Raw genomic sequence first — 144,179 nt, 5'->3', positions numbered from 1 at the left:
TCCTAGTCAAAATTGTGAATAATTATAACTTATTTGTGTGAGATTTTAAGCTTTTAATTCCAGTACTGATAATGTCCAACATTTTTTTGCTCTTCTGATTTGAGATAGACACTATTTTTATCCCCATTTAAGACATGAGAATCCAGGGTCTTAGGGATGTTGAGCTACTTTCTCAATGAAATCCAAGTTGTAAGTGACAGAGTCAAAAATGAAATAGACATTTCTAATGTTAACCCTTCATGTTCTTTAAAAACACCTTTATTAAGTTATAATTCACATGCCACGAAGTTCATTCATTTCAAGTTTACAGTTGTGTGATTTTCAGTAAATTTACTGAGTTGTGCAACCGCACCATATCTAGTTTTAGAACATACTCTTCTCCACTGCTGGATCTCATATGACTGTTTATAATTAATCTCTGTTCCTACCCTCAGTCCTAGGCAACCACTAACCTATTTCTGTCTCTATAGGTTTGCCTTTTGTAGACGTTGCATATGAATGGAATCATAAATATGAGGTCTTGGTGTCTGGTTTCTTTCCCTTACAATAATGTTTTTGAGGTTCATCTATGTCGTTACGTTTTTTACAATGCATTTGTCTACTCTTCACTTTGTTCTCTGCTTCTGTTCTATTTTGAACTGTTTCTATTTTGATCTCAACTTAGGATGGAAAGCAAAGAGATGCTCAGCAGCATAAGGGAAAGAACACTTGGACTGAGAGGAAGAAGATCTAGGTTTGAGTCCTAAGACCAAGGCAATTCTGTTTTTCAAATGCTTAACCTTTTAAAATTTGCCTGTTGAGAAGATCAAATGAGATAAGACCTATATTAGTGCTTGTAAAACCAAAAAAAATCATAATTGCTGTTTTATAATAAATATAATCATTTGTGTTTCTAATAACATCGTGAGGTAAATGATTCATGTTTTCAAGATGGAATATTCTCTCTATACTCAAGGAATTCTGGATCTGAAAGAAAGTTTGATTAACAAGATATCAAGAGTGATAAGGAAATCTAAGATCCTTCAGTTCAGGTCACCAATACCTGATTATAAATTTGCTTTAAACCCAAGGTCAAGTTTAGATGCTATAAGTGATAGGCTTTAATGATGCAAAACTTCCAAACCATTCCAAAATTCTTTTTGAGGCAGCCCATGATACTGGCCACCAGTCCCAAATTGTGGAAACTGCATAAGGATCACATGCGATGTCCTTTAAAAACTCAGATTCCTGGCTCTACTAGAATTAGAGCCTAAAATATTCATTTTTAACAATTCTGAGGATTATCCAGTTATATCCTAAAATTTGAGAACCAAACTTGAGTGAAAGAGTTCTTAGATATGTTACCCTGAGTGTGGCCAAGATAATAATATTAAAGCACTCTAGAGGCAAATCACAAATTCTCATGACACAGAGTTTACTGTTGGCTTCCAAGACCAATTCTCCGCTTCTCGCTTTTAGTACCATTACTCTAGAATGTTAGCTGGCACATGGTTGCCCAGGATGTGGTCATGGATTAATTTCTGAGGGGTGAATGGAAATGATATGTGTTCTTTCTGAGTCATGCCCTTGAAAAGAAAATTTTGCTTTCCATTTCTCTCTTCTTTCTTCTCACCTGCTGAGATATGGACAGGGCAATGGTGAGCCATCCCTGACCATGTGGATAAAGCCAATACTGAATGGCAAAGCAACTGTATAGAAGTTCAGGTACCAAATAATCTCATGGATGGCTTGCCAGCTCATGTTCTTAAATTAGAGAAATAAACTTTTTTTTAATTTTATTTTGTTTTCTGCTGGGTAACCAAACAAGTATCGTAACCAATATACCTGTGGAAAAAAAGGCATTCATTATTCAAAACACTCAGGCAAATAGCTTTTGGATGTCTCAATTTCTAAAGTTATTTCTTTTCTGGACACATTCACTTCATAGAGTTTACGACCAGTCTCTCTGCTATTCTGTGCAATAATGGCATTCGATTTGAAGAGCCTGGAGATATGGTCAGAGGAGCACTCTCAAATAAAAGCTTGTGGGGAAAAAAAAAAAAAGGACTTCTCGTTTTGGCGCAGTGCAAATGACTCCAACTAGTATTCATGAGGATGTGAGTTTGATCCCTGGGCTTGCTCAGTGGGTTAGGGATCTGGTATTGCTATGCGCTGTAGTGTAGGTTGCAGATGAAGCTCAGGTCTAGTGTTGCTGTGGTGCAGCCTGGCAGCTGTAGCTCCAATTTGACCCCTAGCCTGGGAACTTCCATATGCCATGGGTGCCACCCTAAAAAGCAAAAATAGATAAGTAAAAATAAATAAGAATAAATTTTAAAAAATAAATAAAAAGTTTGCGGAGGAGGTAGCATAGAGAATCTAGTTTATATGGCAGGGGTTTGCATTTTTAGGCTTGGTAAGTTTGAGGTCACAGGTATGAATGAATTGAGACCAGGTAACTGGTTTTCATCATCTTTTGATTTCTCTCTAGAACTTGGCACACAGTAAGCATTCAAAACTGTCTGTTGATTTATCCTCTGAATAAGCCTTCTGAGAAGATGGGTGCTCATACAATGAAATTTGTAGGCTTATCCATCAGTAATGCACATCCATGCTGGGGCTATTTCTTTAAAAGAGAGATATAAGAGTTTGTGATATTAAGCAGGTAGAATTAATAATTGCTGCGTTCCTTTGAGCTTTAATACTTCATGGTTCTTGTTCCCTTTCCCCTAAATCCTTTGTTGGTTTTCTATTAACTTAAGAATATAGTACATAAAGATTCAACACCTTCTGTAAATGCATCCCAGTTTACGCTCTTTCCAGCTTTATTTCTCTCTACACTTGCCCTGAATTCTCCCTGCGTTTTCCTGACCTTACATTCTGCTCCACCTGTTCACGCTGCTTGGGGACATATCTACCTATCAAATTCCCATCCACTCTGCATGAGCGAATGCCCTTCAGTGTTGTGTGAATATGCAGATCCCCTGATGGCAGGAGAGGTAAACAGCCTTGACAGCTCCTGGACGTCACTCTAATAGATTTTGAATGATGATCTCTCACTGAAGAGACTCCATACGGCACAACTCCAAGTTCAAAACCAGAAGACTGAAGATGCCTATTGATCAAGAACAGGTTATCCCTGTATTCTGGGCCCCTGATACCTGCTCTGGTAGACTAAGGTCAGAGCTGATTCCCAGACATAGCGCTTTCCTGATGGTTGCTTCCATTTAAGTCCTGGGGGTGGGTACTATCACCAAAATGCCTTTTAAACACTTCATCATCTCCACTGTATCTGGGTACTACTTATGCTCACCAACCACTACCATCTTAGTCCGAGCCACCATCAACTTCTACTCAAATTTCTGTGAACCATTTCTGCAGCCTGCTTACTAGTCCCTCTTCTATCCTAATCTCCCTACTCCAGTTAATTCCACACAAAAGAATCAGAATAACTAAAAAACCGTCAATGGCTTCCCATTGCACTGATTATGAACTAATAACAACTTCAGTGACCTAGCTTTTGCCACTCCCTCTGATTTCACCTTGTACTTTCTTCCCTCTACCCATTATTCTCCACCACACTGGCCTGTTCCTCAACATGCCAGGCTTTCTGCATTTTGGGGCCTTTTCACTCGCAGTATCTTCTGCTGGGAACACATTTGTCTTTTAGCTTTTCCTGGCTGGTCACTTCTCATCAAACAAATCTCAACTCAAAAGTCATCTCTCAGGGAACTGCCCTGGCCCTGCTAGCTAATGCTCCTCTCTCTCACTGTATCAGAACATTTTCTTCAGAGCACTTAACATTATTTGAAATTAGTTTTAATTGAGTACATAATTACAATAAATTGTTATTAAAGGAATGAATTTAGCCTCATGGTTAAGAGTCAAGCTCTGGGGCCAGTCTTCTTGAATGAATCTTGGCTCTGACATTTGATGTCTGTGTGTTTGCAGCAAGATACTTATCCTAATTGAGACTCAGTTTCCTCATCTGTAAAATGTGGACACTAAAAGCTCCTATCTTCTAGAGTTTTTGTCAAGATTATTTATTTATTTATTTAGACCACACCCTTGGTATGTGGAAGTTCTTCTTGGGCCAGAGATCAAATTACACCACAGCTGTTGCAACACTGGATCCTTAACCCACAATGCAAGGCCAGGGATCAAACCTGTGCCTCAGCAGTGACCCAAGCCACTGCAGAGACAATGCCAGGTCCTTAATCTTCTGTGTCACAGTGGGAACTCTGAGTTGTTGTCAGGATGAAATAAGTTAATGCATGCAGCAGAGAGGAACAATACATAAGTCAGAAAAGTCAGTTCACAATTTAAAGAATTAAATTTAAATTTCTAGCCATGGAGTTCCCATTGTGGCACAGTGGAAATGAATCTGACTACTATCCATGAGGATGCAGATTTGATCCCTTTCCTAACTCAGTGTGTCGGGGATCAGGTGTTGCCGTGAGCTCTGGTGTAGATCGCTGACATGGCTTAGATCCCAAGTTGCTGTGGCTGTGGTGTAGGCCAGCAGCTGTAGCTCTGATTTGACCCTTAGCCTGGGAACTTCCATGTGCCATGGGTGTAGCCCTAAAAAGCAAAAAAAAAAAAAAAAAAAAAAAAAAAACCAACAAAAAAACAAAAACAAAATTCTAACCATGATTCAAGCTGAAAAGCATTTTAGTAACTACACAAGTTTATTAAATGCTTCAGGTTTTAGGTTGAAACAGAACGCTTACTGATCATTATATCTCAAATTTTAGGCCCTGGGATTATTAAGACAAGCTATTGTTCAGGATTCTGACATTTTCTTCATTAATTCACTCATTTACCAAAGAAAAATTTACAGAATTATTATATATCATGTTTTGCACTAGGTTCTAAAATGGGTGGATTGCCCATTGACTTGAGAACAGAAGTAAAAATGATTTACAGTACAATGAACATTGAAGGCTATGAATCCAGAACTAAGGGGGCACTGAGAAGAGAGCATGGAGAAAGAGGCACCTACCCCAACTCTTCTTAGGGATGGGGATGGGTGGCCAGAAAAGGTTTTTGGTCCTTGCAAGATGGGCTTAGCCTCGGGCTGCTTGGTATTTTGTGAGCACCTGTGGATTCCCCATTGTGGACGAGAACATGACTCAGGGAACATGTATTCGCTTCACAAGTGCATAACCAGGAAAGAATGCAGGGATGTTTGCTCTACCCAGCAGCATGTGAATAAATATGCCACACATATGTATTTACACAAATGCAGAATTATGGGCTTCCTCCAGAGGGATAAGGAAAAGAGTGTTGAAACCTGATGGCATATCAAGCATTTCCTGAGGGATGTTGTCTGTCAGTCTGTTTGTGCTGACGGATTGGAAATCACATGTGGCTTTCAGATGTAGAAAAGGAAAAATATTTGCATATAAAAATGGGAGTTTTTTTTTTTTCTAGTATAATACTTGACATAAGCCACTTGAACAATCATATATTTTTTTCTGGACAAATCTTTGGGCACAATTTTCTGGAAAATCTTCTGAAGACCATCTTCTTGGTTTTCCCTTTCTTCCCTGGCCCTGGTCCATGTCAGGGATGCGGTTTGTTCTAGCTAAGCACCGACTCCCCATTTCTCTATTTCAGAGAGATGATAAAAGTATGGAATGTATTTTCACCCTGTTTTCTTTTTAATCAGTGCCAAACCTTCTTATAAGAAACTAAATTCTGTAAAATTCATTCCACGAATAAAAAGCTCTGAAGTTGATTTTTTTCTTTTTTAATTGGGGATGGGGGAAAGGGGCACTAAAAAATTATAAGGAGAAAAGCATAGTCCTTGTTTATCCAAATCTGTCCTAATCAAAAAGTAAATAAAACTTCAGAAGAGGAAATGGTCCAGAGTTTTAGCTGAGTGTATTCCTTTTGGACAAAAGTAGACGTAGATCTGAAGGCTGTCCCTGCTCCTTACTAATCATCTTACCTTGGTGGCACAGCCTGTCAGGACTCCTCCATGCTCATCTTCATCTCTTGCTGGACCCATAGCCAGTTAGAATTTCCCAGCGTTCCTTACACTTAGTTGTGGTCACGTGACCAAGTTCTTTCCAATGACTCTACTCTGATTCATGGCCAAAATATGTTGGAAGGGTACATGAGAAAAAAATGAAGTTTTGGGGGGTTAGACAGCAGAAATTTTGAGGTGGATATAGCAGCTCATCTACTCTTCCACATTTGAATCAGATGACAAAACTCTGTGTTAGTTTCACCAGTAAAATGCGCTAATGCATTTACCTTCTAAGGTTGTTATGAGGACCCTCGGGTGGTTCCTTGTACCTGGCTTCCAGTTATTTTCCTCTTCTTTCATGTCCTTATCTTTTTATTTGTTACAATAAAAAGAAAATTGTCTAGTTCTCATTTTCTGATGCTAGCTAGAGAAAAATTGTAGGAAAAGCAAAGTAGCCCAAGAACCAAGACTCTAAATGGGCTGTTCTTAGGAGGAATGACAAACTGCTATATGTCTTTAATTCAGTGTAAGATACACGCAGGGGCAAGTCTCTGAGCAGAGTCACATTAACTGAAAATACACTACAGAGGACCCTAGAAGCTCTGAAAATTGACATTGATCATTACTAATTTTCTCACAGAGGAGGCCATGGCGATTTTACACAAATTTGTTGTACAGAGTTTCTCAGAAATACTTGCTAGACATCAGACTCTCTCCTTCAGTTTTACACTCATGAAAGCTACTAAAAACCTCTCCCGTCCCTTTCCTCATCTATGTGGTTTCCTTTCCATCAGAATCATCACTGCCTTCACTCTCTCCTCCTTCTCCTTACTGCCACCCCGCTGGAGAAAAGTGATGGAACTCCTGGCCCTACCCACTGGCCAGAGCAGTGTACATGCTGACATGAACCCCAGGCCCTGTCTCCTACTTCACGGAGGAAGGTGCATACCCCCTGCAAGTGTGGTTCTAATTTCCTCCAACAACTTCTCTTGTAAATCATTCTCATAGAACATCTCCAGTGAGTAAAGTTCTCCACCTTGTATATGATTTGACCTCATAATGACTTATGTGACCTGAGAAATCAATATTCAAATCTTGAAATCAATATTCAAGAAATATTCAAATCTTCATTCTGCTAATGAGCAGAATAAACATGTCTCCACCTTCAATGCAAAGCTGAGAATTCATTATAAGGGAAAGAATGATAAAGGAAGCCAGCCTGAGAGGTTTGACTGAGTAATGTTAATAATCCTGGACCTCTCTGAGGGTGTGGGCAGAGCCAGCTGAATGGGGAATGCAGTCCAGATATGCTCTGATTTAATTCACATAGGCAGAAGTTTCTCTTGCTAGTGACACTCCTTACTTCTGGCTCTCTGTGGTACTGGAAATAGTCACATTTCCTTTTTTTTTTTAAATTATAGTTGATTTACAATGTTCTGCCAATTTCTGCTGCATAGCAAAGTGACCCAGTCATGCATATATATATACATATATATATATATATATATATATATATATACATATATATATATATACATATACATATATATATATATACATTCTTTTTCTCATATTATTTTCCATCACGTTCTATCTGAAGAGACTGACAATAGTATCCTGTGCTGTACAGTAGAGCCTCAGTGCTTATCCATTCTAAATGTAATAGTTTGCATCTACCAACCCAAACCTCCCTCCCCATTCCACTCTATTCCATCCACTCCCCCACCACAAATAAATATATAGAGTTGGTTTGCAGTAGACTTGGAACCCATGTAACTTGTCTTCTTGTCCAGGACTCTTTACAGGGCTCAGTATATAAACAAGCTAAATAGCAGTTAAAAGATAACTAGATTTATAAGCCAAAACAAAAATATAATCTATGTTAATCAAAGCACAAAATAAAGTAATAATACCACTACATTGTAAAATTTAGAATATAATATTATACATTACCTGTGTAATACAATAATGATAGTTACCATTTACTTTGCAGACCATCTTATTTAATTCTTATGGTATCTCTGTGATAGACAATATCCTCTCCATTTAACAGATGAGGAAACTGAAATTCCGAGAGTTTGAATGTTTTTTCTTGAAAGCTGCTAAGTAATAATGGTGGAGCTAGATTTGGGCCTATGGAGAGTCACCTAATCTCAATATGCTTTGTTTCTAGGATACACTGCCACTATTGGTAGATAATTCTCCATGGATCTCTTGAATTTCTACACCACTGGCAAGCAGCGGCATTGACAATCTTTCGTCCTAGGCTCTCTTTTCAAGGATGCCAGTGAACAGCCTTGAAGGGTAGAGCTGGTGTCTCCCTCAAAGAAGAGAACAAATTTGTTTGCTGTCTAGGGTAATAAAGATAATATCTCCTCTGAAGCAAAGTTTTGACAGGTTTGCTTCCAACCTATTACAGAAGATTGGAATTTCCTAACTTCAGTATCACTCAGGTATGACCCAAACTCACTGCATGCACATTGTCCCCATGGGACCTGGATGACAAGAAGAAACAATGCAAACCCAAAGCTCATGCTCCTGCTGTTTGTGAGTCATAAAGTCTTTTGTCTCTCAGGAACCACTTTTGTCTCTCAGGAACCACATGATCTTGAGAACTTAAAAGGAGGGAAAAAAAAATCTCAGACCCCTCACAATCATTTTTTTTTTTTTAAGATTAAGCATATTTAAGTTTTGCACTTTATTCTAGAAAAAACTATTTCCTATGCATATAACAGAAAGCGTCTTCAAAAGAGTGCATGTGTGTGTGAGCGTGCACACACACACAGACACACTTTTTTTTTTGAGTATAGGTGATTTACAGTGTTGTGTCAATTTCTGCTGTACAGCACATTGACCAATTATTAACAGCCATATGTTTGTTTGGTGGTGTGAAAGATGGCAGAAGAGTGGGTTGCTCCTGACTGCCTACTCCACTGGGACCCCAAGTTGCTGGTTCATCCTATTTTCAACTGAGGTTAGTCAGCCAGTGTCCCAACGCCTCAATGACTGAATAAATGTGGCTGAAGTTTAGTGTGAAGTAATATCAATCATTAATATATTTACTTCATATTAAAAAATGGCATTTTCACAGTGATTATCCTACTAACAAAGAGAGCAGACTTATGGTTGCCCATTGTTTCTTCTTGTCATCCAGGTCCCATGGGGACAATGTGCATGCAGTGAGTTTGGGTCATACCTGAGTGATACTGAAGTTAGGAAATTCCAATCTTCTGTAATAGGTTGGAAGCAAACCTGTCAAAACTTTGCTTCAGAGGAGATATTATCTTTATTACCCTAGACAGCAAACAAATTTGTTCTCTTCTTTGAGGGAGACACCAGCTCTACCCTTCAAGGCTGTTCACTGGCATCCTTGAAAAGAGAGCCTAGGACGAAAGATTGTCAATGCCGCTGCTTGCCAGTGGTGTAGAAATTCAAGAGATCCATGGAGAATTATCTACCAATAGTGGCAGTGTATCCTAGAAACAAAGCATATTGAGATTAGGTGACTCTCCATAGGCCCAAATCTAGCTCCACCATTATTACTTAGCAGCTTTCAAGAAAAAACATTCAAACTCTCGGAATTTCAGTTTCCTCATCTGTTAAATGGAGAGGATATTGTCTATCACAGAGATACCATAAGAATTAAATAAGATGGTCTGCAAAGTAAATGGTAACTATCATTATTGTATTACACAGGTAATGTATAATATTATATTCTAAATTTTACAATGTAGTGGTATTATTACTTTATTTTGTGCTTTTTTTCCCCCTTTTCTAGGGCCACTCCTGTGGCATATGGAGGTTCCCAGGCTAGGGGTCTAATCAGAGCTGTAGCCGCTGGCCTATACCACAGCCAAAGCAGTGCAGGATCCAAGCCGTGTCTGCGACCTGCGCCACAGCTCACGGCAGTGCTGGATCCTTAACCCACTGAGCAAGGCCAGGGATTGAACTCGCAATCTCATGGTTCCTAGTCAGATTCGTTAACTTCTGAGCCATGACGGGAACTCCTTATTTTGCACTTTTGATTAACACAGATTATATTTTTGTTTTGGCTCATATATGTAGTTATCTTTGAACTGCTATTTGACTTGCTTATACTGAGCCCTATAAAGAGCCCTGGACAAGAAGACAAGTTACCTGGGTTCCAAGTCTACTGCAAACCAGCTGTATACTTTTAGTGAGTCAGTCAAATTATTGCTTAAAAGAGGACCTTGGACAAGAATTCAGGGGTAGAAAAAAGATTTTGTTTCAGTGCCAGGCCAGAGCAATGAATAGTGCCTGCCTGGAGAATGGTGCTGAGAAAATTTTGAGCAAGTATCTAGGCTCAGGAGGAAAGTATGCCCATGATGAGCTAGTCACATCTTTGAGGTGCAAGCCTTGGCTGGAGTGGATGGAAATGTGGTAGCACTCTTGCAATTGCTTTGCATAAAACAGTTGCTAAGTTAATATATGTTAATTCATTAACTGATGAGTTGAATAACAAGGCTTCTTGAATCAAGGATGAAAAATGTGGAGCTCTGAAGTGATGGTCAGGGGAGGAGAGTAGCAAAGAACCATTTTATGATCTCATTTTGAGGGGAGGGGAGGTCTAGTTTGAGTTAGGTTGTGACCTCTAAGCCAGGTTAAATACTTGTGGAAATTCCCAACTGTTATCAGACTGTATGTGGAGGCCAGCAGGGTTTTTTTTGTTGTTGTTGTCAAATGACGTGGTATGTTGATGCTGCCTTTGGTTTCTCCTGGGCTCTGAATTATTGCTGTGAAGCAGCTGCTCAAACCCTTTTAATGGCCACAATTAAACAGTCCCAGAGGCTGACCTTTAGACATGGCAGTGGTTAATTGAGCCAACTGCCCTAGGGTCTGCCATCTTTGGCAAAGCTTTGCAAGTCCAATGTGGCTCGATCTTTTGTTTGGTTTCCCGGTACATGGTCTGAGGGGAAATCTTTCTTCTAATCACACTAGTAGAAATGGCAAAAACCTGGGGATGAGATAAGACTGCTGAAGACATTCCAATTTGTAAGAAAAAAAAGTCTTGTAAATAGCAAGTTTGAAGTTCTCTCAAAATTGCCCAGGCTTCTTAAGTCCTCTAACAAGTAGAACCAAGACTTTGCTGGAAAGAGAGAGGGAATTCGTGACTAGAAATTAGTGTTTTCATTGATAATTCAATTAACACTCAATTAATAGCCAATGAATGATGAAGAAATAGCAGAGCACGCTTCAGATATGAGGAGACAGCCTTGGAAACTGGGCTAGAATGTCAGTCTGTGAGGGAAGAAACAATTTTTTGTTAGTTTTACTCCATTTCCCAAATGCTTAGAAGACTGCCTCATGTGTAATTGGTGCTCAATGAATAATTTTTGAATAAATGAGTGAACAAAACTCTGCCTTCATTGAGCTAATATTCTAGTAAGTACTTGAACAAGATGTTTATCTTTTGTCACAAGTTCTGTGAAGGAAAGAGGTGTTGTGATACAATGTGACAGGGACTGAACTGGGGGGGGGGAGAGATATTTTAGTTAGTGAGATCCAGGAAGTCCTCTCAGAAAGTTGTATTTGAGCCAAGAGACACATGACAAGGGGGAGCCATCTGTGGGAAGATTGTGAGGATGGAGAGGAAATTTACAAGCAAACAACAGCAATAGACAGAGTTCCTGAGAAAGGAAATATGTGTGTGTTACAGAAACAGAAGGATAAATATGAGAAGAGAGTATGAGTGAGTTTGGGAGAAGTGAAAGATTTAATTGGAGTAGTGGGCAGGAGCCCACTAAATATGGTCTCTTAATCCTGTTAGGTCATACTCTGTGTATTAGTCTCCCAGGTCTGGCAACAACTTACATCAAAGCAGATGGTTTAGGATTTCTCCAGTGGCCTCGTGAATTAAGGATTCCAGCATTGTGACTGGGTTTGATTCCTGGCCTGGGAACATTCGCATACTGTGGGCATGGCCAAAAAAACCAAACCAAACCAACCAACCAAACAAACAAAATCATAGAAGGTTTAAAACAACAGAAATTCTTCCCTTACGATTCTGGAGACCAGCAGTCTGACCTCAACGTGTTAGTTCCTTCTGGAGGCTCCAAAGGAAAAATATTTTCCATAGCTCTGTCCTTAGGTTCTAGTGGCTGCTAGTACTCCTTTGTATCCATTGTTTTGTACACACATCATTCTGCCTCTGTTTCCGTCTTCATACAATCTTCTCTGTCTTTCTTCTCTCTTTCTTCTCTTCTCATAGGACACTTCTCATTGGTTCTGTGGCCTACCCAGATAACCAGATAATCCAAGATGATCTCTCATCTTAATATTCTTAACATAGTTACATCTGCAAAGACCTTTCTTCCAAATAAGTTCACATTCACAAGTCCCCGGGGACATATTTTGTGTGTGTGTGTGTGTGTGTGTGTGTTTGTGTTTGTGGGGAGGAGCACCATTCAACCCGCTGCAGTCTATTTGCAATGAAAAGCCTTTAGAGAATTATGCAGAAGACTAACAAGAGTTTTACATTCAGGGACAAGAAGAGCAATGCTAGAATATCCTGAGAGTGGAAGATGAGGTCCTTGGAGTGTTTCCATCTATGGGGATGCAGGAATGGATAGGAAGTCCGAGTTAGAAGTTGGGCCAGAGTGTTGGGTGTTAAGGTAGTGTGAGAGGTATGTCTGGGTTGAAATGGGGGGAGTAGCACTCAGGCAGCAGCTCAGGTCCAGGAATAGCTAGACAAACCTTATACAGATGTCAAGTCTTTATGGCTGGAAATCAGTCAGACCTTTTCCTTTTTATGTTCCTCATTGCCCCTTGGCCCCTTGCAGGCTTCCTTTTCCTCTGGGTGAGGTTGCACTGAGAATTCAAATCTGCTGTGTTTATGTTCCACAGATTTTAGGGCCCTACCCTTCCTATGTAGAATGTCCATCAGTCTCAGTGCCCAGCTACAAGAGGCCAGGACTTTGGCTTCTCACTGTACCACATTGCCTTTCTGGTAAGTTCTAGAGTCTCCAGTGCTCATTGTCTGTCTGTCATGAGCTGAGATTGCCGTAGGAAGGATTAAAAGCCCCACTTTTTAATTTATTTATTTATTTATTTTATTTTTATTTTATTTTATTTTATTTTATTTTATTTTATTTTTTTTTATTTTCCCACTGTACAGCAAGGGGGTCAGGTTATCCTTACATGTATACATTACAATTACATTTTTTCCCCCACCCTTTCTTCTATTGCAACATAAGTATCTAGACATAGTTCTCAATGCTATTCAGCAGGATCTCCTTGTAAATCTATTCTAAATTGTGTCTGATAGGCCCAAGCTCTCGATCCCTCCCACTCCCTCCCCCTCCCATCAGACAGCCACAAGTCTCTTCTCCAAGTCCATGATTTTCTTTTCTGAGATGTTCATTTGTGCTGGATATTAGATTCCAGTTATAAATGATATCATATGGTATTCATCTTTGTCTTTCTGGCTCATTTCACTCAGTATGAGAGTCTCTAGTTCCATCCATGTTGCTGCAAATGGCATTATGTCATCCTTTTTTATGGCTGAGTAGTATTCCATTGTGTATATATACCACTTCTTCCGAATCCAATCATCTGTTGATGGACATTTGGGTTGTTTCCATGTCCTGGCTATTGTGAATAGGGCTGCAATGAACATGCGGGTGCATGTGTTTCTATTAAGTAGAGTTTTGTCCGGATAGATGCCCAAGAGTGGGATTGCAGGGTCATATGGAAGTTCTATGGATAGATTTCTAAGGTATCTCCAAACTGTTCTCCATAGTGGCTGTACCAGTTTACATTCCCACCAACTGTGGATTTATTAATGATGGCCATTCTGACTGGTGTGAGGTGGTATCTCATGGTAGTTTTGATTTGCATTTCTCTTATAATCAGTGATGTTGAGCATTTTTTCATGTGTCTGTTGGCCATCTGTATATCTTCTTTGGAGAAATGTCTATTCAGGTCTTTTGCCCATTTTTCCATTGATTGATTGGTTTTTTTGCTGTTGGGCTGTATAAGTTGTTTATATATTCTAGAGATTAAGCCCTTGTCAGTTGCATCATTTGAAACTCTTTTCTCCCATTCTGTAAGTTGTCTTTTTGTTTTCTTTTTGGTTTCCTTTGCTGTGCAAAAGCTTTTCAGTTTGATGAGGTCCCATGGGTTTATTTTTGCTCTGGTTTCTACTGCTTTGGGAGACTGACCTGAGAAAATATTCATGATGTTGATGTCAGAGAGTGTTTTGCCTATGTTTTCTTCTAGGAGTTTGATGGTGTCCTGTCGTATATTTAAGTCTTTCAGCCATTTGGAGTTTATTTTTGTGCATGGTGTGAGGGTGTGTTCTAGTTTCATTGCTTTGCATGCAGCTGTCCAGGTTTCCCAGCAATGCTTGTTGAATAGACTTTCTTTTTCCCATTTTATGTTCTTGCCTCCCTTGTCAAAGACTAATTGACCATAGGTGTCAGGGTTTATTTCTGGATTCTCTATTCTGTTCCATTGGTCTGTCTGTCTGTTTTGATACCAGTACCACACTGTTTTGATGACTGTGGCTTTGTAGTATTTCTTGAAGTCTGGGAGAGTTATGCCTCCTCCTTGGTTTTTGTTTCTCAGGATTGCTTTGGCGATTCTGGGTCTTTTGTGGTTCCATATAAATGTTTGGATTGTTTGTTCTAGTTCTGTGAACAATGTCATGGGTAATTTGATAGGGATTGCATTGAATCTGTAGATTGCTTTGGGTAGTATGGCCATTTTTACAATATTGATTTTCCCAATCCAGGAACATGGAATATCTTTCCATTTCTTTACGTCTTCTTTGATTTCTTTGATTAAAGTTTTATAGTTCTCGGCATATAGGTCCTTTACCTCCTTGGTCAGGTGTATTCCGAGGTATTTGATTTTGTGAGGTGCAATTTTAAAAGGTATCGTATTTTTGTATTCCTTTTCTAATATTTCATTGCTGGTATACAGAAGTGCAACTGACTTCTGAATGTTAATCTTTTATCCTGCTACTTTGCTGAATTTATTAATCAGTTCAAGGAGTTTTGGGGTTGAGTCCTTAGGGTTTTCTATGTATAGTATCATGTCATCTGCATACAGTGACAGTTTGATCTCTTCTCTTCCTATATGGATGCCTTTTATTTCTTTTGTTTGCCTAATTGCTGTGGCTAGGACTTCCAAAACTATGTTGAAGAGCAGTGGTGAGAGTGGGCATCCCTGTCTTGTTCCAGATTTGAGTGAGAAGGAAAAGCCCCACTTTTTTTATAACTGAAAATTAGATCTTGGCAAGAAGTTTTTACTTTCCCCTTATGGAAGCATTTCCAATAGTATCCATGGGTAGCTTCCTTTAGAAGAGGAAAAACAACAACAACAACAAACCCAATAAGTAAATGGCATGTACCAAAACTTCTCTTTCACCGCTTACAAGCCTTTTCCAGAGGCATAGAAGCAAAGGTGGGATTTGTAATTGGGAATTAAATATGGAATTGAAGTATTTCTTTTTTTTAAAACAGAAGTTCTATTTTTAATATAGCCTAATTTATCAATTTTTCTTTTATGCTCAGCACTATTTTGAGGTTCTGTTTAAGAATTTTGCCTACTCTAAAGACAAAGATATTCTTGTATTTTTTGTATTCAGTTTTGAAAGTTAGGTGCTTTTTTCCAGTTTAATTGAGATATAATTGACACACAGCACTGTATAAGTTCAAGGTGTACAGTATAATGGCTGACTTACATACATCATGAAATGACTACCACAATAAGTTTACCCCCCCCAAAAAAAATCAAAGACAGAAAGAAAAAGTATATATATATATATATATATATATATATATATATATATATATATATATATATTTACATTTTCCCCCCTTGTTATGGGAACTCTTAGCATTTACTCCCTTAACAATGTTAAAATAGACCATTCGGCAGTATTTGAAATATTTCACTTTGGAAGCCTAAAGTGCAAAGCCTTAGAGTAGGACTTGTCAGCCTTTCTAACTAGTGAGAAAGAAAGAGCAACTTTTTTGTGGTGTAGCAAGAGTCTGAGTGCTCTGGGGAAATATGGACTTTTTCTGAAATTACAAATTTTGCCTATTCACAGATTCCTTACTTTGTGCAGTGGAGTCCTCAAATGATGAGCATTTTTGTTCTAAATCTTTTCAGCTGTGAGTGATAGAAAAAACTAATTCAACTTGGCCTAGTCAAATAAGGAATTTAGTGGGTAATGTAATTATATTGCTGAAGCAGTACAAGGTCCCAGGTGCTCCAATATGGGGTCTGGAATCCACTTTCTATTAGCTTCACTCTCTCTATGCTAACATCATCTACGGGCATTTCTCACCTGGTGACAACCAGGACACCAGACCTCCAATTCCACACTCAGTAGTGTCCTTGCTTTTGACTCATCCTGGAACCATTACCTCTGTCCAGAAAACAGCAGTGCTGATTAGCTGGGCTAGGGTCCCATGGTCTCCCCTGGCGCTGTGAGTGAAGTTGGCACCATAGGAAGTACAGAGATTAAGAAGGGGGAAGGAGTGATTTCTTAGAAGGAAATTGTGGTGCTGTTAACAAGATGAGGGGATAAACATGATAAAGCAATGTAACAACAGGCAAATGTCCATTCACTAGCTGAGTGACCTTAGGCAAATTGTCCAAACCTTGTTCCTGTTTCTTCATCTCTAAAGTGGGAATAATGATATGCCTACCTTCTTCATAGTGTAATTGAGAAGATTAAGTAAGTCAATGCAGGTGAAGCACATAGAAGAGTGTTTGGCCACATCTGTGTTAACTTTATTACTCATTTATTTATTTATAGTGGAAGAACTGCCCCTGCTGAATTTTACATAGACAGAAGTCAAGTTATTTTATTGAGCAGGTCTGAGCCAGAAAGATGTTGGAATTCATTTCCATGAACACATAACTAGATAGCAAGCAGAAACTACAAAAAAGAGATGAAATATACCCTGATTCCTGCCAATTATCACCGTGTGCATTGCATATTTCAAAGACACAAAGATATTCTCTTACATTTTTGGTACTCTGTTTCAAAAGTTAGGTTTTTCTACCAGTTCTATTGAGATATAATTGACATACAGCACTGTATAAGTTTAATGGTTTGACTTACATACAACATTAAATGATTGCCACAAGTTTAGTGAACATTCATCACCTCAGATAGATACCATGTTCATTGCTGCCCCCTTTTCCAAACCAGATAATCACTCAGTAGATTTCTGAAGCATTGTCTTTTCTAATCTCTCGGCCCGCTCTTGACTCCTCACAGTCCAATCCCCATAACACAGACCAAGTAATCTTTGTCAGGAATATATCTCTAGCTAAGTATCTTATAGAGGTTCCCTAGTAGAAACCAGGATACATGAACTTCAACTCCTAATTTTCTGGTCTGTCTCTTTCCTACCTCTACGACACTGCTTTCCTTCCCTGTGCCCATGGTATTCCACTTTACATCCTTCCCTTTGTGTCTCACACATGCCAAGCTCATTCCCATTTCTTTTTAAAACAGTATTCCCTTAGATCTTCAAGTGACTGTTTCTGTATTACCATTCTTATCTCAATTTGAATTCTAGCTCCATATGAAGATATTATCCTGATCGACCCAAACAAATTATTTTCCTCCTCTGCTTTAGTAGTTCTCTATATTATTTTACTTCTTATGTTATCTCTTAATACTTGAATTTGTCTTACTTATTATTTTATTCCTTCTTCTAGAATAAAACTTTTGAAGAGGTAACAAGGTAGTGAAGAAATACCTGAGACAGAGGTGTAGAAAATAAGCTTCATGTTTGGGGCTGTGTTCCTGGGGACATTTACTCATACCTGAGAAACCAGTTGAGAGTTTGAGAGGTTGAACAGACACTCTGCCAGTCTGTGAATCACAGAAACAAAGAGAGTCCCCTTGTTTTGTGTTGGAATAAGTGAAATAGAAGAGATAGCAGTTTAGCTTTAAGTCATCTCCATCACTGAAATTGAATTGAGGTCATTTTTAATGCCCTAAGTGCTCTGTAGACATGCATGTAAATATAATCTGGAGAAAGATGATATCCTAAGCCTATCTCAAATTTAGAGAAAATTATTTCTATGAACAATTTTGTGAATACAATTTCAATCATCAATAAAAAGTAACCAATGACATAAAGATACATGATAACAAGAATGAAAATCTGTAAGGAAAAACAGACAATAGGAAAAGATTAACAAGAGCTCCAGATACTTGAGTATAAGATACAAACTTTAAAATAACTTTTACTAAGTTCAAAGACATAAAAAAAGATTAAGAACTTCACTAATGAATGGGAAGATATTTTTTTAAAAAAGAAACAAGACTAAAAAAATAAAGTGATTAAAATTAAGATTTCAACAGATAGGTGCAATGACAGATTCAACTAGAGGAAAAATTACTGGACTGGAATATATGGCAGAATAAAATGGAGCAAAAAAAATGGATGGAAAATACAATCACAAAAGTAAGAAACATAGAGGTTTAATTGAGCAGGCATAACATATTGCAGTTGAAGTCCCTGGAAGAGAGGAAATACAATGGGCCAAGACTTCTCACATTAATTAATGGGTCTCTCTGCTGTCAAGTTGATTCCTATTTCCATCCATAATACTGCTAGAGACAGTTTTTAAAGCAATACCTTGGTGCTTAAAAATGTTGGTTTTAATATTTTTTAAAAAAGAATATTGGTTTTAAATTTTGTCTTTGTCACTAATTAATTGTATGACTTTGGTCAGACTATTTAATTTCTTTGAGCTTCAATTTACTCTTCTGTAAATGTTTATAATTATATCTAACTACCAGGCCTATTTTAAGAATGAAGCTAAGTTTATATATCTATATTTATCTATTTGTATAGCTATCTACATATCCATTTAGAAAAGTAAATATAGATATGTAGTATTTGTCTTAATAATAAATAAATAAATAGATAAATAGCAGCACTTTATAGTTTGCTATTATTCATATCTAAATCCCTATTTTCACTCGATTTTTAGTCTATTACGGTTTTAACACCTAGGGTCATGTATAAAATTATCTGGAAAATTTTTTACTGCTTCACCTCAACCCTCAAATTTTTTCAACCAGGGTTCCTTTCTTTATACTTTTCTCTATATTGATGGTTCTCAACCTTGGCTGTAATTATGTTCATCTGTGGAGTTTTATATAAATACAGGTGTCAGGGTTCTACATAGAAATTGATTAAGAACACCTGAATATTTACTTTTCATAAAAATTTTCCCACACGTGTCTGAATGATAATCTGAATTATCTACTCTGTTCTACAGTTTCTCTGGGACACCATTTCTTTTAGTGTTCTCAATTGTGATTATTTTTCTTCAGCACCAGTAAAGAACCAAGTCATACTTACAGCCTTGGTTTTTCTCTGTGATCTTTTTTCCTGAGTTCTATACTTGCACACACAGCTACCTTTACTTAGATGCTCAAAAATGCTCACACCTTACATGCCATCTTCCCTTCATCTAATTTTCTCTCTCTCTCTCTCTCTCTTTTTTTAAATTCTCAGTGTCAGTAAAAGGCACCATAATCCATCCAGTAAGTTAACAATTTAGACTTAAGTGTTATTCACAATGAAATATGATTAATTAGTAACAAAAACCTCAAAGGCAATTTGTAAATTTTATGGGGAAAAAAAATCACCCATAGTCTCACCTATTATATGCTTTGTTCATATTGCTGTATACATTTTTAAAATTGATAGTTAGTGTGTTTCTATGCTTTCTTTCTAAATGAGTGACCATTGCTTTTGAAAATACCAGATACAGAGTTCCTGTTGTGGTGCAGCGGAAACGAATCTGACTAGGAACCATGAGGATGCCGGTTCGATCCCTGGCCTTACTCAGTGGGTTATGGATCCAGTGTTGCTGTGACCTCTGGTGTAGGTCACAGATGTGGCTCAGATCTGGCATTGCTGAGCCTATGGCATAGGCCAGCAGCTACATCTCTGATTCAACCCTTAGCCTGGGAACCTCCATATGTTGCGGGTGTGGCCCTAAAAAGACAAAAAAAGAAAAAGAAAATGCCAGATTGCTAGGCCAAGTATATACAAAAATATATATATGATAAATGAGTCACTAAAATCAATTTGAAAGTGATAGATCATTCCATAACTGATGCTGGAGTAAATGGTTAAGCATTTGGGGAAAAAATTTAAATCATGCTCCTCTCAGTCTTTATACTGTAAAAACTTTCAGATGAATTAAATATATAAAATAGATAGAAGTTCTAAAAATTAAATATGGTTGTTTTGGGCTGAGAAAAGTCTTTAAAGAATGGTACTAAATTCAAGAGTCTAAAGGTAAAGAATTGATAAATTTGACCATATAAATATAAAATCAAAAAGCTTTTATTTGATGAAAATCTTTCAACAATAAAATGACAGTAAACAGGTAAATTCTCAACATATATGATTGTTCTCTTTAAGAGAAAAAGAATTCATAATAAAAAACACATGTGCCACAATAAAAAAATGTGAGAAGTAGAATATGCAAAATATATAAAATTATTCAGATAAGTAAAATGTCAAAAAATGATGTAATATTTATTTAACAAATTGCCAAAGATTAAAAATGGGACAATAACGCTGTGTATGAGCTAATGTCAATTGTAATTATTTGGTGGACATGCAAATTGATACAACCTCTCTTAAGGGCAATTAGTCATCGAAATTAAAGACATATGGATTTTGATCATGCAATTTCAAAAAAATAACTATTTTCATCTAAAAATAACTGGTCACGTGAACAAAAATACATGTAGAAGAATACTTACCAAATTTAGTTATTTTTTCATTGAAGTATAGTTGATTTTCAATGCTATATTAGTTTCAGGTGTATGATATAGTGATTCAGTATTTTTATAGATTGTACTCCATTTAAAGTTATAACCTAATAATGACTATATTTCTCTGTGCTGTACAATATATCCTGTTGCTTATTTTATACACAGTAGTGTCTCAAACTTAGCTTTAAATATTAAAAATGGGAATAAATATATTTCAATAGAGGATTAGAAAAATGTTTAAGTTAAACAACATGCAAGCAGTAATAATAATTTTATAGACATGGAAAAATATCTATAATGAAAGAAGCAAATAGTGATGGTTTGGTTCCTGTTTAGAAAATAATAACTATGATATTCTCCATAATGTTCCCACTGGTTTCCTTTGTATAGCAGTGTTATGTAAAGGTTTTATTGCATTCTATTGCAGTCTAGATTTTATTTTGTCCAATGAACATGAAGTACTTTATTACTAGAAAGTATAATAAATCTCTTTAGCAGAAAAAAAGAAATAATGTTGAAGTTCATCTTGGAATTTGGATCTCATTTTTGTTATATTGTTGGTTAGTGCAGCTAAAAATTTAGAATACTGATCTATCAAATAGCTCTAATCATATGTGGACAGGACGGAGATGTGAAAATATAATTAAGCTTCAAAAATCCATTTAATTTATGCCCTCTTTTGTTTGTTTGTTTGTTTCTTTCTTTCTCTTTTTCTTTCTTCCTTCCTTCCTTTTTCCTTTCCTTTCCTTTCCTTTCCTTTCCTTTCCTTTCCTTTCCTTTCCTTTCCTTCCTTTCTTCCTGTCCTTTTAGGGCTGCACCTGCAGCATATGGAAGGTCCTAGGCTAGGGGTCAAATCCGAGTTGCAGCTGCTGGTCTACACCACAGCCACAGCAATGCAGGATCCGGGCTGTTTCTGAGACCTACAACACAGCTCATGGCAACACCAGGTCCTTAACCCACTGAGTGATGCCAGGGATCAAACCTGCATACTCATGGATACTAGACAGATTTGTTAACCACAGAGCCATCAGGGGAACTCCCTCTTTCTTTTTTTAGATCTCTCTTTTTTTTCAAATTTAAATAATAGGTTTATTTGTTTGTTTATTTTTTTAATTGTTATTTCCCCAATACAATTTTTTTTCTACTATACAGCATGGTGACCCAGTTACACATACATGTACACATTCTATTTTCTCACATTGTCATGCTCCATCATAAGTGACTAGACATAGTTTCCTACATAGCAGTATCTCATTGCTAATCCATTCCAAAGATAATAATTTGCATCTATCATCTCTTCTTTTTGTTTTAAAGTATAGTTGATTTACAATGTTGCATCAGTTTCTGCTGTACAGCATAGCGACCCGAAAATAAATATGTCTGTTTGTGTATATATATATGTATTCTTTTTCTCATACTATTTTCCATCATGTTCTACACCAAGAGATTGGATATAGTCCCCTGTGCTGTAGAGTAGGAACTGGCACAACATTTATCCATTCTAAATGTAATAATTTGCATCTACCAATCCAAGTTCCCCATCCATCCCACTCACTCCTCCTTCCACTTGGCAACCACAAGTCTGTTCTCTATGTCTGTGAGTCTGTTTCTGTTTTGTAGATAGGTTCATCTGTGCCCTATTTTAGATTCCACATAGCGTGATACCATGTTGTACTTGTCTCTTTCCGACTTACTTCACTTAGTATGAGAATCTCTAATTGCATCCATATTGCTACAAATGGCATATTCATTCTTTTTTATGGCTGAGTAGTATTCCATTGTATATATGTACCACATCTTCTTGATCCATTAATCTGTTGATGGACATTTAGGTTGCTTCCATGTCTTGGCTATTGTGAATAGTGCTGCAATGAATAGGGGTACATGCTTCTTTTTGAATTACAGTTTTGTCTGTATATATAGAGATATAAATATATCTATATCTATCTATCTATCTATCTATCTATCTATCTATCTATCTATCTATCTATATATATATGGATGATATAGATATATAGATCTCCAGGAGTGGGATTGCTGGATCACATGTGCTCACTTTCTTTTTCTTTTCTTTTTATAGCTGCACCTGTAGCATATGGAAGTGCCCAGGCTAGGGGTTGAATCAGAATTGTAGCTGAGGCCTATTCCACAACCATAGCAACACCAGATCTGAGCCACATCTGTGATCTATGCTCCAGCTTGAAACAACACCAAATCCTTCACCTACTGAGTGAGGCCAGGGATTGAACCTGCATCCTCATGGAGGCAATGATGGATCCTTAACCCTGTGAGCCACAATGGAACCTCCCTGTGCTCACTTTCTAGAAAGAGAAATGGCAAAGCCAATGGAAGAGGAACTGATATATGTTCATTTGTTTTAATATGTGATAGGTATAGTATTAGGTGTCTGACATCCCTAAATAGTCATTTAGTGGTTAGAATGTGGTAACATTTAGGAAATGGGCATTACCTATTACCGAAGGAAATGGAATTAACTCATTGGGCATATTCTGAAATCCAGAGATAATTTTCAGTAACTACCAACCTGAGTAGAAATAGAATCTCTGCAATCAATTTTTTAAAAAATGCTTATTTTCACACTCACCTAGAGGTGGCATGTGTTTTAATTTGCAATTAAGGCATAACTATGGGGCCTGGGGATGACATTGGGGGACATGGCAGGTTGAATGTCTGAGAAAACCACTTGTTCTTTTAACCTGGACCCCAGGAATTACACAAGGTGTGTGTCAATTTCCTTAGGAGAACCTGAGTCCTTTAGTTGTGTTTTAATCTATCCTGTTCATCTGACACATTTATTCTAATTGGTATTATTTTGCAAATTCTAAAAAATATGAAAATACTAGTGATTGCCTCATTAATATTCAGGAGCCTCCTGTGAGGGAGGTAAAACTCAACAGCTGGCTTTTTCTCACCTATGCTCACAAGAGAATTGTCTAAGTTTGCCTCACAAGTTATTAATAGTTGTGAAGAAAACTCAAATATAAGCTTTAGAACAATGCTTTTTTACTTCAATGGCATCACCCACAGCAGACTGTTAAGAGATAGGTGAAAAGTTGACAAAATTATTTCTCAATTGAACTTGCCTCCTCTTCTGATCTGCTCCCTCAATTGTAGATATCTTTTGGGCAGTAGCTTCCCCAGACTTAGAACAATAGTAGCCATCAAACCAAATGACCTAAACCAGAGTAAAATCTTCTTTGGATCCAAATTTGTAAGTTGAGAGGAATGATAATACATACCTTACATAATTATAGTGAGGATTAAAGGGATAATTAGGGAAATAGAAAGCAAAATTTAATTTTATTTTCTCCAATAATATTGGCAAAAATTTAAAAGACTAGGCAAATACAAGACTCTCAAGACTACATAGAAACAGGCACTCTCAAACACTACTTTTGGGGCTATAAATTGGTACTGAAATTTGAAAGGCATTTTGGCAGTATATTTCCAATCTGTACCTCCTTCAAGCCAACATTTTGCTTCTTGGAATCTATACCACAGAAATCCTCACATGATTAGGGAAGGAAAATGTACAGCATGTTTAATGCAGCATTTTCTTTAAAATATAAAAAAAGAGACCATTTTTTTCCATCAAACGATCATCACAAGCAAATGGTTAAACATATTAAAGTGAAACCATGGTATGACATTCTATACAGCCCTTAAGGAAAAACTTATATGTGTATATCTTACGCTTTTTAGTGATTGGGAGGTTATTCAGGATGTATTATGGAAAGAAAAAGCCTAGTTACAAAATAATATATAAATTATCATATCATTTCTGTTGGGAGAAAGAGAATAGAAGGAAGAGGGGAAGGTAGGTAGAAAGGAAGGAAGAAAGGAAAGAAGGAACTTGTGTATATAGTCTGGAACACACACCATAATATTACCAATAACTAAGCCCGTGGAGTAGTGGAGAGGGGGGATTTCAACATTAATCTGCCTTCCCTTCTTGTCCTTTCTCTTCTTCATAGTTTATTTTGCTATTTGTCATAAGTAACTCAGAGCCATATTATATTTTGAAACTTTTAAAATTCTTTTGGGTACCTTTTTACCTACTGAGAAAAGCAACATCCATATTCTAGATGATCTGATTAAGGGACTCACAGTGAGCCTAGAGAAGATTTCAGAGAAGTAATGGATAAATATAGGCAAATGATACAATTTTTGCAGGCATTTTATTGACTACACAATGCATCCTGCTTCTGTATTTTGGTATCTCACCATTGCTGTAATTTTGTAAAACTCCATGCAGCCTATGAGGGAGCCCAGCTGAATTTCACAACCTCCTTACACAAGGCATTTCCTCTTATATCACATGCTTTATGTAGAATTGTCATCCATATCACTCCCCTTTATTTATTCTACTATGAGAGCCCATATAATAATACTTAATAATTATTAAATAATTTAATAATTATAATTAAATGATAATACTGAGAGTTCCCATTGTGGTTCAGCAGATTACAAACCCGACTACTATCGAGAAGGATGTCGGTTCAATCTCTGGCCTCTCTCAGTAGTTTAAGGATATAGCATTGCCATGACCTGTGGTATAGGTCTCAGACTGATTGGATCTAGCTTTGCTGTGGCTATGGTGTAGGCCAGTAGCTGAAGCTCTGATTCAACCCCTAGCCTGGAAAGTTCTATATGCTCCAAGTGCCACCCTAAAAAAAAGCAAAAAAAAACTTCATTGAGGAGTTCCCGTCGTGGCGCAGTGGTTAATGAATCCGACTAGGAACCATGAGGTTGCGGGTTCGGTCCCTGCCCTTGCTCAGTGGGTTAACGATCCGGCGTTGCCGTGAGCTGTGGTGTAGGTTGCAGACGCGGCTCGGATCCCGCGTTGCTGTGGCTCTGGTGTAGGCCGGTGGCTACAGCTCCGATTGGACCCCTAGCCTGGGAATCTCCATATGCCACGGGAGCGGCCCAAGACCAAGAAATAGCAGAAAGACCAAAAAAAAAAAAAAAAAAAAAAAAAAAACTTCATTGAAATGTAGGCATTTGATAACTGAAATTTGAGTAAAAACATCAATGTTAAAGCACCATCTGATTCCTGTACTTATTTTGATATATGACTATCTGGAATGGCAACCTGTAAGGACTGTTAACCTACTATGTGCCAGACTCTTCTCTAGAATCTTGGTGACAGTAATGAATAAGATTCCTGCTCTTTTGTAGTATTGCCTGCGTTATTATTTTTTTCTTTCTTTTGGCAATCATATTTTCCTTTGGGGGATGGAAACCTACTTTTAGACTACATGTTTAGGCAAATCTTCGAATACCTCAATCTAGAACGCAAGAAGCATTGAAGTAATGTTGGCGTTTGGTACATCATATGCCCATAGCTTCAGTGATGGTCAAAGATGGGCATGGGGCCCAAACCAAGAAAATCAAGGCTAAACCCAGGATTTATAATGGAGACTCTTTTTGCTTTTCCATTGGATTTGAACATGGGGAGATTTAAGTCTGGAGCTGCCAATGGGCCAGTAGATGAAATTTGAGAATAAAGTCAACATGAAGGAGAGAGGAATGGCAAGAAAGAAAGAACCTGCACACTCGTTACTACATGAGGCCCTGGAGAAAGTCACACCTGAAGCCAATAATGCCTCAGGAGGTTTCCATTAAGGATCCAATAAATTTCCTTATTTGCTTAAGGAGATTTGTTATTTTTGTCAATGTGTGACTTGAATCCCAGAGTTCCAACACTAAACATTAGATTGTTAAAAGTAGTAGATCGTGCCATTATTTTAAGCATCTGGCAAAGAATTAAAATCAGCTATAATTTTTTCAAATGCTTATTATATTCATAAAAATCTGGAGAAATTGCCACAAATCATGAAGAAATCCTTGAAAGAGTTTTAACTCTTAATTGAAATGCATTTTTAAATAAATGCAAATATTTATGATTTCCTGTATGCAGAAGGTGTGTCAAATGTCTTTCAATGGAGATAGTCTTGGACATGAATTTATTATCCAAAGAAACATCCCTTGGTTCTCATTGTGACTGTAATAATCATTGGTGTAAACAGCTAATTATTGCCCATTGTCCTGATAATTTTTATTTTGATATAATTAGTAAGATGGTCCAAAAAACAAGACTACCAATTAGGGATAGGTCCAGGCTGCAGAGCTGGGAGGGCTTTTTTCTTTTGACCACAGGCAGAATCCATCATTCAGTCATCTTGGATGTTTGCTTTTACTACTTTGTACCTGGCACATGTTCAGTGCCATCATCAAGGTAATCACCATAATTATAATCAAAATTCACTCAAGGTGTTGAGATCATATTCATTCAAGGTGTTGAATGCTATCATTGCCTTTTTAGAACTTATGCCTTGTACTTAAAAAGCAATAACATATATTAAGGATATTTCAGTAAGCTGCACTAATGGGCTAATATTTGTAGAAAAATGTAGTCAAAAGGTATATCACATTAATAAAGATATATTTAACGGGGTTAATTTGTGATTATGATTATGAGGTGATCTTCAAAATTTAAGAGAGAAGATAATTTAAGGTGGAGGACAATTGTGACATCACTGCCTTTCAAGGATGATTTTGAAAGGTATTTGGAGACGCTAATAAGAGTATAATTTCAGGAGTTCCTGTCACGACACAGTAGTTAATGAATCTGACTAGGAAACGTGAGGTTGTGGGTTCGATCCCTGGCCTTGCTCAGTGGGTTGAGGATCTGGCATTGCCATGAGCTGTGGTGTAGGTCTCAGATGCGTCTCGGATCCCACGTTGCTGTGGCTCTGGTGTAGGCTGGCAGCAACAGCTCCAATTAGACCCCTAGCCTGAGAACTTCCATATGCTGCAGGAGCGGCCTTAGAAAAGACAAAAAAAGACCAAAAAATAAAATAAAAAAAGGAATATGATTTCAATAATTGAGGCATAAGATGACTGGGGCCCAATTCACTGTAACTGCAAAATATTTAGGTGGCATCTAAAGCCACAATTTGTTTAAATGATTTTGCAAAATCAAAAAAATGATCCAAACTATGTACCCATTTAGAGAAATCTATAGTAGGTAGTTTAATGCCATGGTCATTTCTGTATATTTTATAAAATATTGTCGTCTTGAAATCTTTTTTGTTGCTGTCTTACTAATTCCAAATTTGGAAGGACTAACTAGCAATGTCATATTAACATCTTTACATGATGAAATACGTAGATGCATTGTGATTTTTGTAGAAGCTATTTTTGAAATAAATTTCCTGATTTTTTTATCTAAAGATACTGAAGCTCCTTTATTAAAAGGGTTTTTGTGTACATGTTTCAACAGGTAGTATATGTATGCAGAACTGTGAAAATACATTTAGAAAAGGAGTTGAAGTCACAGCCATCAAGGTATAGACCTTAAGGTATAGGAATTACATTTATGGTCATATTTTGTCAGGCAATTTACCAGCCATTTTGCCATCTAGTTCTCACAATGAGGTAAATATCAACACTCCCATATTACAAATGAAAAACTGAAGCTAAAAAGAAGACAATTTACTTACCCAAAGGACCATAGATAATAAGAAATAGAATCAGGAATCAAATAGGGGTCTGTCTAAAACAAAACTCACCTTCTAATCGTCTTTCTAAATTTCTAATCTTTCTGCTTTCTAACCTTCTATTGTATTATACTGCACTTCCAGATTCTTGTGGCCAGTATGTCCATTTTCTATTCTGATAGCTCTTTCACCTTCTTAACAATTCTAATTCATATTCTTCAAGGAACTCTCAATAGAGTTGAGCTCTATTTCTTCATAATTTTCCACTGCTAGAGATCTTTGAAACAATGCCAACTGCAAATACTTTCTCTTACCTTTTGACAGCTCTGACATAGAAAACTCAGAATATTTAAGAAATAATAATAGTAATAACACTAGCAAAACTAGCTAAATCTTTAAGGCACTGTGTCTTTCATTAGACTAAGTGCTTTACCTTAATTATCTCATTTCATCTTCATAAAAAATCATACAAGTGAGTTACTGTTTTGACCCATGTTTAAAGGTGAGCCATCAAGTTTAAGTAAATTCCTCAGAACCTAGTGAAGAGCAAAACAATGTGAAGAGCAAACAAGTTTCCATGTGGAATTGATGTACGAAGGCAAGCTTGCATGTTTTGCCTCATGTAATCAGGAGGACCTACCTCTTTGTAGGGACATTTAGGAGGCCACACACAATTCCATTTTATTTCCTGACTCACAGGAAACAAAACATTTCAAGTATTCTGCAACTGTTTAATTCTTAGCAATTTTCAGAGTTTGAAAAACACAAACCCAAATAATTTTATTTCTAATTTCTCATCTATGGGATATTTGAAAGATGTTTGTTCCAGTTATTGTAAAACAATTGTGTCACCTCGGAAATTATTTTTAAAAGATATGCAGTAAGATGAGGTTTCAGTTTGATTCGTGAATGATTGGCGTTTGAAAATGTAATAGACATTCCAAAAACGACTTGATTTTAAAATACCTCATTGAAAAAAGAAAAACATTTGAACTAGAAAGGGAAATTTGGCACGTGTGAGTTGTTAGCTGGTAAAAATAGGTGTCTAATTCTGGAGGAATCCATTATTAAGTGTTTCATAGTGGGAAGATAGAAATACAACATACCACCACTGTTTGTGTCTGATATTTTGCAGGGTCTCATAATGCTAATTTTGATGCAGAAAGTTAGTATTCAACAATAAGCAACAGAGGCTACTTTTTCCTCTCTACTGACTCTCAGAATTTAATTCTCCACACTGCCATGCACAAAAACATGCACACACACACACACACACACACACATACACGGAGAGACACACAAAGTAGTAAAGAGAGGTTGGAAGAAATTGCAATTCATGTTTGCAGGTCTAGATGGACCTTTCTGCCTGAAACAACTAAAGAAAATACTGCTGAAGCAAATGGTCTTGCATTCATATATATTCTTTTTAAGATACAAGCAATTAAAAGTTTTAGAACTTTACATATGCTGCGTAAAATTTTTAAACCCCATCCTTCCACAGGAGAACACTGGAAGAATCCCAAGATTTTCTTTCAAGAAACATCATATTAATATTCTTGTGTATTTGAGATTTAACATTTCATATTCTTTCCTCTGCACCTTTTATTGTTCCTATTTACAGTGCACCTGAAACACATTGTGTAATTGGCAGAGAGCCCAGATTTTCCATTTAGGAACAGTTTGATGATTTCACTTTTTCTTCTTCCCTTTTTTTTTTTTTTCAAACAGCAGGTGCTCTACATTGTAAACAATGCCAGTCGCCATAATATTATTAGCTTTTGAATTTTTATTACATTCTTGCCTCCCTACATATTTTAAACTTCAGTGCAAGGATTTTTTGGCACCAGCTCAGCAAGCCTCTTATTTCATAAGGATGATAGATTCCAGCGAATAGAGTGCTTCATTGTCATTTATAATTAGAAAGTATAAGATTTACCTAATCATAAAATCACCCAATATTTTCAGGTTTGTTTCTAATTTTCTAGGCAATACATTCACATCTGTCCCATGCAGAATGCTAATTCCTTTTCAGTTGCATTAGTTTAATAAATGTTTAACCCTTTTCTTACCCATTATCTAAATAGAACACTCTTTTGGCTAATTATTACAATGAAGGCTGCGGTTAAAGGCAATTTTTTTTTAGCACTTCTAAAATGGCCAAAGCTCATCAGAATTGATGCATTCAATTGAGTTGTTTTAGCAATTAATGTGTATCAATTCATGATCGATTTAGCTTCAGCAGTCAGCATGGAATAAGGAGATGGCTAAGGTGATACAACTGATGCTGCTTTTTGCCAAATGTAATTTATTATATTCCCAGCAATGGTGATCAAACAAGGGGGTACATAAACTATGTTTTCCACAGAGGAAGTGCTCAATAAGCATTTGCTTAAAAAATAAATAAATGACTCAAAAAATTCCACGTTGTCCTCAGAAGTTAAAATATTATTAAAAAGTGAGTTCAAATATCAGTTCAGGGCATACTTTGAAATACTGAATTAAGCAATTCAAAAATTAAAATGAGTCAGCCAGGTAGTTGATACAATGCAAGAACTGCTTTACATAGAGTGATGAAAAACAAAAATTTTTTCCAGCTCCAAATCTAGATTTCCCTTTCATTTTCTGAGACAAATTTTAAGATAACACTTATCATAAATAATATTTAGAATTTTTCTTCACAGGTTGTGAGAAACTTTCCATTAGCTAACCAAAAGGGAGAAAAAAAAAATCAAGCTTTTTTATTTCTACAGCTATGATCTTTCCCTCTAAACTGCATTTAGAGCTACATTTTTTCCAGATCACTTCAATAAGTGAAAGCCCAACAGAGGATAGATGCAATATAAGAGCAATAAAGGAAGAAAAAAATTAAAAATCCTTTGTTCTCCCTGCAGTACATCCGTAAATCTATTAGCATTATTTTCCTTTCTTTCTCTCTCTCTCTCTTTTTTTCTGCATCCCAAGCCAGATCTCAAGTTCTCTGAAGCAACCCTTAATCAAGCTCCCCAAAGGCCTACGACTGCATGCAGCAATTTCTCCCCTGCTCTCAGCACAGATGTTTCGAGCACATTCCATTACACCTACATGCCATTACAGCTAATGGCTTATTCTGATGAAGAAAGCTGCTTTCTGCTCAGTGCAGCAAAGGGGAAAATTTCCTCCTGTACAATTCGATCCCTGCAACAATGAAATGTGGGGGCAGGTGGTAAAACAGAACTCTCTAATGTTAATTACATACTGTATTACCCCCAAATTTGGCTGGTCATTAATTATGCTAATTTACCTTACTGAAAATTAGCACCATCAACGTGAACATTTGAGCAGATTATGGCAAAATGTAGTCTATCATAGTTTGCTTGTAAACCTGGACCTTCTAAGCCATCCAAAGAAAAATTACTCTTCTTGGATACAACAAACTTAAAAAATGGGTTTTGGCTACACTTGGTCCCCCTCTGGTAAATATACCGATTTTTTAAAAAAATAATAATATAAAAAAGGAAGCAATTTCTTAAGGTCCTGACTAGTAATGCATTGTATTAATTTTTAAAAATTGCTAAATTGCTAAATATAGAAAAATAAGTATACAGTTTAAAACATCAAAGAAGATAAGGCTTGTGTACTTTGCACTGAATAAAATCATAGGTGTAATTTTGGAGCAGAATGAGTGGAGAAAACATGGGAAATAAAACTTTGCCAGAAGTGTGTGAAGTTTTCATGCTATGGAGTGTGGACATTTCTTTTTGCATATTTTTTCATGGAGTCTTGATAAACAGAGATGGACATTGTCTTAAGTGCCCCTACAGTTATATTATAATAAATACATTTGTTATTTATTACTCCATAAAAAAATGAACACATCCCTCTTCCAATTAAAACTCAAATTTTACCATATTGATCATAGGTTTAATAAAGTTTGTGAAACAGGTTAGGCTCATTTTCCATATGAATTAAATAAGTACAACTTCATTCTGGCCTGTTGAAATTGATTAGATTTCAGAAGTAAACAGAAAATCTTCTCTATGGAGTGAACAGTCTCTCTTCCCTCTTCAAGGCTGCTGTTTCCTTCTATCCATCTCCAAGAAGCCATCATCATATTAACATAGATGACAATCTGGCAAGGAGGTGCTGATCAAAGATAAATTTCACACTCGCACTTCGCATTTTCTAATTACACCATCTGTGTCAGACTCTTTCGTGGCAGTTCTGCCCAATCTGTCAAATGCTGCGTGCCTATGGGAATGCAGAGGAGCTGAGAAAATCTCCTTGTCTCCCCCCACCCTCCCAGCCGATCCATCACCCCCAATCGGAGCTGGGCAGATATATTAGTCTAATTGGGGACTGGAATGAAGGTTCCAGGTTGCATCAGAGATGAGGTGTTTGGGGGATGCAAGACATGAGATTGCAATTTGAATCATATTACAGGGCCTGCCCTAGCTTGTCTGGGAGCAGGCTGAGAACAAGCCATGCATGCCATATCAGGATGGGAGGGGGGAAGACAAGGGAACAGTTTTTAAAAGAATCATGAATGAGAAAGCGTCTTCTTTCATTTCTCTCTGTTTCTTTCAGGCGCATTAAAGGATAAATGATTGTGAACAGCCACTGATGGGCAGTGCTCATCCTTTTATTATAATGTTATAAAACACATAGGTATAAGGAGTTAAACACAATGACCCAGCCGATGCTGCCAGGTCTAATCTAAACAAGGCCAAGCAAATAAATCTAACAGGTCTTTCTAAATAACACAAATTATTTCTTATGCAATATACATGGTACTTCACAATTGGACACAAGGGCATGGAAAGAGGAGAGAGGGAAGGCTGCTAGCTACCCTAATAAGGTGTTCTCAAATATGTATTAAGCTTTAAGATCCACTTTGATTTCTTCTTTCTTTAATTGAGGTTGACAAAGTCCATGAAATACCAAAGAAAAATGAAATGATTGACCTTTCAAACTGGAGCCATGGCATAGCTAACTATTTCTAGTTATTGATTTCTCTCTGCCACGTGTCACTGCCTTTAAGCCAGCCATGTTGCGATTGATGCCAAGGTAAGCGAATATATGTAGTGTCTCATCTTTAACTCTTCAAGGGTGCATTTGTGTGTGTTCACCTTAAAATGAGACCACTATGAAACCAAAAGGAATCAATTATTTCTGTTTTTTAATTTATATGCCATGCTTATGCTAATACCAGTTCTGTTACCCTTGAGAAATTTGCAATCATGCTTTTATCTTAGTCATTCTCAAATGAGGTCTATGGTGAAATAGAAATGGGAAAATAATGAGAGTTAGAAAATTTGACTCTAGACCCAGCTCTGTTAATTACAACTCTGATTCAATTTTCTATAAACTTCACTCTTCCGCTTTCATACATTTGAGGTAGATACATGTGAAAGCATGTTAAAGATTACAAAACATCCTGTAAGTTATAAAGCTAATGAGTTCCCATTGTGGCTCAGCAATAACAAACCCGACTAGTGTTCACGAGGATGTGGGTTTGATCTCTGGCTTTGCTCAGTGGGATGAGGATCCGGTGTTGCCATGAGCTGTAGTATAGGTCACCAAAGTGGTTCAGATATGGCATTGCTGTGGCTGTGCCGTAGGTCAGCAGCTGAAGCTCCAATTCAACCCCTAGCCTGGGTACTTCCATATGCTGCAGGTGTGCCCCCCCAAAAAAAGAAACTATGAAGCCATATTATTTATGCATTTCTGTATGTATGCCCTGTCTCAAATTACAGTCTTCCAAATTACAGTTGATTGTAAAGATTTCTTCCCAAGTATGCCATCCTAATGTCCAGATGCAGAAGCAGGACCTCTCATGCACTCATTTTGTCCTGTAAGAAATTAATTCTTGTTCATTAGTCTCCGTCTTATGCTTTGTCTATGATTACAAACCTGTTTATGAAATATCTTTGGTACATTTAATAATCATAAAGTGGAGGAATACTATTTGAGCCATTGAGTAAACCAGGCTGATGGTGCTGACATGACTGCATTTGCCAGGAAGGGAACCTCTTCAACAACCTGTCCCTTTAGCATTTCCTTGCTTTTGAAAATCAGGACTTTACCATCAAATATTTATGCAAATTTTGTGTTTTTGCTTGGATTCTAAATTTCCTCTCTTCAAGTAATGGATGAAGATTACCTCAGTCTGGACTGTTCCTAAATGACTTCATTGTAAAGGTATTAAGTAGATAAAATTTAAGCCTTTTCTTACAGAAACTATCTTCTTCAACCATGGTAACAAATCCATAGGAATACTGATCTTGTGGGTTTTATAGTTTCCTGATTTATTTAGATGCAATATCATTAGTTCCATCTCTCTCTCACTCAATCTATCTATCTATCATAATATAACTTGAGAGTTCAGAGAAAATGTAAAAGAAAGTATTATTGATGACCAAATTAAAGCCCAGAGATTGGAATACTATGGAAAGACTAAAGAAATCTATCCTTTTGATTGAGTAGAAAAAAGAGGACAAAATTAAAACCAGCATTCAATGTCACATTGCCCACGGTAAAGAGTATCCTTCATTTCAGCTCTAAGCATGGGCATCTGTGAGGATTCCTCTTAGTAATGTCGTCATTGAATTATTCAATCACCCCACTTGCTAGTTCAGTTGTGTTTAGCATTGGCTAGTAACAGAGGCAGAAGAATTTTTGTTCTTAACTATTGTCATGCAACAGTGTCCAACATCTAAAACTATTTTGAGCCTTCTCTATTCCCATGAATTTCTAGACAACCGAAAATAAAATCCATAAATCCTGTACATTTTTAGAGAAAGTAAAATGACTACTGCCAGCATTATTTGCAAAATTGTACATTTCTGGAGCATTGATCTCTCTCCATTTTGCTTAAAGAATATTAGTTATAAAACAGCTAAGTAAGGTGGTCTATCATAAAGGACAATCTTCAAATTTAAAACTGAACTATGTATGTGATGCTTTTCTTTACTAAACTTGGAAAAATATTTCACCCTCCTCATGCACACACACATACACGCATATATATTACAAGCTAGATCTTTAACAGCTTTAGGATATTTACAACATAGTTACAGGTTTGGAAATACTCATGTATTAAATAAAGATCTTTGGAGAACTCACTATAGTATTTTATCACAGACACCTTCCAAACATGCCGTGATTTACATCTTTCTAAATTCACAGGTAAAATTAAGGAACTAGTTGATAATTTGATGAAGCAAAAGGATGTAGAACCTTGAGGAAGTCCATAATAGTTTCTTAACCATTCACAGTCTCTTCTACAACTTGGTTTCTGCCCCAACAGCCCCTTCAATGTCATGTTTCCATTGAACACTAAGAGCTAAAAATAAAGTAATTATGTCACAACTTTGTAATCCAATCCAAGGAATCATGCATTCTTATTGCAGTAATGCTTCTATGTATAAATATTTCAAGAATAAAGATTATTTTTGTGCTCTCTGGCTCACTAAAACTCAACAACTTAAAGTATAATATTTACAAAAAAGAAAAGTAACATTTGGGGCCAGTATTCACAGAGCTGTCTCCTAGATAAGGCATTAAGGATGGGAAACCTCCAGCTTCACCTCCATCATCCTGGAAACTAAGGGAGAAAAGCCCTACTGCCAATTCTGTCTCATCTTGATTGCTGGCCAATTCCCGCCCAGCAAGCTATGTTTCACACCCCATTTAGAGCATGTTTGGAGGGGCACCCAAAGATTTGGAAGTAAGCTCAAAAGCTTATCTTGACTCTCCAGACATCAGCAGTGTGAAAAACGGGACTTTTTAAAATAGTGTTTCCTGTTCTTCCTGCTTCTGGTGTAGCCAAAAATTCTGTAGGGATTGTTGTTCTCATGGAATTTTGGCATTTCCTCTGCAAGACACAGCCAGAATCAGGATGTGCAGAGGGACGTGGAAATTGAAACTGATTGAAAAGTCCCCAATAAGGACCACAAAAAAAAAAGGCTGGGGGAGCACATCCTATTGGGGCTAGAATTTACAAGAACACCAACTATAAGAGTACAGTTTTTCTAATAACATCGTTGATGTCCAGCCAACCCCTTATGATTCATTTTCAACACAGGTCTTTTAAGTCAGAATATATGGGATGTCCACATAGACTTACAGCTAGTTACTACTCACTCATTCACTCCAATCTTTGCTTATTTACCACAAACAAGATTGACTGGCAAACAGAAAGAATAGTAAACATTAAAAAAAACTGTGATTTTTTTTTAAAGAGATGTTATTGGGATTAAAATTTTTTTTTCTATAAAGGTATCATTTTTCAAGAGCTGCTCACTAGTATATGAGTTTAAGCATGTAAGTATAGTTTTTGATCTTGATAAAATATAGTAAGTGAAATGTATAGTTAATACTAATATTTAATTGAAGGAAGCAAGTGTAGACAAATCAAACTTTTCCTTTTCATTTTCCAAGATATTCAACAAATTTTCCCCAATCACTGACATTTTTGTTTGAAAATTCTATTGCATTAAAATGGTCATTGCTGGAGTTCTCTTGTGGTGTAGCAGGTGAAGGATCCAGCACTATCACTGCAGTGGCTTGGATTGCTGCTGTGGTGTTGACTTGATCTCTTGCTCAGGAAACATTGGTTAAGATTGCATAGATAAACATATTTTTAATAATTCTTTTATGAAGACTATGTTTGGGTCTGAGTCAGGTTAAGTTTCCATCCTTGAGGTGAATATGCCATTAGGGTAAATGAATAAAGGACATGGCATTTTAAAAAAACCAAGGTATGAGCAAATCCTCTCATTGCCAACAAGAACACAGCATGGCTCTGCTGGCCCACAGGCTGCAGAAGGCTGAGGCCACCTTCAAGGCATTCGAATCAAAAATGTATCTTGATTTTTAAAATTTTTGAATTCTTAGATTTGAGGGGAGAAGACATTTTTCAAGAATTAAGGACAACAAATTATTTTGAAAAGAATTTCAAATATTTAATCCACATTAAATATATGTGCTTTCTATCAGATGAATAATGTGCATGTATAACAAACTTTTTTTTTTTTTTTTTGTCTTTTTGCCACTTCTAGGGCCGCTCCTGTGGCATATGGAGGTTCCCAGGCTAGGGGTCGAATCGGAGCTAGAATATATACCTATGTCTATGCCAGAGCCACAGCAACGCAGGATCCGAGCTGCGTCTGCGACCTACACCACAGCTCACAGCAACGCCGGATCGTTAACCTACTGAGCAAGGGCAGGGACCGAACCGCAACCTCATGGTTCCTAGTCGGATTCGTTAACCACTGCACCATGACGGGAACTCCTACAACAAACTTTTTTAATTTAAAAAATTGAAGTGTGGAGCCGCGGGGAGGAGTCCTGGCTGGGCTGAGTGTGGGGAGCTGCTTGGCAGTGCCAGAGACCAGGCCCCAGAGCCTTGCAGGAGAGAAGGTGGACCGAGAAGGCAGGCCCCGCGAGGCGTGAGGCAGGGAGATGGCAGACAGCTACACGGAGCTGGAGAAGGCGGTCGTCGTCCTGGCGGAAAACTTCTACAAATATGTGTCCAAGCACAGCCTGGTCAAGAACAAGATCAGCAAGAGTAGCTTCCGGAAGATGCTTCAGAAAGAGCTCAACCATATGCTGACGGACACGGGGAACCGAAAGGCTGCTGACAAGCTTATCCAGAACCTGGATGCCAATCATGATGGGCGCATCAGCTTTGATGAGTACTGGACCTTGATAGGGGGCATCACGAGCCCCATCGCCAACCTCATCCGCCAGCAGGAACAGCAAAGCAGCAGCTAGAGGACCCCATCCCCCTGCCCCCACACCGTCCCCAACCCCAATGCTCTTCCTAGGCTCCCTCCTCAGCCTCCTCTGCCCACCCAGGCCCCTGTCCTCTCTTCTCTCTCTAGACCTACTGACCTTGGCTGAACAGGGGTAGAGCAGGGATGTCAGGGTCCCTTTGTGAGTTTCTCAGTCTGGGGGTGCCGCCTTGAGGGTCTCAGTCCCTGGAGCCAGCAGGCCCTGGTGCACCTCTGCAACAATGCTGTCTGGGGCCCCAAGCATTTTCCCACCTGTTCAGTCCAGCTGCCTTTCTAACCTCAGATGTTCCTGCCTGATCCTGGGTACACAGGCTCTCTCTTGACCTTTTGAGGTCAGCCTGCTTCTTCAGCTCTTCCTGCTCTCTGGGGAGCACCAGCAGAGACCTCTCCCCTTTCCCTCGGCTCCTCTGCTGAGTATGGAGACTTCCTGAGACTGCCCTGCAGCTGCCTCTGGGTCTGGGGACAGCTAAGTGGGGCTGAGTCTCCTCCCTCTTCCTCAGCCACTGAAATGGGCAATAAAGGCTGGATTTGGTGTTTGTGTCCCCCTCAAAAAAAAAAAAAAAAAATTGAAGTGTGTTTCGAATGAAACTCTTCTCTTAGTAATATATGAATACTAGGTCTTCTGTAATTGCATATAGAATATTAATAAAACTTTTTTATAAATAGGAGTTACCACTCTGGCACAATGGGTTAATGATCCGACTGGGCTCTCGCATTGCCAGTTAGATCCCTGACACTGCAATGTTGCTGTAGCTGTGGCAAGTTGCAGATGCAGCTTGGAATCCACCCCTGGCTGGAGAACTTCCACATGCTGTGGGTGTGGCTGAAAAAAAATTTTTTTCATAAATATTCAAAGTCCGGAATATTCAAACCAGACTCCATTCATGCCAAGATGGGAGTCCTGCATGACAACAGAGGGAGAAATTCATGGAACAGAACAACTGAGTCACACCCTTTCAGGATGAGTCCACAAGTTCGTATTGAAGGCAAAGCAAGCAGAACCCTCTTTTTCTTTCTTTCTTTTTTTTTTTTTCTTTTCTTTTTTTGTCTTTTCAGGGCCACACCTGTGGCATATGGAAGTTCCCAGGCTAGAGTCAAATCTGAGTAGTAGCTGCCGTCCTACACCACAGCCACAGCAAAAACTGGATCCGAGTCTCATCTGTGACATTCACCATGGCTCACAGGAACGCCAGATCCTTTAACCCACTGAGCGAGGCCAGGGATCAAACCCACGTCCGCATGGATACTAGTTGGATTTGTTACTGCTGAGCTACAACGGGAACTCCAGAGCCGTGTTTTGAAGTTATATAGCAGAACTCAGGAAGTCTTCAAATGATGTAAGCTCTAGCACCATTTTGAATCAGGCCTTCACCACTTATATAGGCAGCAGGAAGAAAGGTGAAAGACATGGCTTTGTAGTTAGCCCCCCTGGGTATAAATTTTGAATCTATCTCTTGCTACCTGTATAACCTCAGGGAAGTCACTTAGCCCCTCTCTGAGTTCCAGCTTCCCATCAGTAATGTGAATATAATAATGTCTATCTCATAGATTTGAAATAAACTTATGTCAGAGAATATATACCTATATCTATATTCATACACATAGGTGAAAGAATATAGACATATTTAATTATCTCCTGGACATGCTAAGTGATCAATTAATGCTGGGTTACATCCTTTTCCCTCCCTTCTGTTGGAATAGGAGTTAAAGTAGCCTATCAGGGCCAGAATTAAAGTAAAAGAGCAAAAGTCATGCTTTCTGGAGATCTCTTACTAAATAGCCTTTACTGTAAAAAATGAAGTGTATACACTATGACTCAGAGCTGTGGGAAAGGTACCTTTCTCACTTTTGAAGCTGCCTTTTGCTATTCTTCAGTCTCTGTCCCTATTAGTTTTGGTGGAAATCGGTGGTGACTGTGGGCAATGGTCGGTATGGTTTGATGTGGGATGGTGACAAATTGGGCAGTTAAAAGCATAGACAATTTTAGAAAAGTTTTAGTCAGATAATTTAAAGTTTATGTCCTATGAAGGTGTTTTTCTTGCAGTGGCCTCCCTTTCTCATTTAAAAAAATGACAATCCAAGTTTTTGTAACTTATCGTGACTGGGGAAGTGGCCCCACTCCACCCTGTCTTCTGTAACCTTGTTACTACCTGTCCTTTCCTGATGCAACCGGAATGCCCTTGACTCAGTGGAAATACCATGAACAATGTGATTCACAAAAAAATGGGTGACTTCAGTTTACTGTTAAATATAAAACTATGTTCTTATTTTAACATTCATGTTTTGCTATTCACCTCTGGGTACAGACAGATCTGTGAGAATGGAGCTGATGTTCTTCTTTATCCGGAGTATTACAACCATTGACGTCAGAGTATCTGAAGAGTTTTGCCCCAAGTCCTCTGTGCACAGATGTGTCTCCTCCTGAGAAATACTGAGGGATGTGGGCTTTCTCAGAAAACTGCTGTCATGGGCAGTGGTTTTGGAAGTCTGTAGCATGTAAGAAACTAGAAGACTTGATAGAAGGCACAATAGACTACTTTGCTGACTACCATGGTGTCTATCCCAGCTCCTGGAATTGTCAAGAGGTGTGAAGGCGGTCAGGTTCCTTCAATGAAGGACCTCTTTGACCAGTGTGGGATACAGGAAATTCCTCCTTCGGGGAACCTCGAAGTTGCCTGCTATGTAAGCAGAGCCACCTGTAGTTTGGCTCAGAGTTCAATATTCAGGATTCTTTGCTGCAATTCTTTCCTGCTACTGTATACACCAATACATTTGCATTCATTCCTATACCTTAGATGTGGCTTTGGGTTCCTCTTGCTTTTAATTTTTGGTTTTTGTGGTAAAATGTAATTAAGACTTACCTTGATGTCTCATGCCCTTCAGGTTAGAGCATCTTAGACATTACACCCTGCTCTGGCTGTGCCCTAGGCTCTCAACCCCTAGCTCTGTCCAAGGCCTGGTACCTCAGGGAGTGGGGGGGTCCCAACCAAAGACATTCAAGCCAGCAAAATAATATCAATTAAATTGTAATATTTTCTAAAATATATGTAGCATAGTTTAAACAGTAACGTTCTCCCAAATTGGATGATATTTGCCTATTGCCTATTTCATTGGTTCTATTGTTCTGAATTACATTTAGATTATATCTTCATTGGTATAACCAAGGCATGAAAGTAAAAGTGGGGTTAAAATAAAGAATGGAGTTTCTGTTGGGGCACAGCAGAAATGAATCTGACTAGTAAACATGAGGCTGCGGGTTCAATCCCTGGCCTTGCTCACTGGGTTAAGGATCCGGCATTGCTGTGAGCTGTGGTGTGGGTCACAGATGCAGCTCGGAACCTGCATTGCTGTGGCTGTGGTGTAGGACAGCATCTGTAGCTCCGATTCAAGCCCTAGCGTGGGAACCTCCATATGTCACGGGTGTGGCCCTAAAAAGCAAAATAATAATAATAATAATAATAATAATAATGATAATAATTAATAGAATAAAGACCCAAAGCAAACAGGGGATAGAGAAGATCACAAAGGGAGGAGGACCCCAGGCGTTCAGGATTAGAAGAACAAGAAATTGGACTTTATTCTTGCCTAAGCGTGATTTTGGTGGAACTACCATTTAGGGAACCTGTTCTATGTGGCAGATCCTGAGCCAGGAGCTTATCTGTGATGTCTGTTTCGTCCTCCCTGCAACACTGGGCAATGTGAATGCTTTACCTTAAAGGGGAGTTTGGTTCAGAGAGATGAAATAATTTGCCATCAGAAATAAGTGCCAGAGCAGGGATTCGAATCTACCTCTCTTGAACAAAACTGCTCCTGCCCCTTCCACAGTTTGCACCCTGGGAAGAAGATAACCACAGAGGGGACTTGTCATCCTGCTTAACATCTGCTCTTGTTCCAATACTTCCCCAACCTTTTCAGGTGGACAAATAAGCCCACATGCATTTCACTTGGGCTAAGTCTCCCTTTGTTTAGGGCAGGAAATCTCTGCGCTGAAGTATTTATTAAGTGCCCACATCTGCATAACACCTTGCTACCAAAAGAGACAATAAAAAGCAGGTGAAAATGACAAAGGCCCTGCCCTCTGGAACTTTACAATCAATAACAGATGGACAAGAATTTCAGAAAGGGGGACCCAGCTCTCAAATACATGCTGAGAAATTATTGGAGACTCAGAGTCAAGCTAGTTCTGGCACAGGACGGGCCCAAGTGAAAACACAGGATCTCCCTCAGGGTCTGACTAGCTAAGCTTCTGTCGTGATGAGGGAGCAAGGGTGGAGGGTGGGCTGTGGCCATTTTCACCTGGACAGTGATAATCTCCCCAGACCTCAGGTTTACCCAGGCTCTTTACTCATCCACTGTCACGCATTATCTTCAATCAGTTTGAAGCAAAGCTTTTCATCAGTGTCATATTAGTGAATCTTTCAGTTCCTCTGAGTATTCTGTTTAGCTATTATGTCATTCTTTTCTGCGCCACTCATTGTATATGAGTGTGTGTGTGTACATGTGTGTATACGTGTGTGTGCGTGCACGTTGAGTAACCTGTGGTGGGAGCCAGGCTTTTAGTCATGCGAACTCTTCACTGCATACAGCGGTGGAAAAGTGACTCAGATATCCACTTCAAAACAACTTTCATCTTTATAACATTTCAAAGTAAAGTGAAATTAAGAGTGAAGGTAAGATGCTTTCCACAGTAATTAAGAGAAAAGGCATTTCTTCATATTTCAAAGGCTGGACTGGCAGTAAACTAGTTAAATTGCTGACTTGGCTTCTTTCTCTTCAGCGTATTGAATAATAACATTCTCCATAAGGGAAGTTGGGTAATACATAAGGCTATGCATGAAATGTATAAAATATATTTAGACTGTGTCTGAAGGCCAAGAGAGTAAAGAGGGAGAGGTGGAATCTGCTGGGGAGTCTTCTATTATAAATGTATTAAAATCTGAACTAGTAGTTGAGATTATCCTAGCAATGACATCACAAAATCACTGTAAAATCTACAGATGAGAATGGCTATTTTCAGAAAATATTAGTATTTTTCTTGCATGAGGACTGCAGATTAGTATTGCCTACACATATAATGGATTCTTACACAGTTGCTTACTCTAATGGAAATTTCAGTTCCATGTAGACCTAGGAATTTAAAGTATTATTTTCTGTTTTCTAAGTAGAATTTTCCTTTTCAGAGATGCATTATTCATTTGTAGTGTATTACTCAGGGAGAAAATTGTTAATAAAGAAACTGTACCTGTCCAGTTTCAATGTCAAACTCTGCTGAGAAAATCAACTCCAAGCCCAGCTGGTCTAAAAAATCGATCACACTTTCCCTTTTTTTTGGTGGATGTCATCCTGGGCATTGCAGATCGTGTGTGTGTGTACTATATAATTATATTGTCCATGGATTTATGCAACTCTCCTGCATATTTCATTACTTTTTTTTGGTCTACTTATTAAAGCTACATTTTACATGTCTAATAATGCAATTCAGATTGTACCAAATATGAAACACTGACATGCAGGCACAAATGATGCCTGGGCAATTTCACCTGATTCACTGAAGGACGGGAGAATTGCCTTTATTGTAATGAGCTATGGAGGGTGGTTCAGGCTGTATTTTCACATTTGTGGTTCTGCTATCCACCTTTCTCCTGAAATCTAAGCCTCTGTCAGCGTGTATGGAAAACTTGGACGCAATTCACACTATCATGCTCCCATCCAAGGGAAGGCGGTAGTGAAGGGAAGGAGGGGGGCTGCTTATTGGTTTACAGGAAATCCGAACACCCATGGGATGTTTTTGAGAATCCAAACAGAGTTCAAAACATAAACATTCCACGTAATTTGTTGTTTCCATACATCATTTGCCTCTTAAAAAAAAAGACTGAAAAAAATTTTTTAATGTGTGACTACAGTGACAGAGAGTGGGTGCCAACAGCTCTCTGGATGGCTTTTTATCTCATTCCCTTAGTGAAAACAGTTAACTAGGCACTGGTGAGAGATTCTATAACTGCACAACACAAAGCTGGCGCCGATGCCAAGTGCAGCATGCCAGATGTGTGAATGCATTCTGGAGGCAGCATCAGCAGCTCCAGCAGCTCGCCATAGCCATTAATCTAGAGACCTCTGGGAGTTCCGGGTAGTGCTGTAAAACCCGGCCCTGCCAAGGCTGCATCAGATAAAGCCATCAATGCATTGTAAAAAAGACACAAAACCTATTTCATGGGCTGCACTGATCAAGCAATTACAATCATTGACTACATTAAGCAAAGAAACAGCGGGGTGCCCTATAAAATTGACTGCCAACTTGAATAATCAATAGACTCCATGTAGAGTAAATTAAATAACTGAAAAACTATTTGGAAAAGCTGAAGTTAAAAAGCCAATCAGTAATCCCTCATCCATGGCAAAACAATCCTGCTTCCAAAAGATCCTTTGGTTAGCTTTAATTCTTATCCTCCGGAAATCCTGGGACAGTGAGCTTGGGGGGGGGGGGAATTCTTCCACTTCTTTGATCCTTCTCTTTCATAACTGTACATTTAATTTGAATGTTATTTATAATCAATCGATGGCTCTTCCTGTCATCCAAGGCAGGAAGGTTTTTGACTGAAGGTCACCATCATGATGAAAGGCATTGGGGTTTGACATGGTTCAGGGTTTAACCTGGGGCTTGTAATAACAAGGAGTTGTTGTTGTTGTTGTTGTTGTGGTTGTTGTTAATGCACATTTAGAATAATTTGGAATTTGTGGATTTTTGATTATTAAATTTTGTGCAAAATAAAACCATACATACGAGAGACAGAACTGGGTAAAAGCCCTCTTGAGATTTTTGCCAATTTACCTGGTCACCACACATTTAAGTTTTTAGAGGACAAGAGCAGTCATGACCAAATTTCGTCTTTCCCTCTTAATAAACTATTTTTACCTTTTTTGCCCCACTAGAAATTGACAAAATCTGTTCAGGTAAAATAAGCATTAATTTGTATTTTATGTTATTGGTGCCACAGAAATTTTGCATTATTTTGTAATAAAATTATTTATTCATTTACACATACACACACAAACACACACACCCCCTCTATAAAAATTTCCCCATTGTCTTATTAGAAAATGCAGGAGAGGAGAAGAATGGAAATATGAAATGATTTTTCCTCAAAGGTAAATAAAAAAAAAAAAAGCCAATTATTGGGTGGGTTTCCTTCATGGTTAAAATGCAATGATAATAATTCTAGACCTCAGAAGCCAGGTTAGTTGGTAGCGCTGTATCTGGATGTGAAAATGATAGCACTGGAAAGATTACCAGTACTTATGTGTGCTTATTTTTCCACCAAAAGAGAGGAAAAATACATTTGAAACCATTATTGCAGATACAATACAATTTTCTTTGTAGTCAAGTCTGTTTCTGAAAACAATATATAATAGTAATAGTGTGAAGACACCTACGGCACTGATGAATACATCATTAAGCAGGCATTATTGCTGTTCCCACTGAATGTAAGATCACCCTGATATTATGAATGATTTGCATATTAACTAAAATAATATTGAGGTGTATTTAATGTGGCATTTGAATTAACTCTTAATGGCATGCAAGTTCTTTGGAGGCACGCTAGTGACTAAATTGCAGGACGAATTCAGAAATAATTGTCACTGGTGAGCTTTTATGAACCTAGATATCTAGAAAATATCTTAGTGGTATTATTTTTAACACATTGATGTGTTTTATAGAGCCTCCTACAGTGGAACACAATAAATTAGTTTTCAATAAACAGCTTGTTTTAACAACACGCTGCTTCCTTTCCTATTAAGTCTAATAGGGACAAAATCCTCTGATATGGTGTATTTAATGAGCAAACTTTATTTTTTTGAAAAGCTGCACAAGGAAAAGGAGAAATATGATGAACTAAAAATGACTATGTGTCACAATAAAATTCTCCAACTTGTCTGCTGATGAGACGATAATGTTGCCCATAAAAGCAGGAGTGAGGCTGCTATAGAGCTCTTGATAAAATGTCTTATTGAAACCTATTGTATTTACTTCTTATTAGATTCTGAACTCAAATAGATCTTGATTATTGAGAGCTTGGGTATTTAAAAGCTTTAAGATCATCAATTACATTACTCATAATTTCCACATCTGCCTTTCCTGCTGCAATTCAGAGAGAGAGAAAGACCATTATAACGGCCTTCCTGCAACTTGATTACTGGGAGTCTCTGTTACAATGTGCGCTTGAAATGCTGTTAAGATGTGAACTTAACGGCGATTTTCACTTTTATGGAACTACTCCTGCATGGATAGCTTTTCGTAATAATTGAAATAAAATGGCAAGAGACTTGCCAAATGAGCAGGGAGAAACAGAGGGCCAGCTTAAACCCCAGACCCCTGTGGTGCTGCAAGGAAAAGCTTGCCTTTTGGAGCTACCCTGTTTTACCTTCCTGATAAAAATTAGCTTTGTGGGAGCTCAGATGCATTTTGACTTAAACAAAATAATAATTAAAATGGCTATTATGTAATTGAACAGCAGTCTGGTTATGTTTATGCTGGGTAGAAGCAGGCTGTGGGGAGTAAGAGCCTGGAGAATCCTCGCTGTCAAACATTGCCAAAGCAGCACATTTTTTTTTTTTTTAAAGAAATGCATTGTTGTTTCTTAACTCCTGATGGGCAGGATATCTTGGGGGTAGTTTGCATGATCTTCTGAACATTTGCTGTGTATTTGAGGTTTAGGTGTCCTGATAGGAAGGGTTTAAAACACTGGTTGTCTTTCAATAAAGCAGTTCAAAACATAGCACTGTACACATATAAGTCTTTACTTTGTCTTATTGAATCTTGCCACGTACCCAAGGAACCAAAAGAGAGATGGTCATCTTGTCCATGAAGTGGGAATTCTGGGTCCAATTTATGATCAAAATTCTACACTTGGTTTGATGGTGGAGATAGATTTTTAAGACACATGTTTATACACACACACACATGCATACACATGCACATACAGAAACATGGAGGGACTTTCTCAGAAGAAAAAGAATATTTGAAAGTACATTGCAAATCTTGGGAAGGGGGGGAAGAAGGCTGAGGAGATATTTCTTTAGAAATGACTCCTCCTGGGGAAAAATGTAATCCTGCAATTTTAGCTTTTCAGCAATGCTTTTCAATATATACATTTTTTTTCTCTCTCCCTGAATAATTGGCCTTGAGATCAGAATCTGAGCAAATAAAAGGTCTCATCTTTTAATTCTTTTTTTTTTTTTTGGTCTTTTGTCTTATTTTAGGGCCACACCCGTGGCATATAGAGGTTCCCAGGCTAGGGGTCCAATTGGAGCTGTAGCTGCCGGCCTACGTCAGAGCCACAGCAACACCAGATCTGAGCTGCGTCTGCGACCTACACCAAAGCCCATGGCATCGCGAGATCCCTAACCCACTGAGTAAAGCCAGGGATCAAACCCGCAACCTCATGGTTCCTAGTTGGATTCGTTTCTGCTGCTCCACGATGGGAACTCCTCATTTTCTAATTCTTAAACACAAAAGAAGGATATGTTGGATCTTAACAATTCCTATAGAACCTAGAGCATTTTTTGTTCTTTGGTTAAAGGTTTTGTTCAGCATTTAATCCATAAGCATCTTAAAGGGATTAAACAAATACAGAAATTGGGCTGAAATATTTTGGGACTTCTCATTAAAATCATTTACTATCAAGAAAAAATACTGCATTCTGAATGAGCTCTATTTCTTTCTCTCTCTAAGAAAAACATAATAAGAGAAAATAATTGATGTCTCGTCACCTAGAAGAACAAGAGTTTACAGATCCCGTGACAGTATTTACATGATCAGAAATATATGGAGCAAGCGTGAGAACTGATCAGGATAAAAGTATAAACCGTTCTCCATAACATCTCCTTAATAGATGTTGAAATGTATTTATGCACATATAGCTACTGGAGTATTAAGAATTATCACAAACAAATGTACGAGTTACCCTGGCAGAGACAGCGTTAGAAAAGTTTTTAGTTACAGAAGAGAAATATCATTTCTAAGAAAAATTTAAGTACAGGTGTTGATGTCTAGCAATTGATTTATTTAAAAATTATATTGCAGCGGTGTCATTGTAATGTTAAACCAGAAGTATGCAGTTTAGGTAGATCCAAGACCTCTATCAGTTCTCAGCATTGGGGAAAAAATGTACCTGCAGAACTTGCTCATTCTTTTATAAAACGGGCTATCTAGCTCATGACTGTAATTAACCTGACCTATTAAAAAGGAGACCAGTTTCATTTTGCCTTGTTCTTATGCTTTCCGTTCTCTTTTATTCTTAACCCTTCTTCCCTCAAGGATGCAAGAAGGATCCTAAGGCTCTTATGTAGTTTGAACTCTACAGTGTGCTCTGATTTTGCCTCTTTTTTTTTTTTTTTTTTTTTTTACAAGGACTGGCAGTCACACATGAAGGAAATTAGATGATGCCCAAAGCAGACAAGCATTTTAGCACACATTGTGCTATCTGGCTCAAGGCTGTGTGTAGCAAAACAGAAATGCACAGAAAGCATGTAAAAAAGAAGAACTGAACAGAAGGCGGAAGGGTGTGTCTTGACCAGCGACTGGACCAGGTGTAGGGCTCACATCCTGCCTTGTTTTTGACACCTTGTCTAGATTTTTCTTTTTAGTCTGTCACATTCTTCATCACTGACACAAATAGAGAATTAACTAATCAACACAGGGGCTGTGTTGATTGAGCATTAATTAAGCATTTTGGCTAAAAACCTGTGGCAGGACATATGAATCTGAAAATGCATAAAAAAGAAAAATGGAAAATACAGACCACTTTGAGGAGGTCATCCAATTTTATCATCAAGAAACTGTCATGTCCACTGATATGGGCCAGTTTATTTATCCTAAAGTGTTTATGGCACATATTTGGCAAGAGGCATCAGGATTGCCAATTTCCGGTAAGGACTGAAAGTAAACTTTAAAGAATATCTATTTCAACCGCCATTCTGATTCTTAAATTCCTTATATTTAATTCCCTTTAGATGATGTGCTGGGCTGGCTTTTCCCTTACCCACCTCTAGAAGTTGAGAATTTACTACTTCTCTAGGCTGCCTGTTTCATTTGAAACTCTGACGCTTAGAAAGAGCTTAGAAAGAGCTGACCTACACTTTCCTAAGGTCTCCATTCTTACCGCTTTGTATGCATATGTGCAGGTCAACTTTCTTTTCCTTATGTCTGCCTTTCAAGTATTGATAGAAATAACAAATCACCATCTGAATTGACTCTTTTCCAAACTAAACATTCCTGATATATTCACTAATTTCTCTTCTTACATGGTTTTAAGGCCACTCAACCTTTTGATTATTTTTCTCTGTTTGCTTCAGTTTGTCTATATTTTTGCATGTATCTCTTACTAAATTTTACTCCCTTTTTTCTTTTTTTTTTAACTCAAAGTTAATTTTCTTTAGGGGGTCAGCTAGATTTCTACAAATATCTTTACTTACACTGTTGAAGGAGGTATCTGGGTAAGCTTTGCCCCATGGATATTTGGATTAAAATTATGGCATTTTACCTAAGTCATTACAGAAAGTAAGAAAATGTGAATTTCCAGGTTGTATTTAAAATGAGAATATGTGTTAATTTAGTAGAAATTGTGAAGGATTCTGAGTGTGATGAAACTGGTTTGAAATGTGTCTTATTATTATAGTATTTTTAGTTATATCGATTAGTCCTTTTGAACCTTAGTCTCCTCTTGGGTAAAATAATATCCATTTTTGCAGGATTGACTTAGGATTAGAAATAACAGGAGTCGAGTGTCAAAAACAGAGCTTGGCACATTATAGGCAATTGACAAATAACAGCTTATTTTATCGCACAGAAAGTGAAAGAATTTTTCTTAGAAAATATTGAATAATTATGCAAAAATGGGGAAGACCAATAGAGGTACTGTCATGAGGAACTACTGACACCAATCACACATGAAAAGTGGCTTTGCCCACTAACAACGGGGCTGTGACCACCATAAATCATTTCACAGAGATGCTCAACTGGCATCACACAGCATCAGCAGATTCTAACTTACAAACCTGCTCTGCATTTAGCATCAACAAAACAAAGGTGAAAAGACTATAATGACGTTCTGTCCCAAGAGCATCCCAGGCTCTTAACACTGCGAATTTTGCATCAGCTTTTCTCATCAGTGTAATAACACGTGGTGAAACAGTGCCTTCAGTCAGGAAACTTATTTCATTTTGTTGCTTTGTCTCCCCTCCCCTTATTTTCAATATGAAACATACTGAATACTTGGTTTTCTTTATATAATACAGCTGAGAAATAATTATATGGATACTCCAGTGCAGAAATATTTCCTACCCTATCAATATTCTTACTAAGGGTAATAATAAAGCAGCATGTCATGAGACTGTGCTGTCACAGATTCTTACCCTTCTGTATTTTTATCTTCTCCAGCCTGGATTCTTTATACATGGCATGTTGAGTGTAACATTATTTCTGCTCTGCTAAAAGACAGTGTCAAATAAAATTAGTCCTCTCAACTCTATGCCATAACAATGTCTATAGAAGTGTATTAGAGTCTTCATTTAATATATTAACTATATTTGTGCATACGTGTCTTTGTAAATCATAATGAAAGCCCTAATGCTTTTTGGAATCCAGCAGCATATTCACTGAAGATAAAAAAGGCTATTCTGAATGAAGTCTCCCTTAAATGGAAGGAAAATGAGGACATATAGTCTGACTCAGAAGAGATTTTACTTGAGGAAAATGGAAGGTTTACCACTGGGGAAAGGGACTTGTTTCCTATGCATAATTTAGGGCATTTGGGGATGAAGTATTTGATTTACATCCATGTTCTGTTGTGCATGGGAGCCTCTGTGTGTTCACATGTGTCAGGAATAAGGTTAAGAGTTGACATTGCAAGGCAGAATAAAAGAAATGGACAAGAGAGGAATGCCATCACCTTTATAAGGAAAAAGTTGATAAGGGCACCTCAGAGAGGAAATGAGTTATCAAATCAAAAGAGAAGATTTTACATGAATAGAAAAAATGGATGCTGGCACTAACTCTGTATTCCTAAGGCAGCTGATGGTACTTGGAGGGGACCAAGAGAAAAAAAACTCTACCCTTTGTTAAGTGTGTGTGGCAAATCACTGAACCAGTGGGATAAATAGAGCTGAACAAGTGAACAAAAATAAAACCCAGCACATTACACCCCTCCTGGCCTCTGGCTAAAAGAAGTTAATGAAGAAAAGGATAAGTGAGCCCCCCTCACATTTCCATTCTCAGCTCTGTCTTACCAAACCCGTGGGCTCTGAACTAGAGGCTCTCACCTCTCCCTTCATTTCCAGCTTGAGACCATGGTTCCCAGATTTGAGGATAAGAGGCTGAAGCTTTGCTTTCTTCAAGATTCATCTAAGGAAGGCTCTTGCCTTTCAGCCAGATCTCTAAGGGTGGTAATATCTTGCTTTCCTGGTTTCCTGCCTCATGATTACACAGTAACTCAGGGGATGTGAAAGAGTTAAGCAACAAAACCAAGCTACACACCTCAGGGCAAAGCACCAAGACAGGTTTCTCTTCCCCCACCAGTCAAGCAAAAGTAATTTCTAAAGGGAGAGAGGGAATACTCTTAAGACAAAAATCTTTGAGACAGTGTTTAGCATGAAAAGTAGTTTTTAATCTTTTTGAAATATCGGATGCTTATAATTCTGTTCAACAATGGTGATATAAGTTGACATTCTGAGACATTCCCTTTCATTTTAGAGAAATTACTTGGGGGACAGTTGCTGAAGAATTGAGAAGAGCATAGGCTTTGAATTGAAGTCTTAGATCTTCCACTGGCTAACTTTGTGATCTTGGCCAAATTACTTAATTTTTATGAGCTTCAATTCCCATCTGTAAAATGGCCTTTATAGGATTAGATGAAGATTGTAAGAATCTGCTAAGATTTTATGTGGGAAGCACCCAGCACTGTGCTTGACATAGGGGCATAACTTGAATGTCAGTTCTTTTCCACTGCCCACCTTGCAGTTCCTTTGCTTTATGGATTTGTTCAATAACAATGAGTAGCAAAATGTGAGGAGCAGAAGCAACAGAAGTATAGTTGCTGGGACTTTTTGTTAAATTTGGTGTCATGATCATATGTATTTACATTTCTGAAACCTATTTAAAATTACAGTAAAGGAATTTAAAAAGTATAATATCACAAATACAAAGAGAATAGAATAGGAAGTGAAAGTGGATGACAGATGCTAGAGGGAAGTATATGGATGAGAAATATTTAATTTAGGGAACCAAAGAATATTGAACCCCAAGAGCCATCACAGAAAGAATAAACTAAAGGAAAGCACGTTTATTCAAGTAAAAAAAAAAAAAAAAAAACTGGAAAGACCCAGGATTGAGGCATTGGGTGAGGTGAAAACAGGAAGGTTATTTGAAAGCCTTAATGTCTATGTAATAAGCAGTAAGACGCTCAGATCCTGTCATTTCCCTCACCCCCTACCTCACCCCTGGCAAGGTAAGACTCTTCCTTCATCCTGCTATGAGGGCAGAGACTTATTCTCTGGAGAAACTAAACCACAGAATCATCACTCTCTGGATGCCAAGAGCAGTGGAGAGTGGAGTTTAAGTGCTAGATAAAGGGAAACAGAAAAAGCAAGGGAAAATAGACATTGCACGGTGAAACCTCAAGCCTTCTTGCGTCTGTTTGCCCCAAGCAGATGGACAGCCAAGCCCCAAGACTGAAGAGAAGATATAGAGGAATTCATCCCTGGAAAAAAAAAACTGTCAGAAAAATAAGAATTTAAGATTGCAACTTTTAAAGTCTCCACCAAAATGGCCAGAATTCCAACTATCCTACAATGAAGCTCACAAGGTGACAAATGCTACTCCCACACACATACTTTCAATCAACTTTTTAGTGACTTGGTATTATAAATTAGTGAATTGCCAAAGATCAGCACACATTCATGGAATACTTTAGAAAGAAAGATCCAAGCTTAATTACACAGACAAGGAGAATTTGTATGAAACAGAGGCAGAGCAGGGAATAGAAGGAAGCTTCTAAACTATCCAGAATCATACCCTTAGAGAATTGGTCTTTGTATGCAGTTCAGGAGGCATCAAAGAGTTAACAAAAAAAGGCTCACTATTAGCCTCAGAGAAAGTTAAGATGAACAAGGGTAGGATACTAAAAACAAGTCAGTAAACAGCAACAAAAATTAAGGAGGGACAAATCTGGGACTGAGAAAAACTTTAAGTTGAAACAAAAAATTGAATAGTGGAAAAGGAAAGAATCCTGAAAATAGACAAGACAGAGCAATGATGATTTGGAAAAAAATATAAAAATATAGTATTAAACAATAGCAAAAGAAAATTTCTTAGAGTTGAAGGACATGGCTTTTCAGATTGAAGTGGCCAGTGAAATACTTAGCACGTTATTCAAAAATCTGCATGTAAATTATTGTGGTTAAGTAAAAAAAGAAAAAAAATTAGCAGAATATATTCAAAGGATCAGAAATCTGGATAACATGAGAGTAAAACTGGAAGCTAGAATGCAATGGCTTTCAAATGCTGAGCAAAAGGAAATTTCTTTTTTATGGCCACCTCTGTGGCAAATGGAAGTTCCCAGGCTAGGAGTCCGATCGGAGCTGCAGCTGACAGCCTATGCCACAGCCACAGCAATTCCAGATCTGAGCCATGTCTATGACCTACAACACAGATCACCGCAATGCTGGATCCTTTAACCCACTGAGAGAGGTCAGGGATCAAACCCATATCCTCATGGATACTAGTTAGATTCTTAATCTACTGAGCCACAAGGGGAATTCTGAGAATTTCAACTTAATATTGCATACCCAGCCCAACTATGTATTAGTGAGGGTAAATAAAAGATATTTCTTTTTTTTAATTAAATGAATTTTATTATATTTATAATTGTACAACCATCATCACAACCTAATTTTAGAACATTCCATCCCAAACTCATAGTCCATACCTCCTCCCTGACCTGTCTCCTTTGATAACCATAAGTTTTTCAGTCTGTGAGTCAGTTTCTGTTCAACAAAGAAGTTCACTGTGGTTTTTGCTTGTTTGTTTTAGATTCCACATATAAGTGATAGCATATGATGTTTGTGTCTTACTGTCTGACTAACTTCACTTAGCATGGTAATTTCTAGGTCCATCCGTGTTGCTAAATATGCCATTATTTCATTCTTTTTAATGGCTGAGTAATTGTCCATTGTGTATATGTACCACATCTTCTTTATTCATTCTTCTTTTGAAGGACATTTAGGTTGCTTCCATGTCTTGGCTGTTGTATATAGTGCTGCAATGAACATTGGGGTATGTATATCTTTTTGAGTTATGGTTTTCTCAGGATAGATGCCCAGGAATGGGATTACTGGATCATATGGTAATTCTATTTTTAGTGTTTTGAGGAATCTCCATACTGTTTTCCATAGTGGTTGCACCAATTTACATTCCCACCAACATTGTAAGAGGCTTCCCCTTTCTCCAAACCCCAAGCCCTTTCCAGAATTTAAGGTTTATAGACTTTCTGATGATAGCCATTCTTGCTGATGTAAGATCGTAGCTCAGAGTACCCTGATTTGCATTTCTCTAATAATTAGAGATGTTGAACATCTTTTCATGTGCTTTTTGGCCATCTGTATGTCTTCTTTGGAGAGTTGTCTGTTTAGATTTTTGACCCTTTTTTTAATGGGGTTGTTTGGTTTTTTTGGTATTGAGCAGCAGGAGCTGTTTGTATATTTTGGAGATTAATCCTTCATCACTCACTTCATTTGCAAATATTTTCTCCTGTTCTGTTGGTTGTCTTTTTGTTTTGTTTAGGGTTTTGTTTGCTGTGTAAAAACTTATATGTTTAATTAGTTCCCACTTGTTTATTTTTGTTTTTATTATTACTCTAGGAGTTGGATCTGAGAAGAAATAGCTGTGGTTTCTGTCAGAGTTCTTCCTGTTTTCCTCTACAAGTTTTATAGTATCTGGTTTTATATTTAGGTGTTTACTCCATTTTAGTTTGTTTTTGTATATGGTATTAGGGAGGGTTCTGATTTCATTCTTTGACATGTAGCTATCCAGTTTTCCCAGCACCACTATCAAAGGGACTTTTTCCCCATTGTATATTCTTGCCTCCTTTCTCATAGATTAGTTGACTGTAGGTACATGGATTTAATTCTGGGCTTTCTATCCTGTTCCACTGATCTATATTTCTGTTTTTGTGCCAGCACCACACTGTTTGGATGACTGTAGCTTTGTAATATAGTCTGAAGTCAGGGAGGTTTATTCTCTAGCTCCATTTTTCTTTCTCATTATGGCATTTGCTATTCTGGGTCTTTTGTGTTTCCAAATGCACTTTAAAATATTTCATTCCAGTTCTGTGAAAAAGTCTGTTTATAATTTGACAGGAATTGCATTGAATCTGTAGATGACCTTGGGTATTACAGTCATTCTGACAATACTGATTCTTCTTCCAATCCAGGAGGATGGTATATCTTTTCATCTGTTTGCATCATCTTTTTTCTTTCATCAGTCGTCTTAATTTTTCAGAGTAAAGGTCTTTTGTCTTTTTAGGTAGGTTTATCCCTAGTTATTTTATTTTTTGATGTGATGTGAAATGGGGTTGTTTCCCTAATTTCTCTTTCTGATCTTTCTTTCTTTGTATATAGAAATGCAGTTGACTTCTGTATATTGATTTTGTATCTAGAAACTTTACCAGATTCATTGAGCAATAACAGTTTTCTTCCAGTGTCTTTGTCATCCACCAACAGTGATAGTTTTACTTCTTCCTTTCCAATTTAGATTGCTTTTATTTCTTTTTTTAATTTTCCCACTGTACAGCAAGGGGATCAAGTTATCCTTACATGTGTACACTACAATTACATTTTTTTTCCCCACCCTTTGTTCTGTTGCAACATGAGTATCTAGACAAAGTTCTCAATGCTACTCAGCAGGATCTCCTTGTAAATCTATTCTAAGTTGTGTCTGATAAGCCCAAGCTCCTGATCTCTCCCATTCCCTCCCATCAGGCAGCCACAAGTCTCTTCTCCAAGTCCATGATTTTCTTTTCTGAGGAGATGTTCATTTGTGCTGGATATTAGATTCCAGTTATAAGTGATATCATATGGTATTTGTCTTTGTCTTTCTGGCTCATTTCACTCAGTATGAGAGTCTCTAGTTCCATCCGTGTTGCTGCAAATGGCATTATGTCATTCTTTTTTATGGCTGAGTAGTATTCCATTGTGTATATATACCATATCTTCCGAATCCAGTCATCTGTCAATGGACATTTGGGTTGTTTCCATGTCCTGGCTATTGTGAATAGTGCTGCAATGAACATGCGGGTGCATGTGTCTCTTTTAAGTAGAGTTTTGTCCGGATAGATGCCCAAGAGTGGGATTGTGGGGTCACATGGAAGTTCTATGTATAGATTTCTAAGGTATCTCCAATCTGTTCTCCATAGTGGCTGTACCAGTTTATATTCCCACCAACAGTGCAGGAGGGTTCCCTTTTCTCCACAGCCCCTCCAGCACTTGCTATTTGTGGATTTATTAATGATGGCCATTCTGACTGGTGTGAGGTGGTATCTCATGGTAGTTTTGATTTGCATTTCTCTTATAATCAGTGATGTTGAGCATTTTTTCATGTGTTTGTTGGCCATCTGTATATCTTCTTTGGAGAAATGCTTTTATTTCTTTTTCTTCTCTGGTTGCTTGGGCTAGGACTTCCGAAACTGTGCTGAATAGTAGTGGCCAGAGTGGATATCCTTGTCTTGTTCCTGATCTTAGCAGGGATACCTTCAGCTTTTCAACAGTGAGAATCCTGTTAGCTGTGGTTCTGTTGTATATGGCCTTTATTATGTTGAGATAAGTTCCCTTTATGTGCACTTTTTTTTTTTTTTAATCAGAAGTGGGTGTTGGATTTTGCCAAAAGCTTTTTCCGCCTCTATTGAGAGGATCATATGGTTTTTATTCTTCAGTTTGTTAATGTGGTGTATCACACTGATTGATTTGTGGATATTGAAAAAAATCCTTGCATCCCTAGGATAAATCCCACTTGATCATGGTATGTGATTCTTTTAAAGTATTTCTGGATTAGGTTTGCTAGTATTTTGTTAAGGAGTTTTGCATCTATGTTTATCAGTGATATTGGCCTGTAATTTTCCTTTTAGTGGTATCTGAGTGGTTTTGACGTCAAGGTGATGGTGACCTCACAGAATGAGTTTGGGAGTGTTCCTTTCTCTAAAAATTTTTGGAATAGTTTCAGAAGGATAGGTGTTAACTCTTTAAATTTTTGATAGAATTTGCCTGTGAAGCCATGTGGTCCTGGACTTTTTTTTTTTTTTTTTTTTTTGACTTTTTGCTATTTCTTTGGGCCGCTCCCGTGGCACATGGAGGTTCCCAGGCTAGGGGTCTAATTAGAGCTGTAGCCGCCAGCCTATGCCAGAGCCACAGCAATGTGGGATCCGAGCCGCGTCTGCAACCTACACCACAGCTCACAGCAACGCCGAATCATCAACCCACTGAGCAAGGGCAGGGACCGAACCTGCAACCTCATGGTTCCTAGTTGGATTCGTTAACCATTGCGCCACAACGGGAACTCCTGGTCCTGGACTTTTGTTTGTTGGAAGTATTTAAATCACAGTTTCAATTTTTGTGCTTTTGATGGGTCCATTCATCTTTTCTATTTCTTCTTTTCTATTGCTTTAGTCTTGGAAGATTGTACTTTTCCAAGAACTTGTCCATTTCTTCTAGGTTGTTTGTTTTATTGGCATATAGTTGCATATAGTAGTTTCTTATGATCCTTTGTATTTCTGTGATGTCCATTGTAACTTCTCCGTTTTCATTTGTAATTTTCTTGAATGAGTCCTTTTTTTTTCTTGATGAGTATTCCTAGGGTTTTATCAATTTTACTGACCTTTTCAAAGAACCAGCTTTTAGTATAATTGATATTTTCTATGGCTTTCTTCATTTCTATTTCATTTATTTCTGCTCTGATCTTTATGATTTCATTCCTTCTGCTATTGAGTTTTGTCAGTTCCTCTTTCTCTAGATACTTTAGAGGTTTGGTTTTTTATTTGAGATTTGTCTTGTTTCCTGAGGAAGGCTTGTATTGCTATAAACATCCCTCTTAGAATTGCTTTTGCTGCATCCCATAGGTTTTGGATTATTGTGTCTTTGTTGTCATTTGCTTCATGGTATTTTTAATTTCCTCTGATTTCTTCAGTGATCCATTGGTTGTTTAGTAGTATGTTGTTTAGTCTCCATGCGTTGGTGTTTTTTGCAGGTTTTTTTCTTGTTGATTTCTGGTCTTATAGCATTGTGGTCTGAAAAGATGCTTGATGTGATTTCAATTATCTTAAATTTACTGAGGCTTGATTTGTGTTCCAGAATGTGATCTACCCTAGAAAATATTCCGAGAGCACTTGAAAAGAATGTGTATTCTGCTTCTTTTAGTTGGAATGTTCTGTAAATATATATTAAGTCCATCTGGCCTAATGCTTCATTTGAGGTCTGTGTTTCCTTGTTGATTTTCTGTCTGGATGATCTGTCCATTGCTGTAAGTGGAGTATTAAGTCCCCCACTATTATTTTGTTACTGTCAATTTCTCCTTTTAAGGTTGTTAGCAGTTGCCTTACATATTGAGGTGATCCTATGTTGAGTGCGTATATATTTACAATTGTTATATGTTCTTGGATTGATCCTTTGATCTTTCTGGATGTTCTTTTTGTCTCTTATAACATTCTTTATTTTAAGGTCTATTTGTCTGATATGAGTATTGCTACTCCAGCTTTCTTTTGATTTCAACTTGCATGGAATATTTTTTTCCATCCTCTCACTTTCTGTTTGTATGTGTCCCTAAAACTGAAGTAGGTATTCCATTCAGCCAGTCTATATCTTTTGGTTCGTGCATTTAGTCCATTTACATTTAAGGTAATTATTGATATGTATGTTCTTATTGCCATTTTGTTAACTGTTTGGATTTGTTTTTTGTTGGTTTTCTTCTTCCCTTCTTCTCTTGTTCTCTTCTTTTGTAGTTAGATGACTAAATTTAGTGCTGTGTGTAGATTGTTTTTTTTATTTTTGTGTGTATCTATTACGGATTTTTGGTTTACAGTTTCCATGAAGTTTTAATATAGGAGTATATATATATGTATACACACACACACACACACACACACAAGATTGTTTTAAGTTGCAGGTGTCTTAATTGCAAATGCATCTCCAGTATCCTGTATTTGTACCCTCCTCACGATTTCTCTTTTTTTGTAGCATGTTTTTGTCTAGATGATTTCCTACCTTTACTATATTTATATTTTTACTGGTGAGCCTTGTCATTTGTAATATTTTTGTTTATAGTTATGGCCTTTTCTTTTCCATTTAAAGTAATTCCTTTAGTGTTTCTTGTAAAGCTGGTTTAATGGTGCTGAATCCTCTTGGCTTTTGCTTGTCTGTAAAGTTTTTAATTTCTCCTTCAGATCTGAATGAGAGCCTTGCTGGTTGGAGTAACCTTGGTTGGAGTCTTTTTTTTTTTTTTTTTCCTTTCATCACTTTAAGTATATTGTGCCATTTCCATCTGGCCTGCAGAGTTTCTGCTGAAAAACTGATACCCTTGTAGGGTTTCCCTTGTATGTTATTTTTTTCTTTCTCCTAGCTGCTTTCAATACTTTGTCTTCAATTTTGGTCAGTTTGATTAATATGTGTTGGGGTGTTTCTCCTTGGGTTTATTTTATATGGTATTTATTGTGTTTCCTGGATTTGAGTGAGGTGATTCCTTTCCCATACTAGGAAAGGTTTTGGATATTTTCTCTTCAGATAGTTTCTCTGGCCCTTTCTCTGTTCTCCTTTTGGCATCCCTACAATATGAATGTTGTCAAGAGTTCTCTTAGACTGTCTTCATTTCTTTTCCATCTTTTTTCTCTTTTCTGTTCTACATCAGTAATTTCCACCAATCTGCCTTCCACTCACTTATTCATTATTCTGCCTCCTATATTCTTCTGTTGTTTCCTTCTAGTGAATTTTTTAATTTCAGTTATTACACTTTTCACCTCTGCTTACTTAATCTGTAAATCTTCTATTTCTTTTTTTCAGTGTTTCTTGTAACTTATCAGTCTTTGCCTCCAGTTTATTTCCAGTATCTTGAATCATCTTTACCATCATTAAAGTCTTTCATGGAGGTTGGTAAATTCTGAATCACTTAGCTGTTTTTCTAAGGTTATTGCATACTCCTTTATCTGAGTCATAATTCTCTGCCTTTTCATTTTTGTATAGATTTTTTTTGTGTATTCTCCTTTGTACAGGCAATAAGGTTGTAGCCTCTCTTGCTTCTTATGTCTTCCACCCCTCCGTGGCTGGAATTGGTACAGAAGCTTGCTATAGACTTCCTGATGGGAGGGACCAGTGCCTGCCCACTGGTAGGTAGAGCTGATTCTTGTCCTCTGGTGGGTGGAGCTTTGTCTCTAGGTGTGATTAGAGGTGGCTGTGTGGCTGGGGGGTGATTTACATAGCCTGTTTGCTGGTGGGTGAGGATGTATATTCCCACTGGTTTGTTGTCTGGCCTTGGGCTTCTCAGCCCTGATGGTTGGGGCCAGATTTTTCCATAATGGCCACCTCCAGGGAGTTCATGATGGTGATTATTTCCAAGACCTTTGACTCCAAGGTCCTTCCCATGCAATAAGCCACAGTCATTCCCTGTTTTCCTAGGAGATCCTGTGAGAACCACAGGCAGGTATGACCCAGATTCCTATGGATTCTCTGCTTTGCCCTTGGACCCAGTTCACATGAAAGACTGTGTGTGGATTTCAAGAGTGGAGTCTCCACTTTTCTCAGTCCCATGGAGCTCCTGTGCATAAGCCCCAATGGCCCTCAACACCAAATGCTCTGGAAGCTCCTCCTCCCAATGCCAGACTCCCAGGCAAGGGAACCTGGTGTGAGGTTCAGAACTCTCACTCCCATGGGTGAGATTCTTTGATATAGTCACTTTCCAGTCTGTGGGTAACCCACCCAGTGGGTATGGGGTTTCTTATTTCACAAATCACCCCACCTATGATCTCAGTGTGGTCTCCTTTTTGTTTTTTGGTGTAGGATATCTTTTTTGATACTTTCCATCTATTTTGTTGATGGTTGTTCAGAAGTTTGGTTGTAATTTTGTTGTTTTCATGAGACGTCAGCTCCAGTCCTTCTACTCCACCATCTTAATCTTGTCTCTTGGCTCCACCTGCTCAAATAAGGATATTTCTACAAAGCCAAGACTTCAAAAAATAAAAACTCCTGGAGTTCCTGTCATGGTGCAGTGGAAACGAATCTGACTAGGAAACATGAGTTTGTGGGTTCAATCTCTGGCCTTGCTCAGTGGGTTAAGGATCTGGCATTGCCATGAGCTGTAGTGTAGGTTGCAGGTACAGCTCAGATCTGGCATTGCTGTGGCTCTGGCATAGGCCAGCAGCAACAAGTCCGATTAGACCCCTAGCCTTGGAACCTCCATATGCCGTGGGTGCAGCCCTATAAAAAAAGACAGAAGACAATAAAAATAAAAATAAAAACTACTGTGTTCTATTTCTCAGAGAGGGCACAAGAGGAAGACATGGGTTCAAGAACACAGTATATAAAGCAAAAAGAACCTAGATGAGAAGGAAAGATATAATCAGGATGATGGCACAGAAAAATTTGGGATAACCTGAGGCAGCTTCTCCAGCCTGGAAGAAGGAACATAGGACTCCAGGAGGAATGCTTCCAGTTAAGAGAAATGAATATGAAGGAACATATTGTGGTTCTAAGGAAGTTATAAGGCTAAATCTTTGATGGCAAAAGCCAACTGGAAAAAAAAAGTATTTGTAACTTCAAGAAAACAGAAATTGGACAGGAAAGAAAATAGAATCATCCCACTATAGTGTTCAGTTGTGAGTAATAGTCATATATTTATATTTAATGATATTTAAAATATTTATAATAATACATCGTTTTAATCTAAATCTATTGGGAAGATGGACAATGGTTTTCCTACATGTGGAGGGCATATGTTAGGAAGAGGGCTAAATATTGCTTGTAATCGAAAGTCAAGAGAAAATATCAATTGTTGATGATAAATCAATAAATACCAGAATAAGTATAAGTAATAAAATCTTAAATAGCTAGGTGTTCCTTGGTGGCCTAATGGATAAAGATTCAGCATTGTCACTGCTGTAGCATGGCTTTGACCCCTGGCCTGGGAACTTCCACACATGTAGAGTGTGGCCAAAAAAAGTTATAAATAGCTAATTTGTTTTCTGGATTGTAGGAGATGAGGGATCAGGAACTATAAGGCAGGGGAGTCTTTCTGCTTTTCAGTATAAACCATGCAATACTATTTAAATTTTACAAACATGGTGGAGGCCTCAGTGGCTGCAGCACATCTTCTCAACTCAGGCTATTTATTGGGAGGTGGACACATCTGATGCCTATAGGGTCCTATCCCAAGCAAAGACTTTCTGCCCCAGCAGCTTCTTGGAATGGGCACACTCAAACCACTACACAAAACCACTCTTGAAGAGCAAGTGATGAGAAATAAAGACCCCCCAGGATTACCCTTAATTGATGGGAGATGGGAATCAGTAGATGGAAGATGGGAGTCAACCTTCAAGGTACAGTTCTGGAAGATATTCTGGATACTTCTCAGGAGGTCCCATTGGAAGTGACCTTTTAGTCCCACTCCTGCTGACCATCACAGCAACACTTTTCTTCCTTCCTGCCTCACTCTCTCAGCTCTCACTCCTGCTTCCTGGAATCATCTCCACAATAAACTACCTACACCCAAGCCCTTGTCTCAGCCCTGACTGCAGGAGGATCCAAACAAACTAAAGAACATATAAAAAAATTATGGTATAAGTTAAAACTTAGAATGGTATTTATGCTAAGTAAAATACCTGTAGGAGTTCTCTTGAGGAGCAGCAGATTAAGGATCTGGCTTTGTCACTGCAGTGGCTTGGGTTGCTGCTGTGGCACGGGTTGGATCCTTGGCCTGGGAACTTCTGCATGCTGTAAATATTTGTACTGATAAAACAGAAAAGAGATTTTATAGCTTGGGCTTCCTAGCCACAGCTTTATAGCCAGTTTCAAAATATATTGTTTTAACTTAAAAACAGAAATGAGCATGCTGTGATTTGAAAAATATTTTAGATGACTAAAAGGTCCCTAATGATGATGAAGACTGATATTGAATATGCTAATGAAAAGTTGAAATAAAATTGTTTCATGAAATACTAGAAGGGGAGATTAGCATTATTTTATAATTGCTTAATTAGTATATTATGTAACATAATATATGGTTTACTTATATAATAACATTAATAAATTGTATATACTACTCTGTTACATATATTATATATTCTTTAATATAAGCAATTTAAGACACCAAAATGTATAATTATTAAAGTCTATATATTTGGATCAAATTGCAGAAAGTCATTGCATTGAACTGAAAAGTAATTATTTCCTCAGATATAGCCTATAAGCAATCTTTTCAGAGTGGACCATTATGGGATATAGAAATAAACTAACCAGACCAACCACAGAACAATGCAGAAATAGGATGACAAAAGACCTCACTCATACCCTGAATTATCCTGGTGAAGGTTAGTTGGAAAGTCAAGGAGGATTGGAAATTTACATCAATAGCACCCTGAGATCACTGCAACAAATGATTTAAAGTTATTGAATAGTGTCTACAGATGTGTTTTAGGTTTCATATATATTTTATTGCTAAAATTGTCTTCTCCCATAACTCTTAGAATAGTTCTTCTGGATAGCTTATTACTTCTCCATCTACTATTGCTGAGTGTCCTGTTTCAGAACCTTATTTGCCTCTTAATATAGTTGTTCTGTATGGTCTTTACTTTTCATTCTGTATGTAGCCTCGTGGCAATCTCATCAGAGTCCTCAGCTTCCATTGCTTTAGATCAAAGATTCTCAACAATGGCTGAATATCAGCAACACCTGTGGCACTTTCAAAACCTGCCCATGGCTGGGCCCTACCCTCTCTAGACCTGAGATTCTGATTAAATTGTCCTGGGGTCAGCCATGGGATGAGAAAGCTCTCCAGGTGATAATCAACAGCTGAATGGTGATCAATTGTTCTACTTGCTGATGACTCACCAAACTTAAAATATTTAGTTTCCACTTTCTACTGAGTTGCCATCTGAGAGGCAGCATAGGGTGATGACTGAAAGTATGCGTTTTTATATCATAATGGAATCCTTGCTTTGAGACTTACCTGTGCAAAACTGCAGAAATTACTTATCCCCTAAAGCCTTTGTTTTCTCATCTGTGAAATGGGGTTGACAATATCTACTCACAGAATAGTGAGGATTGAATAAATAATGTTTGCAAAGCATTTAGTGCAGTTTTTAGAACATAGAGTTTTAAAGCCAGAAGTTATTATTTATTATGGTTGTCTTTTAGGTTCTTTAATTTTAGTATTTTCAAAATGATTTTGTAAAACAGCATTCCTCGTTTTCAACAATAAAAATTGAAAAATACTAAGTGTTCAGCAGTGGGGAATTGGCCAAGTAAAATCTGGTGTATTCATATAATAATAGACCATGTTATGGGACCATTAACAAATTATGGTGTAGAAAAACATTTATTTGTAAACTTTTTTTATTTCGTAAAATGGTGTAAGATATTGTGATATGAAAAGGCAAGCTATACCTCCACTTACCTAAAAAACAAACAAATAAACAAAAATCTCTGTCTCTACATACACATACTGCCACATAGCAAACTTGAATTAATGATACCAGATGGGAGGTGGGAATCCATTTTTTTTTTTTTTTTTGCATTTCTTCTATGTATTCCAAGTTTTATGCCTACTTGGTAAAAGACATTTTTATAAAATATTAAAAAGAAATGATGCCACCTTCTTTTTGTTGAAACTTACTTTTTCTCTTTGTCTTTTAGTTTAGCTTGTTGAACCACCGTCCACTTGGTCACATAAATTAGAAACCAGGATTTGTCTCTGATCTTCTGCCTCAGGTCACTCTCTATAGACCATCACTTCCAACAGCTGTCTCATTTGTGACCCATTTTCTTTTTTCTTTAATTTTTCAAAATTATTGTATTTGGTGATAATTTAGAATTTGCAGAAAGTAGCAAGAATATAAAAAACTTCATATTCTCTATGTCCAGGGTCATCTATGTTAAAATTTTGCCCCATTTGTTTGAGCTTCTCTTTCTCTGCCCACCCTCTCCCTCCCTAGCTCTGGTTCTCTTTGTCTGAACACTTTTTCTTGATTCCTGCTGCCACTGCCTTCTTTACTTTAAATCCTAATCATCTGTTCCATGATCTGCTGAAAACTTCTCCCATTACCTTCTTTTCAGTCTTTGCTCATTCCATTGCATCATCTATTGTATTTTTATAAAAGTCAAATAATATGATTATATGTATCCCTTCTAATAAATTTTTCTGGTTGCAGTTGTCCATTAAATAAAGCACAATCATCTTAGCATGTTGCATTAAATTCTTCAAGAGCTGGATACAATTTCACCCTCATAGACTGCACTCCAACAATCTATTCTATTTTCTATTTGTATTAAACCCTAAAACATATGATTCCTTGGAATAAGGTCTTGCCATTACTCACAGTTTTGTTGCTATGTGGAATATAGTTCCTTACTTATTTTTTGATCTGGTGACAATTATTTTATTCGTTTGCACCCAGCATTTAATTCTCCTGATTTAAGAAGCTTTATTTCCTTGCATCCCTAAGTCACTACTATTTCCAAGTCATTGTTATTTGCACCTTCTTGTGTGTTCTTAGAGCCTTGTTTATTTTAAACTATGATCAGATTTTGATTTACATTATTCTTTCAGTCTTTGAGTGTTTATGTTATTATATATCGGTACTATGTAAGACAGTGGAAATGAAACAATATGTGAGATAGACAAAAGCTGTGTTATCAGGGAGCTAAAATAGGAAAGAGTTCAGGGACGAAAGATAAGAACATGACAGATAATAGCATATCCCACTGTTTTGGTTTTCTAAGATTCCTTTTCCAACACATGGAGGGGAGGTTCCCCACACCCAAAGTAAGCTGTTCTCAGGACACCAGCTGGGCGTCCTACAATTCAGTTCCATTCTGACACTGTCTACCTGGAAATAACAATAGAGCCCACAGGTTAAGTGCTCAGTCGCACATGACTACCCCTCTTTCTCCACACTTCAGATGCCAGTTGCAAGTCCAGGTGGTTACCAGTGCTTCTGACCAACTAGCTGGAAATCAGAGGAGGTTTCCCATAACTGCCTCTTTGGGTTCAAATAATTTGTTAGATCAGCTCACAGAACTCAAGCATTTTATTTACTAGATCACTAGTTTATTGTAAAAGACATGTTTAAAAGACCTCTGGGGGAGTTCCCGTCATGGTGCAGTGGTTAACGAATCTGACTAGGAACCATGAGATCGCGGGTTTGATACCTGGCCTTGCTTAGTGGGTTAAGGATCCGGTGTTGCTGTAAGCTGTATTGTAGCTCTCAGACGTGGCTCGGATCCCACGTTACTGTGGCTGTAGTGTAGGCTGGCGGCTACAGCTCTGATTGGACCCTAGCCTGGAAACCTCCATATGTCTTGGGAGGGGCCCTAGAAAAGGCAAAAAAAAAAAAAAAAAAAAAAAAAAAGAGAGAGAGAGAGAGAGAGAACATCAGTTTCTCCCTTTTCACTTTGACTACATGGTTTCAATCCGAGGCTCTTCAATCCGTTGGTCAGCCTTGGATGATCAAGCACAGGGACCCCTGATGCCACTCATCCCCTCCTCCTGGCCTCCGGCTTCTGTCGAGCATCTGTTTTGACTTCGGCTATGGTTACCCTATTTCCCTCATCACTCTGTCCTTAGCCACTAACACAAAGTATGACAAATCACAGGTGGTCTGTATTATTTGCTGAACTAATGCATGTATGAGTAAGTCAATTGCCAATAAACTCAATATAGTAGTTAATTTCACAGTGAGGATTTGGTTATTCCCAGCAATTGCATTTGCCGAGCTTATATATCTCCAAAGAATTTAAAAAATTGATTTGGATCTTGCTAAGGGGAGGTAACTCAACTTGATGTACCCAGTGAAATAGACACCAGTCTCTGGGATCTTGATTAAGTAGATTAGAAAATGAGGGTTACAGATTCAGTCACCTAAGAGAGACCATACTTGGAAAACACTCCCATTTACATTTTCAAGTGTATTTTTCTCATGTCCATACTTAATTAACCTAGTGAAATCGCCAGCACAGCTATTCTTCCCATTTTTCATGAGGCCAATGAGAACTGGAGAATTAAAGTCAAAAGTAACATGCCTGGTCTGTGGAAAAACCAAGAATGGAAGCTGCACTTTCTAACTTCTGGTCTGTGCCCTGTCTGCTATGCTGTATGCACATTTCCTTCCAGTTGTGTACATGCAATGACTTGGCATGACAGTTTGAACCACCTTTGGAATCTGGCCTGGTGTCTTACACAAAACACAACCAATGTTAATTTAGTTACAGTAGCATTCATTTTGAGTAACAAAATATTTCAAAAGTCAAATCTTAAAATTATTTCATCTTTCGATAGGAAGGAAGCCTGTGCACACTTGCAAGAAGACTGATATAGAGACTAAGCAATCTATTTTGCTACCTCAGGGCCCTGAATTTTAATACATTTCCAGTCCTTTTGTTCCTTTTTCACTAAATTATTTCAGCCAGTGATTCTATGAGAGTAAAGAAGTTGAACTCCTCTAATGAGTGACACTATATTACTATATAACAAACACTATCTATACATCTATAATCATTACCAGTCAGGTTTTTTGAGGGTCACCTGTAAGAAGAGAAAATCATATGACAGTGCCAAAGAAGGAGAAAAATTACTTTAGTGCCCAAGTCTGTAGAAGAAACCCTTAGACAAAAGAGTTCATGGGGCTGGATTTATATCTAATTCTTTTGACTGTTTCATACATCACAGATTTAGCACTGCACCTCATTCTCCTTTATTTTCTTCATCTTGACTCCTATGGTACTAATTATTAAAGGAGATGCCATATATCTGCCTGTCTTCTTCATAGAGAAGAACATTTCAGAAAGGACTACGTGCACAGAAATATCAAAAGCAAATTTTTCCTTTCTGGAATAATCAAACAATTTATAATTGTACTTCCTACCAGTCAGAGTATAAAATACCAGTGTCAGATGAGGTTTTTAAGAGACTACAGGAAAGCATATTAATTTTAGATGAGTGAGTTTGAGGTCACATCTCTTTCCAGTGAGAAATGAGGTAGAGATAATATCAAGTTCTGAGGGGTTTTTGGCAGGCAGATCACGACCTGATGCAATGTGAAGTTGATCTTCAAAATTCACTGTGGTCTGATTTTACTTGTCCTCAAGGATAGTCATTAGCCTGAGCTCACACTATTGGAATTTGGTTTTAAGGATAGGGCAAAGTTTTCCTGCCATAATTGCTTCCATCTGCTCCACTAACACATGTGTTCCTGCAATAAAAATTTCTAAAACTCTCCAAACTCCACATGCCCCTTTTTGACTGGGCTCTTGCTGTACTGATGTTTCACCTGCATTCCGTCTGGGAGGGAATCTGTGCTGCAGCTGGCTGCTGCTTTGAGGGTGGTGGAGCTAGGGGAAGTATGATGCTTGCTGTAAGACTCCAGTGGCAAATTGAACACAGACATTTGCTTTGAAAACCTTAAATTGTGGTCATGTGTCCTACATCACACACCCTGCTCATGTCTCAATCCAATGCTTTCTTTTTTAATCCATTTTATTTATTTTTTTAAAAGACCTGGGGAATATACAAGTAGATTCTTACTATAAAATCTTCTATTGGAATAGGAAAAAAAAAAGTTCTCCTTGAGCACTCCATCCTCCCTCTACCACACATAATAAATGAGACATTTTTCTAGGGAGTTGGAATTTCTTCTTAAGAAATCAACTTGCTTTTTACTTTGTTTGTGAGTTGATATTCAAAGACCTCCAAAACATCTCCAAATGAAAGAAACCAAAGGAAAATAGCTGCAGTAAGTCACCTAAATCACAACATGCTTCAATGAGAAGAAAAACTGTGTCAATGTGCATTGCTCCAGGAGGGGGGAGAGAAAGGGAAATTATTGAATTTGTTCAATGAGCCTAACAAGTACAGTTTGATGATTCTTGTGTATCTGAACCTCAAATTATTTTGAAGTATAAACTTATCATCAAGTGTGGTAGCACAGCCTATATTCCTGTTATCTAAGTGAGAAGTAGTTGCCTGATTTCAGGTTTTGAAGTTTCCTCATGTGTCTCCAGTGAAACAAACCTGGGTTGTATCCAGAAAACTCCCTGGAAACTGGAGGTGCCGAGTCTTGGTTTCCTTGGTCAAGATCCTGCTGAGGGTGCCACCAAGAAATCAGCACTTGGTTCAGCCTCTAAAACCATATCATTAGTTGCAGGGTCTTCTTTAGAAATTGCTTTTTCATGTATATCTTTGTGTATATGTACACTATGTATATACATTTAATTCTATATATATTCATTGAAATATACACTTTTTCTTTTTTCTTACCATTGTTGGTAAATACACAGATTGTTAAATGCATAGTATGGTTATGTTTGTGTGTACTACCTTCAGTCCCCAGGAACACTAACATTTCTTGAGGAAGGTAAAAAGTCAAAGTCCAGGGTTGATAGCTTAGGTTTTTAGATTTACCTACCACCTCTGATGAATGTTTTGTCTAGGAGATACCATTCACTTCAAAATAGAATGCCTGTGTTCCCTGGTAGACTGTTTAATGTATATGTGGAAGGCAAAGGCAGAGGGTGAGGCTGCGCTGTTGTCAAGGCCAGAGAAGGACAAGATGAGAAGACTGAGGACCATGTGCTGAAGACAATCAACTGGGTCATCCAATCCATCCCCTGAACATCAGTCCTGGCCTTGGACAAGATTACTCCTAAACCACAGAGAAAACAGGACTATTCCATGCGCACACTAAAGAGTCTCAAGGGCACACCCTCCCTCTGTAACTCAGTCCCAATCAAATAAAGTGGCCAGAAAGTTCTCGCATGCCTCTCCCCTGCCATCAATTATTTATCTCATGGAAATTACAAAGTGTGTGTTAGCATCTACCTCAACAGCATCTCAAGTTTCAAAACCTTGAACTATTGAAGGGTTCTTTTTCAGCTTTTTTGTTTTAGATTCTATTATGTAATACTTAATGTATACATAACATATTTGTGCAAATTGTCAGAAAGTAAAATAATAAACAGACATAAACACACTACCTGATATAAGACCTATTTCTATTGCAGCCATCTTCATATTTGCATATTCTTCATATCCAGGGCTAAAAATTATTCTGAATTTTGGATTTATCATTCTTTTCCTTTTTCTTTTTTTAGATCTGTATATACAATCTAAAATTTAGATGCTTTATTTTAACTGTTTTAGCTTTATAAAAGTTATATTGTATTAACCCGTCTTGATTTTATCTTTCAAAATAATATTTCTAAGATTCATTGATGTTTTGTAAGAGTTCACCCATTTTCATTGTTATATGATATTCCTTTGTCTGAAAATATCACAATTTAATTTTCTCTTTTTCTGTTGATGGACATTCAAATTTTTTCCATTTTTTTTTGCTATTATAAGCAATATCACTATGAAAATGTTGAATTATCATCATTTCTGTGATAACATATGAATTTCTCTGGAACAATATTTTTCAGCCATAAGTTAGAAGTCATTATTGGATCAAAAAACAAATTTAATTAGACTTAGACAAAAATTTTTATAAATTAAATAATTGAATAAAAAATCAGATTAATCCATGAGGACTCATGTTCGACCCCTGGCCTTGCGCAGTGGGTTAAGGATCCAGCATTGCCATGAGATGTGGTGTAGGTCGGCGGATCCAGCATTGCTGTGGCTGTGGTGTAGGCTGGCAGTTACAGCTCAGATTTGACCCTTAGCCTGGGAACCTCCATTTGCCATGGGTGTGGCCCTAAAAAGACAAAAAGAAATCATATTAAGGGTATTCATAAAACTTTCAATGTTACATTTGTGTGTTATGAATGTACTGGGTGGAAAAGCTGAAGGTAAAACCAAGCTGCTTTCAAAGTGGTTGTGCCAATTTACATCTCCAATAGTGGTAGATACTATTTTCTTTGTTCCAGATCTTTGTCAATATTGCCAGATTTCTTAGCTTTTGCCATTTTGGTATGAAATTTAATTGGGTTCTTAATTTTAATTTCCTTTTTACTGGTAAGATTTGAGCATTTTTCATATGCTTATTTGTTATCTATACATCTTATGTAAAACATAAGATTTGCCCTTTGCTATTAGATTTTTTTTTCTTTGTTACCTTGATTCAAGCACTTTATATGGTATAGATACAACAATTTTGAGTTATTTGTTTAGAAAATATCTTCTCCCATTTTGTGATTTGTTTTCATCTTCTTTATGATCTCTTTTTGATGAGCAGAAGTGTTTAGTTTTAATGTAGCCACATATTTTTTTCTATTTTATGCCTAATGCTTTGGGGTCTTCTTTAATAAACCTTCCTCTACTCCAAAGACAAAAAGTACTTTCATGAATTTTCTTCTAATGGGTTAAAAAAGTTTACTTATAATGCGATGTGAAGTAGGGATCAAAGGATATTTATTCCATAAGGAGACTGAATATTCCTAATGCCATTGACTGTATAGACAATTGCTTATTCAATGATCTGCAGTGTTATTTAGTATATCTAGTTTCTACGTATGTATGGGCCTTACACTGTCTTAATTAACTAGACTTTGAATTACTGGCTAAGGGCTCAATATATCTTAATCAGGAAACCCTTGGCATTTGGGACAGTATTATGTGAGGCTTATTTGCTTGAGACTGCCTCACACATTGCAAGATGCTAGTGTTTGGTAAAGAATATCTTCCCAGTCATTATAAGTAAGAAAATCATGCCCATCTCTCCCATTTTAAACAGTGCATTAATAACATGACCAATTGAAAACCACCGTATATGGCTTTATAACAGATGTAGATTAGGGCAGGTCCTCCTCCTTTATTTTTCTTTTTAGTTTACTTTGACAACTGTAAAACTGAAAAAAAACTTCAGTTTCTCAAAACATCTCATTAAAATTTTGACTGGATTTATATTGAATCTATAGTCCAATTTGGGCAGAATGGATACACAAGTCTCTCTTCCTATACAAGAGTAATACCCATTTGTTCCTATCTTCTCTAATGCTGTCAATAAAGTTAAAAAAAAATCCATGAAGCTCTTGTTTATCTTTTTTTATTTTTAGGTATGATATTTTTTCACCATCACTATAAATGGGAAAATTGTATCTGTATTGTTGAGCATATAGATGGGTGATTGAATTTCCTATATTAATTTAATATCTAGTCACCTTAGTAAAGTCTAATTCTAATGGCTTATGTACACTATTTTAGCTTCCAGCCTGTATGGGGGCAATCATATCATCTGTGATAGTTCTATTTTTCCTTTATGGTCCTTATATATCTTATTCTCCCCCTTTCTTTTCTTACTAGTTAAGACTTTGTGTTATTTTCCTAGGGCTCCCAAAAAAAAATTATAACAAATTGGTGGCTTAAAAGGACAGAAAGTTGTTCTCTCACAGCTCTGGACATTGGAAGTCTGAAATTAGGATGGTACCTTCTTAAGATTCTGTGGGAGAACCTGTCCCACGCCTCTTTTCTAGCTTCCAATGACTGTTGGCAATTCTTGGCAGTTGTTGACTTCTAGTTGCATAACTCCAACCTCTCCTTCTGTTTGACCTGACTTTTCCCTCTGAGTTTATGTCTGTTGGGCTGTACCCCATAGGCCTGCAAAGCCCTGTGCTTGCCCAGCTTCAAGACCAAAGAAAGAGCCCAGAGTGAGCAACAGAGATATGAATGGTTTAATGGATGGGGGGCCTTGGGGGTGGGGGAGGGAGGGAGATATAGTTATAAGAATTACTTCAGGTTGGTTTGTTAGTTTCCAGGGAAACCAGTGAGAATCATCCACTCACCACCCCTTTGACAAGCAATCATTAGTTGGGGCCTGGGACAAGTACACAGGAAGGTTACCCATATGCCTAGGGAGCAGGTGAAGCAGGCACTGGTTAAGCAGGAGATATACAGAGAGTAAGGGAACAGCTATCTGGAGTGGCCTGACCATGGCGTGCCTCTCATCTCCCTCTCCTTTCTCTTCTAAGGACAGGGTCCTTGGATATCGAACTCTTCCTTAATTTAGGATGTTCTCTTCTTTGGATCCTTAATTGTATCTGCAAAGACTCTATTTTGAAATAAGGTCAAGTTACAGGGGTTAGGACTTGAACAATTCTTTGGGAGGGAAATAATTCAATCCACCACAGACCTTCAAGGAAATACTGAATAGAAACAGGCTAATACTTTCAAGTATTTTAATTCTTAGTTTTATTTAAATTTTTATTCAAACTGGATGTTTAAATTTATTATTAACAATGTAGACAGATTATGTTTACATTGCATTTATTTGATCATCTCTATTTTTTGCTTCTTAGACCTTACTTTTGGAGCCTTTTTTTTTTCTTTTCTGTGAGGTATATTTTGTGGCACAATGGGATTGGTGGCATCTCTGCAGCACCAGGACTCAGGTTTGATCCCTGGCCTGGCACAGTGGATTAAGGGATTCAGCTTTGTGGCATCTGCCCCAACTGCAGCTTGGATATGATCCCTGGCCCAGGAACACCATATCCTACAGGGCAGCCAAGAAAAAAAAAAAAAAAAAGTGAAGTATAATTAGTTTCTTTAGTAAAATTCTTGTGGGAGTAAATGCTGAGTTTTTTTTTTTTCCTGAAAATTTTTCTATTTACTCTCATCATTAAAAAATACTTATGCTGCATACAGTGTTCTGAATTGACAGTTATTTTCTCACTATACCTTAAAAATATCATTCTATTTTCTTGCTCTTCCATTGTTGATTTTGAGAAGTTGCCTATTGGTGTTTCCTTTACAAGTAATTTCTTTTTGAATGCTTTAAAGAACTTCCCTTTGTGTTTGATGTTCTGAAACTTCACTACAATGTGATGATTTTTTTTTTATTTATCCTGCTTGTCGTACATTTTGGCTTCTCTGAATTCATGTCTCCTATTGTTCTAGAAAATTATCACTATTATCTCTTTGACTATTGCCTCTCCATTTTAAAAAAAGTTCTCATTTTGACACAGATTTTTATTGGTTTCTCTTTCTTTTCTCCATGTCCTTTAATTTTTTTTCATTTTCCCATCTCCTTATGTTGCTTTATAGCATTCTATTAATATCTTTCTCAACTATATTTGACTATTTCATTCAACCATTGTACATTTATTTCATTGGCTTTATTTTTCATTTCTAAAAGTTCTATTTGATTCTTTTTCAAATAAGCTATTTTTTAGAATATCTATTCATTGCTTATTTTAAATTACATTTTTATTTATTTAACTCTTTACACACAGTTATTTTATATCTGATATTTTCAATATTGGAAGTTCTTGGGAGTCTAATGTTATTTATTTTTTCTGCTGACTTTCACTTAATGGTAGCTTTCTTTCTTATGCCATTTGACCTTTCTGTGTATTGTTTTCTGTTTTTTGTTTTGTTATGGACAAAGTTGCATATAATTTGGGTTTGTTTCATCTTCTAGGCAAGTTGAATCTTACATCATATAAATTATTCTGTAAAAATTGAGGACCTGGGAGTGCCCGTCATGGTGCAGCAGAAACGGATCCGACTAGGAACCATGAGGTTGTGGGTTCCATCCCTGGCCTTGCTCAGTGGGTTGAGGATCTGTCGTTGTTGTGAGCTGTGGTGTAGGCTACAGACACGATTTGGATCTGGTATTGCTGTGGCTTTGGTGTAGGCCGGCAGCAACAGCTCCTATTAGACCCCTAGCCTGGGAACTTCCATATGCCACAGGTGCAGCCCTAAAAAGACTAAAAAGAAAAAAAAAATTGAGGGCCTAACTAGAAAATGTTTTCATCTACAGAGAATTTGTGTTTTCTTCACTGGTACTCTAAGGACTACTCCCAAACTAAGAAGCAATCTTAACACATTTTTCCATCTCAGGTTTAGCTTTCTTTCCTTGTGGAGGCCAGAATCACTTCTGATTCCAGCTGGGAATCTACATTTTTCCCTAGGTGCACATTGCTTTTACATTACCATTCACCACTTCCTTCCCCAACCCACACCCTGTTTTCAGTTCTCTCTCTCTTTTTTTTTTTTTTTTTTTTTTTTGTATTTTTAGGGCTGCACCCACAGCGTATGGAAGTTCCCAGGCTAGGAGTCAAATCAGAGCTGTAGCTACCAGCCTGTGCCATAGCCACAGCAACACGAGATCTGAGCCGCATCTTTGAAACTGGATCCTTAACCCACTGAGCAAGGCCAGGGATCGAACCCAAATCTTCATGGATACTAGTTGGGTTTTTTTTGTTTTGTTTTATTTTGTTTTGCCATTTCTTGGGCTGCTCCTGCAGCATATGGAGGTTCCCAAGCTAGGGGTCGAACTGGAGCTGTAGCTACTGGCCTATGCCAGAGCCACAGCAACATGGGATCCGAGCCATGTCTGCAACCTACACCACAGCTCACCGCAATGCTGGATCGTTAACCCACTGATCAAGGCCCGCGATCGAACCCGCAACCTCATGGTTCTTAGTTGGATTCGTTAACCACTGTGCCAGGACAAGAACTCTCCAAGTTGGGTTTGTTAATCACTGAGCCATGATAGAAACTCTCTCATTTTGTTTTTGAAATGTTTGTTATAAATAACCATGAGGGGGATTTTAAAGGTTGGTTATGCTATATAAAAGAAACATAAATTTGAGGGTTTTTTTCTGTCTTTTCATCATTGCTCTCTTTCTTCTTGGTACCTTTAGTAGAAGTGGAAAGATGGGCCATATTTCCCTTTACCTTCCATTTTATATAGCATAATGATAACTTAGAGTTGAATCTTATTTATTTCACTAAGTATGAGTTAGTAAAGCTGTTAAAATGTGGATCTCAGATTTGTATTCCAAATCCATAAATCAGTTCTGTTTATTCATCATAAACTATGACTTCCTTTTTAAAATTAAAGTTGTGGCTTCTTAGGACAGCTCTAAAGTCTTCTTGGAAATCATACTATTCTTAAAACAGATTTTGTCAAGTTAAGTGAATCAGAACATACGGATTACACATTCATTAAAACACACACATGGGTTGTGAAATGACAGAAAAATGTGTTTGGCAAAACCCATTTGGCAACTTTCCAAAACCAAAACATGTAAAAACTAGTATTTAATCATTTGCTAAACCTTGAACATGGCCAGATTTTTCAATACCCAAGAATTATATTCTTTGATAAATTTATTCTTTATGGCAGAGAATAAATTTTACTAATTTAAAATACTGTTTATAAATACTACTAGGAAAATCCTATTCATGAGGTCTTCCTGTATTTGATCTTCCAACAAACTAAAAAACTCAAATGAGCAGGGTGACTAAAGGCATAAAACCTGATGTGACCTCTTGCTTTGTACTTAGAAGAATACCTGTGCGCAAAAGCAAGCCATCACATTTACTAAAAACTTAGCAATGTTCACATTTCAAATTTAACTTTTTTTTTAATTCTCTAAATTAATTGACCAAGAAGACTAGGAAGCATTTTGAAAAGACTTTTGATTATTGCTTTAACTTTAGAGAACTAATCATTGTCTTCTGGGTTCTTAGGTGGAAGTCATAATTTTCACATTCATGTGAATCAACAATACCAGTTGCAAATGGCCATGTGAGTTTAGTTTGATGGAGAAAGTAAGGTTTATTTTCAAAGTACTTAATGTGGCTGTGGTAAAAATTCTTGAAGTTTCCAGAGTATTCACTTTGCTTTGACTCTAATGTGGTTAAGATTGGTTCAATTTAGCATACTGATGGAGAAGTACTGTTTCCTAAAAATGACAGGAGTTTCAGTCTTCTGTGCATTCATTCTTTACAACCAGCACAAAGTCATTTGCAAATTATCCTTCTTGTCCTAAAATTCAATGAGACTCCTCTTGAATTTGGGGCTCTGAGGATATCTTTAATAGCTCTATTCTAGAAAAATGAGGCTTGTGAAGGTAACCACTTCCTAAACTCTTTAAACACCATCAGAACATCAACCTATGGGATGGGAGAAAATACTTGTAAACAATGTAACTGACAAGGAATTAATTTACCAAACATACAAGCAATTCTATATGTGTGTGTGTGTGTATTCCCAAGCAAAAAAATGTGCAGTGGTCTTAAATAGACATTTCTCCAAAGACATACTGATGGCCAATAGGCATGTGGAAAGATGCTAAACATCACTAATTATTAGAGAGATGCAAATCAAAATGCAATGAGACATTACTTTGTACCATTCAGAATGACCATTATCAAAAAGTATAATAGAGGCAGATCAAGATGGCAGAGGAGTAAGATGTCTTGTTCACATTCTCCCACAAATACATCAAAAAAACAACATCTACATGTAAAACGACTCACACAGAACAACTACTGAATGCTGGCAGAATAAAACCTCTAAAAAGGGCAAGAAACTCTTGACATAACTGGGTAGAACAAAAGAAAGAGAGAGAAAAAGAATCAGGACAAGACTAGCATTCCAGAGAGGTGGCTGTGAAAGAGAAAAGGAGCCCCCATCCTGGGAAGCCATCTAACTGAGGGGGAGATCAGCCAAGACAGAGGTATGTTAAAGTCACCAAGAAAAGAACAGCAGCTGGACTGAGAATGACAAAGCAGAGTGAGAACCATACAGATCATCTGCACCACTGCTCTGGACAGCACAGCCTGAGATGCTTGGGTGGGGGCTGGGGGCTGTGTGCTGAGACTTGGGCTCTGGAAGTCAGTCCCAGGGAGAGGACTAGGGTTGGCTGTTGGGACAGCCTAAGGAGCTAAGGAGTGCTGTGCCATGGGCGGGGGAGTGGTGTGCTATGTGCTGAGGAGTAGAACACCAAGGTAGAGGGAACCTGGGAGAAGGTCTGGACACATGGGAGAAACAAGGCATCATTTTTGGGAAGGTGAGAAGAGGGGTGGACCGCCATAGGAATCTTCCTGTGCATGTGTGTGGGGGCTTTCAGAGGGCATGCACCTCTGGTGCAGGCTATGTGCACGTGGTGGGGGGCTTTCAGAGGGTGGGCCCCTCTGGTGCAGGCTATGGGTGGTGAGAAGCCACTTGCTGAGGCTATGGGTAGACTTGTATAGACTATGGGCAGCCAGGCACCTCTTGTGTGGGCTAAGGGCAGAAGGGAGCTAAGTGTAATGTAGTGCCTCTTGTGTTATCTACAGGTGGCAGGGATGGACTGCAGTGATCATCTCAGAGGCCAGGAGGAGGCATGGCCTGCCACCGCTGGGGGCCTGTGAGTGGGCTCCACCTATAGCCCCTGTCACCTCAGGGATTGGCAAAAAAAGTAGGTACTGCAGCTAAGCACCATATGTTATTTCTCTTACCCCCCAAGAACACACCCACCCTGCAGCTGCCACTGCCAAATACTCTGGGAAGTGCCCAAATGCTTGATCACTGTCCCTTCCCAGGAACCTACAACTAGGAGCAGCTAGTGTAGCACTTCCTGTGGGGGTTAAGTGGGATGAGGTGATTTTTGTAGGGTCTACAGGTGGTGGGGGCAAAACACCACAATTATCTCCGACTCTAGAGGTGTGTGTGGCCCACCACCACTAGGGGTCTGTGAACAGGCACTCCTGTGGCCCCACAGAAGGGCACCACAGAAGAGGGCATTGTGACTGAACACCACCTGTTGTTGCTCTCACACACCCGGGAGCACGCTGGCTCTGCTCTTGCCACAGCTGAATGCTCCAGGCAGTGCCCACATGCATGATCTCTGTCACTTCCCAGGATCCTGCAGCTAGGAGCAGCCTGTACAGCACTTCCTAGGTGGACTAAGTGAGACAGGGTGCTTCTTGCATGGTCTGCAGGTGGCAGGGGCAAACCACTGCAGTTATCACTTACTCCAGAAGTGGGCGTGTTCTGCTACCTCTAGAGGTCCCCGAACAGGTACCACTTGTGGCTCCAGTAGCCTCAGAGGAGGGAACAGCAATCAAAAACTACCTGCTGTTGCTCTGACTCCCCTGGGAACTCAAACACCCTGCTGTTGCCACTTCCAAATGCTCTGGGCACCTTGTAAATCTACCTAAGGCTCATTACCACTTCCCAGGGCCCTGCAACTAAGAGTAGCCTGAGCCACCTTACTGCAGGTCCTTGCTTCTGTTAAGAGCCCAGCAACCAGCCACTGACTACTAGCCTTATCCATTGCCTCCTTCTCTCTGGAAACACACTCAGCACCCTGGGAATAACAGCCTGCTCACACCAAAGAAAGAGACAGCAAATATCCAAATTCCCACAGGAAAAATAAATAGTAACCGCCCACAAAATACAAAAGGGTGCTCTTGCATAGAAGTAGCCCTCCAAGACTACAGTTTGGCTTCCTTAAACTCACAGAAAAAGGAAAACATAAGCAAGATGAAGAAGCTCAGAAACCATTTCCAGTTAAAGGAACAGAATTCACATGAAGCAGCAAACAATGAAACAGACCTCTGCAGTCTGACAGACACTGAGTTCAAAAGAGAGATATTGAAAATAGTGAAGGAATAAAGACTGAGTATCAAGGAATTAAGAGCAGATGTTAACAGTAATGCAGATTCCTTTAGAAAGGACTAAAAAATACAAGAAGGAACAGAGAAAAATTATAAAATTCATTTGCAGAGATACAAACTGAGCTAAAGGCACTAAAGAGCAGAATGAATAATGCAGAGGAAGGAATTAGTGACTTGGAAGATAGAATAATGGAAATCACCCAATCAGGACAGCAGACAGAAAACCAAATGAAAAAACACAAAAGCAATATAAGAGACCTATGGGATAATATAAAGTGGGCCAATATACACATAATAGGAATTCCAGAAGGAGAAGAAAAAGAAAAGGGGACTTAAAATATATTTGAAGAAATTATGTCTGAAAACTTTCCTAAATCTAAAGGATACTGATATCAAGATACTGGAAGCACAGAGGGCCCCAAACAAGTTGACCCCAAATAGGACCACACCAAGACATATTGTAATAAAAATGGCAAAAGTTAAAGATAAAGAGATGATTCTAAAGGCAGCAAAAGAAAAACAAAGTGTTAATTATAAGTTAACCCCCATAAAGCTATCAGCTGATTTCTCTACAGAAACACTACAGGCCAGAAGGGAGTGGCAAGATATATTTAAAATTCTGAAAGAAAGAAATTTGCAGCCATCAAGAATATAATTTAAAATAGAAATGGGGATAAAGAATTTCTGCAACAAACAAAAGCTAAAAGAGTACAGCAATACCAAACCCATTCTAAAAGAAATACTGAAAGAGGTACTCTAAATAAAAAAAAGAAATAAGAAGAAATAGGATGGAGGAAAACACAACTGGAAAACAATCAGTTAAATAAGCCAGCATACAGATCTAAAGAGGGGGAAAAAAAAAAAGCAAACTACTATAAAAACAATGATAAACACACAGAACAGCAATAAGACAAACATGAAGATATTAAAAAAAGGATTTCAAGATCATAGAATATGGGGAAGAAAAGTGAGAAAATATAGATTTTTTTAAAAAATAATGTGTTTTAGCCTATATGACTATTAGGCTAAAGCAAGCAGATATAGGAAGGGATTAACATACTTAAAAAACAGGACAACCACAAATCAAAAACAATCATTACATATGCAAAAACTAAAAAAAAAAGTACCCAAACATAAAATAAATGGAAATCATCCAACCAAAAAAAGAAAGGAACAAAGGAGAAACACAGAATCAACTGGAAAACAAGGTTTAAAATGGCAATAAATACATATGTATCAATAATTGCCTTAAATGTCAATAGACTGAAATCTCCAATCAAAAGACACAGAGTGGCAGATTGGATAAAAAAGCAAAAATCCTCAATCTGCTATCTACAAGAAACTCGCCTTAGAGCAAAGGACACATATAGATTGAATGTGAGGGGATGGGAAAAGTTATTTCATGCCAATGGACAAGACAGAAAAGCAGGAGTTGCAATACTCATATCAGACAAAATAGACTTTAAAACAAAGGCTATTAAGAAAGACAAAGAAGGACACTACTTAATGGTTAAAGGATCCATTTAAGAATAGGATAATACAATTGTCAATATATATGCCCCTAACGCAGAAGTACCCAGATACCAACAAATACTAACAGATATAAAAGGAGAAATTGATGAGAATACAATCATAGTAGGAGACTTTAACACCCCTCTCACAACAATGGACAGAACCTCTATGTAGAAAATCAATAAGGCAGCAGAGATCCTAAAGGACGCAATAGAAAAGTTAGACTTAATTGACATTTTCAGGCAATTACATCAAAAAAAATCAGAATATACATTCTTCTCAAGTGCACATGGAACATTCTCAAGAATTGATCACATACTGGGGCACAAAGCTAACTTCAACAAATTTAAGAGTATAGAAATTATTCCAAGTATTTTCTCTGACCACAATGGCATGAAGCTAGAAATCAATCACAGGAAAAGAAATGAGAAAGAACTTACTACATGGAGACTAAACAACATGCTACTAAAAAACCAAGGGGTCAATGAGAAAGTCAAGGAGGAAATTAAAAAATACCTCAAGACAAAAAAAATATGAAGATACAACAACTCAAAATCTATGGGATGCTGCAAAAGAAGTCCTCAGAAGGAAATTCATAGCAATGTGGGCCTTCTTTAAAAAAGGAAAAAATCTCAAATCAACAACTTAACCCACCACCTAAATGAATTAGAAAAAGAAGAACAAACAAAACCTAAAGTCAGCAGAAGGAAGGCAATCATAAACATCAGAGAGGAAATCAATAAAATAGAGATTTAAAAAACAATAGAAGAAAACAAAACCAAGAGCTGGTTCTTTGAAAAGGTAAATAAAATTGACAAACCTCTGGCCAGACTCACCAAGAAGAGGAAAGAAAAAAACCCAAATAGACAAAGTAAGAAATGAAAAAGGAGAAATCACAATTGATACTGCAGAAATACACACACACACACACAAAACCCATGAGAGAATGCTATGAGCATTGTATGCCAAAAAAATTTGACTACCTAGAAAAAATGGACAACTTTCTACAGACTCATAGCCTGACAAAACTGAGTCAAGAAGAAATAGGTCAGCTGAACAGATGGATCACTGGAAATGAAATAGAATATATCATAAAAACACTGCTTACAAATAAAGGTCAAGGACCGCATGGCTTCATGAGTGAATTCTACCAAACACACAAAGAGGAACTTATACCCACCCTTCTTAAACTTTTCCAAAAGGTTGAAGAAGAAAGAATATTCCCAAAAATATCCTATGATGCCAACATCACCCTAATACCAAAACCAAAGATGCCACCAAAAAAGTAAAGTATAGGCCAACATCTTTGATGAATATAGACAGAAAAATTTTCAATAAAATTTTAGCCAACCAAATCCAACAACATGTAAAAAACATCATATACCATGACCAAGTGGGATTCATCCCAGCTTCACAAGGATGGTTCAACATATGCAAATCAATCAGTCATACACTACACTAACCAAAGAAAAGTCAAAAACCACATGATCATCTCAATAGATGCAGAAAAAGGATTTGACAAAGTCCAACATCCATTCATGATCAAAAGTCTTGCTAAAGTTGTACAGAGGGAAGATACCTTAACATAATGAAAGTCATTTATGACAAACCCACAGCCAATAGAATACTGAATGGAGAAAAGCTAAAAGCCTTCCCACTAAAATCTGGAACAAGACAGGGATGCCCAGTATCACCACTGTTATTCAACATAGGATTGGAGGTCCTAGCCATAGCAATCAGATAAACAAAATAAATGAAATGTATCCAAATTGGAAAAGAAGAGGTAAAATTGTCATTGTATGCAGATGACAAGATACAATATATAGAAAACCCTAAGGACTCAACCTGAAAACTACTCGAACTGATCAACAAATTCAGCAAAGTAAAAGGATATAAGATTAGCATGCAGAAATCAGTCTCATTTCTATATAATAACAATGAAATATTAGAAAAGGAATACAAAAATACAATACCTTTCAAAATTGCACCCCAAAAAATCAAATATCTGGGAATACACCTGACCAAGGAGGTGAAAGAATTATATGCTAAGAACCATAAAACATTAATCAAGGAAATTAAGGAGGATGCAAAGACTGGAAAGATAGTTCATGCTCCTGGGTTGGAAAAATTAATATCGTAAAAATGGCCATACTAACCCAAAGCAATCTACAGATTCAATGTAGATTGAATCAAATTGAATTACCCTATCAAATGACCCATAACATTTTTCACAGAGCTAGAACAAACAATCCAAAAATTTATGTGGAACTGCAAAAGACCCAGAATTACCAAAGAAATTCTGAGGAACAATAACCAAGCAGGAGGTATCTCTCTCCCAGACCTCAGGCAATATTACAAAACCTCAGGCAACATTCCAAAACCACAGTCATCAAAACAGACATACAGACCAATGGAACAGAATAGAGAACCCAGAAATAAACCCAGACACCTATGGTCAATTAATCTTTAACAAAGGAGGCAAGAACATAAAATGGGAAAAAGACAATCTATTCAGCAAGAATTGTTGGGAAACCTGGACAGTTGCATGCAAATCAATGAAACTGGAACACTCTCACACCATGCAAAAAAACAAACTCAAAATGGCTGAAAGACTTAAGTGTAAGACCAGATACCATCAAACTCCTGGAAGAGAATATAAGCAAAACATTCTCTGACATCAGCCTTACAAATGTTTTCTCAGGTCAATCTCCCAAAGCAACAGAAATAAAAGCAAAAATAAACCCATGGGACCTGATCAAACTGACAAGCTTTTGCACAGCAAAGGAAACCATAAAAAAACAAAAACAAAAAGACAACTTACAGAATGGGATAAAATAGTTTCAAACAATGCAACTGACAAAGGCTTAATTTTTAAAATATACAAACAACTTTTATAATCAATAGCAAAAAAAGCCAACAACCCAGTGGAAAAATGGGCCAATGACCTGAATAGACATTTCTCCAAGGAAGATGTACAGATGGCCAACAAGCACATGAAAAAATGCTCACATCACTGATTATTAGAGAAATGCAAGTCAAAACTACCATAGGGTACCACCTCACACCGGTCAGAATGACCATAATTAATAAGTCCACAAATAAATCCTGGAGAGGGTGTGGAGAAAAGAGAACACTTTGGCACTGTTGATGGGAACAAAACCTGGTACAACCACTATGGAGAACAGTATGGAGACGCCTTAGAAATCTATACAAAGAACTACAATATGACACAGCAATCCCACTATTGGACATATATCCAGACAAAAATTTCCTTGAAAAAGAAAAATGCACCTGCATGTTCATTGCAGCACTATTCACAATAGCCAAGACATGGAAACAACCTAAATGTCCATCAACAGGTTAATGGATTAGGAAGAATATGTACACAATAGAATACTACTCAGCCATAAAGAAGAACAAAATAATCCAGAACTTGGATGGAACTAGAGACTCTCATACTAAGCGAAGTAAGTCAGAAAGAGAAAGAAAAATACCATATGATATCGCTTATATCTGGGTTCTAATATATGGCACAAATCAACCTTTCCGCAGAAAAGAAAATCATGGACATGGAGAACAGATGTGTGGTTGCCAAGGCAGGGAGGGATAGACTGGGAATCTGGGGTTAATAGATGTAAAGTATTGCTTTTGGAGTGGATAAGCAATGAGATCCTGCTGTATCCTGTTCCTGCACTAGGAAATATATCTAGTCATTTATGGTGGAGCATGATAATGTGAGAAAAAATGTATACATGTATGTGTGACTGGGTCACCTTGCTGTACAGTAGAAAACTGACAGAACACTGTAAACCAGCTATAGTGGAAAAAATAAAAATCTGTACAAAGAACTACAGTATGACCCAGCAATCCCTGGATATGTCTGGACACATATGCAGACAAAAAAAATATATATATATATATATATTTGGGGGAATGTAAATGGTTGCAACTACTATGAAAAAAAATAGGGAGATTCCTTAAAAAAATAGTTTCCATATGATCCAGTAATCCTACTCCTCCACATATATTTGGAAAAGACAAAAACTCTGCCTTGAAAAGGTACCATGAACATCAGTGTTGCATGTAGCAACACTGCTTATAATAGCCAAGACACAGAAGAAACCTAGATGTCCATCAACAGATCAATGATAAAGAAGATGTGATACATACACACACAGAAACACACACATACAGTGGAATATTACTCAGACATAAAAAGAATGAAATAATGCTATTTGCAGCAACATGGATGGATCTGGAGACTATCATAGTATGGGTAGTAAAAGAAATAAAGACAAATATGTGATATCACTTATATGTGGAATATAAAAAAATAATACAAATGAACTTATTTAAAAAACAAAAATAGACTCACAAACAGAGAAAACAAACCTATGGTTACCAGAGGAAAAAGGGAGTGGGAGTGATAAACTAGGAGTTTGGGATTAACAGATACTCACTACTATACATAAAATAAACAAAAAAGACCTATTACACACCACAGGGAACTACATTCAGTCTGTTGTGATAACCTATAATGGAAAATAATCTAAAAAAATGTTATATATACACACATCTGATTCACTTTACTGTGTACCTGAATCTAACACACTATTGTAACTCAACTATACTTCAATTAAAAAAAACAAAAAACAAAAACACCATCGGAGTATACATTCTCTAACACTAATAGCTGTTCTTGGCTGACCATCTCTTCTACACATAGGACTTTATTTAAGAGCCTAACCTCATAGCATTCAGTCAACATACTCCTCATTGTTTAGATCAAGTTATATGAGGCTCACATAGATTAGTTATCATGGAGATTCAACCCTGCCTTTATCCTTCACTGACAAGTCTGTTTGTGTGCCCTCCCTCTGGACAGACCATTTATGTCTCCCAGGTTTCACACCCCTGGGTCTTTAAGACCAAGGTGGCCCAGTAACCTGGCTGAGATCTAGAATACTCCTCAGCAGCCTGAAAGTAATTTTCTAGGGCTACCTCCTTGATTCTGATATTCCTTAGCTCATAATGAAATAAAATCTAGAAAGAACAACTCAATTTGCCTCCATGCCCCACTCCACACCCAAAACACCCCTCCTCTGACCTCGAGCATTTAAGTGGTATGTACCTTTGGGGCCACACCCTGCTTTGCTCCCCAGGGTTGGGACAAGTCTTCCCTTCTCCTCCCAGCACAGGTTACTGGTACATGACCAGAAATAGAACCAGGTTCAGATGCTCAGTCTTTCTTGAGGAAGAAAGTTTTGCAATTTCCAACTCTTAATTTTGTATCTCATGCTACCTCATTTCCCATTGTGCAGAGGGGCTGAATATAGTGCTTAAGGATCATATTCTAATTCTCTCCTTGATAAAAGGGACAATTCTGAAAAAAAAAAGATTTAAATCTAATTTTAGGCTTTATTTTCTAGAGAATAATATAGTACAGAATATAGTAAATGTGAAATTATTTTTTCCAAGATATGATATTTACTCTTTGATTCCATTTCTGCTGTTATCACTGGGCAATAGATTCACATATATTAGCAAAAACCACAAAGCTTATTTGTAATCTAGATCCAGACAGATGTGCTGTAACTGTCCTTGGTTCTTAAAAACTTTGCAGAAAAAAGACACTGCTAGGCCTGTATTGCCTGTCAGAAAATTCTCATTTCCTTGTAGGTAGGGGCTTCCTATAAATCTAATTGTACAGATTAGACATTTTAAAAAGGGGTAGTTGAATTGAAAATCTTTTTATTTCGAGGAATATGATAGACATATAAGCATGAAGTCACTGGATTAAATAATTTGGAAAATGTGTTAGTGATTTTAGTCACACCACAAGGATTCCAGAATATTATAAGGATTATTAGCAGTGTTGTACATAAGTGCTAATTTTTCAAATTTATGTTGTGAAACTTTGGTCATGGGGTTTATACAGAACAAACTGGAAAAAATGCTTTTACTGCTGTCTTAAAATCTTACTCATAAGAACTATAACCATATAGCATTAGAGAACAGGAGGTGGAAAAGATCATGGAAAGCCAGTTTAAAACCAGGTTTCTACCTACTACTATATAGAATCACTTCAGAAAGTGCCATATGAAAAACACAATATCTTTCATACCTACAAGTGCATTTTGCTCTATTTGCTAATCCTCAAATATCAGCTGACATCAGGGGGGATGGTAGGTGGTATTTATGTTTGAAGCATAATATACATAGCCAAATTACTCATAGGGTAAACAAAAGAGAGCAAATAGTTCACCTAATTGTGTTTTTTTTTCTTTGCAAATTTATTAAAAGCAAAAAGAGAAACAGTCACAAAAAGGAGGAATGGATAATTTATAGTATATCTCTAATTTTTTTAAATTGTTATTTCCCCAATACAATTTTTTTCTACTGTGGCATGGTGACCCAGTTTCACATACAAGTATACATTCCTTTTTCTCCCATTATCATGCTCCATCATAAGTAACTAGACATAGTTCTCAGTGCTACACAGCAGGATCTCATTGCTAATCCATTCCAAAAGCAATAGTCTGCATCCATTAACCTCAAGCTCCCAATCCATCCCATTCCCTGCCCCTCCCCATTGGCAACCACAAGTCTATTCTCCAAGTCCATGATTTTCTTTTTTGTGGAAAGGTTCATTTGTGCCATATATTAGATTCCAGATAGAAGTGATATCATGTGGTATTCGTCTTTCTCTTTCAGACTCAGTATGAGAGTCTCTAGTTCCATCCCTGTTGCTGCAAATGGCATTATTTTGTTCTTTTTTATGGCTGAGTAGTATTCCATTGTGTATATACACACCACACCACTTCTTCCTAACCCAATCACCTGTTGATGGACATTTGGGTTGTTACCATTTCTTGGCTGTTGTGAATAGTGCTGCAATGAACACGTGGGTGCATGTGTCTTTTTTAAGGAAAGTTTTGTCGGGATATATGCCCAAGAGTGAGATTACTGGGTCATATGGTAGTTCTATGTATAGATTTCTAAGGTACCTCCATACCGTTCTCCATAGTGGTTGTACCAGCTTACATTCCCACCAACAGTGCAGGAGGGTTCCCTTTTCTCCACACCCCCTCCAGCATTTGTTATTTGTGGACTTATTAATGATGGCCATTCTGACAGATGTGAGGTGGTGTCTCGTGGTAGTTTTGATTTGCAGTTCTCTAATCATCAGGGATGTTGAGCATTTTTGTTGGCCATCTGTACATCTTCCTTGGAGAAATGTCTGTTCAGGTCTTTTGCCCATTTTTCCATTGGGTTGTTGGCTTTTTTGCTGTGGAGTTGTATAAGTTGCTTGTATATTCTAGAGATTAAGCCCTTGTCAGTTGCATCATTTGAAACTCTTTTCTCCCATTCTGTAAGTTGTCTTTTTGTTTTCTTTTTGGTTTCCTTTGCTGTGCAAAAGCTTGTCAGTTTGATCAGGTCCCATTGGTTTCTTTTCGCTTCTATTTCTGTTGCTTTGGGAGACTAACCTGAGAAAACATTCATAAGGTTGATGCCACAGAATGATTTGCCTATGTTCTCTTCCAGGAGTTTGACGGTGTCTTGTCTTATATTTAGGTCTTTCAGCCATTTGGGTTTATTTCTGTGCATGGTGTGAGGGTTCCAGTTTCATTGCTTTGCATGCAGCTGTCCAGGTTTCCCAGCAATTCTTGCTGAAAAGACTGTCTTTTTCCCATTTTATGTTCTTGCCTCCTTTGTCAAAGATTAATTGACCGTAGGTGTCTGGGTTTATTTCTGGGTTCTCTATTCTGTTCCATTGGTCTGTATGTCTGTTTTGGTACCAGTACCACACTATCTTGATGACTGTGGCTTTGTAATATTGCCTGAGGTCTGGGAGAGTTATGCTTCCTGCTTGGTTTATGTTCCTCAGAATTTCTTTGGTAATTCTGGGTCTTTTGTGGTTCCACATAATTTTTTGTATTGTTTGTTCTAGTTCTGTGAAAAATGTCATGAGTAATTTGATAGGGATTGCATTGAATCTGTAAATTGTTTGGGGGCAGTATGGCCAATTTTAGAATATCAATATTTTCAACCCAAGAGCATGGAATGTCTTTCCATTTCTTTATGTCTTATTTAATTTCCTTGATTAATGTTTTATAATTCTCAACATATAAGTGTTTCACCTCCTTGGTCATGTGTATACCCAGGTATTTGTTTTTTGGGGGGTGCAATTTTAAAGAGTATCATATTTTTTTCCTTTCATAATATTTCATTGTTAGTATACAGAAATGCCACTAATTTCTGAATGTTAATCTTATAACCTGCTCCTTTGCTCAATTTGTTCATCAGTTCAAGTAGTTTTTGGGTTGAGTCCTTAGGGTTTTCTATACATAGTATCATGTCATCTGTATACAGTGACAATTTTACCTCTTCCCTTCCTATTTGTATACCTTTTATTTCTTTTGTTTATCTGATTGCTGTGTCTAGGACTTCCAATAGTATGTTGAATAACAGTGGTGAGAGTGGGCATCCTCGTCTTGTTCCAGATTTTAGTGGGAAGGTTTTCAGCTTTTCTCCATTTAGTATTCTATTGGCTGTGGGTTAGTCATAAATGGGTTTTATTATGTTGAGACATGTTCCCTCTATACCCACTTTGGTAACAGTTTTTATTGTGAATGGATGTTGGATTTTGTCAAGTGCTTTTTCTGCATCTGTTGAGATGACCATGCAGTTTTTGACTTTTCTTTCGTTAATGTGATTTATGACATGGATTGATTTGCATATGTTAAACCATCTTTGTGAACCTGGGATGAATCCCACCTGTTTGATCACATATTGGGCACAAGGCTAACCTTAACAAATTTAAGAATATAGAAATTATTTAAGTATCTTCTCTGACCACAATGGCATGAAACTAGAAATCAATTACAGGAAAAGAAATGAGATAAAAACCTACTATACGGAGACTAAACAACATGCTACTAAAAAACCAGTGGGTCAACGAGGAAATCAAGAAGGAAATTAGATATTTTTTCATCTTTTTAGGGCCTCACTGGTAGCATATGGAGGTTCCTACAGCTGCTGGCCTACACCACAGCCACAGCAACTCGGGATCCAAGCCACATCTGCAACCTGCACCATAGCTCATGTCAATGCCAGATCCTTAACCCACTGAGCGAGGCCTGGGATCAAACCCATGTCTTCATGGATGCTAGTTGGGTTCACTAACCACTGAGCCATGATGGGAACTCTTTCTGGGTATAGATTTTGTGAATTGTGTCTAGCAGTACCTTCAGATAGATGAAAGCTATTTTGAGTAGAATATTTCTTTTTGGCACAGATCATTTCAATGCCCTTTAAATAATTAATCACAAAAAACCTACATTAATGCAGCTCTCAGATCATAAATTGGGACCTAGAAACTAAATGAATGCAAAGTTCACATTCCCAAAGATATATTCATTTTCTCATGGCTTACTTTACACAATTTATTTGCTTCATATTTAGAAGCCTAATTATCAGCCCAGTGTCATATGTGCAGTATGGAAAAGCTCTTCTTATTATGAGCATCATGTATTATGTTAATTTGTTCAACAGTTATTTACTGGGCATCTATTTCTGCTGGGCCTGAGCAAAGAGGATGTAAGCGTATATGAGATGGATTTGGCTACAGGGACCCACTGCCCAGTGAAAGAGGCAGGTTTTTAAAATAAATTAAAAATAGTCATCAGAAATTGTGATCAATGCTATGAAAGAAATTAATAGTGAGCTGAGTTAAATTCAAATGGGCAGGATCCTTTGGGCATGTGGGAAATATGCTCTGAGGAAGTGACTAGGCCTTGCTTTTCAATATATTCAAGGCACCCAAGGAGAACCTGTAAGCCTGAAGCCCAGGTGGAGAAGGCACAGTATGAAATAATTCTGCAGAAATGCACTGAGACATGATCATAGAGGCAGGGGCAGTCTTTGATGGGGTAACTGAAATGAGCTGATTTTCAGTTTTAAAAGATGAATGCTACATGAGCATCACAGATAAGCAAGAGCAGAAAAAAGGAAGATGTTCTAAGGGGCAACTGCAAAAATAAATAAATAAAATAACTATGGGTTAAAATAAAATAATAATAAACAAATTAGTAACAAAATTTTAGCAATGACTAAAATCTGGGCAGAGGAACACATAGAATGGAAGGCTGTGATGTTTATTTGAAAGGCAGAATTGATAGGATTTGCTGATGGATTGTGGGCTGGTGGATGGGGTGATGTGGAAAGCATGATGAAGGAAAGGAAGGAATTAGGAAGAACTCTTAGGTTTCTGGCTTGAAAGAGTAAGTGGATGATGGTGCCACTTACTAAAACAGGAAAAACTGGGCAAACAGGGACTAAAGAGAAAATTGAGACATCTACATAGATATTTAGAAGAGGTAGTCAGATAGATGAGGAGTGCTACAGGTTTGAAATACAAACTTGTGAGTCTTCACCATAGAGGGGTAATCTAAAGCAGCAGAACTGAATATGGTCACCTTGGGAGAGAATAGAGAGAGAGAGAAGATGCATGGGCTCAGAACCTAGCCCAAAGAATACCAATTTTTACAGATTTATTTGAAAGAAGCATTTGTCAAGAAAATAGTGAGGAACTGTGGCTTGGGCTAGGTACCAAAAAGGTGTGTTATCATGGAATCCAAGAGTAGAATGTTTAACAATCAGGGAGATACTCAACTATGGGCCAGTGCTGGGAGGCAGAGATAAAGCTGTTGACAGTAGAGTACTTGTTGATTCAGGCAACATGGCAGTTGTTCATGATATTGAAACACATGTTTCAACAATGTCAGTTAGTGGACTAGCATTATGTAAGGGAAAGATTTGAGTAAAGATGGTGGATCATTGGGCCAATATGAAATGGATAATAGCAAGGGGAGCAAATTATTCGAGAAAGTTGGGGTAGGATTGCATCCAAAAGATGGGCTGAGTATTTGACCTATGTTGAAAAACTGAGCCCCCATCCCCCTTCCCACTCACTGATTCTTTTTCTCTTGCTAAAGCAGGACATTTTAGCTGAGAAGAGAGAATAGTGTTGATGTCCATGGTGAGAATAGAGGATTTTTCCGAAAAGCCATATTTTCACTTAGATACCCACAGAGATATGGAAATTGGCTCTGAAATCCTGCCAGGCCCTCTTGTGCTGCTAGAGACCCACCGGATGACTGGGCAGAGAAGAAGGAGTACTAAGTCTCATTCTCTTGATTCACTAACAGGAAAAATCTTATATTTAAAATTAAAATAACAAAGATTTAGAAACTAGCCCAAATAATGTATCTGTAAAATGAAAATTGCCTTATTTTCAAATACTCGGTTTAAAAACTAGAGTCTAGTTTCCTTCTTGATTGAGTTATATAGAAAGAACTAATCACTTCTAGTTAAATAGTGAGTGTTATTTGGCTTAAATTCAATTTCTAAGTCCTCTGGAAAAGTTACACAGATCTTTTAAGAAAGAAACAGATTTTTTCAAAAGAACCAAAATTCCACTGGAATGGCTTGAAGGTGATCTTAACCATTTCAATGCAAATTAATTTTTAGACCCATGCTAAGCTTTGAGGGAAATGGGGGCTAAGGGAAAAGAAGAGTGAAGAGAAAGAAAATTACTGTCTCCTAACAAGAAAGAGATCACTATTAAACTGTTGTGTGGTTTTGCCCACTCTTGGGGCAGTGCTTCAAATCCTGCCTACATGAACATGTGAGAAGTTGACAATCTTTCCATCTTATTACTAAAACCAATCTATGTGGAGCAGAAAGACACATGGAGCCAAAGCAATGATTTCTCTCCTGTGCAATCAGTCAGAGAACCCCAGGGAGCATAAGGAGAAACTGTGTCATCTCATGATCCAGAATTAGAGTTGAGAGCCAGGATGGCTGAGGAAGAGATGAGACTTTAGGATTTGTAACACTTTGCTCAAAAGCATAGCTAGGAAAGCAAGGATAGATCATTCAATAATAAATCCTTGTTATACAGTGCAGAAGGACCACATTGTACCTTTGTTTTAAACTTAATGTTATGTAAATATGTAAAGTAATGTTATGAGTGATTGCCAACCTGGTTGATTTAAATAATAATTTAACATTTTTAAGAAAACATTATGTAATAAAACACAATTAGAAGTAGCAGAATACAAAATTAATACACAGAAATCAATGGCATTTCTATGCACCAACAATGAAAGAGAAATTAGGGAAGCAATCTCATTTACCATCACATCCAAAAGAATAAAATACCTAGGAGTAAACCTACCTAAAGAGACAAAAGACCTGTACTCTGAAAACTATAAGACACTGATGAAGGAAATCATCAAAGATGACACAAACAGATGGAAAGATATGCCATGCTCTTGGGTTGGGAGAGTCAATATTATCAAAATGACTATTACTACCCAAGGTAATCTACAGGCTCAAGGCAATCCCTGTCGAATTACCAAGGACATTTTTCGCAGAACTCAAACAAAATATTTTAAAGTTTGTCTGGAAGCACAAAAGACCCAGAATAGCCAAAGGCATCCTGAAAAAGAAAAATGGAGCTGGGGGAATCACGCTCCCTGACTTCAGACTAAACTGCAAAGCAACAGTCATCAAAACCATATGGTACTGGCACAAAGACAGACATATCAGTCAGTGGAATAGAACAGAAAGCCCAGAATTAAACCCACACACCTACAGCCAACTCATCTATGACAAAGGAGGCGAGAATATACAATGGAGAAAAGATAGCATGTTCAATAAGTGGTGCTGGGCAACCTGGAACGCCACATGGAAAAGAATGAAATGAGAATACTCCTTAACACCATACACAAAAATAAACTCAAAATGGATTACAGACCTAGATATAAGACCAGACACTATAAAACTCTTAGAGGAACATAGGCCAAACACTCTCCGACATAAACAACCGCAGCATCTTCTCAAATCCACCTCTCAGAGTAAGGACCGTAAAAACAGAAATAAGCAAATGGGACTTAATTAAACTTAAAAGTTTCTGCACAGCAAAGGAAACCCTAAACAAAACAAAAAGACAACTCACAGAATGGGAGGAAATCTTTTCAAATGAATCAACTGACAATGGATTAACCTCCAAAATTTATAAACACCTCCTACCGCTTAATACCAAAAAAACAAACAGCCCCATCAAAAAAGGCAGAGAAGATCTAAAGAAACAGCTGTCCAAAGAAGACATATGGATGGCCAAAAAACACATGAAAAGATGGTCAACATCACTCCTTGTTAAAGAAATGCACATCAAAACCACCATGAGGTACCACCTTACACCAGCCAGAATGGCCATCATCCAAAAGTCTACAAACAATAAGTGCTGGAGAGGGTGTGGAGAAAAAGGAACACTAGGACACTGTTGGTGGGATTGCAAATTGGTGCAATCACTGTGGAAAACAGTATTGAGATGCCTCGGAAAACTAAACATAGAACTACCATTTGATCCGGCAATCCCACTCTTGGGCATCTATCCAGAGAAAACCATGATGTGAAAAGACACATGTACTCCAATGTTCATTGCAGCCCTATTTTCAATAGCCAAGACATGGAAACAACCTAAATGTCCATCGACAGAGGAGTGGACCAGGAAGATGTATTCCATATACACAATGGAATATTACTCAGCCATTATTAAAATGAACAAAATACTGGCATTTTTAGCAATATGGATGGACCTAGAAATAAACTATCATGCTAAGTGAAGTCAGTCAATGAGATACCAACATCAAATGCTATAATTTACATGTGGAATCTGAAAAAAGGACACAATGATATTCTATTCAGAACAGATACTTACTAGGTGGAGACAAGATGGCGGATGAGTAGGGGGACACACTCGCCCTCTTCCATAAACATAACAAAAAAACCACACATCTACAGGATAAATGACTCGCACAGAACAGCAAAAAATCACTGGCAGAAGAACCTAATCTCCGATAACGGCAAGAAGTTCATGACATTACTAGGTAAAACAAGAGAAAAGAGGAAAGTGAGAGAAGGTGAATCTGAGCTGGATGGGCACTCCCGAAAGGGAATTGTGGAGGAGAAAGGGATCCTGCACCCTGGAAAGTCACCTACTCAGGGGAAAGATCAAACGAACCGGAGGAATCTCCAGATGCAGAGAAGAGTGTAGCAGTAAGTTGGAGTTCTGAAAAGCAGATCGAGAACCGAACCGACCATCTGAACTACGGGCACAGTCACCAAAAATTGAGACGCCTGGGTGGGGGCTGGGCACCAAGACCTCGGCTCCATAGGTTAGTCCCCAGGAAAGGGCTGGGGGGGGGGGGGGCAGGGTGGAGCAGAGACTGCTTGGGAGGTCTAGAAACTGGTCTGTCAAGTTTGATGGGGCAGAGACTGCCTGGGAGACTGGAAAACAAAGCTGTCGCAGGGGAAGGGAGCAATACTTTAGCGGTGGGGAAGTGGAAAGCCACATCAGAGGGAAGCTGGGAGAAGAGCCTGGTCTGCGTCCGTGCTGGGGAGGGGAGAGAAGAAGGGGTGGGTCCCCATAGAATACTCCCCACGCCACAGCAAACTTACTGGCCCGCTAGCTAGCAAAAAGCTGTGCTTCCCAGTGCATCCCCTCCCCCCACCCCCCCAACCCCTATGCACTAGCTGTACCTGGGGCTGCCTACCATCCAGGAGGGCTGGCCTCAACAATTGCCTGAAGCCTACCACCACAGGCTTGATTGCCCTTTGGAGGGGCTACACCCCTGCAGAGCAGCACCAAACACCACAAGCCCCCGAGAAAAGGCCTGCAGCCCAGAAAAGCTAGAACAAGCCTGGCCAGGATGTGAAAAGATCTGCCTAATTCTTGGATAGTCTTTCCAAGTTGGACTGCCCTGGGGAAGAGTCTCTTGGGTTTGCAGTTGCACAGCTAGCCACTCCAGCTCTCAGGAGGAGCGGCACTTCTGCAGAACAAGGGCACAAGACAGTCAGCTCCCAGCAGGACCACCCACACCCCAGAAGAGCTGCAACAAGCCTGGCCAGGCCATGAAAAGGTCTGCCTAATTCTCGGACGGTCTTTCTGAGTCGGGCTGCCCTGGGAAGGAGCCTCCTGGGTTCACAGTGGCCCAGCTAGCTGCTCCTGCTCTTGGGAGGAGACACACTTCCGCAGAACTATGGCACAGGACTGCCAGCTCCTGGTAGGACCCCCCACACCCCAGAAGAGCTACAACAATCTTGGCCGGGCAATGAAAAGATCTACCTAATTCTCAGACAGTCTTTCTGAGTCGGGATGCCCTGGGGAGGAGCCTCCTGGGTTCACTTCATAGCAACCCAGCTAGCCACCCAAGCTCTCTGGGGGTGCCAAGCTCTTGTGGAACAGCTGCATAGGACTTCCAGCTCCAGTCAGGACCCCCCACACCACAGAAGAGCTACAACAAGCCTGGTCGGGCCGTGAAAAGATCTGCCTAATTCTCGGACAGTCTTTCTGAGTCGGGCTGCCTTGGGGAAGATACTCTTGGGTTTTCAGTGGCCCAGCTAGCTGCTCCAACCCTCGGAGGGAGCCACACTCTGGCGGAACAGCTGCAAAGGACTGCCAGCTCTCTGCAGGACCACCTGCAGCCCAGAAAAGCTACAACAAGCTTGGCCAGACTGTGAAAAGATCTGCCTACATTCTCAGACAGTCCTTCTGAGTCGGGCTGCCCTGGGGAAGAGGCTCTTGGGTTCTCAGTGACCCAGATAGCTGCTCCAGCCCTCAGAGGGTGCTGCACTCCTGAGGAACAGCTGCCCACCACTGCCAACCCCCTGCAAGAACTCCATAGCCTAAAAACACCAGAGCAAGGTCTGCCTGACAAAGTGAAATCTGCTACAATCATGGTGTGGACCTCTCAGTCCTGTCTGCCCTCAGGAAGTCCTCCTTTGCTTCAAAGAGACCCTGTTAGCCCCATCAACACTCCAGAAAAGCCACACTGCCTCAAAAAAGACTGACCAAAAATGCCAGCCCTCAGGAAACATTCCACGGCAGTGACAAGGCAAACACTGCCCGATCACGGAGAGTACAACTCCCTCAGGAGAAAGAAAACAACAAGCAAGATGAAGAAGCTGAGAAACCACCCCCAGTAAAACCAACAGGAGAACTCACCCAAAACAGTCAACAATAAAACAGATCTCTGCAGTCTGACAGACCTAGAGTTCAAAAGAGAAATAGTGAAAATACTGAAGGAATTAAGAGAAGATATGAACAGTAATGCAGATACCCTCAGAAAGGAACTAGAAAATATAAGGAGGAGCCAAGAAAAAACTAGAAAATTCATTTGCCAAGATACAAACTGAACTAAGGGCAATAAAAACCAGAATGAATAATGCAGAAGAATCAATCAGTGATGTGAAAGATAGACTAATGGAAATCACCCAATCAGGTCAGTAGACAGAAAACCAAATCAAAAAACTGGAAAGCAATATAAGAGACCTATGGGATAGTATAAAGCAGGCCAATCTATGCATAATAGGAATTCCAGAAGGAGTAGAAAAGATAAGGGAATGGAAAATATATTTGACAAAATTATTACTGGAAACTTCCCAAATCTAAAGGATACTGAGTTCAGGATACAGGAAGGACAGAGGGCCCCAAACAAGTTGAACCCAAATAGACCCACACCAAGACATATTATAATAAAAATGGGAAAAGTTAGTGATAAAGAGAGGATCCTAAAGGCAGCAGGAGAAAAGCAGAATGTTACCCACAAGGGAACCACCATAAGGTTATCAGCTGATTTCTCTACAGAAACACTACAGGCCAGGAGGAAATAGCAAGAGATATTTAAAGTGCTAAAAGGAAAAAATATGCAACCTAGAATACTCTATCCAGCAAGAATATCATTTAAAATAGAAGGGGAAATAAAAATTTTCTCCGACAAACAAAAGCTAAAAGAATAGAGCAACACAAAGCCCAGGTTAAAGGAAATATTGAAAGGGCTTCTCTAAACCAAAAAGAAAGGAAGGAAAGGGAAGAAAAAAGAAAAGAAAAAAAGAAGAAGAAGAAGAGGAAGAACTAGGACTGAGGAAACTGCAATCAGAGAGCAGTCACTCAAATAAGCCAGCATACAGATTTAATCATGAACATGCTTCAAACAAAATAAAATTAAAAAGAAAAAAAAGAGTCATCAAAATCATAAAATGTGGGCAAGGGATGTTAGGAAATAAATAGACTCATTTTGTTTGTTTGTTTGTATGTTTCTTTTCTAAATTTTAATATACTAATGAAGTGTTTGAACTTATAGGACCATCAGGCTAAAACACACAATTATAGGAAGGGGTTAGCATACTTAAAAAAAAAGGGCAACCACAAGCCAAAAACAAATATTGCATTCGAAAAAAATGAAGAAAAAACAACACAAAACACTCAAGCAGATAATAACAGGAGATCATCCAACCAAAAAAAAAAAAAAAAAAAAAGAAAGGAAGAATGGAGAAGCATAGAATCAACTGGAACACGAGGTTCAAAATGGCAATAAATAATCATCTATCAATTATCACCTTAAATGTCAATGGACTGAATGCCCCAATCAAAAGATGTCACAGAGTGGCTGAGTGGATAAAAAGGCAAAAACCTTCAATATGCTGCCTACAAGAAACTCCCCTTAGGACAAAGGATACATATAGATTGAAAATGAAAGGGTGGGGAAAAATATTTCACGCCAATAGACATGACAGAAAAGCAGGAGTCCCAACGCTCATATCAGACAAAATAGACTTTAAAACAAAAGACATAAAGAAAGACAAAGAAGGACACTATTTAATGATTAAGGGATCCATCCAAGGAGAGGATGTTACTATCATCAACATATATGCCCCAAATATAGAAGCACCCAGATACATACAACAAATATTAGCAGACGTAAAGGGAGATATTGATGGGAATGCCATATAGTAGGAGACTTTAATACCCCCCTCACATCGATGGACAGATCCTCTAGACAGAAAACCAATAAAGCAACAGAGATCCTTAAGGAAACAATAGAAAAGTTAGACTTACTTGATATCTTCAGGACACTACATCCAAAAAAAGCAGAATACACATTCTTCTCAAATGCTCATGGAACATTCTCAAGAATCGACCACATATTGGGACACAAAGCTAACCTCAATAAATTTAGGAGCATAGAAATTATCTCAAGTATCTTCTCTGACCACAATGCCATGAAACTAGAAATTAACCATGGGAAAAGGAAAGAGAAAAAACCTACTACATGGAGACTAAACAACATGCTACTAAAAAACCAATGGGTCAATGAGGAAATCAAGAGGGAAATTAAAAAATACCTGGAGACAAATGATAATGAAGACACAACCTCTCAAAACCTATGGGACACTGCAAGAGCAGTGCTCAGAGGGAAATTCATAATGATGCAGGCCTTCCTCAAAAAAGAAGAAAGATCCCAAATTGACGACTTAACCCTCCACCTAAACGAATTAGAAAAAGAAGAACAAAAAAGAACTAAAGTTAGCCGAAGGAAGGAAATTATAAAGATCAAAGAAGAAATCAATAAAATAGAGATTCAAAAAACAATAAAGAAAATTAATGAAACCAAGAGCTTGTTCTTTAAAAAGGTAAATAAAATTGACAAACCCCTGGCCAGACTCACTAAAAAGAGGAGAGAAAGAACCCAAATAACCAAAATTATATATGAAAAAGGAGACATCACAACAGATTCTGCAGAAATACAAAAAACCATAAGAGAATACTATGAACAACTGTATGGCAACAAGTTTGACAATCTGGAAGAAATGGACAATTTTCTAGAATCTTACAGCCTGCCAAAACTGAATCAAGCAGAAACAGACCAACTGAACAGACCGATCACTAGAAATGAAATTGAAGATGTCATAAAAACACTCCCTACAAATAAAAATCCAGGACCAGATGGCTTCTCAGGTGAATTCTATCAAACATATAAAGAGGAATGGGTGCCCATCCTCCTTAAACTCTTTCAAAAGGTTGAAGAAGAAGGAATACTCCCAAAGACATTCTATGATGCCACCATCACCCTCATTCCAAAACCAGACAGGGATACCACCAAAAAAGAAAATTATCGCCCAATATCATTGATAAATATAGACGGAAAAAATTCTCAACAAAATCTTAGCCAACCGAATACAACAACATATCAGAAAAATTATACACCATGACCAGGTAGGGTTCATCCCAGGTTCAGAAGGATGGTTCAACATACGCAAATCAATCAACATCATACACCACATTAACAAAAGAAATGTCAAAAATCATATGATCATCTCAATAGACGCAGAAAAAGCATTTGACAAAGTCCAACATCCATTCATGATCAAGACCCTCGACAAAGTGGGTATAGAGGGAATGTTCCTGAATATAATCAAAGCCATTTATGATAAACCCACAGCAAATATAATACTCAATGGTGAAAACTGAAAGCCATCTCACTCAAATCTGGAACAAGACAGGGATGCCCACTCTCACCACTGCTCTTCAACATAGATTTGGAAGTCCTAGCCACAGCAATTAGACAAAGAAAAGAAATAAAAGGCATCAATATAGGAAGAGAAGAGATCAAACTGTCACTGTATGCAGATGACATGATACTATACCTAGAAAACCCTAAGGACTCAACCCCAAAACTGCTTGAACTGATTAATAAATTCAGCAAAGTAGCAGGATATAAGCTTAACATTCAGAAGTCAGTTGCACTTCTGTATACCAGCAATGAAATATTAGAAAAGGAATACAAAAATACGATACCTTTTAAAATTGCACCTCACAAAATCAAATACCTCGGAATACACCTGACCAAGGAGGTAAACGACCTATATGCCAAGAACTATAAATCTTTAATCAAAGAAATCAAAGAAGACGTAAAGAAATGGAAAGATATTCCATGTTCCTGGATTGGGAAAATCAATATTGTAAAAATGGCCATACTACCCAAAGCAATCTACAGATTCAATGCAATCCCTATCAAATTACCCATGACATTTTCCACAGAACTAGAACAAACAATCCAAACATTTATATGGAACCACAAAAGACCCAGAATCGCCAAAGCAATCCTGAGAAACAAAAACCAAGGAGGAGGCATAACTCTCCCAGACTTCAAGAAATACTACAAAGCCACAGTCATCAAAACAGTGTGGTACTGGTACCAAAACAGACAGACAGACCAATGGAACACAATAGAGAATCTGGAAATAAACCCTGACACCTATGGTCAATTAATCTTTGACAAGGGAGGCAAGAACATAAAATGGGAAAAAGAAAGTCTATTCAGCAAGCATTGCTGGGAAACCTGGACAGCTGCATGCAAAGCAATGAAACTAGAACACACCCTCACACCATGCACCAAAATAAACTCCAAATGACTGAAAGACTTAAATCTAAGACAAGACACCATCAAACTCCTAGAAGAAAACATAGGCAAAACACTCTCTGACATCATCATGAATATTTTCTCAGGTCAGTCTCCCAAAGCAATAGAAACTAGAGCAAAAATAAACCCATGGGACCTCATCAAACTGAAACGCTTTTGCACAGCAAAGGAAACCCAAAAGAAAACAAAAAGACAACTTTCAGAATGGGAGAAAAGAGTTTCAAATGATGCAACCGACAAGGGCTTAATCTCTAGATTATATAAACAACTTATACAATCCAACAGCAAAAAAGCCAATCAATCAATGGAAAAATGGGCAAAAGACCTGAATAGACATTTCTCCAAGGAAGATATACAGATGGCCAACAAACACATGAAAAAATGCAAATCAAAACTACCACGAGACACCACCTCACATCCGTCAGAATGGCCATCATTAATAAATCCACAAATAACAAGTGCTGGAGGGGCCGTGGAGAAAAGGGAACCCTCCTGAACTGTTCGTGGGAATGTAAACTGGTACAGCCACTATGGAGAACAGTTTGGAGATACCTTAGAGATCTACACATAGAACTTCCATAAGACCCCACAATCCCACTCTTGGGCATATACCCGGACAAAGCTCTACTTAAAAGAGACACATGCACCCGCATGTTCATTGCAGCACTATTCACAATAGCCAGGACGTGGAAACAACCCAAATGTCCATCAACAGATGATTGGATGAGGAAGATGTGGAATGGAATACTACTCAGCCATAAAAAAGAATGATGACATAATGCCATTTGCAGCAACATGGATGGAACTAGAGAATCTCATCCTGAGTGAAATGAGCCAGAAAGACAAAGACAAATACCATATGATGTCACTTATAACTGGAATCTAATATCCAGCACAAATGAACATCTCCTCAGAAAAGAAAATCATGGACTTGGAGAAGAGACTTGTGGCTGCCTGATGGGAGGGGGAGGGAGTGGGAGGGATCTGGAGCTTGGGCTTATCAGACACAACTTAGAATAGATTTACAAGGAGATCCTGCTGAGTAGCATTGAGAACTTTGTCTAGATACTCATGTTGCAACAGAACAAAGGGTGGGGAAAAAATGTAATTGTAATGTATACATGTAAGGATAACTTGATCCCCTTGCTGTATATTGTGAAAATAAAAAAACTTAAAAAAAATAAAAAAAAGAATAGATACTTACTCACAGACATTGAAAATCTTATTGTTTCCAAAGGAGACAGTTTGTGGTGTGGGTGGATGCATTGGGGGTGTGGGATGAAAATCCTATAAAATTGGATTTTGGTGATCATCCTACAGCTATAAATGTAGTTAATTCATTGAGTAATAAAAAAATACAGAACATAAAATGGGAAAAAGACAGTCTTTTCAGCAAGAATTGCTGGGAAACCTGGACAGCTGCATGCAAAGCAATGAAACTGGAACCCTCACACCATGCACAGAAATAAACCCAAATGGCTGAAAGACCTAAATATAAGACAAGACACCGTCAAACTCCTGGAAGAGAACATAGGCAAATCATTCTGTGGCATCAACCTTATGAATGTTTTCTCAGGTTAGTCTCCCAAAGCAACAGAAATAGAAGCGAAAAGAAACCAATGGGACCTGATCAAACTGACAAGCTTTTGCACAGCAAAGGAAACCAAAAAGAAAACAAAAAGACAACTTACAGAATGGGAGAAAAGAGTTTCAAATGATGCAACTGACAAGGGCTTAATCTCTAGAATATACAAGCAACTTATACAACTCCACAGCAAAAAAGCCAACAACCCAATGGAAAAATGGGCAAAAGACCTGAACAGACATTTCTCCAAGGAAGATGTACAGATGGCCAACAAAAATGCTCAACATCCCTGATGATTAGAGAACTGCAAATCAAAACTACCACGAGACACCACCTCACATCTGTCAGAATGGCCATCATTAATAAGTCCACAAATAACAAATGCTGGAGGGGGTGTGGAGAAAAGGGAACCCTCCTGCACTGTTGGTGGGAATGTAAGCTGGTACAACCACTATGGAGAACGGTATGGAGGTACCTTAGAAATCTATACATAGAACTACCATATGACCCAGTAATCTCACTCTTGGGCATATATCCCGACAAAACTTTCCTTAAAAAAGACACATGCACCCACGTGTTCATTGCAGCACTATTCACAACAGCCAAGAAATGGTAACAACCCAAATGTCCATCAACAGGTGATTGGGTTAGGAAGAAGTGGTGTGGTGTGTATATACACAATGGAATACTACTCAGCCATAAAAAAGAACAAAATAATGCCATTTGCAGCAACAGGGATGGAACTAGAGACTCTCATACTGAGTCTGAAAGAGAAAGACGAATACCACATGATATCACTTCTATCTGGAATCTAATATATGGCACAAATGAACCTTTCCACAGAAAAGAAAATCATGGACTTGGAGAATAGACTTGTGGTTGCCAATGGGGAGGGGCAGGGAATGGGATGGATTGGGAGCTTGAGGTTAATGGATGCAGACTATTGCTTTTGGAATGGATTAGCAATGAGATCCTGCTGTGTAGCACTGAGAACTATGTCTAGTTACTTATGATGGAGCATGATAATGGGAGAAAAAGGAATGTATACTTGTATGTGAAACTGGGTCACCATGCCACAGTAGAAAAAAATTGTATTGGGGAAATAACAATTTAAAAATATGTATACCGAAATTTTTACAGGTTTGTTGAAATTACATTAATCACATTAGCTATCACAGAAGGAAAACATTATTTGAAGATGTTTGTAAATGATTAAAGGGTCAGCTGTTTAAGGTTCCTTGTGCTAAAGTGAAAATGGAAATTTACATCCAATTCCTTAATTCAAGAATTCTATAAATTGTGAAATAATGGCCTTGATTTTCATATTGAGTATACAACCTTAGTTATCTTTTTCTATATTCCATACTATTTTCTTAGATAATCTGAGGAATTTTTGGAGTTTCCCATGGTAGAAAATTAATTTAATAGCAAAATATAAGAACATTTGAATTTGTCTCAGATAGCAACGAAAGATGTACATAAGATGAAAAAAAAGAGAATGAATCTCAGTAGAAGAAAAAATATAAATCGGTTGTTTTCAAAAATTTTTTTGAAAGTATTTTTGAACTGTAGAATTATATTTTCAAATGAAATCTGAATTGTGTATATGTGTTGTATATATACATATAATTTGCAAGTGAGCATTCATATGCCACCCCCCCCAGGAAAAGAGCGGCAAATTTGGTTGAATGCAAATGGAAGAATGGAATCCTGTCCTCATGGTTTCTCCTTTCACCTCTAGCAGAGTTTGGGGTACTTATTAGACCACCTGTCTTTCTTAACCTGGGACAATTAAGCTCTAATGCTGTAAGTTATCCATTGTATGTACAGAATTTACTTCTCTTTCACGCATATAATACATTGAAAATTATGTGCCATCTTTGAGAGAATTGAGAAATTACTCACTCATTTCATTTTCCATGTTTGTGATTCATATGAGAAAACCTCTAAGGCTATGAGTAATTTGCAAATCACTGATATAAGTAGTAGAAAAAGATGACTATGTTATAATATAGAATAGGTTTGTCAGGTACACTTCAACTGTTCTGCCCTTTCTTCTTCCCTTACCCCTAGCAGATATTACTAATCAATCATAGCACTTTTTGCTCCTATGTTTGGACATCTTCTTCCAATTCCCCTGAACACTCTGCTCCTGGCAGCCTTTACAAATCAATCAAAATTAGACTACAAGATGAAACCAAAGTGTCATCCAGATGTGGTAGATATTTAAAGTGATTTAAAAGATAGATGAAGTAAAGGGGAAAAAAATGCCTGACTTCCCTACTTCAAAGGCTGTAACTAGAAATGATTATATATAAAAGTATAAGTTAAGTTAAACATCATAGAATATATTATTAGTTATTATAGAGTATATGAAAGTACATTATTTTTTAGGTTATTTGAGATGACATTTTCTGTATTTCTCTAATATGGTGGTATAATTTGGCATGTAGATGGGCAGAAAAGGCAAAACGAAAGAAAGCAGAGCTGTGTCTATTTATAAAGTGAATGACATTACTATTAGTGACTAAAGAAAGGAGAAAATTAAACTTTTAAAAAATACGGAAATAAAGGTAATGTTTGAGAGAAATAAATCAAAATTTAAACATGACCTATGAAGTGGTTGACTTGTTTGTACATTTGCAGACAGTATGGATCATGCGATCTTTTAAACATACATAGTGACAGCTCAATGAAGACCCTGAGATAGAAGAAAGAACTGGGTCCTCTGTCCCTAAACCTCTCTCCTTTGCATATAGAGCCATATCATTCTGATATTTTGTAGATTCATTCCTGTTCAGACTCTGTGGATAGATAGGATAGCTGGGTGAGCAGTTTTTCCCTTTCATACCAAGCATCTCTGTCCTTTTATATTCTACTCAGGCTTCTTATAAACTTCTTATAGTTTTATCTTCAAAGCTAATTCCAATTTTTCTTTCTTTGCGTCTGAATTCCCGCTGGGATGCTTTGTCCTGAGCCCTAGATTTGTTTTGTTTTGCTTGTTTGGGACTTGGCCCATAGCTTGCCCCTTGAGCTCACCTGAGTTTAAATTTCAGACTGTTTTATTGAGTCCTTGTCATATATTGTCACATCTGAAACTGGTAGTTCTTTTGCTTGGGCTGATGATGATGATGGAGATGATTAATAATATGCCCAAGTATTAAAAGGAGTATTATTCATATTATTTTACATATGAATTTCACATTTGTTATCTCTAATCATAGAACACCTCTGTAAGTAAACTATAAGTATTTCCATTTTATGGACCAAAAAAAAAAATCTAGGGGCAGAAGAATTAAATAAATCAACCAAGATCCATGGCAAGGAGGTAGCAGAGCCAGATTCAAAGCAAGGACTGTTGATCTCTAAGTTTCCTTACTCCTTCTAACACAGCACACAGGAACTCTCTGACTGCTATTCCTCTGCTTTGTGGGTCTACTTAACATTCATTTGTTTTTTTCATTCAACAAATATTTACTGAGAAACCCTTATGAGTCAGGCAGGATGATAGACAATGGGAGATATAACATCAGTACTTAAAATAATTATGATTCTTGACCTTACAGGCCTTCAAGAATACTCCAAATCTCCAAGAACAAGAGTCAGTAGATTTTCTTTTTGTTCCAGATAATGAGAAGCTATAAGAATATTTTTACATAAAAGTTTGTGTGTATAAGCATATGTTTTAGACATACTATTCTGATAACAGTGGGGAAGATATATTCATTTCTATATGTAAAGGAGAAAAGAGCAAGCAACAATGTATTTAATAAGAATAATATGAAGAATAAACAAAGAGGAGCCTGAGCAACACTTAGGTTGAATGGTCAGGATTCACTGACTGATTCAATGTGGGGTTTGTAGGAGAGAGAAGCATCAAAACCTCTTCTGAGGTGTCCACATCAGGAGGTTAGATGGGAAATAACACAAATTACAGATAACCAAAATTTAAAAAAGGAATAGGTTTGTGGCAGAATATTGAATTTCATTTGGAACTTGTTGCATTTTAAGCACATGTGGGAAACCAGGTAAATTTCTACTAAGTAGTTGAGAATTCCAGGCTGGCGCTCACGGGCATGGTAAGAATTGGAAGAGAGGTTTAGGAATCACCCATGAAACAGTGAAGGCTAAAGCCATAGGACCAGATGATGGTTGAAAGAAGCAAGGTAGAAGAAGGAGAGGTCAAGAGGGAACATGAGAGTTGAAATTATATTTAAAAAGTCAAGTAAGAGAAATGAAACTTGTGAAGGTGATTGTCGTATATTCCAAAAAAATGTCTATAATTCCTTCACCCCTTCCTGTTGCTGTGCCCTATGCAATGTGATTTTGAAGCTTCTCCCATTAAGAGATGGAGTCTATTCCCCCTCATTTGAATCTTGATGGACCTTTGAACTTCCTTTTGCCAACTAGCAGCAGAAGTGATGGTCTGACACCAGAGGCCTTGCGTGATATGTGCTCTCTTAGAACCTTAAGCAGCTACCAAGCCCAGGCTAGACTGTTGGAGGATGAGAGTCCTCATGGAGCAGAGAGACTGTTCCAGCTGAGGCCATCTTTGACCACACATGCCCCAGCTCTCCACTGGTACAGGAGTGAGCCCAGCTGAGACCAGAAGAATTGTCAAGCTAAGCACTGCCCAGATAGTTGAGTTATAGAATTGTGAACTCATTAAATGGTTGCTGTTTTAAGCTAATAACTTTTAGGGGACCTTGTGATGCAATAGAGGAACCAATGCAGAGATGGAGATGGAGAAGCAAGAAAGCCGGCAGAAATTAGTGTCAGAGAAGAAGTACAACAAGAAGAGGATGGTCAACAGGAGAACTGAGGAGAATCTCTTGCATTTGGCTCCAAGCAGGACTCCGCTGATCTCTGAAAGAGAAGTTTCAAGTAATAAGGTGGGAGAGGAAGACTGATAGCAGGAGAAATGGAGATAGAGAGTGAAGTCTTCACATTCAAAGTAATTAAAAACAAGTCTCCCACCCTTGGAGGAGGAGATCAGATGCAAGGAAGTGACATTTTTCAACATGATGATCTTCGACTATAAAATCAGGAGATTGGACTTAATTATTACGGAAAATCTTTTTCTTATTCTCCATCATACTTGGGAGGCAGAAAAACTTGGTAATGATACTCGAAAGTTGTGAAATCAAACAGACATGGGGGTGATTCCAGATGCCTTTTCATAATATCTGCATGTTCTTTCTAAGGAAGTGTAAACAAAGCCTGACTTTTCTAACATAAAATAATAATAATATTGCTAATATTAATGATAATCATTAACCATTAGCATTAGAGATGTCATTAAATTAAATGCTGTATAAAATGGGCTAGCATAGTGACTGGCACAAAATATGTGGTAAACAGATTTTTGCTATTAATATCACCAAAGTCATTATTACTACCCAAACTTTGAATAATTTCTTCTGTAATTTGAGCTTAAATCTGCCTTACTCTACTCCCTTCCTATTAGCCTAGTTCTGTTTAACAGCAAGCAATGCTTTGTAGTTTTTAGAGTATTTGACAATTTCACAATGTGCTTCTACATCATCACATTAGGATTTACTGAACTTGGTTCCATGGCTTTCCTTGGCCAACTTCACTTCTTCTCTGGTTTTATAATAGCCGAGAATCAGAGACCGGGTTGGCTTAAAGTCATGACAGCAGGTTTAAGTTGCCATTTGTCAGTAAAGGAAGGAACAATAATGGGAAAAGCAGAGACATCTGAAGCCATTCAGTGTAGGGGAAAAGCATAAACCTTCAAACGTTAATTATGTGATTATATTTCTGCACAGTACAATAATTAGTGTGCATAATGATGACCCTGCTTAATCAGTAAAGTATGAAATTATGCGTATGTTTTTGTTTTCTTAGGTAGGAAAAATTTTAAGACTAAAGTTGAATAAAAAATACATTCTACGAGTGAAATTTAAGACAGAAGTCAGGACAGTGCAGAGGCAGAGAAGCGGAGCAGCTCCTGTTGCACCGAGTAAAGATGAAAGGCCCCAACTGCAGCCACATAAACTAACATCCCTGTTGCACAGGGCGGGGTCCTTCAGAATTTCAGAAGGGCCCTTAGGAAATGATGCAAAGTAAACCATAGGAATCCTTTTTTCCAGAAAATGAATATCAAAAATAATTAAAGTAGGAGTTCCCATTGTGGCTCAGTGGTTAACAAATCCGACTAAGAACCATGAAGTTTCGGGTTCAATCCCTGGCCTCCTTCAGTGGGTTAAGGATCCAGTGTTGCCATGAGCTGTGGTGTAGGTTGCAGACACGGCTTGGATCCCGTATCGCTGTGGTTGTGGCATAGGCTAGCGGCTACAGCTCTGGTTAGACCCCTAGCCTAGGAACTTCCATATGCTGTGGGTGCGGCCCTAAAAGGACAAAAAGACAAAAAGACAAAAAAAAAAAAGAAATATTTAAAATAAACTTTCCTTGAAAAAGGCCCATGCACCCATATGTTCATTGCAGCACTATTCACAATAGTCAAGACATTGAAACAACTCAAATGTCCATTGACAGATGAGTGGGTTAAGAAGACATGTACATATATGCAATGGAATACTACTCAGCCATAAAAAAAGAACAAAATAATGCCATTTGCAGCAACAGGGATGGAACTAGAGACTCTCATACTGAAAGAGGAAGACAAATACCATATGATATCACTTATATCTGGAATCTAATATATGGCACAAATGAACCTTTCCACAGAAAAGAAAATCATGGACTTGGAGAATAGACTTGTGGTTGCCAATGGGGAGGGGGAGGGAATGGGATGGACTTGGAATTTGTGGTTAATAGTTGCAAACTATTGCCTTTGGAATGGATAAGCAATGAGATCCACGGTATGGCACTGGGAACTTTATCTAATCACTTATGATGGAGCATGGTAATGTGAGAAAAAGGAATGTATATGTGTATGTGTGATTGGGTTACCTCGCTCTATAGTAGAAAATAGACAGAACACTGTACACCAGCTATAACAGAAAAAAATAAAAATCATTAAATTAAAAAAATTAAAATACAATTTTGGTGCTTTAAGGAGTAAATTATCTGGGAAGAAAAATCAACCATTCAGAAAATTGCTGTCCTTCACAGTTCCAGATAAAGTTTTACTCTTTCTTTTAGAGTAAGAAATCATCTTAAATGTCATTTTAAATTTTTTATAGAATAATCTTATTTACATTCACAGAAGTATAACTTTCATGGGAAAATCTCAAATAAAATGTCTTTATTTCCACCTCATAAACCAGTCTTCCTGTGTATACTATATATCCCCACTTAAGACGTATGCATTACCAGTCTCTTAAAACATATTGTCAGTTAATATGACATCTCTTCCTAGTTAATAGCTTTTCAGTGTTCCTTTTATCTGTGAACTCAAAACCAAATTTAATAAATATTCATTTTCGAGCAAAGGACAAATAATTAAGTAGTGAAGTAAAAGTTACAAATTAAAATTAAGAGTGATAAGAGTGTAGACAAAAAGAAAAATTTAATTGATACATACATAACCCCAAGGCTTTGGAAGAACTTCAGTCAGTCAGCATGACACATATATAAGTTTTACAAACATAATTTCTTTTTATTTTATTACCTAAGAGCATTAGGATATACTTTCTTGACTGTAATAATTGCTTGCAGTTAATTACAAATGAAACAGAAGTGCTGGTAATATTGGAAACTTGTACTCTGCATAAAACTGGAAATTACTGCTATTACTCTTGGTTGCTAGAGAATATTAGGTCATAGATACTAATTAGCAGTTCATAGCCCTCCTACAGGGGAAAATCTCATTACTGGATGAAACTGTCTTGCTAGCCAAATCCACCACTCATGGCACTCAGACCATTTTTGTTTGAGCAATTATAAGGTATAAAAACTAAAGATTTCCTGTTTTTTGTAAGAAGGAAACTACAAAGGCTAACCTACATAGTCTCATATTTGCTCGCTGCTTCAAGAAAAAGTTATATCATATTTTCAGCCTCATGGTCAATGTGTAGGGATTGCTGAAAAACAAAAAGACAAAAGTTTTAATCAACACAAAACAGAAACTATAGTCTCCAATGAAATTCTTGTTCCCAAAACAAACAAAAAAAAAAATTAGAGAATAAAAGTATATGTGGAATGGGAGAGAAACTAGGTAGGTTCTAATATCTTTCTGATGTGTAATTTGTTACAAAATTTTATACCCATACAGATTCACACATACACACAATTATTCTTGATTATACATATATGTATAATTATATATATAAATTTTATATATAATTATATATATAAAGTCTTTCTGTTTTTATTTTTATTTGTTTTACACTTTTATTTTATTTTTATATATAGAATTTTTTATATATGAATATATAATATTTTAAAGTCTTTATATACATGTACATGTGTATATGTGTACATATATAGTCTTTTTGTTATCTTTTTTTTTTTTAAATTTAATTGCCACAACAGCAGCATATGGAAGTTCCCGGGGTAAGGATTAAATCCAGGCCACAGCTGAAAACTACACCACAGCTGTGGCAATACCAGATCCTTTAACCCACAGCACCAGGCCATGGAATTGGACCTGTACCTATGACCTAAACCACTGTAGTGAGATTCTTAAACCACTGCAACATGCTGGGAATTCCCTTTTATTGTCTTTTTTAATGCAGCCAGACCCATCAAAGAAGAGACATTTCTTGAGCTTCTTTTGGATTTTTTTTAAGGGAACATCTGATGCTGTGATTTATGAAAAATATATCCATCTCCCTAAGTACATACATATTTTTACTAAGCACATATTCATTTGGAGAAATATTTATAGGAAAAAGGAACATGTTAAAACTCCAAACTAAATTTAATTACTCCTACTAAAGCAAAGGAATTTAGATAACGCATCAATCCTGGCTGCTTAATCACGTTAGGTTTTATGCTGAAATACAAACTATATTAGTATTGAAAAAGATATATTAAATCTATCTTATGTCTATTCTGGGACACACATGTGCATGAACACACATACATACACACACACAAACTAGTGGCCTAGAAAATTCCTTAGTGAGATGAGAAACCAAGGAATAAATAAGGCACAGGAATATAGGGGTCTTTTATATTAGATAAGGCATCTTCATCTCTTCTCAGTGTAATGACATGCCCCAATTTTAATTGGGCTCTTTTCTTTTCCCAGAAATGGTACATCCATTTTCATCTGTGGAAGGAAAATTAATTAAATGAGCACAAACTTGTAAAAATTTGAAGACTAAGTCCTTCTTCGTATAGTATCAGAGGTTTTATGTGATACAAAATACAACTGCCCTCCCCTCAAGCTCTTGTCAAGACTTCACATAGGCTAGAATCAGATTTAAATGAATGCTGAGTTTTTTCAGCAAGGGAGAAAGAATTGGAAGTTTAGTGAGAAATACTGGGGGAAAAAGGCTAACTGTCCTGAATCAGAAGAAGATGGGGGAGTTCCCGTCGTGGCGCAGTGGTTAACGAATCCGACTAGGAACCATGAGGTTGTGGGTTCGGTCCCTGCCCTTGCTCAGTGGGTTAAGGATCCGGCGTTGCCGTGAGCTGTGGTGTAGGTTGCAGACGCGGCTCGGATCCTGCGTTGCTGTGGCTCTGGCGTAGGCCGGTGGCTACAGCTCCGATTTGACCCCTAGCCTGGGAACCTCCATATGCCGCGGGAGCGGCCCAAGAAATAGCAAAAAGACAAAAAAAAAAAAAAAGGAAGAAGATGGGATTTGGGAGGTAGTGAGGAGCTGAATGTGTACCATTTTAATGCATGCTACAGTCTTTTTTTTTTTTTTTTTTTTTTTTTGCTTTTTAGGGCATATGGTAGTTCCCAGGATAGGTGTCGAATCAGAGCTACAGCTGCCAGTCTACCCATAGCCCCACAGCCACTGCAACACCAACTCAGGATCCATGCTGCATCTGTGACCTACACCACAGCTCAGAGCAATGCCGGATCCTTGACCCACTGAGCAAGGCCAGGGATCAAATCTACATCCTCTTGGATACTAGTCAGGCTCATTTCCACTGAGCCACAACGGGAACTTCCTGCATACTTCAATCTTAGGAGAAGAGGATTACCTTCCCTGCAGGGTTGAACTGGATCAAACCTATGTTATGAGCAGTCTCAGTTCCAAATATCCCTGGCCCATTATCCCTGTGACAGTACTTGAACTTATACCATAAGTTATGTTTGAATATAGGCCACCATTGCCATGATGTGTGTGAAAAGCTGTGGTAACTGCCAATAAAAGAACAGAGCAATGGTATTTAATTTTGTTTGACTTCATAACATTACACGGTAATTGAAAAAATCATTAGAAAATCCAGTAAGGAAGAAAAATACCTTGTTTCCATAATAGAAATAAATATATAATATTTTGTAACATTTCGATCTTTGCCTCTATTATCTACCTACCTACCTAAAAACAATGATGGAAAAACTTATAGAGTAATTTACATTCACAGGCTCTTTAAAATTTTGATCCTCAAATAACTCAAGGAGGAACAGACCTGTAAGATTGTGCTCTGATGTGTGTGTGTATCTTATTTATTATCTTTCTCTACCAGTTGTCCCACCTGTTCCATCAAAAGCAAAGGTTAATTACATTTCTATGGCGCTATCTAGAGGAAGGCTACTTTGCTTCCCCTAAATTACAACAAGAGTAAATTAGAGGTTTTCAGAACTTCAGGGTTTTGATTGATGAATTCATCAATTCACCTTTTCAAAGTGAGGACTCCTGTTTTAAATATTTTATGTACAATTTGCATGTTGGCATTTTTAAAGGCTTTAAAAAAATTAAATAGTGCTTAAGAGAAAGGTCAAACTGTTCACCTTGGAGGCTGGAGGCTTTGTGATGCAGAGGAAGAGGCTGGGTTGTTCCCTGTCTTTTCTGCCCTGGACAATAGTTTGTCTTAGATTTCTCCACTAGGTCCTTATATTATGACTTTAGAACAAGGACAAATATGTTTAATGAGATGTTAGAGTTTCATTTCCCAAAGTGAAGCTCTCTGTGTGTTAGAGTGAATATGGAGACTATTCAACAGAGATTTGGCTCTTATTTCACCTTGAGCATCAATGGTAGCTAATACAAGGTCATGGCATTGCCACTCTCCAGGTGGAATCTTTCCAGCCAGGTTTTGTGTGGGGCCCTCCGAGGTTCAAATCACTTCTGTGTCCTCTGTTTCTTGTTTGTAGGAAATAGGCTTCATTCAGTCTCCTTGGCCTTCCCTGAGTTCCAAAGAGCAGGTTCAAACAGTAGCTAACCAGGGAAGGAAGGAGATGCAGAAACAAGGGAGAAGTAGTCAAGAAACAATAGTGCTGGAGTTCCCGTCGTGGCGCAGTGGTTAACGAATCCGACTAGGAACCATGAGGTTGTGGGTTCGGTCCCTGCCCTTGCTCAGTGGGTTAAGGATCCGGCATTGCCGTGAGCTGTGGTGTAGGTTGCAGACGCGGCTCGGATCCCACGTTGCTGTGGCTCTGGCGTAGGCTGGCAGCTACAGCTCCGATTCGACCCCTAGCCTGGGAACCTCCATATGCCGCGGGTGCGGCCCAAAGAAATAGCAAAAAAAAAAGACAAAAATAAAATAAAATTAAATTAAATTAAATTTAAAACAAAAACAAAAACAATAGTGCAGCTCTGGGGCTGGGTCCTGGTTCCACCTCAAGGAATACACACAACATCTTCTGCAGAACTAAGGCCCGAACCCAGGTGGATGACGGCAACTTCAGGCTGAGAGAAAGATTCTCGGAGCACCACCCTGTTACCTCATCATGAACCCATCAGAAGTCACATATCCTTCAGCCCTCACCCCAAAATTCACTATAAAACCTTCCTCTCCGAAACCATCAGACCCACCCATTCTCCTTCTAGATCTGCAATAAACCTCTCTCTGGTTCAAACTCCAGTTTATTGGTCCTCTCTGTGCATTGGGCACATGAACTTTGTTCAATAACTGTACTCTGCATTCAGTCACTGATGTGCAGACATCTCCCACACTCCCAAGATGACTGAGCATGTGCCTGTAAACTCTGCATAAAGTAAACAGAGTCTTTTGTCCATTGAGCTGATTACTTCAGATTTAAGGAAATGTGTCATTCATATTAGATGACAAGGCATTACAAAAACTGAATTCTATAAGCACTGTCATTGTGTTTTCTCCCATCTAAGCTTCCAGTGTAATCTGCATTCCTCCCATCCTTACCCCATGACACTCTACCTTATTTTGGACTTTTGAGAATTCATAAAGAAGTAAAGCAATTACAAAATATGTGTTCATTCCCCCCCCACAAGTTGACCACAATTAAGCCTGTTTTTTTTAAAAAATAAAGAAACATGAAGAGAGATAGACAATAATATGATCAGGTAATAGCATGGAAAAAGTCAATTAGTTTTCCATCTAAGATCATATGTGTAGACACAAGTGAGTATGCAGATATCTATCTTGGCACAAATTGTAGGGTAGGTAATACAAAGTAGGCTTTCTTTTAAAATGTCTTAACAAAAAAGAGGAGTCTTATTTTTACTGCCCCACCTGAGTGGGGCAAATTCAACCCAAATTTGTTCACTCATGCAGAATATTAAGCAAGGATCTAGGGTAATGACTGAGAGTTTTCAAGACATCAAAGGAAGGACTGTTGATGATACATGAAGTTTCATCCTTATTATGGTCTGAGGAAATACGTATGCTTCTTCATCTTGGTGAGTCCATCCTATTGCTGCACACAGTGGCACATTCCTAGCCTCATTCTCAGCCCTTAATTTGTACTTGAAAAAATATGTATGTGTTGAGCCAGATGCTCCCATGGCCTAAGATAACTCTGTGGTAAATTAGGCACTTGAGAAAATAGGATTAACTCTTTCACTAAGATTTCTGCAGAGGACCACTCCACCTGAGATAAATGCAATATCTGAAAATCCAGCTCTTTCAAAAAGGCAATTAGAATTACTGGAGTTTTACATTCAGCACAGTCATTTTAATGTTTATAGAAATATTTTTATTAGCAAGAACTTTTTTTTCCCAAATTACCTCTTCAGGAATTTGTGTACTGTGTAAGCTACATACTTCTAAAATGAAGAGTATCCTCCAGTGCCTTAGTGGGGTAGGGGGAAACAGCTATATTTCCCAAATGAGCCCCATTCTGGTTATTTTTGTTTTTTGTTTTTTGACTGCACCCATGGCATGTGGAAGTTCCTGGGCCAGGAATTGAGCTCGTGCCACAGCAGTAACCAGAGCAGTAATACTAGTGATAACACCAGATCATTAACCCATTGCACCACAAGGGAGATCCAGCCCTGTACTGTCTTTAACCCATGATGTTAACATGTATTTACAGATAAGGTATCACAAGGCTAATCATTAATTGTCAATACAATATTTAGATCAAAGTCTTACTGCCTCACTGAGAAGGCTAATTTAGTTTTAATTGAGAAAAACAAAATCATGGTGTTACTGAAAATGTTTCACTTCTACTTTCCTTTCAAAGGCTGGATCCAATCCTTTCTTTCTTTTATGTTCTTTCTTTGGTTCAAATGATTCAGTGTTCCTTAGCAATATCAGTCTCACATAGATCTAGTCTAAGCTGTTTATAATCTTAAGTGTGTTTGAGTCACACTTTTAATACTTTAAGTTTTGGCAAGATACTTACTTCAAGGGATTTAAAGGCTCAAAATGACAGTGAACAAATCAGCAGTAATTACAACACAATGACTATTATATGGAGCAATATCACAGAGTATCTCTAAAAGCATTCTAATTGCACACTTCATTTGTTTACCCTTTTAGCACCACGCTGATATTTTTAGCAGGGCCATGTCTAGCCTAGACTCTATGATTAAAAACATTTTTGACAAAGTTCTTTCACATCCCAGCAAACTCACAGAAAGTTATTCACCTCCCCATCTCTTCAACTTTCTAATAGAAAGGTCTGTAACAAGTGTCAACACTGGTGTAGAAAAAACAAGCTTCACCTACTGAGTTAAATTCTCATTGTTCCTTGAAAATGTAAATTTTTCAAGTCTGAACACTGAGTTTTAATTTTACACATCTCAAGGCTTCTTTCATGTGGGGTGGGGTGAGGACGGTGGGTGAGAATGGAATTCTTAAACATTTTTATGACATGTTGAAATTTTCAGAGACAGTTTTTTTACTTGGCAAAATTTGGCCACTTGCTCTTCCTTGTCTACTTCCCAGTTATACACCATCGCCCTGTTTTCCCATTCATGTCAAGTTTTTATTTCTTATAGCACTTCTGTAGACTAATAATCATGTGCTGTATTTATTCCTGTATGCTCCCTTATTAACTAAGTCTAATTCGTCCTCCTTTTGTTGTCATGAACATCTGCCCCCTCACAGACTGTTGAAACCATTTAAAATAGGATCATCTGCTAAGTGCAAGTAAATATGTGCCACCACACATCCCCTGTAAAAAGAAATGCCTTTCCCCTAATTTTTTCAACATTATGGCTACCAAGCAAACAACAGCTACAATTTTTTTTTATCAGTTCAAGGGTGAGAGGATAGCAATTTTCCAAAGAGATTATTCCTTTTGGTAGCTACATTTGCCTTATCTTGAAGCTTCTTTTCTGTTCAGCATAATAGTGATATTCTTCTGTGTGAGATATAAACCAGAGTTACATGTTTCTCAAACCTAAATATTCACTGTCCAATCCAGGATTTACTGTGTAAGTAAGGAATGTAATTTGAGCATGGAATCATAAAACAGGTTGCACATTCAGCTTGTCTCTGAGTAAATACTTCTTATATCATAGACTTGATGCAATGCATTTATAAGTCAGAAGAAGATGTAAAATAAAATGTCATTTAAAAAGAATGCTTCAAATATAGGTAAGTGGAATTATACATGGAAAACATATGACAACTCATCCATTTAGAACACTTTCAAATGGCCTTTAGATTTGGATTTACAAAGTGTGGTAAAAATTTCTCAAGGCTAAATTGAACCTTGGTATGGTAACAACAGGGCAAAATACGGGACACTATCTGAAGTCTTCTGAATTTTAATCCCAACAATGACACATAAGGACTTGTTACTATGAACAACAAGTTCACAAGAAGCTCCCAGTTCCCATCAGCTAAGGTTGGTGATAACACCTGAAGGTCTGTCCACCTTCCAGAAGATCAAAGTGATCAAAAACACAGGAGCGGGCTTGAGACCGCAGCAAGTGATACAAATATGAAGTAGTAGAATTATTCAGCAATAAAAAAAATAAATGTACATAAAAAGTACTCAGGTGGGGTTTATATTTCAATAACACTAACTCTAATATAGGCTCCTTTCAAAAAATGTGGCTTGGACATGTTTATTGTCCTTTCACAACATTGTGAAATATTTGATCTACTTGAATTACTTTCCAAATTTTTGTATATCCCTTAAGAAAGACAAATTGTGCCTGAAAATAGACATGTATATATTCACCCAAGGTTACACATATTTGAAATATTCTTTTTTAAAAAAAATAATGACTATGTTCAAAATTTTGGGTTTGTAGCTATAATTTCTGTAGTTCTAAGCAGTAGTATAAATTTTTCTTTCTTATCTTTGATCTGATTGATCATTCTGGATACCAGAAATAAGCACTATAGTAGAATTTCATTATTGGCTATAGTTACAGGTTCTAAAGAGCCACCATAAACACCTTATTTACAAATCCTGAATCATTGCTGCTAGGGGAGGTATAGGTGGAGATTCCAGGGAGCCTCACATCACATTTTCACCAATTGTTTAATACGTTACCTTGTTTTATGTGTTTCTGTTTAAAGACACCTTACTTAATATATTGTTAACTTGTTAACTCAAGCCTGATCAAAGCTTATCTAAATGCATATATTCCTCATAAAGCTCAACACAATATTCTTCAGCTTAGAAATAAAAGCAACACTATGCCTGGGGCCCATTTTAAGTAGCAAAATTACCAGGAAAGACTAGAAAAATGTGGAAAATGGAGCACCAAATGGAGCACTAAAAGGACACGAGTATACAGTAGGGAGCTGAAACAAGATGACTGAGTATTGCTTGGTTCCATCTCAGCTGAGAATGTCCACAAAGGGTGACTCAAACTTTTCACCCCTTTGCACTTACTTGTGAATGACCTCGAAAGCACCATGGCATTGATTTTAGGGTAACAGATAAGTGTTAGCAAGTAGGCAAATTTGCAAATATGGAACGTGCCAATAATGAAGATGGACTTGTAATATGCACTGAATTTGAGGCTGGGCTAAATTAGTGAATCATTGGCCCTTCCTCCATGTGTGAGGCTTCTTTTTGGTAAAAGTCTCTGGTATTTTTGGATCAGGGCTGTAAAGTCACTGCTTACGATTTAATGTCTGTCTTTTTCTCCTCTAAACTCTCCCATTTAAGGAGAAATATTGTATATGTGTTTGCTTACAAATTCTTTTTATGGAACAGCATAAATGATTATTTTTGAGGCAGAATTTAGGACATCTCAGAATAAATTTGTGTAAACAAATTCCGTTTTCTCCCTCTACCTCACCCCCAATTCTACACAATAATCATAATTTATCATTTGGAGTACAAAAAACTGGAGCTTTTCAAATGGTACTAACCTGAGAAGGGTTTGAATTATCAGTTCAGCTATTGGCATACATTCTGGAACACAGATGACTGACCCACACTGGCTTTCATCCTGATAAACTAATGTCATTACAATGCAAAAGTTTAATTTATTTTCCCCTGTAGGTTGTAATTTCTTTCTTTTTTATGTTTGTTTTTTATTACTCAGTGAATTAACTACATTTATAGTTGTATGATGATCATCACAATCCAATTTTATAGGATTTCCATCCCACATCCCAGCACATCCCCCTACACCACAAACTGTCTCCTTTGGAAACAATAAGATTTTCAAAGTCTGTGAGTCATTATCTGTTCTGCGAAGAAGTTCATTGTGTCCTTTTTTCAGATTCCACATGTAAATTATAGCATTTGATGTTGGTATCTCATTGACTGACTTCACTTAGCATGATAGATTATTTCTAGGTCCATCCATATTGCTAAAAGTGCCAGTATTTTGTTCATTTTAATAATGGCTGAGTAATATTCCACTGTGTATATGGACTACATCTTCCTGGTCCACTCCTCTGTCGATGGACATTTAGGTTGTTTCCATGTCTTGGCTATTGAAAATAGGGCTGCAGTGAACATTGGAGTACATGTGTCTTTTCACATCATGGTTTTCTCTGGATAGATGCCCAAGAGTGGGATTGCCGGATCAAATGGTAGTTCTATGTTTAGTTTTCCGAGGCATCTCAATACTGTTTTCCACAGTGATTGCACCAATTTGCAATCCCACCAACAGTGTCCTAGTGTTCCTTTTTCTCCACACCCTCTCCAGCACTTATTGTTTGTAGACTTTTGGATGATGGCCATTCTGGCTGGTGTAAGGTGGTACCTCATGGTGGTTTTGATGTGCATTTCTTTAACAAGGAGTGATGTTGACCATCTTTTCATGTGTTTTTTGGCCATCCATATGTCTTCTTTGGACAGCTGTTTCTTTAGATCTTCTCTGCCTTTTTTGATGGGGCTGTTTGTTTTTTTGGTATTAAGCGGTAGGAGGTGTTTATAAATTTTGGAGGTTAATCCATTGTCAGTTGATTCATTTGAAAAGATTTCCTCCCATTCTGTGAGTTGTCTTTTTGTTTTGTTTAGGGTTTCCTTTGCTGTGCAGAAACTTTTAAGTTTAATTAAGTCCCATTTGCTTATTTCTGTTTTTACGGTCCTTACTCTGAGAGGTGGATTTGAGAAGATGCTGCAGTTGTTTATGTCGGAGAGTGTTTGGCCTATGTTCCTCTAAGAGTTTTATAGTGTCTGGTCTTATATCTAGGTCTGTAATCCATTTTGAGTTTATTTTTGTGTATGGTGTTAAGGAGTATTCTCATTTCATTCTTTTCCATGTGGCGTTCCAGGTTGCCCAGCACCACTTACTGAACAGGCCGTCTTTTCTCCATTGTATATTCTTGCCTCCTTTGTCATAGATGAGTTGGCTGTAGGTGTGTGGGTTTAATTCTGGGCTTTCTGTTCTATTCCACTGACTGATATGTCTGTCTTTGTGCCAGTACCATATGGTTTTGATGACTGTTGCTTTGCAGTTTAGTCTGAAGTCAGGGAGCGTGATTCCCCCAGCTCCATTTTTCTTTTTCAGGATGCCTTTGGCTATTCTGGGTCTTTTGTGCTTCCAGACAAACTTTAAAATATTTTGTTTGAGTTCTGCGAAAAATGTCCTTGGTAATTCGACAGGGATTGCCTTGAGCCTGTAGATTACCTTGGGTAGTAATAGTCATTTTGATAATATTGACTCTCCCAACCCAAGAGCATGGCCTATCTTTCCATCTATTTGTGTCATCTTTGATTTCCTTCATCAGTGTCTTATAGTCTTCAGAGTACAGGTCTTTTGTCTCTTTAGGTAGGTTTACTCCTAGGTATTTTATCCTTTTGGATGTGATGGTAAATGGGATTGCTTCTCTAATTTCTCTTTCTGATCTTTCATTATTAGTATGTAGAAATGCAGTCAGTTTCTGTGTATTGATTTTTTATCCTGCGACTTTGCCAAATTCGCGGATGAGCTCTAACAGTTTTCTGGTAGAGTCTTTAGGATTCTCTAGGTATAGTATCATGTCATCTGCAAATAGTTATAGTTTTACTTCTTCCTTTCCAATTTGGATTCCTTTTATTTCTTTTACCACTCTGATTGCTGTGGTTAGGACTTCCAAAACTATGTTGAATAGTAGTGGCGAGATTGGACATTCTTGTCGTGCTCCTGATCTCAGCAGGAATTCTTTCAGCTTTTTACCATTGAGAATGATGTTAGCTTTGTCTTCGTTATATATGGCCTTTATGATGTGGAGGTAGGTTCCCTCTATGCCCACTTTCTGAAGGGTTTTTACCAGAAATGGGTGTTGGATTTTGTCAAAGACTTTTTCTGTGTCTATTGAGAGGATCATATGGTTTTTATTGTTCAGTTTGTTAACGTTGTGTATGTATCACACTGATTGATTTGTGGATATTGAAGAATCCTTGCACCCCTGGGATAAATCCCACTTGATCATGAAGAGCAATCCTTTTAATGTATTGTTGTATTTGGTTTGCTAGTATTTTGTTGAGGATTTTTGCATCTATGTTCATCAGTGAAATTGGCCTTTAGTTTTCTTTTTTTGTGTGTGGTATCTTTGTCTGGTTTTGGGATCAGGGTGATGATAGAATGAGTTTGGGAATGTCCCTTCCTATGCAATTTTTTGGAATAGTTTCAGAAGGATAGGTGTTAGCTCTTCTCTCAATGTCTGATAGAATGCTCCTGTGAAGCCATCTGGTCCTGGACTTTTGTTTGTTGGAAGTTTTTTAATCACTGTTTCAATTTCAGTTCTTGCGATTGGTCTGTTCATCTTTTCTATTTTGTCTTGGTTTAGTCTTGGAAGATTGTACCTTTCTAAGAATTTGTCCATTTTTTCTAGGTTTTCTGTTTTATTGGCATATGTTGCATATAGTAGTCTCTTATGATCCTTTGTATTTCTGTGATGTCCATTGTTCCCTCTCCTTTTTCACTTCTAATTTTATTGATTTGAGTCCTCTCTCTTTTTTGCTTGATAAGTATGGCTAAGGGTTTATCAATTTTGTTGATCTTTTCAAAGAACCAGCTCTTGGTTTTATTGATCTTTTCTATGGTTTTCTTCTACTCTATTTCATTGATTTCTGCTCTGATCTTTATGATTTCTTTCCTTCTACTAACTTTAGGTCTTGTCTGTTCTTCTCTCTCAAGCTGCTTTAGATGTAAAAAACTTGTTTATTTGAACTTTTTCTTGTTTCCTGAGGTGGGCTTGTATTGCTATAAAGAATGGCTCTTAGAATGGCTCTTGCTGTATCCCACAGGTTTTGGAGTGGCTTTTGCTGTATCCCATAGGTTTTGGAGTGTCGTCCCTTTGTTGTCATTTGCTTCTAGGTTTTTTTTAAATTTCCTCTTTGATTTCTTCAGTGATCCATTGGTTGTTTAGTAGGATGTTGTTTAGTCTCCACGTGTTTGTGTTTTTTGCAGTTGTTTTCTTGCTGTTGATTTCTAGTCATATAGTGTTGTGGTCGGAGAAGATGCTTGATATGATTTCAGTTTTCTGAGGTTGGACTTGTAGCCCAAGATGTGATCAGTCTTAGAGAATGTTCCATGTGCACTTGAGAAGAATGTGTATTCTGTTGCTTTTGGATGGATTGTCCTATAAATATCTATTAAGTCCATCTGGTCTAATGCTTCATCCAGGGCCCATGTTTCTTATCGATTTTTCTGTCTGGATGATCTGTCCATTGCTGTAAGTGGGGTGTTAAAGTCCCCCACTATTATTGTGTTATTGTTAATTTCTCCTTTTAAGGTTGCTAGCAGTTGCTTTATATATTGTGGTGAACCTACGTTGGGTGCATAGATATATAAAATTGTTATATCTTCTTCTTGGATTGATCCTTTGATCATTATGTAGTGTCCTTCCTTGTCCCTTAAAATATTCTTCATTTTAAAGTCTATTTTGTCTGATATGAGTATTGCTACTCCAGCCTTTTTTGGTTCCCATTTGCATGGAATATTTTCTTCCATCCTCTCACTTTCAATTTGTAAGTGTCCCTAGAAGTGAAGTGGTCTCTTAATGATAGCATATAGATGGGTCTTGCTTTTGTATCCATTCAGCCAGTCTATGCCATTTGGTTGGGGCACTTAGTCCATTAACATTTAAGGTAATTATTGATATGTATATTCCTATTGCAATTTTATTAATTGCTTTGGATTTGTTTTTGTTGCTTTTTTCTTTCCTTCTTCTCTTGTTCTTTCTCCTCTTGTGGTTTGATGACTAACTTTAGTGTTGTATTTGAGTTGATTTTTCTTATTTGTTTGTGTATCAATTGCAGATTTTGGGTTTGCAGTTCCCCTGAGGTTTTGATATAAGAGTCTATATATATTCGAGATTGTTTTAAGTTGTTGGTGTATTAATTGCAAGTGCATCTCCAGTGTCCTGCATTTGTACCCTCCTCTTCTCACAATTTCTGATTTTGGTGGCATAATTGGGCATGGACGATTTTGTATCTTGACTGTATATATACCTTTACTGGTGAGTCTTGTCATTTGCGGTATTTTTGTTACTGGTTGTGGCCTTTTCTTTTCTGCCTAGAGAAGTTCCTTTAGTATTTGTTATAAAGCTGGTTTAGTGGTGCTGAATTCTCTTAGCTTTTGCTTATCTGTGAAGCTTTTGATTTCTCCTTCAAATCTGAATGAGGGCCTTGCTGGGTAAAGTAATCTTGGTTGGACATTTTTTCCTTTCATCACGTTAAGTATATCATGCCACTCCCTTCTGGCCTGCAGAGTTTCTGCTGAAAAATCTGCTGATAACCTTATCGGGGTTCCCTTGTATGTTATTTGTTTCTTTTCCCTAGATGCTTTCAATATTTTCTCTTTGTCTTTAATTTTGGTCAGTTTGAGTAATAGGGGTTTTGGGGTATTCCTCCTTGGGTTTATTTTATATGGAACTCATTTTGCTTTCTGAATTTGAGTGAGTGGTTCCTTTCCCAAGTTAGGGAAGTTTTCACCTATTATCTCTTGGAATATTTTTTCTGTCCCCTTCTCTCTCTCTTCTTCTTCTGACACTTCTATAATATGGATGTTGGTGCATTTAACATTGTCCCAGAGTTCTCTGAGACTCTCTTCATTTCTTTTCAATCTTTTTTCTCTTTTCTCTTCCACATCCATGATTCCCACTAATCTGTCCTCCACCTTGCTTATTTGTACTTCTGCCTCCTGTATTCTGCTATTGGCTGCTTCCAGTGAATTTCTTCTTTCAGTCATTGTATCTTGCATCTCTTCTTGCTTAAGTTTTCTATCTTGTATCTCTTTGCTCAGTGTTTCCTGCAAATAATCTATCTTTGCCTCAAGTTTATTTCCAATGTCCTGCATCATCTTCAGCATCAACAGTCTAAAGTTTTTTCCTGGAGGCTGAGAATCTCCTGATCACTTAGATGTTTTTCTGGGTTTTTTTCTTTCTCCCTCATCTGAGTTATAGTTCTCTGTCTTTTCATTTTTATAGGTTTTTGGTGTGGTGATCTTCGTACAGATAATAGAATTGTAGCCTCTCTTACTTCTGGTGTCTCTCCACCTTGTGGCTAAAGTTCATAAACGAGCTTGCCGCTTGCCATAGGCTTCCTGATGGGAGGGACTGATGCCTACTCACTGATAGGTGGAGCTTATTCATATTCTCTGGTGGGTGAATCTTTGTCTCTGGATGAGATTAGAGGCAGCTGTGTGCCTGGGGGGGTCTTTAGGCAGCCTTTTTACTGATGGGCAGGGCTGTGATGCCACCTGGATTGTTGTTTGGCCTGGGGCTTCTCAGCAGCTGAGGGGTGGGGCCAGATTTTCCCAAAATTGCCACCTCCAGAGAAAGGCATGTTGATGGATATTCCCAAGAGCTTTGCTTCCAATGCCCTTCCCCCACAACAAGCCACATTCACACCTGTTTTCCCAGGATATCCTCCAAGAACTGCAGTCAGGTTTGGCCCAGATTCCTATGGAGACTTAGCTTTGCCCTGGGACCCAGTTCACGTGAAAGTCTGTGTGTGCCTTTTAAGAATGTGGCCTCTGTTTCCCCCACTCCCATGGAGCTCCTGCACATGAGTCCCACTGGCCTTCAATGCCAGATGCTCCGGGGAACTCTTTCTCCCAGTGCCGGATCCCCACATGTGGGAGTTTGATGTGGGGCTCAGAACTCTCACCCCTGTATGTGAGTCTCTGTTGTACAGTTACTTTCCAGTCTGTGGGGCTTCCCACCTGGGAGGTATGGGGTTTCTTATATCACATAATCGCCCCTCCTACCTGTTGATGTGCCCTCCTCTTTGTCTTCTGGAGTAGGATATCTTTTTGAAAGTTTCCTGTCCATTTGGTTGAAGACTGATAATTATTTGGTTGTAAATTTTGTTGTTTTTAGGAGAGCAGTTGAGCTTCAGTCCTTCTATTCCTCCATCTTAATCCCATCTATAGGTTGTAATTTCTTTCATTTTTCTACAATTTATTTCCACTGAGAAAAATTTTGGGTTCAGTACTTAGCCAAATGCCACACCACAGTTGTCCCTGCAGTGCTCTGGCTATTTTATCCACTTCATGGCCAACACACAAAGCAGAACAGAGGACAAAATGAATGATTAAAAAAACAGAGCCTTCCTGATTGCCGTGATAGTTCCCATTTATTACAAAGCCCATTAGAGCCATCACTGTTTAAGCTTGTTCTTAGGTATTTTACAAATTGATTTCTGAAATTCTGAAAATATTCCACAGCATGGTTATTCTCTGGGTTCTAACAGATACACCAATATATTAAAAAACAAACAAACAAACAAACAAACCAAAAAAACCAAAACACTAGATGTCAGGACATTTGGATTTAAATTCCGCATCTGTATGAACTTATGAGGTTGGAAAAGTCAATCTCCTGAGCTTTGTTTTCCTCATCTGTTAAATACAGATATTAAGAGTTACCTGAAATAGTAAATATGAGTGTCTAATGAGATAATAAATATAAAAGGTTCTTGTAAAGAGGCAAAGGCCATAGGTATAGGATATTGGCTCTGACATGAGCCAATGTAAATGTAATGACTACAAAGTCATATCATTATTTCTAAAATAAGCTTTTTCAGCACAATAAAACCAGCAACTTCTTCTGAGCTATAACTAATGATTTCATTATTTTTGTTCTGTTTCAGAAAAGAGATGTTGTATAGTGATGAGTTCTAGGAAGCAATAGTAGAACTCTTGAGTCTGAAAGTTGTAGAAAGTTCCACATTTATCCAAGAGGAATAAATCACCCCATACATTGCCTTCTATTTCCCTGAGCAACCAGACCTTGTAAACTTGCTTCCAGGTCCTCAAAGCAGAAAGACTTGGGCATTATACTGTGTGAGGTTTGGAGGTTGAGACTTGGTTGAACTGATAGCCGTACCCTCCAAAGTGAGTGCAAGTATATGCTTAATTCAATTACACAGCATGTAAATGATCAAAAGGGGAAGAAAATGCCGCCTTGGCTCAATTCCAGACTTGCTCACGTAATTAACACTGATCAAAGAGACCAGATAGTTGCCAATCTTGCCCCATTTTGAAATTAGTTTTCTATTTTAATTGAGAAATCTGCTTAAAATTTAGATTTGAGAATGTTTGGTTTGGATTTTTTTCCTTAGCCTGGAATGCTCTGTCTTCTCTCTGACACCCAACATCTGACTCTTCATCAAGTTACACCTTCCGTGTGAGATCTTCTCAGAACAGCTGAGTCAAATGAAGATTCACTTCTCACAAATTCTTTTTCAGCAACTGTTTCCTCCTACGGTATTCACTCAAGCCCTTCGTTCAATCAAAAATTGACTTAAAAATTTGATCAATACTTGCTCGTTTAAGGTCTATTTTTTTTATGAATAATGCTTAAACTAATTTAACTTGTAAGCTCAGAGTGGACTTGTTTATACTTAAGCTTGATACATTGTGGCTTATTCAATAAACACTTAACAGCAACCAAAGAGTTGGACCAATTGACACATCAGCTTTATGGATTTAATGGATGACTTGTACTTTAAAAAATCTTTTAAACATAGAGTGAATAAAGCATGAAGCATTTAAATCAACTGTCCTGAATATCCTAAGACTTCAAATATTACTCTAGCCAACATACAATGAAACAATCAAGCCATCTCTCTACATAAAGACAGACAGACTTCTGAGGCTCAGTGATTTGTGGCATTTTCTGCACTAGTCCATACTCAGTTATTATTGAGGGAACTCTCTGGGGGAGATAAGGTTGTATTTTAATACTCAGTTTGAATGAAGTTAGTGTTGCTTTTGTGTTATTTTGCCTAGTGAGCTACCTTAGATCTTACCAGTTTTACAACCTTTGTACTACATGTCCCATTGGGTAGAGACATCTCAGGCCTGTAAACACCTCAACATAAGGCACCATGGTTGTTTGATGAGTAGGCTGCTCATGCAGTTGATTGACAAGAAGATTAATTCCTTAAGGAGAAAATCAGGTCTCCTCCATAGAAGCAAGTTTTCATGCATACAGGAACTGTAGGAGATTTCACAAAAGTCCTTAATATTCAGGGAAGGGACTTGGTTCCAAAGATCACCTTTGTCCCTCCTTAATTTAGTGACATACCTCAATTATAATTTGTAAAGCAGAAAACTATTGTGGAATGTCCCTTGACAATATCGACATGCATGTAGGAGGAGTGTGTCTGTCCCAAAGTTCACTCAAACAGAGCTGTCTCAGAAGGCCTTATGGCTTTTATAAATGTTCTAGCTGTCTACCTGATGAATACGACAAGTGACTATGACAGAACATGAGTGAGGTCAATATGAGCTTTGAGGCTTTTTCTTTTTTTTTTTTGCTTTTTTTTTTTTTTTTTTTTTTTTTTTTTTTTGCTTTTTAAGGCTGCACCTGTGGCATATGGAAGTTCCCAGGCTAGGGTTTGAATTGGAGCTGCAGCTGCCAGCCTACACCACAGCCACAGCAACATGGGATCTGAGCTGTGTCTGCAAACTATACCACAGTTCATGGCAATGCTGGATCCTTAACCCATTGAACGAGGCCAGGGATCAAACCCTTATCCTCATGGATACTAGTTGGGTTCATAACCTGAGGAATCACAACAGGAACACCAGGCTTTTATTTTTTTCTTTAGCATATCATCAAGTTCAATAGAGGTGAAGAAAAATCAGTATTAATATACTGAAAATCAAAACATGAGTGAACTCCCTGTTGTAAATCAAACTTGTTTTCCTTTTCTAATTCAGAGGATGCATCGACAAGGAACTGGGAAGTTAATTGTGTGAGGGCATGATACAGTTTTCTTAGAAAGTTATCAATATTTTGAAGATCCAGACATTGTATTCATCAGTTCCAAGAAGTGCATCTTAGTTGAAACTTTGACTTAAAAATACTTAATGACACCATTTGATTCATTAAGATAACATATCAAATAACCATAAACAACTCTTCCTGAGCATAGACTATGTACATTGGCTATGTGGAGGGTCTCAGGAGGTCCAAAGATATGCCCCCAGGGAGTTTATGATATAATTGAGGGAAATATTTTATATACAGGAGGAAATTAAGTAATGACTCAAGAAAAAAAAATAATAGCACACTAGGAGCCTGGGTGAATTTGTTTTGGAAAATAAGTCACAGACTCAGAATTTAAAACAGGACTGCCTTTGACTAAGGCCAGAGCACTGGGAGGGAAGGAAGGCCAACAGGGGAAATCTTTTCAGCTCTCCCAGCTCTTTAAAATATAGAAATTATGGAGTTAATTTTATCTGCAGATACAACCTAAAATATTTTTTGGAGATTCGTTCTATGGCCAGTGTTAAGTGTGGGATGTTTAGAGGAGGATAAAAGTTATGACTCTCAGGGAGGAGAAACGAGTTTTTATATTCACAGCACTATTTATAGGGGATGAATGGGGCCCAGGGACTAATGGGGCCCAGTATCGAATGGGCCACTGAATTTATTCCTGCTCTAAGAAGTTTATCAGGCTTCCACTAGAAAAGTGTAACAGTTAAAATAGGCACATTTAGTTCTATTGTAATTTATCATCATATAACATCTCTAAAGATGTTCTTATTGTCATTTATGATATAGAAAATAAAAGGTTATGAATTTATATCAAAGACCTATAGTGATTTGTGTGATTCCTGCCCTCAAGATCATCCTTCTTGTTTATTCCTTAGGTGCTTAAAATTCAGCAAGTGGAAACTGAATTCCAGGCCTTCCACTAGTCCCCTTGCATGTCCCATGGCTAGAAGGGCACCATTAGACATCCAGTGTTTTTCCTCACCACATCTAAGCAGGGGGAAATGTCCATATCTGAAGTCTCCTACATATACCACTGTCCTTTCTGGCACATTCATGGTCTCTAGATCGTCTTGTATTTGTGACTATTCTCCATACAGCCATTAGAGTTACAAAATGCAATATGAACATGTCACTATTCTACTTAAAACCATTGGATAGTCATGGATTGCTAAAACTGATATGGTACAATGTGTTTAGCATGATGGTAACAGTCATTTACTGTCTGGCCCCTCTTTACTTTTCATCCTCTTCTCCCTTCATATCTCCATGCACTTAGTTTCTGGTGTCTATGAACTAATTCCAGTTCTCCAAACCTACACAGGTACCTCTGTCTTTGTCCAAGATGTTTCTACTCATCTTTTAGACATAGCTCAGTTGTTACTTCCTCTTGACTACTGCCCTTTGCCCAGGAGAACACAGCTATTTCCTCCTTTGTCCTTTATCATAAATCTTAGAACATGTTGTTGGAATTCATCATGTTCTCTAGAGTACTCTTCAAGATGAGAGGCTGTAAAGACCATTCATGTTGTACTATCCATCATCTAGTAGTGCTCAATAAATTTCAAGTGGTTGACTTTATGAATTTCTTAACTATTTTTCTTACATTGAATATGAATTGCTCAGTCATAGACTCTATCTTTTTATCTTTGTGTTCAAAGCACAGCTTCTAAGACAGAGAAACATTTGCTAAATATTGAGGGGTTGTTGAATGAATTAATTAAAAACTGCCTACCTGAAGATTGACTGACTAAATTTATAGGGTAATAGGTAGTTGATCACCAGGCAGAAAAGTTTTTAGTTATTTTAATATGTCTTGTTTACCAGTATAATTAATGGTGTAATTTATTTGAAAAGATGTTAATAAATTTTATTTTATGCTTCTGGGCTAAAGTTTCTAGAATTTTTACAAAAACAGGATAGCGATTCAAGTCACTCTCATCACAGAAGATGAATGCAGCGAGTTACAGGAGTGACATCAGCAAGATGGTGTATAGGAATTTCTAGTGCTCATCCCCTCCCAGAAACACCAATTTGAATAACTACCTGCACACAAAAATACCTTCACAAGAACTACACATTCCAGAAGAGGGGGTACAGAACCTAGGTGGAACATAGAGATAAGAAAAGAAGCATCGAAGAGGGTAGTAAAGATAGTTTCACGTAGTCCCTATCACCCTTCTCCCAGCCCAGGAAGCCCAGCATGGAGAGAAACATCCTCCTCATGAAAGAAGAAGATTGATGTTAAGGCCCAGTCTTAAATGGACCCCAAAACCAGGCAATCGCCATCACCAGGAAGCTCTAATGAACCCAAATTCCATGGCCCACCCCAACAACTGGTCAACCCGTATGGACACAGGTACCAGGCCCATGCCATTGGCCCTGGTGCCTATTTTGCCCCTGAAGATCCAAGCACCAAAACTGCCCACTATCTGACCAGGTATTTCAAACCAAGAGAAAAAATTAAACTTTGCCATCATCCCAGAACCTCATTTTTCACCTTCCCAAGTGCTCTCCAACACCTCAAAAGTAATCACTTTCCTGAGTTCTAATACTATAGCTTAATATTGTCTGTTTATAGAATTTATATAAATGGAATCTTTGAGTCTTGCTTCATTCAATGTTATATTTGTAATATTTTTAAAATTTATTTTTAATTAACATAGAGTTGATTTATAATGCTGTGACAATTTCTGCTGTATAGCAAAGTGACTCAGTCCTGTATATATATATATTCTTTTTCTCATATTATCTTCCATCATGGTCTATCACAAGAGATTGGATATAGTTGTCTGTGCTATACCTCATTGCTTATCCACTCTAAATGTAATAGTTTGCATCTACCAACCCGATATATTTGTAATATTAATCCATTTTATTATGTGTGGTTGTGATTCATTCCTTTTCATTATATATTGAATTACACTGCATATGAATATATATACATATGCATATATATATTCATGAATTTCTATTCTACTTGCATTATGTGCAGTTTAGGTCTTCTACAATTCTTATTTGATTTATTTCTAGATAATGGCTTTTTTAAATGATATTTTAAGTAGTTTTTTTAAAAATTTTATTCCCAATTATTTTTGTCAATGTATAAAAGTACAACTCCATTGCCATGTTGGCAAACTTTTATTACATGAGCCTGTCCACAGGCTCACAACATGGCTTCTGATTCCCCTAGAAGTGGGCAACCAAAGAGAAAGCAATGCATAGGTAGAAATCAAGTGCCTAAGGAAGTGCTTCCATGGTAAAAAAAAAAAAAAAAAAAAAAAAAAAGCCAGTTTTTTACTTGAAAAGAGACATTCAAATTAAAAAAAACAAACAAACCTGATTTTAAAATTGTTTTTGTATTCAGCAATCTTGAAAAATTCATCTATTATTCTCATTATCTGGAGATTCTTGGCATTTTTGGCATATATTATTAGATTATCTACTGATAGCAATAGTTCCACTTCTTCTTTTCCAAACCTAATGCTATTTATTTTCAAGTCACACTTAACTAGCTAGGTTCTCCCCTTCAATACCATTTATCCTATTTACATTAATGTAATTACTAATATACCTTGATTTAAATCAACCATCGAACTATTTGCTTTTTATTTGTTCTGTCCCCTCTCTGTATTTTTTCTTTTTCCTGTGCTTTCTTTTGGAATTACCTGCTACATTTAAAAATTATTTCATTTCTACCTATTTTATCTTTTTGTGGTAAGAACACTTAACATGAGATCTACTCTTAATAAAATTTTAACTGTACAATGTTATTGTTGATTACAGGTATAATACATAGAGTAGGTCTCTAGAGTGTATTAATCTCATTTAACTAAACTTCATGGCTGTTGATTAGTAACTGCCCATTTCTTCCTCCTCCTAGGCCTTGAAAACCACTATTCCACCCTTTGATTCTATGAATTTCACTACTTTAGTTGGTGGGAATACAAAATGGTGTAGGATCTATTGAAGTTCCTCAAAAAATTAAAGATGGAACTACCATATGATCCAGCAATTTTACTTCTGGGTATATATAAAAAGGAAGTGAAATCACTATCTTGAAGGGATTTTTGCGCTCCCACGATTGTTGGAACATTACCCACAATAGCCAAGATAGGGAAACAAGTGAACTATCTATCAATAGATGCACTGACAAAGCATATATTTTATATGTTTATGTAAATAATATTTACTTGTGTGTGTATATACACGCAATTGGAGTACTATTCAGCCTTAAAAAAAGAAAAATTGGCAAGATGCAACAACAATAAATGAACCTTGAGGATATTATGCTGTGTGAGATAAACCAGACACAGAAACAAACACTGCATGATTCAACTTATGAGGTCTTTACCTCTATCAGCTTTGCTTATTATTTTACTGTTATCCTAGATTTTGCATGTGCCTCCTAGATTTATCCAAGCTATTGCATAAATTACTAGTTTTACCTCTGACAATGTGAGGACCTTAGAATTCTGGAATACCACTGGCCATTGGTTTTGTATATCTAAATTCTCTGTATATTTTAAACTCCACAAGGCATTATTGTCTATTAAAGTTAGCATCAATGTAGATTTGCTCATATATTTGCTTTATGCTGTTGTGTGTAGTGTTTTTGTTATTTAATTCATCTTAAACCTACAACTTTCTATCTGGGAAACAGATAGAACAGGTATCCTTCTACCTGAAAAACATCCTTTAGTTTTTTAGTTCAAACCAGCTAGTGATGAATTTTCACAAATTAAAAAAAAATTAAAAAAATTAAGTCTACTTTGCCTTTACTTTTGAAAGATATTTTCACTGGGTATATAATGGTATGTTGGTAGTTATCTGCTTTCTTTTCTTTAAAGTGTATTTTTACCTCATTTCCATAGTTTCTTTATGGAATACAATCATCAGGCTAATTATGCCTTCTTTTTATGTTTTGTTTCTATCTTTTTATTTTTTAAGATGTTCTCCTTAAAATTTTTCTCAGTTTTTTTTTTTTTCAGTTTTACTATGATGTATCTAGATGTGATTTTTAAGAAATCCTTCTTGGGGTTTATGATGCTCCTTGAATATGTGGCTAATTGTTTTCTTCACTCAGGGAAAAACTTCCACTATTATCCTTTCATTACTGATCACTAAGGCTCCATTTTTTCTCAGCTTTTCTTCTAGGACTGTGATTCCCTGTCTATTATACCTTCTCATACTATCTTCTATGTTTCCTACCCTCTCTTTTACATTTAAATTGTTTTTACTCTCCATTGTTCACTTCGGACATCTTCTCATCTATCTTTTGACTTACTTATTGATTCTTCAATTATTTCTGATACGCTGTTACTCCTAGTGAGTTCTTAATTTTTTTATAGTTTTAAACTATGTAGAAACATATAGTTTCAGATATCTGGTAAACTTCTCAGCGATATTGTTTTCTCCTAAAATATGGCAAGCATAGCTATTTTGAAGTCTTTATCTATAGTTTAGAATATTTGTTCCTATAGATAGCATGTTTTTTTCTTATGTTTTCTTGTATATTTTTTGCCTAAATTATTTTTGCTTGCTGTATATTGTCTATAAAAATTATAGAGTTAAGATTAGCCCTATATAGATGTTACCTTCTGCTATAGGTGATTTATAATAACTTTTTGACATAGCAGGCAGCTATGTACACAGGCAACACAGGTACACCTTAATCTCTTTTTCAAGGACTTAGGAAATTTAAGTCTGGACTTCAGTCTTTTCAAGACATTGTTTACTTTGGGTTCACCCTTACTTTTAGAATCCTTACTCCTAGAGGTCTTTGGAATTTTAACCCAAAGTATTGCTGTTTTAACCCAAAGTATTGGTGTTTTATCAGCACTACCAGCAACAGTTTTATAACAGTTTTTGTCCTTCTAACTCCACAAGACTCTCTGTGAGCACTGTGGTTTCTTGGCTGCTTATCTGACTATTCTGGAATGAACAATGCTGCCAGGGGAAAAGTGGCCCCCACGTACCATTCTTCTCTTTGATTATCTATCTTCTTCAGAATCTTGACTCTATAATCCTTCCATGTTTTATTGGCTTTCCTTTGCCTTTGTGCCCTTAAAAATACATATATTTCTGTGCTTTCCTATTGTCTTCAGTAGGAAAATGTCCAGATTACATAATCCTTCATTACTGAAAGTGGATGTCAAAAAGCCCCCTTTGGAGTTCCCATTGTGGGTCAGTATGTTAAGAACCCTACTAGTATCCATGAGGATGTGGGTGCGATCCCTGGCCTTGTTCAGTGGGTTAAAGGATCAGGCATTGCTGCAAGTCACAACCTTGACTGCAGATGCAGCTTGGATCTGAAGTTGCTGTGCCTGTGCTATAGGCTGGAAGTTGCATCTCCGATTTGACCCCTAGCCTGGGAACTTCCATATGCCTCATGTGTGGCCCTAAAAAGGAGAAAAAAAAAAAAAAGCCCCCTTTAAACTCTACCACACTGAATTTTTAAACAGAATGCCAGGATGTAAACACCAAAATAAATACTTGCCTATCAAATCACCTTTGAGAGCTAGCCACGTATGCTAACATTTTACCATTGTGCAAAGCATTTCAAGAACTCCTTTTAGGTCACTGTGTTCAGAGTCACTTTATAAAATATACAAAACTTAAATTTGATTTCATTTGCTTAAAAAGTTTAATTTTCTTACTTTTAAAGTTAAATAGGCCCCTTTCCCTCAAATGTAACGTTTTGATCACATACCTTAATCATTATACATAGCTTTATAAATGTTAACTATTTAGAAAAAAAATAATATTCATAGTATAGACAGAGAGTGGCCACTCCTAAGTATTTACTAAAACACACCACAGTTTCTAAAGGCACTACTGGGGAAAACCTCAATTGTTACTTGAAAATGACAATTCTGTGGAAGTGCATGCAGAACAGAGCCTCCTCGATTGTCAATTTTGTAAAGAACGCTAAATATTTGGATATGTCAGTATTCTGGTGTTTTAAAAGAAAAAGAAACCCTTCATAGCATAGCTGTTAATTTTAGAAAATTAAAAAAATTCTCTCTTCCTTCACCTTTGATTAAATAGCATAGAAAACAGTCAACACCAGTGACACATTCTTTTTCCAACACATTTCCTACTAAAATATTTCAATTGTCTTTGAGACGCAGCAAATCCCTTTCACACTTTGGCATGGTCTAGTTTGTTCCATGTTCAACACAGTGCCTTGGGGTCGAGAGAGTTCTTTATCCATAAGGCCACAGATTGTAGCAGACATATGGCCGTGCGCAGTTGAGTATCTCTCTCCTTTGGAGAAAGAGGCTTTCCTGCCTATTACCAGTAAGGCCCTTGGTGCCCCTCGGCATTAGCATTCAGCCCCGTTTGGATATCCTCTCTGATCTGCCTCAGATGGGTTGATTAACTTTGATTAAAGCCAAGTCTGGTCAAGTTCTAAGTAACACGGAAAACGTTCGCAGGAAACCATAGTTTCTTAATCCCTGATTTCAGCTTCCTGGAAGGGAGTCCATTTTGTTTCTGGATCACCAACAGTTCCACCTGGAACCAGCCCGCAATTGCAGGAGAGAATGCATAGAAAGATAATCCCCGTCACTGTGTGTGTTACTGAGCCCTGGGTCTGCACCCTGGGTGTGTGGTGAGGCCCCAGACAGATGTTCCTGGGCGAAAGCGTTATTAACAGGGCAGCTGTGCACACAGAAGGCAGTTTAAATTTCCACTGTTTCCTCCACAGGCCCTTTTGGATTCTAATCTCCAATTTTCCCCATCCCATAGCCCTTTGAAAATTTTAAAGTCAATTTTTAAAAATTAAATTTAGAGGCCTTGGGAGATTCACCAGTGCAGGTGCTTAAAGACAACCAATTCTACTGTGGCTGAGATATTTTTAGGGCTGTAGTATAGCTGGGAAAAAAATTCATAAGGATTTTCCCATTCCTGAGAGAAAGCTTAAATACTAGAAGTTAAAGCCATCCCTTTTCAAGGGGAAATGCCTGCTTCCTTTCTGGGACCCAATTGCCCAAGGCTATCCAGGGAGAGAAAAGGTTATTTCAAGTACTTGAATATTTCTTCTACACTTGTACTTCCCAAGAAAATAAAACACTTCTTCAAAAACTTGACAGCCTACAAGCTGGCAGATGTTCCTATGTGGCCCTAACTGAAAATGCCTTATCTAAGTGAATTTTCTTTTTCAGCTTGAATTACCTGGGTTTCTTTGCCTATGATGATCAAGTTAACTAAATCATTGCCAAATCTACACTTGACCATTTTTTTGCTTCTCAGACATATTTTTAAGCTTAAGCAAAGAATTATAAACACGTCCAATGAACACAACCTAGGAGAGAGAATTTTTGCAAACACACAAAAGCCTTAGAAGATTCTGAGGTCCTAAGGCCAAATATATCTACACTCGGCATTAAAGGAAATATTCTTGTATGGATAGAAGGAAAAAAGGTCAAGGATAAAACTGCCTCCATGGTACAAGTCAAAATTATCAATACGCATGTGGTTTCTTAAGAGTAAAACAACTTTGAGAGTTACCTGAAAATTGGGTTTACCTCTGGGTGATTATGGAGCCAATAGATACAATGAAGCCAAAATTCCAGAGAAGGAAGGGTTTATTACTTGCAGCAACTAAGGAGAACACTGGGGATCATTCCTAAAGCAGGGTCTCCCTGAACAGCAAAAGGGGAGACGTTTTAAGCTAAGGATACATGCATTTTCATGAAGAGGCTTAAGCAGAGAATTCAGCATAAAACTGGGGCAAAGGTCAACAGAGCCCAAGCTTTAGTTGGTTGAAGTCAGAAAGGTCAGCATCATCATTCCATCCTCTACCTGGGTGGGGCCCTTAGTTCCTGCAGGACTCTGTTATTATGTATATTGCTTAAGGAGGAACTAGGACACTGCTTTATCACAATACAGTGGTCTGACTGCCTTTTTTTTTTTTTTTTTTTTTCCTGTTCCTGCATTCCTTTGTTCCCTTAGATCATTAATTGTCATTAATTACTGAGATCTGTTCAAGGCCAAAGCATAAATGGGTTCTCTCATGTCAAGAAGGCCATTCCAGGTTCTTTCTCTGGAGACCTCCTAACCTATCTGCTTACAGAGAAGATTTTTCAAGAGATCCAGGCTGTACTGATAAAATAAAGCAGGTGGAAGTCAACATGGACTTCCTGTCCTACCACGGCCATTTCAAAGGGACAGCATCAGCTGAAGGAAGGGTGGACAGCCATGGCGAAGCTCCACCCTCCCCATTCAGGCTGCTTGTTAGCTTCACTGTTGACTGCTGTTTTTCTTTCACAGTGGCCATTTTCACCCATTTTCATGAGTATGTGAAGGTCACAGGGGTTAAAGAGCATTGCAATTGTCAGGTTGGGTTAACTCCTCCAACAACCTCCCCATACCTCAATGGCTTTACACAATACAAGTTGATTTCTTGTGCAAGTCACGGTCCAGTGGTGCTCAGCAGGACCCTCTATTTCAGCTCCTTCAATTCAAAACCATCGAGATCCCTAACACCATTCCTGCAGGCAGGGGGCAGAGCATGCAAGGGTAAGCAGGAAATTTTATTGGCTAGGCCTAGAGACACACACATCACTTCTGCCCACATTGCATTAGCCAAGTCCAACACCAGCGCCACTCCTAACCACCATAGTGGCTGGGGCCTGTAGCCCAGCTCTGAAGCAGGAGAGGTTGGTGAGCACAACTTTTAAAAGAATAGCAGGGCCATTGTGGGTAGGACAAAAACTGGTTAGAACCAACTAGGTCCAAGATGGCAGAAGATTCGACTTCCAGCAGACCCTGAACATCATTATGCACTCTTTGTAATACATTAGCTAAATGACACACCCACAGGAGAGTTCTGATCATAAAAGGAAAAAAGTGGGCATTGGGCCATTTCCTGGAAATCCTTGCCTGTTCCCAGAAACAGTTGGAATGATCCTCCCACTGCTTAGCCTCTAAAATTATCCTGCCCATGAAACTCACCACCCCATATTTTGGGGCTACTCTCTTTCTTTTTTTTTTTTTTTCCATTTCTTGGGCCGCTCCCGTGGCTTATGGACGTTCCCAGGCTAGGGGTCGAATTGGAGCTGTAGCCGCCAGTCTCTACCAGAGCCACAGCAGTGCGGGATCCAAGCCGTATCTGTGACCTACACCACAGCTCACGGCAACGCCGGATCCTTAACCCACTGAGCAAGGCCAGGGATCAAACCCGCAACCTCATGGTTCCTAGTTGGATTCGTTAACCACTGAGCCACGACGGAAACTCCCACTCTCTTTTTTTGAGACAGATCGCATTCTGTCTAAAGACTCTGTATCTTCCAGGCTGCTTTCACCTTCTGAGATGGCCACACTCTATCTCTCTCAAAAGCTTTGCCTCTTGCTGAATTCCTTCTGTGCTAAGACACAAAGAACCTAAACTAAAGTAAGTCCTAAGACCAGATGTGTAATTTTCACTAAAAGACAGTGGGTTCAAGCCCCAGTCTGGGTCTTGGCTATGTTTGAGTAGTCCTAGGCTGTGAATTCAAGTCTGCATCGTGCAGTTTCAGCTGTGTGCCCAGAAGAAAAAAGGCAAACATGTGCGAACCACCATGCCAGACACCACTTATAAGCAAGAACAAGGAGTTCTCCTTAACCCCACAAAACTGTGTACAAGAACATTTGCATAGACCATTTTCAAATCTTTTTAAAAGAACTCAGGAAGGACAGCTATTTCCTTAAAAAGAAGATTCAGAGAATACTGAGTCGAAAAGAATGTGGCCTAGGATAAGCACACAGGCCAGGCTTGGTGGGTTCTGAGGGGAAGGAATCACACTGTCTGCTTTTAGTCCTTTGCATGTTAGGTGATTGTTATAAGCATAAAAATAAAGCAAGCTGTGCTTTTTGTAAGTGGAAAGTCTTGTTATATTCGAGGTGAGTCAGGGAAAGAAGTGAAGGGAAGAGTGTCTATTTTTGGGTTCTGAACACAGCTGAGGAGCCCTAGACGCCTGCCAGGGAGACACAGCTGCAGGGGCACACAGGCTGTCCACCCACCTGCATGCCCAGCCGTGTGTGGCAGAGTTTCTCACTGCGTTTCTGGTTCTCTTATCTGGAAGTTGTAAGAAACAGAACCAAATACGACAGCATTTCCTAAAGTGTTCAATAGCCCTTATATGATTCTGATAAATAAAATATTCAAGGCAAGAAAAGCACTCATTTATATAACAGAAACTTCAGGCTTAAATACATGTGATGAGTAGCAAAATATCTTAGTCTTGCTTCTAATCTTATTTACTGAGTGGTGGTGGTCCCTTGGTCATTAGAAACCACATCCTATCTAAATACTTTTGAAGTGTAGGACAAGGACAGTTTCCAGGTACAGTAAACACTGGATTAAAGTGATATTACCAAGCACTATTTTATGAGCCCATTTAAAATGGTAACCTGGCAACCAGCTTATTTTGTCCAAATGGATTACATAGCCATAATTTGCACTCAGAATTTCCAAATAAGTTTCTTAAAAACAAAAGACACTTCCAAGTAAATATTTAAATGGGCATACACTTGGCACATGTTCAGAGAGAACTTGCCATCCTACAAGAACTATATTGGTCTAGAAAAGAGCTTGCCAGAATTTCTTTAATTAAGCAATTAAAAATGAAACAAAGAATATGATTAATCTAATTTTATGTACTGGGAAGTTTCAAAACTTTCAAAAAAATGAAAGAAAAGTAAGTAAACTGAATTATGTAGATAAATTAGGGGATGAAAGAATGAATAGGAAATGGTTATTTGGGTAAGGGTAGAAGCAAAGCTTCCTACCTGTCCCATAGATCACTCACCACAAGGGCTGAGCACTTCATGTGTGCCAGGGGTCCTGGCACTGGGGCTGGGGTGACCCCTGAGGGTATTAAGGCCAAGACATGGGCCTTGACTCCTCAAGCTTAGAATCCAGGCCTTGGCAATGTGTGACATCTTACCACTCATGAAGCATGGCATGTTCTGGAAGTTTCTGTCTCTTTAAGCTGCAACATGAGTAAGGCTGACTGAAAAAAAAATTACTGTATAACTGAATCCTGAAAGATCAGTCAGAGGTATATAGGAGAGATGGGGAGAGCTGGAGTTGGGAGATAATTCTCATAGATTCTATAGCTTGTGCAAAATAAACATCAGTGAGGGGATAGCAAGTTATAGGTCTATGAAGAAGTCAGAATGGCTGGGAAAAAGTGGGCAAGGACCAACATGCTAGGAGAAGGGACTGCAGAGATGAGCAGTAGGTAGATAAGGGAAGGAACAGTGAGAGAGAAACCCAGAACACAAGCAACAGCAGCAACTACAACAAGAACAATAGCAGACACTATCCTCTCCCCCTTTACCAAAGGGCCAAAAAATAAGAAAAAATAGATTTAAAAATTTTTGGACAGATATATAAAGCAAGTGCAACTTAAAGCTAGAATCACTTTGCTGGTAAAATTCAAGAAGTTTTTGCTAGAGATTAGACCCATGTTGGACATGGTAGGTTGTCTGAACAAATAACCAGTCCTTAGTGAGTAACTGCTAATTTCTGTCATGTACAGGTTAAGCAACTGGGAATAGATAACAAAACACTATATTTGCTGAATTGATCAGTGAAAGAAATTTCAGACAGGAGCCTTTCTCCTGAAGGCACTTCGTTGTAGAGCTAAAGCCCAAAACCATGAAGCAGTTGGGGATAACTGGGTAGCACAATCAGAATGCAAGAAAAGGATTGATTCAGTCCACAGAATCATTACCTTGGATTGCAGGTGATGGAGGAGCTGATGCTAGAACTGGGCCTTTAATAATACTGCTGGACAATAGACACAGAAGAGAAGGAGGAGTCCATTTATGGAGTAAGTTTGAGCAGAAGACATAAACAGGCCAGAGAAACCTAGGAGAATGACCGATAGGTGGAGAGGGCATGTGCCAAAGAAAACTGAGGCCAATTTAGGATTCAGAGGGCCGAGTGACACCTGGGATGCCCTCCTTGGGCCAAGTGGTAAGGAGGAATCAAACCATGGGAATTCCAGGTTCCCGCCTTCAAGGAGAAAGTAATCTACCAAGGTGTATAAATGGACAAAAATAAACAGAGAAACTTATAAATCAGATAGATACAAGAAGACTCTAAGGACAGTAAGTGCTTGGCAGAAAGTACTCAACCCTAGAAGTAAAATTTTAGCTCGGCAAAATCTGAGCTTGAAAAGAGTCTTTGCAGTTGCTTTGTCCGTAGGAGGAGAAAAGGGACTTTGCAATAATCTGCAGGTTTTGAGCATGGAATCCTTGTGTATGCATGATCAAATACACATCTTACACATATGAGTGTACCCATGGTTTTGCTGTTTTTTAAACTGGTATGTTTCACCTCATACAAATTTTTTATAACACCTAATAAATAATTTGGGCTTGATCCCTTTTCTATTTATTTAGGTCAGGAACATTTTGTCTCAGAAGAATAGTATCTGTTCCCTGCCACACTTGACCTAAACACTTAAGTTCAGGAGGTCAGATATAGGTACATTTACGCAAGTTTCTCTCTATGGTCCTAAATGGAAGAAAGCTTTTCTGATGTCCCAGGCAATGAGGATAATCAAGTCAATTACGGAGATGTTTTTAGTTCTTAAGAGCACAGTGCTCTAGGCAAGCCTGTCTCACAGGGCACAGGGTTAATTAGTGTTTGTTAAGTGGTTCAAAGATTTAAAAAGAGGACCAAATGACAGCAGAATGGGGAGGTCTTTCCTTTTCTGGTTCCACTTTCCTTCTGGCATCAAGGCCCTCAGACAACTTACTGCCACCCTGTGGCTTTGGTTACATCTGGAATCCCTTAACTTCTTTGACCCCTTTTTGTTTCTAGACTTGAGTTCAGCAAAAGAGACACAATGGTTAGATTCTTCCTTTGTCTTCTTTTAATATCCATAGTTACCGTTTAGAGTCCCTTCACACTGCCAAGCACTATCTACATTCATTCACAGACATTATCTCATTAGATGAGCATACTGATCCTGTGAGCCAAAAGCCAAAATGGTTAAGAAATTTGTCCAAGGTCACACAGCAAGGAAGTAAGTAATAGTTCAGATTTAGTTCTGTTTGGGTCCAGTCTATGCTCTTTCTCCTCTTCATATGTTACTACCTATAGCGATTAGACTAATTGCAAGGAACTCATGCAGTTTATAAAGTCTTTCATATACTTTACTATCAGCATCAAAAATCTTCAGTGGGCAGATCTTCTTTGGACATCACTATTGGTCAAACATCATGAGATTTAATTAAATACTCATTGAAAATATCTTTATTTATTGGACAATTTTGAGGGGTTGTGAGCTCATATCGATTCTACTTCCTCCTCCACGTAAGCCCTATCAAAGTTGTGCAAGATCTACATGTCGATGGCTCAGATGTCTTCTAATGGTTTAATAGGCTAGTAGGCAGAGGGACACCATGCTCCCAGGGCCTTCATTTGAGGTCTAGACTCTTCTTTTGGGCTGGTAATTTTTTCCGCAGTGGAGACAAACTGAATTCCTCTAAGCTTCAGCTTATTCACATTCTAACATCTACTTTGCTCTCATTCCAGAATTGTTGTAGAAATCAAGGGAAAAAATGAATATGAAAGTACTCTGAATAATGTAGAATGTAGTTTGAAGTCACTAAAATAGAAAAATGAAAGTCAATACTACTGATATCTTGAATTTTTCTCTTACTAATTGTTGAAACATTTCAGTTGATTTATTACACATGCAAAAAAGAAAGAAAAAAAGAAGAAAAAAGCTTGAACTGAAATATTTTCCTCAAAGGGTTTAGGTTTGGACAACTGAATCTTTGATTTGGTATGATATGTCAGTATGCATATAATGCTTGGACAGAGAATAAAGATTAACCTATAAAAAGTCTGCTACCTGATGGCATCAATTTTTTTCCTGTGGTTATATAAAATAGATAGAGTTTTCCTCTACATATGCAATGATGCATTGATGTGCAAATACACTGTTTTACATGTATTAATAAGGAAGGAAAAATAAGATTGTCCAGCCAGTGACCAATATACCACTCAGAATAAAATTACCTACTAGCAAGACTCCTTCTCTAACATTTTAGTCTCTGTTGTAGGAAGTCTGATAAATTTTCTCTTCCCTGATTCTCTACTCACAGCCATTTAACGAACCTTAAATGCTAATATCTCAATTTAGCAATTCCTTCCTATGAAAACATATCTTGCAACAAAATA

General features: G+C 37.8%; 1 pseudogene across 1 annotated transcript; it reads left to right on the top strand.

Moving 5' to 3' along the window:
• The first annotated feature begins 37,586 nt into the window (after nucleotides 1-37,586).
• LOC100737436 (protein S100-A16 pseudogene) lies at nucleotides 37,587-38,064 on the top strand (annotated as a pseudogene). The gene has a single exon (XR_001308141.3). The product of XR_001308141.3 is annotated as a protein S100-A16 pseudogene (transcript).
• Nucleotides 38,065-144,179: the final 106,115 nt, after the last annotated feature.

Source organism: Sus scrofa, chromosome 4 (assembly GCF_054392235.1).
Source record: "Sus scrofa isolate SSC_HxYL_T2T_F1_AM1 chromosome 4, Sscrofa_HxYL_maternal_Yorkshire_Landrace_v2.0, whole genome shotgun sequence".
In the NCBI taxonomy this organism is placed as follows: domain Eukaryota; kingdom Metazoa; phylum Chordata; class Mammalia; order Artiodactyla; family Suidae; genus Sus; species Sus scrofa.
Note: the sequence above shows the minus strand (reverse complement) of the source record. Positions and strands in the feature narration are given on the sequence as shown.